The sequence below is a fragment of the Tamandua tetradactyla genome, chromosome 1, assembly GCF_023851605.1.
Source record: "Tamandua tetradactyla isolate mTamTet1 chromosome 1, mTamTet1.pri, whole genome shotgun sequence".
Classification (NCBI taxonomy): domain Eukaryota; kingdom Metazoa; phylum Chordata; class Mammalia; order Pilosa; family Myrmecophagidae; genus Tamandua; species Tamandua tetradactyla.
The window spans coordinates 13832976-13952097 of record NC_135327.1 but is presented as its reverse complement, the minus strand read 5'-3'; the positions used below and the strand labels follow the sequence as shown (position 1 = coordinate 13952097).

Sequence of the window (119122 nt, the reverse complement as noted above, 5' to 3'; positions counted from 1 at the left end):
TAAATTTTCTGAATATTCATTTTTATATTTGATTCCTACATCCCCTCTTCTCCCAGGGACTGCTGAGAAGAGAGGGCTTGGGGTTACAGTTCTTTCTGGAGGCAGGGAAAGGTGACCTTGGGGACTTCTTCCCCAAGATTATTAGAGCACCACATCCCCCCTCCGGCAGTAGCTGTGCTCTCTCAGAAATCAGTTTCCATCCTTGCACCCCAGGTTCCCTGGCTCCCTGCCTGTGGTCCCCACTAGTTGGATGCTGTTACTATGGCAACAGCATTTTAAGAGCCTGCGACCTCCCTCCTAGGCGGGGGGCATGGATGGAGATGGGCTGAGCAAATCTGCTGGGTCCTCAGCCTGCCTGGACCGAACGTGGGAGAAAGAGCGCAGGACTCGGAGCTGGCCTGGGTGGACAGCCAGTTCAGCCCCCAGCTCCACGGGTTTGCCCACAGCAACCCGGCCTTGCTGAGGCACAGAGGAAACGGGGGGCGGTTACAAACGTGGGTCCCCAGCCCCAGCCCAGCTCCCAGGCCCTGAGTCCAGTTGTCAGCAGTGGGGTCCCCAGGAGGCAGCCTTCCGGCCAGCTCTGGCCCTGGCGCTGAGGCAGGCAGGCCCTAGGCCACACTCGGAGAAATTTGGGCCTTAGGAAAGTACTGAAGACTTTTCCGACGCTGGGATGTGTGCGACACTTCCTCTGCTGAAGTAACTTCTGAGAAACCCTGTGTGCCCTCCTTGGCCAGCCCCGCCTCTCCCTCTTCCCCCCGTGCCCCAGCCTCATCTGTGGGAGGACGCGTGTCCACCCCCCTTCTCAGAGCAGGGACATTTCCAGGAGGCAGACGTGGTAAAGCATCCGTGGTCAGCCCTCTTTCAGCCTAACAAAGTTCAGGGGTAAATCTGGACATGTGGAAGTCGCGGCTGTCTTCTAGATTCTCCAGCTCGGGACCCCACTGTCCCCCAGCCCTGCTGGCTGAGGGTGCCCCCCCGCCCCCACCAGGTCTCCTTGCCAGCAGAGGCCCTGGGATTAATTGGAGTCAGGAGGCTGGGTGCAGCGAAGGGGAGGGCCTGGGGGGCCAAGGAGCTGGGGGGAGGGAAGAAGCAGAATCCAGGTGACCCAGTGGGGAGGGAGGGGAAGGAGACAAAACCTGGGTGGGGGATGCGGCAGGGGGACGGGGGCGGGGAGGAGAGTGGGAGACATTCCTCTCCCAGTGCAAGGACGAGATCCTGTGGGGTTCCTTGACCTTGAGAATGATGGAATGATGGGCCTCTGTCCGCGGGGGGTGGGGTGGGGTGGGAGCGGGGGCACTGGGGGGAAAGAGCAGCCGAGACTGCATGGCACCCCTCAACCCTCCTGTTTCCAGGCTCTCCCTACCCTGCCCGCGGCCTTTCTGTGGCTTGGGAACAGATTTGCCTGCTTCCAGAAGTGTTGGGGAATCAACACCTCCCGGGAGCCACCTGCAGCCAATAAACTGGTGGGGGCTGGTGACCAGATACCCCGCCTTGCCCTGGGCTGGGCCAACTCTGTGGCATGTCCCTGCGGGGCTGTCCCGGTGGCATGGAGCCCCAGCTGCCCGCACCTGCTGAGGCACCCTTCCCGGGCTGCATCCTGTCTGTGCCCATGGCCCCAACCACGGCCTCAGCCCCCTCCAGCCGTTCTGGGCTCAGGGCCATATAAAACACTCACTCAAATCTTTGTCTCTGGTCTGTTTCCGTGGGAACCCTAAGATAAGAGCCACTTGCAATCTCCCCACCCCGAGGCTTCTGGGTGAGGCCGACTGCACCCCTCTTGCCCAAAGGGAAGGTTCTGTACTTCCCTGAACTCCAGGTGGGCATTCGGCCTAAGAGGGAGACCCTGGGAAGGGTTCAAATCACCTCCTCTTTCCGCAGTGAGACCCCGGAGTCGTGCAGCCAGCCACACGCTTTATTGCCTCCCGGTCCTGGCCCACACTCGCGTCTTTCTGGAGTGTTTCTTGAGCAGGTAGGCACACAGGCCCGATGTACACAGACGGTCTTGCACAAAGAGTCCAGGAGCCTCACCTTGGAGCTTGCCCGGGCCTCCCCAGCTCCCTCTCCAGCAGCCATCCCTTGGAGCCTGGGGGTCCCAGCTACAGGGACACACGGGGACTTGTCTGGGGTGAGCCCTCCAGAGATGTCTGTGAGTCTGTCCCACATGAGGAGAGGCTGACCCAGGTAGGCAGAGGACCTGGCTGTGAGTGCTGGGGCCCAGCTGCCTGGGGGGCTGCTGCCAGGAGAAGAGGGTGGTGGTGGGGGTCACTCAGGGGCAGGATCTAGGGGCTCTTGGAGGCCTTGGCCTTTGTCCATCGCCCCAGCCTGGCCAGCTTCCTGGGGTGGAGGGCCAGGCTGGAAATTCCTGTGCTGCCCAGCTCGGGTCGCCCGAAGAGGCCAACAGGATTTTGGCACGTGATCCATGCCCAGTGAGTCCTGTAAGGGCAGGCCCCGCCTTCCCCCGGAGGTGATGTCTCCATTGGGACCGGGGCCCTTGGCAGCTGCCCCCCTTGGTTCCGGGTGTGCCACATGAGCCGCGGGAGCTGCCGGCTGTGGGCAGTGGGCCACCTCCTTCCTCAGGAGGGCCTGGATCTCCTGGTGCCGTGCCCGGGCTGCCTCCCACAGGGCCCGGCCCAGGCCCTCCCGGCTCAGCGAGGCCACCTGCAGCCCCACGGCCACGAGTGTCTCAGTCGGGAACTCGGACGCCAGCCGCTGCAGGTAGCGGTGGAGCCGGTGCTGGTCCCCAGCGCCGACCCCTTGGGCCTTGCCCAGCACGAGCTGGGTCATCAGGTCCTGACAGTCCATGTGGAACCAGGTCATCTGGGGACAAGAAGAGAGAGAGGTGGGGGCTCAACTTGGAGCAGAATGCCGGGGACTCCACGAGGGCTGGGAGGTGCCTATCTCAATTTGATGACTAGTTATTCAATTGAATTACCAATAAACGCCCAATCAATGTCAGGGCCCTCCCTCAGCTTCGCCATGACTTGCTCCCTTCCCCAGGGTGGGCAGGCATGCCGCCACCTGCAAACAGTCCCTACACCGCTGGGACTTTTTGGGTATCTTCTAATAGACCTACAGGCACCAGCCAAGACTTACCTCTCTCTGGGTCTCAGTTTCCCATTTTGTGAACCACATGATCATGGAAAGCCCTTTGAATGCTGCAACTCTGATTTTAGGATTGTATTAAACCCTTATGGGTGGTGCTAAGGGAGGGATCTGGCTAATGCTTATTAAGCACCAACTGTGTGCCAGGCCCCTGCCTCTTATTTGTGATCACACTGGGCAATATCAACAGCCCATTTTACAGAGGGGGAAACTGAGTCCCAGAGAAGTGAAGTTGCTTGCCCCAGGTCACACAGGAATTCAGAGACGACTTGGGATTCAACTCCAATTTGTCTGGCCTTTGAGAGAATGTCTTCCAAGAACCTCCTTGCCCAACAGGAGACACGTCTGGGGTGGGGGTGGGGGCTTATCTATGGGTTGCCTTCCCAGTCACAAAGGGGGACAGCTGGCCGAGCCAGGCCTGGAAGCCACCCCTTCGTCCAGCTGGGCCTCTGCCCCATTTTGTGGTTCTGCCTGTCCCCGCTTCATCCACACAATATCTGCAAACTGCAAAGGAGCCAACCCATTCCCAGCTGCTTGTGAAAAACATAATCTTTCTTTCCATTAATTTAGAACCCGACAGCAAGCTGTTAGGCTGTAGGGACTGGAGAACCATTTTCTCCAAGGAGGCCATCTTTGGGTGGATTAAGGGAACTTGTCTTTAGATAAATGGCTTCATACTCGCAGAAGCACACGGAGCTCATGGCCGGGAAAGGGCTCCATAAATCTCCGTTAGTGGCACAATCGTGTTATTATTATTTAGCACCAAAGCTATGGCACGAAGTCTCTTCCTGGGAACGTCTGCCTGTGACTCAGCCTTTTAGATCAAGCGGGCCAGATGCTATGTTGCCCAACCCCTTGTCGTATGGGTTAAAATTTAAGGCTAGAGAGAGGGGGGCCTGCCCAGGTCTGACAGTGAGATTTGGCAGAAGTGGGGCTGGAATGCAGGGCTGCCACCTCCCACCTAGCGGCCTCCAGGCCTGGGACAGACTCCACCTTCTCAGGTGGGAGCCAGGACCTCCCGTCCTCGGCCTCACTGCTCACGTCTCCTCCATTCACTCAGCCATCCACGGCAGTCACGGAGCACAGTGACCCTGCTCTGGGCACTGGGGAAAGAGCCAGCCCTGCCTCGGGGTGCCTCACCTCACAGGGCGAGACAGATGAGACACAAGCAAGCAATGAAGCAGGAACATGACCTCAGAACGGCCCCAGCACCATCAAGAGATAAAAACAGGGTGGGGAGAGAAATTGGGGAGTGGGCCAGGAGGGGCCTCTGGGGGAGGGGACATGTGAGCTGAGAATGAAGAGAGTCAGTAAAGAGAGAAGCCAGCCGGAGGGAAGAATGTTCCAGGCGGAGGGAACAGCAAGTGCAAAGGCCACGGGGCTGGGACGAGCTGGGTTGATCCAGGGAAAGCCAATGGGGCTGCAATGGGCTGAAATGAGCCAGCAAGAGTCAGAAGCTTCAGGTGCTCTTGAGGCATTCCCACCACCATTGCTAATGATAATGCACGTAGTACTGAGGTTAATAATTATAATCCCAAATTCAAGTAAAATTCTGTCCCGGGGAGATTATTTACAGTTAATTTAATGCTTTTTCTCCTGGCAAGGCTGGCACTAGAGCCAGCTGGTCTGGGCTTGAATCTCGGTTCTCCCACTTCCCGGCTGTGTGGCCCGGGGTGTTATTTGACCTCTCTGTGTTCCCTCACGTGTGAAATGCAGGTAATAACTAATACCAGCCTCATATGTTTGTGACAATGCACCGATATGTGAAATGACTAGAACAGGGCCTGGCATGTAAGAACAACCACAAACGCCTTAGCTATTATTATTAATTATTAATTATTACAGAGGAAGAGCCGGGGCCCAGAGTGGGGATGGGGGTTGTTGAGGTCACAGAGCCAGAGCAGGCATGTGCGCCCCCTAACTCTAAGTCTCAGACTCTGCCTCTACCTCCCTTCCTGACCTCACTCCAGCTGGGAGGAGGGGAGATCTTGAGGTTGCTGCACATATCTGCGTCCCACCTTCCCCCCCCCAGGCTGACTAAGGGCCGTCCACTGCCCTCTGAGACCCCCATGTCCTCCATGCCCCATGTGCCGGAGTGGCCTGACAGCTGTGAGGTTGGGGTCAGATCCTTCCCACGTTCTGTCCTCGGTAATGTGTGGGAGGGGAGGCTGAGGGCCCTGGGCCTTGGGCCAACCACATTTCAGCCTGGTCACAGCTCTCCCACGCTGCTCCTTTCACCCCATGGGCCTCAGTTTCCCCATCAGGAAAACAAGGAGTTCGGCCACACAGACTTAGGAGGGGTGGGGTCTCTTAAGTCATATCTGCTTGACCACCGACCCTCTGGAGACCTTGAGCAAGTTGCTTCTCAATTTGGCCCTCAGTTTCTCATCTGTGAAATGGGGACAATGTGCCTTTTCACATAAAGAAATGGTGAAAATTAAATCAGGTAAGGTATGCAAAGTGTGCTTAGCAGAGTCTGGCATGTCACACACACTCCCCTTATTATAGTCTAAACATTACCATGCCTGCCTGGACAAGGGGGATCTGTTACCATATCACCCCCCATCCCCGCCACCTTTTCCATGGAGAAGGACCCCAAAGAGGGCCTATTATAGAGCAGGCATATCTGTGTTCACATCCCAGCTCTTCCTTCCTCCAGCTCTGTGGGCAAGGTCCCTTTCCCTCTTTGGGCCTCAGTCTTCTCATTTGTAAAATGGAGCTGATCAGCCTTGTTGCACTGGGCTGCCAGGAGATGACAGATACAAAGTAATGAAGATTCCTCTTCTCTTCCACCCCAACATCTCACCCCACACCACACACACAGTAGGGCCACCCCCTCCTCCTTTCTCCTGGCCAAACTCTGCTGAGGACTGAGGCCTCTGGGTTCACCCTCAGCCACCTGTCCTCCTGCCCCAGCCTGTCCCACCATCACTTTGGCCAGGGCACAGGGAAGCAAAGGAAAGAGCAATAGAATGGGAGTTTACTGTTGGTTTGCTGTGTGACCTCAGCTCAGGGTCAGACCTTCTCTGATTCTGTTTCCCTAACTCTGGAACAGAGACCAAATTCTTAGCCTGAACCCTCTGGGGTGGTCCTAGACCCCCTGAAGTTGCCTGCAGAGATCTACATGTGGGGGGAATGCCCAGTTTTGAGGGGATTCTCAGGACGGCCTAGGCTACCTCCCCCAACACCAAAGTTTAAGAAGCAGGTGCTTTCTGAGGATCCTTTAAGAGCTGACATCTGGTTGCTGGGAGGGTGCCTGGTGTGGGACGAGCTGGAGTCAGGGGTCAGCTGGACCTGCTTAAGGAAGGTGACAACCTAACTGAAAAATGTGGGGAATGCTCTTTCCCCCTCACGGGGCTGGTGCCTGGGTTTCAGGGAGTGAATCACGGCGAGCCTCGTGCTGCGTGTGAAGGCCGCTCCCGGCGCCGGTGCTGGCGCCCTGGCTGGGGGTCTATGAGGGCGGACCGCAGGGCTCACCTTTCTGCAGAAGCGGCGGAGGTGGAGCAGCGTCCCCAGGTCTGTGCGCTGCGGCTCGGCCATGGGTCAGCTTCACCTGGAAGGCCCTCTGGGTGGCGGCGAAGGCTGCCAGCTCCGGGAACCCTGCTTCTCCCACCTCAGCCGCCTCTCGGTCGGCAGCTCCCAGCTGGGCCGCCTGCTTGGACAGCTCCAGACCCTGGTGGTACTGGGCCTGAGTAGGGCCAGGAGAGGCGCCCACTCAACTCCCACCTCTCCCAGAGGTCAGTAACCTCTGCTGCCCCCCTGAGCCTCAGTTTCTTCATCTATGAAATGGGGACCCTAATGGCACTCACTCCACAGGGCTCAGCACCCGGTAAGGGTCTCCCAGTTGTGCTTCTGGAAGCCCCACAACTCACTTTCCTAGCTGGGCCTCGCTCCCCTCCCCCCAGAAAGCCTCCCTGCCCTCAAGTCTGGATCAGGGGCTCCTCCCTTATGTCATTACAGCTCCCTCCCCCCTTTCTGTCTGTCTCTCTGTTTGTCCCTCGGGTCCCTCAGTGGGAATTCCTGAGGGCTGAGGTAGAGGCTAAGTCACATAAAAAAGATTTCCAGCCCTGCTCTCTGAGGCTGACCCAACAGCTCTGGGGCTGGCCCTGGAATCTAGATTTTACTAAACCCTCCAGGGAACTCTGAGACAGGTTGTCTTTGGACTTGCCCTCAGGGAAGGCTTCCTGAGATGACGTCTAACCTGAACCCTGATGCTCCCAGCTAGTCTCCTCTCTGTCTCTGGAAGTTTCCTTGCACTTTCCTACCTCCACTCCTTTGCCTGAGCAGTGCCCCCGCCCGCACCCCGTGCCCTCGCCACCTGCTCCAGTCCTGCCCTGAGGGTTTTTGGAACGCACTGCGGCCTGAAGGAAAAATTCCTCGAACTCTGCATGGGCCTTCTCCACTGTCTCCAAGCTTCCGTCCTTGGGGGCCAGCGCTTGCAGGCAGTGGCTTCCTTCCTGCTCCATCCAGTCGCTGACCTAGGCAGGGAAGGGAGGCTTGGAATTGGGGGCTTGCTAGGGAGACGCCCAGCTCCCTGACCTCCGTGCACACTTGCGTCGCCGCGCCCTCAGTCCTTCAGGGGCTGGGCGTGCACCCACCAGCCTGGACTGAAACCCACCCAAGTATGGACAGGAGGAGAAACAGGAGAAGGGAGCAGGGGCACATTCTTCATAGGTCTGAAGGGAAAAGGAGTCCCCAAATGAAGCCCCATCGGGCCCGGTCTGGCACCCTGCACAGAGTAAGCTCTCAGTATACAGTTGTCTGAATGAAGTTGCAGGGGGGTAAACTCCAGCTTACTCCATCCACTCATGCCTCCCAGTCAGAGAAAGGGCTCCCTCAGGGGTGACGCACTCCCTGTCCCTGGGAGTGTGCAAATAGCTCTGGAGAGAAATCTCCCTGCTATAGAGATGCACGGGTCTGCCACGACATCTCTGCGTGAACTGGGCAAGTCACCTCCCCTTTCTGGGCCTTGTTTTATTTAGTGGTACAATCGGTAGATGTGAGGATTCAGTGAGGGTCAGAGGGTACGAAACAGCACTTGACTCCTTAAGCTGAAGTTTCCTCCTTATTCTGGGGTGTCTTAAAGAATACACATTAACTCTATTTATCCCCACAAAAGCCAATGTGGCAGGCACTAATGCGATTCCCTATTTAACAGATGAGGAAACGGAGGCACCAAATAGTTCAATAACTTGTCTAGGGTCACCGCACTAGTAAGTGGTTGAGCCAGGACTAGAACACAGGTTGTCTGGCTCCGGAATCCATGTGTGGGGCCACCATGCCCCACTGCCCCAGGCAGTGAACAGGTGCTGTGGTCCCAGGTATCAGTGATGGGGCCAAGCGAGGGTTCTGGGATCAGACCTCCAGGTGTGTGACTGCACAGAAGGTGACACGGTCTCCTGGCTTTGGTTTCCTCATCTGTGCAGTGAGGGAAATTCTGCCACCTTCTCACATCACTAGGAGTTGACGAGGTTAGGAAGTGGCAATACATGCAAAGGTCCTGGCCCAAGACCTAGTACACAGTTGGTGCTCAGTATGTGCAGATTTGAGGTTATGTTTCCACTCATTGGATGTTTATTGAGCACCAATGTGTACTAGTGCCATGTATGCTCCAAGGATGCCTGCCTGGCCCCTGAAGGACCCCCAGCCCTGCTTCCTGTTCCCTGCTGGGGTAGGGCCTCACTCTCGGGGGCCGGCCGCCCCACTCACTTGGTGGATAGCAGCCTCCAGGCCACCCAGGCGGACTCGGAGCTCCAGCCTCCTCACGAGGTGGTTGGACATGGTGACCAGGACATGCAGCTGCTCATCCACAAGGCTGTACAGGACAGTGGCTTCAGCAAGGTGAATCCTGGGAGGCAGAGGAGGGTGACAGAAGGTCCAGAACCACTCCCTGCCACCACCTCCCACCCTGCACAGAACTTCTGCTCATAGGTCTGCCCACTCCCTGCAACACCCCCTCACTCAGAGGCCCTGGCCTGGATATTTCAGCTGCTGACTTACTGTGTGACCTTGGGTAGGTCCCTACCCCTCTCTGGGCCTTAGTCTTGGCCTCCATGAGACCAGAGGATCAGAAGACACAACAGGAAATGAAATGAACTTCCCCTCTTCCTGTGAGGATGTGAACTGAGCTGAACAGATTTGAGTTCAAATCCCAATTCTGCCACCTTCCAATAAGGGAACTTTCTGCAAAGTTCTCAACTTTCCTTTGTCTCTGTGTTTTAATTTGTAAAGAGGACGGGGTTAGGGTTAACAGGACCCCGTCCATTCAGTGGTTGTGAGGATTAACTGATCCAGTGCCTTGGCCTTCAATGCTGACCCTTATACACACGTGCCCCCATCCCCACCCTGGAGCTTTAAAAAATCCTATTTCCCAGCGTCCACTCCAAGCCACTTCAGTCACACTGGGAGCGCTGGTGGACAAATCGGCCCTTTCTAAAGCTCGTCTGCCGGCTCCAGGGTGCAGTCAGGGTTGAGAAGCTGCCCTCAGGCCCTGAAGCCCCTGACAAAGTACGCAGCACCCAGGAAGTGCAGGCTCTTGGCAAGGCCGCTGATGGCTGCCCGGCGCCCGCCGCCTGGCCACGTGTCACAGACCCCGAGGGCTGAGACCGGAAGGCCCTCAACACCACGGAGCCTGAATTAAAACATTTTCTGTACTTAATTAAAAAATAGAATGGCCAAGGCCGGCAAGACAGAATGAAGGGGTGCCGATGGCGGGACGGGGTTCAGGCGTGGTGCCATCTGGGGGAAAGGAGGGCTCTAGGACTTTTCCCCAAGCCCCTCAAATCCCGTCCCACCCTCCTGGGCCCTAGAACCTCTTCAGAAGGGGGAAAAAAAGAAAAGAGGGGAAGTCTGCCCCGCCTGGGTCTCCCCACCTGACCATCGCGCGAGGGAAGGGCTGGGGCCCCGAGGGGCGGGCCGGGGATGGAAGATGCCCGCGCACGCGGCGGGGCGGGCGGGACGCGAGCGCAGGAGCGCGGGGACCGGCTGAGAGCTCCGGCGGCCCCACAGCGCCCCCTGCTGGAGCTGCCCGCGGCGCGCGCCTGTCTCCGCTTAAGGCGGCCGGACGGGAGGGGCTGGGGCTCATTTGTGCCAAGCCCACAGGGCAGCGTGAGGGGCAGGGGGAGAGCCCCACTCCCCCCTCTCAGAGAACCTGGCCACCCTCTCCCCCACCCCGAGTCTGGGTGCTCAGCTCGGGGTGCCAGGTTCAAGATTCTGGGGCCAGGTTGCCTGAGTTCAAATCCCAGCTCCGCTACGTCCCAGCTGTGTGGCTCCCCAGTATAACGTGGGAATGCCACCAGGATCAACGTCATGGGTGGGAACGCAACAGGTTAGTATTTGTAAAGCCCCCATAACAATGTTGCACCCATACTAAGGGTTAATAAAATAAATACATTGTTCGTAAAAGGCTGATGCAAACTTTGCCCTCGACTCCTGAATATGAGTAGCTGTGCTGGTTCTCAATAGACGTTTTTATAATTATTCACCAATTTAATTACCGACTTCCCTGTGCCCCTTAAGTTTAAGAAAATTGGATTTAAAGAAAATGTAAGAAAAGGCTTTCCGGGAACGTATGTTGTTAATTCTGCCGAGGAGGCGGGCGCTGCGGGGTTCAGCACCGCGGGCCCGGCTTCCAGTCCCCAACCCCTGCTGCTATTCCACTCCGCTGACCCCTCGTCGCGGCCAAACGAGGACGGACGAAGCCGCCCTCCCGGGGCTCCTTCGGGAGTGAACGGGACGGGCCTCGGAAGGAGCTCGGCCCCGCGTGTGCGCGGGAGAAAGTGCTCGGTACAGAACGGCGACCAGAAAGGGGCAGAAGCCAGCCACCTCGGGCCGACGGTGGCCGGGGCTGACGGAAGTGGCCGAGAAGGGAGGAGAAACCGGGTGGGGACAAGCGTCCTGCAAACACCCCGACCCGGGGCGCCCACCCCTCGGCGGTGGCCCCAGCCCCGGGCGCCCGAGCGGGAGGACAGGCTGTGGGTGGGAGGAGAGGCCGGGGTGTCCGCACCTGACGTCAGGGCTGCAGCGCAGCCCGCGGGCCTCGCGCCGCAGCCCGGCCAGGGTGGCTCCGCCCTCGCGCTGGAGGCGCAGCGGGCCCGGCTCCCTCAGCACGGCCGCCATCAGCTCCTTGGACTTGCGCAGGCACGTGGCGGCCTCCTGCCGGGGGTGGGGGGGAGATGGCCTGAAGCCCCATCCCCACTGTCCCTCCACCCCTATCCCTGCCCCCCCCCCTCCGGGGGCTCCCCACACCTAGTCAAGCCCGACTTCCCCGGTTTGGCATTCGGAGTCCCCCTACAGCGCCTGTCTTTTCTATCTCTAAAACATCTCCGGCCCGCCCTCCCACCTGGCGTCTCGTCGCCATGGCAACCTCCTTCCGAGCCCCAGCCTCTCTTGCTGGGAAGCCTGCCCCAACCTCCCCACTCATCTTCCCGCTGCTCTCTGGCTCCCTCTAGAGTCTGCTCGCCACACTGCAGCTGGAGGGATCTCAAAGTGCAAATCTCTCCGCATCCCCCTGCTTTTAAAACCCTCCAGTGGCTTCCCGGGAGCCTTAGACTCAACTCCCAGCGCAACCCCTCCCTGATGCAGCCTTGCCAACCTCTCTGTTGTTCTCTGCTCCTCCCCACCCCTAACCTCCCACTCTGCTCCACACTGGCCCCCTTCTGAACACGCCGAGCACCTCAGGGGCTTGCCCGCGCTTGCCCTCTCCCGGCAGCCCAGGCCCCATCCTGTCCCCAGGGCAGCCTCCTTCTTGCCCTTAGGCCCTCAGCTTAAAAGTCACCTCTTCAGAGAGGCTCTCCTTGTACACCAGAATTATGACCTTCCACCCATTATTCTCAACCTTTCATGGCAGTCAGCACAATTTGTAATTAATATTAATAATTAACAATTATTATTAAAAATTGATGATATTCTTTTCTTGGTTTGGTTTTTAAGCTGCTACCTCTGCCACTGCACCCTGAGCACCATGAGAACAGGGACTTCTCTGTATGTCCCAAGTTAGGTTTCCAGGACAGTACACACCGTGGGTGCCTGACAACTACCAGTCAAATGAATGAATGAATAAAAAAACAGAGATGATGATACCCACCCTGGGCGTCCCCTTCACTGAGCCCTTAGTCCCTGGAGGATGGGTGTGCTCAGGACTTCCTCACCCCATGCTCCAGACTCACCTGCCCCTCCTCTGGGGGGTCGCCCTTCTCGAACTCCTCAGTGGAGGCCTGTAGCAGGGAGGAGGCCTGGCGGAGGTCAGCAAGGAAGAGGTCCACCTTCTGCGGGCCAGAGGGCCAGAGCGGAGGGGTCAGCCTGAGCCAGTGGTGGGGATACCCGCCACCACCCCCACCCCAGGAGAAGGACGCACGGGAGGTGCTGGGTGGCAGTTTGTAAGCACTAGCTGCAGCAAGGTCATCTCTGGCTGGTTAAACAGAGATTGCTGGCCCCCATTCCTGAGTTTCAGATTCAGTAGGTCTGGAGTGGGGTCTGAGAGTGCATGTCTATAAAATTCCCAGGTGACGCTAATGCTGCTGGTCTGGAGGCCACATTTTGCAAGCCACGCGTGCTAGGAAAGGAAGAGAAGAAGACAGGCCTAGTCCACTCCCAGGCCAGAGGCAACCCCTTGAGCGAGGGGAAGAAGGGAGAGCAAGCAGGCAGGAATAGGGGGGCATCCTCACTGGGTCCTGCTTCAGCCCAGCTCCACCACTTACTTACCCCCACTGGTAAAATGGGGATCCCAGTAGCTCCTACCTTATGGGATTGTGTGAGGATTCAGTGGATTGCTTTGAGTAAGGCACTTGGAACAGTGTCCAGCACAGAGTGTCTGGTCCATCACTGTCAGTTTTATTTTCTGGGCCTATAGATAGTATTTAATTTAAGGGAAGAGGTTTGATGTTAAAATATACTTCAAAAGTCAGTGGATTCAGGGGTAAATAATTTGGGGGGGAAGGACAAGAGTTAAGGCGAGGTTTGGATTTTCCATCTGGTGAGGGTGTGTTTATCGGTTATTTTTCTCTTTGGGGAGCAATGTAAATTGTCTAAAATTGAGAGTATTGATGATTGTAAAGCTTAACTGAAGATAATGTGAGACATGATTGTGACTTTGGACATTATACACAATGCCCAATGGATGGCTGTTTCATATGTATGTTTTATTTCACAGAAAAAGTGTTTTTTTTTTTTAAAAGTCAGTGCATTAATGGAATGTCCCTGGAGAGGGAACCTAGGGGGTTGAGAGGCAAGTAGGAAAGATTTTATACAACATATCCTTTTGTACCATTTGGATTTTGAATATACTGCCTACTCAAAATGGATACAGTTAATAAAAGAAGAGCAAGTAGGTAAAAAACAAACAAACCAACCACTGTATTAGGCTGCTAGTGTAGCCCAGAGCTCCGCTATGGGAAATAGTGGGTGTTTTTGACCTAAAGGCAAATGGATGCAAATGAATGTCTGCAGACATTTTTAGGTTGTTACAACTTGGGGGCAGCTATTGTCATTGAGTGGGTAGAGGCCAGGGATGCTGCTAAACATGCTGCAATGCACAAAATAATGCCTAACAAAAAATAATTATCAGGCCCAAAATGCAAATGGTGTTGAGGTTGAGCAACCCTGGTGAAGAGAGAGCCCTGGGCGTATTTATGGGCACTAGTTCCATTCAGTTTAAGCCTCTGTGTGCTATTCCACAATTCACCCCCCATCCTGTGTGTCCTCATGTGTTAAATTGGGCATGAAATGCCCTCCTCACAGGGTTGTGGGGAGGAGGGATTGAGATCATGTGGGAAGGAGCCTTGCACTGGCAGCTTCCTTATTTCCTCCTTCGCACTGGAGGGAACATGTCCGCCTCCCCCTACCGGGCCCCGAGTTCCCTGACTTGTGTGGGTCCGCCATGCAGATACCCGTAGGTTTATTTTCAGAACATCGACAGCTCTTAGCAGGTGCCAGGCACTCTTCTAAGTGCCTTATCTATATGAACTCACAACAACCCCGTACGGAGGGACTATTATTATACACATTAGGCAGCCTAGGAAGCCAGGGCTCAGAGAAGGTAAGCAATTTGCCCAAGGTCACACAGCCAAGCTGGGACCAGAACCCAAGCAGTTTGGCCCCAGGGCCTGAGCTCTTAATCACTTCCCTCTGCACTCTCATTGTAAATGTTTGTTGAATGACTTTGTTTTTGAAACTGGCAGAGTTGATAGGTCCAAGGGGCAGGACAGGGAAGGGAGGAAGAGAAGGGGTGAGGGTGGTGGCCGATGGCTGGAATGGTAGACACCTGGAAGAACTGCACCCACTCGCTGTGGCAGTAGGGGAAGGGGCCTTCCAGGGCTGCGGGCAACTGGTTGGGGTCCACGTGGTGGCTGAGGGCCTTCAAAGAGGACAGCACCTCCACCTGCAGGTAGAAGAGGAGGGACAGGGGACTCAGGGTGGGGACAGATGCTTGAGAAGACCCCTCCCAGATCCCCGCCCGGATCCCCACTCCCCACATCTGAGGCCAGCTCCCAGCTTCGAGAGTTGGTTTCTTAAGAGCTGGTGACTGATCTTCTCTGGACGCTCTGACAAATCAGAATTCAGAATCAGACCCTGGTCAAGAATGGGCAGATAAACAGCTCTTGTGCTGCTCCTCTCCGGGCCTCTGCCTACAGCAGACATCATGAATCACAGCACTTGTTCCCTCTGAGCTTGGCACTTTCTCAGCCCAGCTCTCTAGGCCATCACACAAATTGATTCAAGTTGGTTCTTTTCTGCTGGCTCTCTTTGTAATCCTTGCACTGCTTCCTGGTGACCCATCAGAGGTGGTGTCTCCTTGGAGTTGCTGGGAAAGGTGACCAGATCCTAACAGTGTCCTGTAAGACGCAGAGGATGGAATAAGTGGCTTCTTCTCCTTGGGCTTCATGCTGGAAACAGCTCCAGACACCCAAGCTCGGGATTGGGTGACTTCCATGGTTTTCTGGAAAGATCTAGTATTTGAATAGCAGGGATACTAGATGGATCCACATTCAAAGATGAATCAGCAGCATCAGATGCATGCGAGGAATGCAGAGTTCCAGGCCCATTCAGAACTACTTAATCAGAACCATATTCTGATGAGATCCCCAGGTGCTTTGTAGGCATATTAAAGTCCGAAAAGCACATCTCTTGCTCACGATGTGCCTCTTTACATACCAGGAGGAAGAATGAGAACTTTTAAATCATCTCCCGAAGGACAGTAGAGGACAGGTGCCCATGCTCATTATTGTGGTATATGGCACTAATTAAAGGGAGCTGCAGGGCTCTTTCCCCTGCAAAGTCCCGAATCAACTCAGCATCTGTATTAATTAAGGAGAGAAGTGCAAGCAAAGAAGGGCGGCGGCGTGGGAAAGGCAGTGGACTGTAAGTCAGGAGACCCCAGCTCTGCCTTTGGCTTGCTTGGGGGCCTCAGTTTCCCCATCTGAAAAGTAAGGAGGATGAGTTGACTAGAGGAAGTATGTCAAATATGTTTCATGTCATGGGCCACTCTCAGACACGTGGTCGCGCCCCTAGGAATTGATGAGGCTCGATCTGTGATCAATTTGGTGCTGCCTGCCACAGGGCAGGACAGGAGAGCAGGAGGGAGGCTTTGATGGACTATACCTGAAATATCAAGGCCTCTTAGGGCTTTTTAATTCTGCAAATCTCCATTCCCTTCACTCCAGCTCAGCTCAAGCCCGACAACACCATCCCATCTGCCTTTGTTGCTGTCCCCTCACCTGGATGTCAGGTAATGTCTCCAGCTGGGCAGCAGCCTCCTTGTCCCCCAGGAAGAGCACAGCATGGATGGGGGCTAGGGCCAGAGCCTGCAAAGGGAACCATTTCAGGGGCTCAGGCCTTCACTGAGCTTCCCCGCCCCTTCGTGCCCGGAGAGATGGGCCACGGGGGCAGGATGGGGTTGTCCATGGTTGGGACCTTCATGTGATATGTTTTGAGGGTGAACCATCAGAAAAAAGGAGCAGACCCAAGGTGCAGGGCAGGCTTCCTAGATGGCCCTCCCCCCTGGGCTCAGTTTCCCCATCGATCAAGCAAGGAGGTCAGACCATGAGGTTAGCATATGTCCAGCCTCTACTGACTCCATGGCCCATAATGGCTATTTAGGAATCCCTGCCCTCCCCTATTCTCAGGTGATGAGAGTGGTGTGACCTGAGGCTAAGCCCGTCAGTGTCCTGTTGGTTGAGGCATGGACCTTTGAGCCTAATCAGGGCTAATGAGACACTAGTGACTTTTGCTGAGACCTTTGGGAAAACAATCTCTCTTACTTACTGGACTCATCTGGGGGCCAGATTGCCACCAAGATGGAACCTAGCTGAGAATAATGACCTCCCAGGGAACAGAGCCAGAAATGGAGAGAGAAGAAACAGGTCCTGGTGACAATTTTTGAGCCCCTGGATCAAGCCATAGTTGAAGTCAGTTTAAATCCTGGACTTGAACCAGTGAACTCCCTTTGTCTTTAGGCCTGTTTGGGGGAGATTATCTGTGAGCTGCCAGGTTCTGACCTGGTGCCTGGAGGTCCTGGTTCTAGCTCTGAGCTGCCCCCATGAATATCGGAGATCCCTGGCGGCTCCCAAGCCTTGCTAGACAGGCGTTCTCCGTCTCCCACTCACCTGGGAAGCTTGCAGCGCCCTGGCCAGGTTGGGGTGTGGAGGCTGCTTCCTGGCATCAATCACAACCACCAGCCCCTTGGTTTCAGCGTCAAACCTGTGGGTGGTAAACAGAATTGGCAGTCTTGCTGGAGGGCTGGGGGCTTCCCAGGGGAAAGGATGCAATGGGAGGTAATGCAAACTGTCTGCTGTAAAGTCTTGATGAACTGGTCATCCCGCAGGACCGAGTTTCAGTGTCCCCCTCCCATGCCTCTCCCGCCCCTCCTCTCCCCCCCCCCCCCCACAATATCACCAGCAAGTCTGGGGTGGAGGGAGCCTGTGCAGTTACAATTAACTTTGACCATTCTATGATCAGGAAGGTTGGGAAAACAACCCCCAACTTCCTCCACGCCTTACCTCCGCCCATTTCCTAGTGTAAGTTATTCCATCTCTCTGAGGATCAGTTTCTCCATTTCTGAATCGTGGTAACAATACCAGCTTCAGAGGACTGTGGTGAGGACTAGATTCATTTATGTAAGAGGGATGCAGATATTTGCTATTATTATTGTCCTAGAAGGGGAAACTGAGGCACAGAGTGGTGAACTGGCAGTGGGAGGAGGCTCTTGGAAGTGGCATCAGGTCTCTGATTGACATTCCACTCCTGAACTGCCTCTGGCCCTGCCTGGTGCTGGAAATGCGACCTGCCTTCAGACTTGTCTCTGCCAGCAGCCTGCAAGCCGCTAGAGGGCAGGCGCAAGACAACAAACATCACGCAACGTGAAGCTGGGTCCACAGCAGGTACCCAGGCCCGACCAATGTTTTAAGCCTAAGTGGAAAAACAAGGCCAGCACACAAGAGACTTGTGTGCACTGCACTCCACAGTTTACAAAGCATTTCATGCTCCCTCACCCTGTTCCCACTTGTGACCCCATTTTGTCCTCAGAGCCCTTCTGTGAAGCCACCCCCCTTTTTCAGGTGCCTCGGTGCTGGTTTGAATCAGTTGTGTACCCCAGAAAAGCCATGTTCTTTAATCCTCATTCAGTATTGCTGGGTGGGATCCATGGAGATGTGACCCACCTACTTGTGGGTGGTACCTTTCGATTAGGTGGTTTCCATGGAGATGCGTCTCCACCTATTCAAGGTGGGGTTCCTAACTGGACTCCTTTAAGAAGGAACCATTTTGGAAAGAACCTAGAACCAACAGCGTCCACACAGCCAGAGATGTTTGGATAGCAGAAGGAAGGTGCCCACCATAGGTAAGCCTTATGAAATGAGGAGAGAAAGCTAGCAGACGTCACCATGTGCCTTCCCAGCTGACAGCTATTCTGGACAGCATCACAGCCTTAGAACTGTAAACTTGCAAATTCCCTTTTTAAAAGCTGTTCCATTTCTGATAAATTGCATTCTGGCACTTATAAACTAAAACAGCCTCAGAGAGGGGAGGTGACCATCCCAAGGTCGCAGAACAACTTGGTAGGATTTCAGAGCTCTGTCTACTACCCCGGCTATTTTTTCAGGTCAAGAAGGGGCCATGTCTTCTGTTCAGGCCAGAAAAGCCCATCCAGCTTGGACAGCAGGAAGAGAAATCCTGGTGTCCAGCAGGGGCAGGGGAGTGTACATGGAAGGTTACAGAGGTCCCAGGAGTGCCTCCGCCCCCTCACCCCAGCAGCAGAACCCCTAGGTTGGGTCGGGATCTATAACCACAGCCCTGAGCAAACACAACTCCAAGACTGCTTTGGCCGGGGGCTGGGCCTTTGATGAAAGGAAGGTGTCTCTCCCCCAGCCAGTCCAGCATTAGGTCTGAAAGGGGATGGGTAGTGGCAGGTGGGAGAGGTGGGACATTAGAACTTAGCCTGGGTTACCCTTTTATTCTCTCACACACTCCCTCTGCTCATTCATGAACTTTCTCATTCATCCATTCCTCTATTCATTCTTTCCTTCAAGTATTCAATAAATATTTATAATTCAGATGCCAGCCCAGTTACCACTTCCTCCGGGAAGCCTTCTCTGATTTCCCAATTAAAATTGGCCACTCCACTCTCTCACTCTGCAACAGTGGTTCTCAAAGTGTTTTACCTGCACCAGTAGCATCAGGATTACCTGGAAATTTGTTAGAAATGAGCATTCTCAGGACCCTCTCCAGAAATACTGGATCGGAAACTCTAGGGATGGGGCCCAGTGACCTGCTTAACCAGCCTCCATGTGCAGGCAAGTCTGAGAGCTGCTGATGCACAGCACTCCCCTGCTTTCTTCTCCACACAAACACCCTGAAAATGGCCTGTCCCTGGTTTTGTTTCTTGCATTCTCTTAGTCTCCTCCAGCAGCCAGGGAATCCCTGAGGTCAGGGACGGGATTTGCCCCATTGCCTACCACAGCCCAGGAGGGGGCTGGCTCTGAAGCAGATGGCTAGATGGAAGGGTGCCCGGTCCAGGGCCGAGGGCTGCGGTGGGGACAGAGCAGCCCGGGCGGTGCAGTCCCTTACCTGGGGATGGTGCACAGGTAGGACAGCAGCCTGGTGACCTCTGAGGCAGAGCACCATGGTGCCTCCCAGCCCCCCTCGTTGGTTGACACCAGAAGCAGTAGCCGCCCCGCCCTGTCCCTGCCGGCTGGAAGGAGAGGACACAGGTGAGCAGCAGGAGCTTTGCAGGACCCACTCCATGAGCCCAGCTGAGACTCCAGGCCTTCGCCCCCACCAGCCCCCATTGCCTGCAATGCTTCCTCTCCCTTTCTCCTCCTGGGAGCTCCAAAAACTTACTCATTCTTCAAGACCCAGCTTAAAGCCACTTCTGCAGAGACTTCTTCCCTGAATCCGCCCTAGTACAGAGTCCTCGAGACTCCTCTGGATGAGGCACCCCAGGAGACCAACCTCGTGGAAGTTCAAGAGGTTCAAGTCCCGGCTCGACACCCACCCGCTGGGTGTCCTGGTGTAAGTCAGCGTGCCTCAGACTCGACCAGCCTCAGTTTCCTCATGTGACAAATGGGGTGAATGAAAGTACTGCGCTTCTCAGGTGACCTCAGGGAGTAAATGAGATGGTTCCTCGCTATTCTTGCAGACTTTCGGCCATGGATTCCTGACAGGTTTCGTCCTGTTCCCGGGAATCTGGGCTGTGTGGCCCCTGCTCCCCACGGGGTCACGGGGCCGAGGCCCAATGAGTCAGCACAGCCCCTCTGAGCCTGGGCTGGGGGAGCAGGGAAGGGGCCCAGGCTTCCGGGAACTGGGCCCACCTCACACCCTGGGCTCTGAGCCCTGCCCTCTGGAGCATCACCCAGCTCTACATAGGTACCACCCTCTACAGTGGGCAAGGCCCTTGGCAGCTCCCGAGGCCTTGGACAAACGTGACCACCTGCACAAGCGTTAACAGGGGCCCAGCTGCCTGGAGCACTCTTTCCTGTAGATTTAAACTTTTGAAAAATTTAAAAATTAATGTATATACACATGCATATGTGTGTAGAGTCACACACACATATATATACAAAAAACTTTATACCCTGTTGATATCATGGGTTTGATTTTTTCCTACTATTCATTTACAAATTACTAAAGGAAAGATATTTTGTTTGGGACAATCGGGGAAATTTAAATACAAACTGGGTATTGTGAAGTATTAGGGAATTATTTTGAATTTGGACAGAGGTGCTAGTGGTGTGGTGATTATTAGATCAAATGCCTTAATTTTAAAGAGATTCCTGCTGAAGCATTTAGGGGTAAACCATTAAGATCTGAACCTACCAAAATACTTCAGGAAGAAAATATATGTAATATGCCAAAATGTTAAGATTTATTGAATCTGGGTAGTGGGTATATGGCTGTTCATTACATTATTCTATATACTTTTCTGTATGTTTAAACTTTCTCATCATGGAAAGTAAAAAAAAAAGTGAAATAACTAAACCATGCAAAAATTGCCTAACTTGCAAAGTTGGAGATGTCTGTCTACGTCCCTCCTAGATCCTCTCGCAGCCATGGGTCCCAGAATGCAGCAAATACCGCATCGTGTCCCTGATGAGAAAATTGAGGCCTGGAGAGGAGAGGCGGCTTCCCAGTCTCCCAAAAACCCAGGTCCCCAACCTGTTGGCCAAGGTAGAATCACACCCGATTTGCATCTATCCGTGGGTGCAAGACACAAGCTTTTGTATACTATAAGCCTGATGACTGCAGCTCAGCTACAGCTCCAATGGTGCCACTTCCCTGCTCAACAGCCTTCCCTGGCTCCTCATGGCCTGTAGGAGAAAGCACAAGCCTTTTGACCTGGCGCTTAAGTCTCCCCAGGGTCTGCATACTCTTCTAGCCTCATTTCAGGAACTAAGTCTCCCCTTGTCACCTACGGCCAAGCTGGACAGGGTCATTTGTCCTTACTTAAACCAGCCTGGGGCTTTCCAACCTCCCACCTTTGCTCAAACTGTTTCTTCTGCCAGGTATGCCCTTCCCTCATCTTTCAAAGTGCAGCCAGATGCCACCTCCTCCAGGAAGGCATCCTCTGTGCCCCTCTTTGGAAGCCTCCTCCCCAGGTTGCTACAGCAAACATAAGGCCTCCATTAGATCCCGCACGACTGAACGCTCCTTAAGAATGTACATTCAGGGCGGGCCACAGTGGCTCAGCAGGCAGAGTTCTTGCCTGGCATGCCCGAGACCCGGGTTCGATTCCGGGTGCCTGCCCATGCAAAAAAAAAAGAATGTACATTCATGCAACTTGTTGCACCCCTGCACTTGGCACAGGGTAGCACAGGTAATCCGTGTCTGTGATAGACTGACAAATGCACGGACGTTGACAGCAGTGTCTCTCAAACTCCGATGTGCCTGGGGATCTTGCCAGAACGCAGATTCTGATTCCACAGGCCTGAGCGGAAAGATGAGATTCTGCATTTCTCACAAGCTCCAGGGCAATTCGATCTAGTTGGTTCCAGGACCACACTTTGAGCAGCAAGGGCTTCAAACCTTCAGGACCTTCCATTTGGGGCCTCAGCTTAGGTATCTGGTTCCCCACCAAACTCTGCACGAAGCCGGTGCTGGCTGAGCACACACAGGCTGGCTGAGTCAACTAGGGCAATGGGCAAATGCCCACCTGATTTCCCTTCAGATGGGTCAGAAAGACCCCGTAGTCTCACCTGAAAAATGGTAAGTAATTCACCTGCCAAGTACTTTAAAGCATTCTCATATCAAAACAAGTACAGATCGAGTCTTAAAAAGAATACAAAAATGCGTGACAAAACAGAATTCAAAGATATATTATGGAACAATCAAGAGCTCAGGGTGAGGGCTCAACCTCAGCACCCCAGCTCCCCCTACATACTCTCTGCTGCATTAGGGGTTTCTCGGTGAAAAGTCTGAGGAGCCCCCTCTGAAGGCTTTGTGGCTGGGGTAGACTGAACAATGCCCCCCTCCACCCCCCAAAGATGTCCAACCCCCAGAACCTGTGAATCTGCTCATTTACACGGCAACAGGGGCTCTGAGATGGGGAGATTATTCTAGATAATAATCTCCAGAATTATTATCTAATCACATGAATCCTTACAGAATCTAATCACGTGAATCCTTAAAAGCAGAGAATCTTTCCTGGCCTTGGTCAATCATAGAAGGATGTGAGAATGGAAGAAAGATCAAAGAGACGCAAAGTGGCTGGCTTCGAAGATGACCAAGGGGGCCCCAGCCAAGGAATGCAGGCAGCCACTAGGCGCCAGAAAAGGCCAGGAAATGGTTCTCCCCTAGAGCTGCCAGAAGGAACACTGCCTCAAGACACCTTAATTTTTGGCTTAGGGAGACTTGTGTCGGGCTTCTAACACACAGAGTGTAAGATAATAAATGTGTGTGTATGTGTTTAAGTCACTGACTTAGTGGTGATTTGTTATAGCAGCGATAGAAAACTAATAAAATGTCTATTAAATACCCTCCCCACGTACCCCACAGCATGTGAGCCCCTTTCCTGAGCCTAGAAAAGTCAGAGTTTAAGGGACCTAAAGAGAGAAGAGGTGAGACTGGGATGCTTGCTTTGCAAGGGCTGTCCCAGAGCAGGTTTTGAATTTGATGCACAGACTTTGGGACTGTTTGGGCTACAAGAAAATTCCAGTGGAAGCAGAGATGCCAGTGAGAAGACTACTGAAATAGGCTGGTTTGGACCTGGGTGGTATGAAGTCATCAGATTCTGGGCATATTTTGGTTGTTGAGCTGACAAAATATGAGAACAAATTGGATGTGGAGTATGAGACAAAGAGATCAGTCAAGGATTGGGCTGACATCTTTTTTTGTAATGAGAAAAGACTAGAAGTTTGGGAGGGTGTGGAAATCAGGAGTGCATATTTGGACATGATAGCTTAGAGATGCCAGTAAGACATCCAAGTAGAGACATCAAATAGACACATGGATGAATAGTCTGGCGTTCATGGGCAGGGTTCAGGCTGGAAAAGAAGTGCGGACAAATGAAATCAGAAAGAAAGATAGACAATAAAGACTGAGATGGTATAATCTAGGAATGCTTAGAGTGTATAATGATAGTGACTAAATGTACAAATTTTAAAAATGTTTTCGCATGAGGAAGAACAAGGAATGTCATTACTGCAGGGTGCTGAAAATAGATGGTAATTGCTATTTCAAAATTTCAACTTATGTGTGAGACTAAAGCAAAAAATGTTTATTTGGTACAAAATTTATATTTTGACTAGTGCATTTCCTAATATAACTTATGTAGACAGCTTAATTGAACACCATAAGTACATGGAACCTTGAGTAGGACATGAGATTTTGTTGGTTTGTCCAGAGTGATGCCCCGATGAATCCCAGAGTGATCTGAACAGTGAGTGGAAAAGTATTTGCAAAGTCCCCTTTGGGGAATGGTGAGAACGGGGGAAAATTCAACTTCCCCAAGTTGAATTCTTGATATTCTCACAAGCAGTGTGGACAACCAAAGCTATAGGCTGAGCCCCCAGTCTTGGGGTTTGTTCATATGAAACTTAACCCCACAAAGGATAGGTCAAGCCTACTTAAAATTAGGCCTAAGAGTCACCCCCAAGAGAACCTCTTCTGTTTCTCAGATGTGGCCTCTCTCTTCAGCCAACACAACAAGCAAACTCACGACCCTCCCCCTGTCTACGTGGGACATGACTCCCAAGGGTAGGGGTGTGGACCTTCCTGGCGAGGTGGGACAGGAATCCTAGAATGAGCTGAGACTCAGCATCAAGGGATTGAGAAAACCTTCTTGACCAAAAGGGGGAAGAATGAAATGAGACAAAGTGTCAATGGCTAAGAGATTCCAAACAGAGTCGAGAGGTTATCCTGGAGGTTATTCTTATGCATTAAGTAGATATCACCTTGTGTTCTAGTTTGCTAGTTGCCAGAAAGCAACGCACCAGAGACGGATTGGCTCTTAATAAAAGGGGATTTATTTTGTTGGTTCTTCAGAGGAAAGGCAGCTAACTTTCAACTGAGGTTCTTTCTTATGTGGAAGGCACAGGATGGTCTCTGCTGGTCTTCTCTCTAGGCCTCTGGGTTCCAACAACTTTCCCCAGGGTGACTTCTTCCTGCATCTCCAAAGGCCTGGGCTGAGCTGCGAGTGCTAAGATGAGGAATGCTGAGCTGCTTAGGCTGTGCTACATTGCGTTCTCTCATTTAAGCACCAGCCAATTAAGTCAAACGTCACTCATTGCAGCAGACACGCCTCCTAGTTGACTGCAGATGTAATTAGCAACAGATGAGGTTCACGTACCATTGGCTTGTGTCTGCAGCAACAGAACTAGGTATGCTCACCTGGCCAAGTTGACAACTGAATCTAACTAACACACCTTGTTGGTCAAGATGTAATGGAGAGGCTGAAGGGAACTGCCTGAAAATGTAGAGCTGTGTTCCAGTAGCCATGTTTCTTGAGGATGATTGTATAATGATATGGCTTTCACAATGTGACTGTGTGATTGTGAAAACCTTGTGTCTGGTGCTCCTTTTATCTACCTTATCAACAGATGAGTAGAACATACGGAATAAAAATAAATAATAGGGGGAACAAATGTTAAAATAAATTTAGTTTGAAATGCTAGTGATCAGTGAAAGGGAGCAGTAAGGGGTATGGTATGTATAAATTTTTTTTCTGTTTTCATTTCATTTCTTTTTCTGAATAGATGCAAATGTTCCAAGAAATGATCATGATGATGAATATGCAACTATGTGATGATATTGTGAATTACTGATCATATATGTAGAACAGAATGATCAAAATAGGAATGTTTGCATTTTTTTGGTGTTTTTTGGATTTAAAAATATAAAATTAAAAAAAAAAGTGCAGAGGTTGTCAGAATAGAGACAGCATTTAAAACACATATTCAGTAATGAGACTGGCTGAGAGTGCATGGGAAGTGAGTGTAGATGGAGAGGAGAATGGGTCCAAGGACAGAGCTGTGGAGCCTTCCAGGGTTTATAGAATATAAGGAGGAAGCAGCAAAGGAGACTGAGAAGGTGTAGTCAGACAGGTGGGAGGAAAGCGAGGAGACTGTGAAGACTGGGAGCTGTGGTAGTCAGGTCCAGGTGTCAGCCTGGCCAGGTGAAGGCACCTAGTTCTGTTGCTGTGGACATGAGCCAATGGTATGTGAACTCATCTGTTGCTGATTACATCTGCAGTCGGCTAGGAGGCGGGCCTGCTGCAATGAATGATGTTTGACTTAATTGGCTGGTGCTTAAATGAGAGAGCTCAACATAGCACAGCCCAAGCAGCTCAGCATACCTCATCTCAGCACTCGCAGCTCAGCCCAGGCCTTTGGAGATGCAGGAAGGAATCACCCCGGGGAAAGTTGTTGGAACCCAGAGGCATGGAGAGAAGGCCAGCAGAGATCACCCCGTGCCTTTCCACGTAAGAAAGAACCTCAGTTGAAAGTTAGCTGCCTTTCCTCTGAAGAACTATACATTAACTAAATAAATCCCCTTTTATTGAAAGCCAGTCCATCTCTGGTGTGTTGCATTCTGGCAGCTAGCAAACTAGAACAGGAGTCAAGTGAAGAAAGCATTTCAAGAAGGAGGTAGGGGTCATCTGTGTCCAATGCTTCTGGTGAGTGAAGGACAATGAAGACTGAGAATTGACTATTGGATCTAGCAGCATACAGGTCATTGGTGACCTTAAAAGTCTTAATGTGAAGGTGGGGAAGTGATTTTGATTAGAGTGAACTGAAGAGAGTATTAGAGGAGAGGAGGTCCAGAGACAGGAAGCATGGACAATTCTTCTGCAGAGTTTTGATGTCAAAGGAAAAAGAATTGAAGTGATGGCTGAAGAGGGATTTGAGGAGTCTAGAATGGGTTATTTCAAGCCGAGCAATGTTATAGCAAGTTCTTACACTGCTGGGAATGAATCAGTTCCTATTTACTTCCTCTCCTTCTCCTCTTACAGGAAGGGGAACCTGAGGCCCAGAGGGGGCAAGCAACGCTTCCAAGGTCACACAGGGAGCTGGTGGTAGAGCTGGAGCTAGAATGAGGATCTTCTATGAACAGTACTCTTCAATGAACAAAATCTGAGCCCTTGGAACATGACAGCCCAAAAAAGATAGGAGATTGCTTGAGCACAATTAATATGGGAACAAGTGGCACAAGCTTCACAAAAAGTGACTAGGAAGAGGATAGACAATATCCCCTAGGCAGCTGCAATAAGTAGGGCAGTGCCTAGGGTTCTGTTGAAACATAAAAGTCTATGAAATATAGAATTTTAGGATATTCAGTTCCCAGGAAGCACCATGCTCCTCACTAGCCTCTAGGCCATCGCACATGCTGTTCCCTCTGTATGGAACACTATTCCCCAACCTCTCACTTGGATGACTTCTATTCATACTGCAGGTCTGAGGTTTCCATTACTTTAGTCTTCCCTGACCTCTCCCAACACAAGCCTTGTTAGGGGCCTCATCTGTGCTTCCTCAACTGTCCCCTGAAATCACCCTCCCTTTTGTTTTTAACACTGGGTTGTAATAACCTCTTGAAATTTTCTTCCTTACAAGAATGCAGGTTCCCTGAGGGTAGAGAACACATCAGATTCCCTGCCGACTCCCCTGGGCTAAGCCAGCAGTGCTCAGTAAATATTTGCTAGAATGACGAATGAATATTAAACAGAGTGATAACATCCTCTGTGTTGGATGCTTTTAGTGCCCCGCCCAGACCCCCTGAGAGGTCAGTGCACCCAAACCCCAGGGCTCTAAGTATTGGCTGTAAATGGCTCACAGATGCCCCCTTGTCTGAAGAATCACCCTTGAATCACTGGCTTGCCCTTCATCCCTATCTCAGAAGCAGTCCGCAGTAAATGACTGACAGACAGAAGGATACAAAAGGCCAGCACTCTGTGATTTAGTGGGACCAACCCTGGTATGTCATGCTCCAGAACAGGCTGAGGCTGGTCTCCAGCTGAGCTCCCATCCTTCTCAGCTTCTTCCCCTGCCCTGTTCTGTTTCCTTCACTTGCTTCTCCAGAGAGCACTTCCTCAATAAATCACTTTCCCAAGAATCCCTGTCTCAGTCTCTGCTTCTGGGGAACCTGCCCAAGACACCTGCCTTGGCTGCCTCACAGAGGTTTAGATGGATTGATGGATACCCATCCATGGGTATGGCTTTTGTTTGGCTGGACAGAGGATGAAACTGAGGCCGAAGGAGGCTTGGTCCAGAACCCAGGCCTCGGGGCCCTTCCCTGCCTCCCCAAACCCACCAGCATGTTAGGATGCTCAGAGACCGCCCGCACTTCCTCCCCTCCCCGCTTCCCCTGTAATCCCCAGGACCTGGCAGGCATGCTATTCTGGAGTGCAAGAGCTCGACACTCAGAGCCCCAACTCTGAGCTCAGGCCCGGGGGGTGCCTCATCCAGGCTGGGTCCTGCTTCTGGAGGGGCTGTGGCAGCTTCTGGGAAACCATTCTTTGCCCTGGTCAGTGGGTCTGAGTCAGCAGCCAGGGCAGATGTTTTGGTCTGAATTGATCCAGCTGGGGAAGAGCAACAAGGAAAAGGGTGTTAAGCAGAAGATGGATTTTCCCAGAGGAAAATGTGTCCTCTTTCACTTTCTGACTAATAGTAATATCTTGTAACTACTGCTGTCCTACTATTTGCCAGGCATTGTGCTAAGCTCTTTACTTCTGGTATCTCTCTGAACCCTCAAAATGAAGCTATGAGGTAGGTGACATCTCTGTTTTACAGATAGGAGAACTGAACTCAGGGAGGGTAAGTGCCTGACCTCTCACAGTCATGCATGGGGAAGCTGAGGCATGAGCTTGGGCAGCGTGGACATTGTCCAAGAGCCTTCTCAGTTCCAGACCCATCAGACTTCCATCTCCATCACATACCACATCCTACACTAAACCCCTTCCATTGAGCCAGCCCAGATGGGTCCCTTACATCCAGACCCACCTTGTATCTTGACCACTTCCAGGAAAATAGTTCCCTTGCCCAAGTGAGCGAGTGAGCACCTTACCGTTTCCCCAGGACTTGGCTCGACTGGACTTGGGAGAGTAGAGAGAACACAGGACTTTCCAGGGCCCATCGTGCTGAAGTGAGGCTTTTTCTGGTGGCATGAGAGATTGCCTCTCCCCTTTCAAGAACAAGAATCTGAGCCCAGGAATGGGAGACCCAGAAGGGGAGGTGTCTCGACTAGAGCAAGTCATGGGCTTGGGAAGTCTCCCATTTCCCCACCTGGTCTCCTCCATCGTTGTTTCCGGGGCTGAAGCATCAGGCAGAGAAGCCAGGGACAGGTGGGAAGAGAGAACTTGTCTTGATCCAGTCCTGGGCTGGGTCATATTCTCTGGGTGTTCCAGAGGTCCCTGGGTCTTGGAGGCAACTGGCTTTTCTGAGACACCTGCCTCTGAGCTGAAGGCACAGTTCAATGGGTTCTCAAGGACACTGAGGAAGGGTTCTTGGGACGGGAGATCTGAGTTGTGGGCAGGCACTTCATGGTCGACTGTGTTCCTCAAGCCCGCAAAGCTAAGATCTTTCTCTGAGCTTGCTGACTTTACACAAGTCCATTTCTCCAGGACAGAGTCCCCACTGGCCCCCGAGAGAGGCAGCATCTTTTGAGAGAGAGGGAATTCCTTAGCTTTGGATACTTCCTCCAGTGCCCCGAAAGAACACCCATTGGATGTCTCCACTTCCTTACTGCGATACCCTCTTCTGCTCTCTTGGGACAAGTTCAGGAGAGCCACATAGTGTCCCTCCAAGTCCTGGCTGCCCACTCCATCCACCCTGAAGGCCATCCCTCCAGGCCCGGCTCGCTCTACCTTGATGAGTCCCGGATACTTGTTCCCATGTGTTCTGCTTTTTTCTGTGGTCAAACTCTGGGCAGGGAACCCCTGAGTGCCTGAAGACTTGGCCTGGTGCTGCTCGAATCAAGTGTCTCTAATTGAAGGGGCCCCAGGCTGGGGAGAGGACATTTGCTGCTTGGGGTCTGTCATCCACAAACTCTGGGCTGGTTATCTTGGTCCAAGGCACAAGGGAAATACCATTTCCTGACGCTACCAGGCAGCTGTGTAGGGGACCTGCCTCAAGGTCTCTGTTGATGGTCTCCAGCCATCCTCGAGTGAAAAGTACAGAGTGGGATGATTCAGGGACTGGCTTCTTGACCACCCGGCGGAGGTCCAGGGAGAGGTATTTGATCACGATGCAGACAGATTGCTCTTCCCGGGGCTCGGCTTGGAGATAGAAGTCACCTTGGTGCAATGAGAGGGGACTGAGGGGGGCCAAGTGGACCACAACCTCATCCCGCAGGCAGAGCGGCCAGCCCTCATGCAGGAAGAGGCTGTGTGAGTAGGGGGCCTGCAGAAAGAAGGGACTGGTGTCAGAAAATCTGGCCATGGAAGACCCTATCCTCAGATCTGCTTCGTTCTAGCTCCCCATTGGAATCTTGAACACAGCAGGGCCCAGGATGAGGCAAGAGAGGTGTCTAGAATGCAACATTTAAGGAGGACCTCAATGCTGGTCTTGCACTTGCATGGCCCTGAAAACATCCTAAATGCCTCTCTTGCCTTACCCTACCCATGGCTCTGACCTCGGAAGTATGTGAAATACTTGCCCCAGGGAGAAAAGCTCTAAGTGTCAGGCACCAGTTAGCAAGCATCCTTTCCATGATGATCTAACTTGCCTCATGTACCTTCCTCCTCATGATCTATTCAAGATTTCTTTCAATCCAGCTTAGTCGCCACCCTTCCATCTCAGAGCTAGAAAGACATAGGTTCAAGGACCTAAATTACTATTTTGTGCAAATTACTTAACTGTCTTCAGCCTCAATTTCTCCATTTGTAAATAGGAGTAATAATACCCATTGGCATTATTGGTTGGTCTGATGATTTGTTAATGAGATAATATATATTTAAAATACCCAACATGATGCCTGGCTTATAATAGGTAGATGCTCAATAAATATTAATTCCCTCTCCCCTTTGACAATGTTTACCTATTAAATAATTGTGCACATTAAAATTTTTTAAAAGGGTGGGCCACGGTGGCCCACCAGCAGGTGGCTCAGCAGGCAGAGTTCTTGTCTGCTGTGCCAGAGACCCACGTTCGATTCGCAGTGCCTATCTATGCAAAAAAAAAAAAAATTTTTTTTGAAGTTTATTTATTGATTTTATGCCATTCTGTAATTTTTAAGTAAGAGGTTGAGCCTCTCCACTGGGCTGTGCAGGACCAGTGTTCAACAGCGCCACCATTTGGTAACAACAGAAACAACACTTGCAGTCGACTACATCGGGCCTCTCTTTACCAGGGCTTTTGGGAAAAAAATCTGAGTCCTGTGGATTGAGTAAGCCCTGGACAATCTCATATAATTCGGATGTCTGGGTGGGAGGTCTCCCAAGAGTGACACTGAACTTCCCGCTAATTAAGCAGGTGTTTCCTGGAATTATTAATTGAAGAGGTCATCAAGATTTGACCATATTTGTACCTGAGTTGATAAACTAGTTCATATCAATTACAGTGTAGACTTGACTGCCCTAGAGAACCTTCATATCTACTCTCATGAGTCTACGAGCTATTCCAACCCTTTCATTCAGCCCCCTGCAGTTTACAACATGCTTTCCCTCAACTACTCATTGAATGAACCATAGCAGCCCAGCGGTATTTTGCAAACAGCAAAGCACGATAGAGATGATGGCTTTGGCTGGCTTATTTGACTCAGTGGTGTAGGCAGTTCAGGCGTTATCATTCTTACTTTACAGATGAGGAAAACGAAGCTGGCAGAAGTGAAACAATAAGCTCACATTACATAGTTGATGCAGGACAGGTGCCTACGCCTTCAGGTTTGGGAATCATGTGTGTCCTCAAACCCTACCAGACTTCATCCAAGAGGGGCTTCCTTTGGGTGCTGGTGATGGGATGACTTTGAGGCTGCCACGTCCAGATTCCAGAGGGAGAAATGAGGAAGTGGGGGAGTCACAGCCAACAGCTATCGAGCAATTATTGCACCCCAGGTTCTGAGTCATGCTGCAAATATTATTTCCGGGAGGTAGGGACCATGCTATTAACTTCCTTATTTTACACATTGGGAAGCTGAAGCTTGGAGGGGTGATGCGGCTTCCCCAAGTTCCCAGGGATGGAGCCTGGACTCGAGCCTGGATGTCTGACTTGACACTGCTAGCCCTCACGTTCTCTTCCCTACTCGGAGGCTACACAGATTCGCTTATAATTACAGAGAAATAAAGAAGTGGAAGGGTTGTGAACCTTGTCAATGGGAGAAATAAGAAAGGGGATAGTGCAGATGAGGTTTAAATGACCAAATAATGGAAGCGGTGATTGTGTAGCTTGTCAAGGAGAACAAATAAGGAGGGAAATGGGGAAGTTGGTTGCAAATGTTTCAGTAAGACCACTCCCTCTTCTACCATAACAATGTCTGTGTTTCGGGCTATTTCTATGTGCAAGGCCCTGTGCTAAACACGCTAAATCAATGCTCTCTTTTTTCCTTCCAGTTCCAACCATCTCCAATTTTGACTCCTAAGCCTACACTTTTAGCTGCCTCAATCAATTTCTTTCTACCCCTGGAGTGATCCACACACAGTACCCACCCTTACTTTTGCTCCTGACGTGCCTTGCCCCTGAGCAACTCAAGAAAGGCTGGCGTGGCCCAAGAACCTCTTTGCTGGTGGGACGTCTTAGGTCCGTGATTCTGGAGGCTGGGGTGGCAGGGGGTGGAGACTAAATAACAGCAGATCAGAGAACAGCAGGCAAACCAGTGAGGGGTGCCGGTGCGTTCCTGCTGGGGACATCCGGGGTCTTAGTCTCCTCGAGTCTTCTCCTTGCCCTTTTCTTAAAACAGTCTACGTTTTCTCACCTTAGGAGTGGGCACATGACCTAAGCCTGGCCAATCCCGGTACCCCATCCCTCTGGCTATGTGATTGGTCCAGGCATGGACCAATCAGAGACCTCCCTTGAGATTTTTCTCTCTGTAGCTGATGAGGATGTGTTCATTTTCTTCTCCCCAATAGGAGATAATCCCGGAGCTGCCCAGTCTACAGCCTTGTGGGGACGCCTAGCCTGAGAGAAGGATGCTGGCGAGCAGGGAGAAGTCGAGACGAGAGAAAGTAAGAGCCCTCGAGGGCTTGGATCCCTGGGTCAACTTGTTCCTGAGGCTTGATCCACCCTGGCCTGGTCTAAGGACACTGTCATTTGCAGCCAGTGAGTCCTGCCTAAAACACTTTTCCTTCTGCTTTGTCTCAGAAAGAGGTGTCCCCAAGATTAGAGTTTGAAGGGGTCTCCAGGGAGGACAGCAAGGATCCGGATGGCCCCGGGGCTCCAGGGAAGCCCTGGAACATTTTCTGCTGACTCCACTGAAGCTGCCCCAGGCAGCCTAGAGATGTCCTCCACCTTAGCCCCAGGGCAGGCCCCTGGGACCTTCCTCCCCACGAAGGGCAAATGTAATCAACTCCCAGATGTCAGACAGTAAAGGGTCAGGAGACTCCCCTGCCCCATCTGGGGGGTGGGAGGGTGAAGTCTCCCTTGGAGCAAACAAAAGTACTTGGACCCACACCCTCAATTCTTCCTCTGAGACAAGACGGCCCACTTCCTTCTCTGCTCATCTCCAGACCTCTGGCCCTGCCTCCCTCCCCAACTTACACAGGCAGCTTCACGCACTTGCTCACACAGGCGCTTGGCAGGGATCAGGAAATCCAGGAGGAAACTCAGCCCATCCCCCTGGAAGTCGGAATCCAGGAGACGGAACACCTGACCCAGGACGGTGGGCGCTGTGGCCTCAAAAGGGGGATAGAGACCTGCCAGGGCATGCTGGATGGCTGAGTCCAGGGATGGGGGGTCCTGTGGGGGAAAGAAGGGAAGGGTGAAAAATAATAGTAGCAATAATAGTAAGGGTAGAGTCCACTTCCCATGGTGTGCAACGGTGATAATAAGCAATTGTGGTTGAAAGCCGTTGGGTTCGGGGATGTTTGTTATACAGCAATAGCTAAATGAGACAAGTCCAGAGCTCCAGACTCAAATATCCAACTGCCTTCTGGGTGCCTCCCCCTAGATGTTTCTCAGGCACACAGAGCATCAGGATATCAAACCCAACTCAGCACCTTACCAAATCTGCCCCTCCTGACTCTCCCTTCCTCCGTGATGTCCCCCCCACCCCAATCCAGCCAGACCCCATTGGTCATCCTGTTCCCTCCTCTTGCCTCCTTCACTCACAAATAATCCTCAGCCATGTCTTGTACAGTCTACTCACCTCCGACAGCTCACTATCCTCTCTTCTCTGCTCCCCAGCTCTCGCCCTGACTCAGGCCTCCATCACCTCATCCATTGACTCGCCTCCTCATTCATCCTCACTCCAAGCCATTCTCCACCAGGACCTCAGGGTGACCTTTCTCAAATGCAAACCTCATCTGCCTCCTGTTCAAACCCCCTCGAAGGCTCTTCACTGCCTATACAAAAGCATCTGGCCTCTGGGCCCTTGATCCTCTGTGACCTGGCCACAGCATCCTCCAGCTTCACCTCTGGACACTGCCTATGTCCTAGGCTTCACCGACATGACATCTACATTCTCCCACTCACCTTTGGGCCTTTGCATGTGCTGTTCCTTCTTCCTGGAATGCTTTGCACTTCCACTCCCTATTCATTCTCCAAACTCAGGTCAGCCCTCAGCTTTCAGGAGGTTTTCTCTACCTTCCCATCCCTAACTCCACCGGGCCAGGAGTCCCCTTCCTGAGCCCCTACAGTGCCCCCTATGATAAAGGTTCCCACTATGACTGCTGTAGCCCCCAGTGGCCTTCGGGTTTCCTGAGGGCAGGGTTGGGAGGTAGAACAACACAACCCCACCCCAACCCATAGATGTCATTACGTTACCTTACATGGCAAAGAGGAAGTGAGGCTGCAGACAGAATTAAGTTTGCTAATCAACTAACCTCAAAATAGGCAGATTATCCTGGATTATCCAGATGGCTTAATCTAATCACAAGGATCCTTAAATGCAGAAAAGGGAGGCAGAAGAGAAGAGGGTCAGAGGGAAATGGGACAATGGGACAATGGGACAGGCTCAGACAGATGCAGTGTGTGCTCAGCTTTGAAGATGGAGGAAGGGGCCATGAGACAAAGAAAAGCTGGAAACGGTGAGGTGGATTCTCCTTTACAGCATCCAGAATTTCAGCTCAGTGAGACCCATGTCAGGTTGCTGACCTATGGAACTGCAATACAGCAAATCTGTGTTGCTTTAAGCCACTAAATTTTGATAATTTGTTACAGCAGCAGTAGAAATAGCTTTCTAACGCCGCAGGCACTGGCCCGCCTTTCTCTGCAAGTCCCCAGTACCTAGGACAGGGCCTGGGACTAAATAGGTGCTTAATAAATTTTGTAGATGGTTCAACAAAATGTCCCTCTCTGAATCACAGTTTCCATCTGTGAAAAAGGGAAATTAAGCCCTATTTCATTTCCAAAGGTTTCAATCAGATATTGTAATAGAGTCCATGACTTGGGATTTTCAGTTCTTAAAAAGTCCAATGAAAGGCATTCTTTGACATGTGACAAGACCACCCTGGCAGAATGAAAGGCTCCGTTCTTTGCTAGGGGCTGGAATTCTCACAGCCCCAGGCTGGCTGCAAGCTCTGGGCCCACCTATCCTTGAGGGATGGAAAAGGAGATGAAAATAAGTGAGGATTCAACACACAGGGAACATATTTAGAAAAGAAAATTGCTTTTTAGAAATGAGGCCACTGGAGTCAGGGAAATAACAGGGACTTTGAAGAAGATAGCATTTCTTGACCTAAAAAGATTTCTAATCTAGGTGGTTGTAAAGCGGGGCACCCAAGCTCATCTCCCCCCAACCTGTGGCCAAGCCTAGGTCATTTAAATAAATGTCAGTGTCATTGCTGTGCCCCCTGTACCACACAGCGCCATTTGTGGACTGACTGAATGAATGAATGAACACATGTCTACAGCCCCCGCTTTGAAGGAAAGAGGGACCTGGCACTGACGTGTGGTGAGGTCAGAGGGGGTGACATGCAGCCAGATACCTGAAAGGGAGTGTGCACATGCCCAGCTGGGCCTGTTCGCACACTGCAGTGGGGCTGGGACCGGGAAAGGCTCATCGTGCCCCTGCTCCCTCTTCCAGTGCTCCCTCCGAGCAAGGCCAGACCCTGTCCCCTGCCCCCATGCAGTCAGAACGGGGAGGGGGGTGGAGGACTGCATTTTGCATTTGTGAACGTGCACACACACACACACGCATACACACACACACACACACACACACACACACGGAGAGAAGTACGCCTGGCAGCCCTCCCCACCCCATCTAGCCTCTCCTGGGGCCTTGGGGTACCTGTGGCTTCCTTTTCTGGCTGGTCTTAAGTAATAATCCCTTCCCCACTCGGGTTATGTTTATTTTGGTTTGGAAACTTAATCATGCACCATCACTAACATCTCCTAGTATCATTTGTACCATTAGCAGTTACTGCTTTTCTTCAATTTCCCCACTTTTAAAAGTGTGCAGACTGTGCAACAGGACTAGATACAAAAACTCAAAAATGGACAGCACAATAATACCTAATTGCAATGTAATTATGTTAAAACACTGAATGAAGCTGCATCTGAGCAGCTTCATTTTCTTTTGTTTGTTCTTTTTTTTATATATATATTTTGTATTTTGTATTTTTATTTTTTTCTCTATATTATCATTTTATTTTCTTCTGTTGTCTTGCTATTTCTTTTTCTAAATCGATGCAAATGTACTAAGAAATGATGATCATACATCTATGTGATGATATTAAGAATTACTGATTGCATATGTAGAATGGAATGATTTCTAAATGTTGTGTTTGTTAATTTTTTTTTTTAATTAATAAAAAAAAAAAAAGCATGCGTGGTTGGATTTTAAGTGGAGACTCTGTACCACCATGCTGGTTAGGAGAATGGAGCCAGTCAGAGTGGGTTCCAATTCTGGCTCTGCCACTTACTGGTCGTGTGGCCCGGCAAGTCACTTAACTCTCCGTGCCTGTTCCCTTACCTGCAAAACTGAAGACTGTAAACATCTCTATCTCAAAGAGTTAAGAGAGATCGAATGGGATGGTATATGTAAACTCTCTGCACAGATGAGCACTCAGTAGGCACTCACTGAGCAGCAGCCATCATTGGTATTTTCGTGGCTGTTATTGATGATATCATCAGTATAAATGAAAAAATCAGCATCAGTTGGCATAAATGGATTATAAGTCCAAAAATAAAACAATGATGCCTTGGTGGTTTATATTCCATTTATATAATATATTCATATTCATTTTATCTATTTATCATTATAAGCAGATAAGTATATATTGATATAAATAACAATGTATAAAGATATATGATATATAACTTATATATGTACAAGATCTTCTGTATGCATATATGTATAGAAATATATTTATACACTTATAAATTTATATTTTTTGCATAATGCAACATATATTTATTTTTATTATTCTATTTCTTTTAAATAACTATTTTTAAAAATATTCCATAGTATTTTATAGAATGTTAAAAACTGAGTAAGGAACTAACTAAAAGAAAAATGGAATAAAATGGCCAAAGTGTGGTTCTACGGAAAGTTTTTCATCACGGCAAAACTTGAAGGAATATTTTGATAATCATGTAAAATTTACACCCAGAATATTCCCTAGAACTTTCCTAAAAGTGCCTGTCATGGTCAGGTTCATGTGTCAACGTGGCCAGGTGGTGGCGCCCGTTTGTCTGATTGGGCAAGTGCTGGCCTGTCTGTTGCAATGAGGATATTTCGTAGAATTAAATCATGATCACGTCAGCTGCATCCACAGCTGATTGCATTTGTAATCAGCCAAGGGGCGTGTCTTCTGCAATGAGTGATGCTTAACCTCATCACTGGAAGCCTTTTAAGGAGGATTCAGAAGAGACAGGCTCTCTTCCTGCTTCGGCAGGTGAGCCTCTCCTGTGCAGTTCATCCAGACCCTCCATCGGAGTCCTCAGCTTTACAGCCTGCCCTGCGGATATTGGACTCTGCACTCCCACGGTTACATAAGACACTTTTATAAATTTTATATTTATGGATATTTCCTGTTGATTCTGTTTCTCTTGAGAACCCTCACTAATAAAGTGCCTTTCAACTCTTTGTCCCTGCACATAAATGAAATGGTTTGGCATAGGGATTGCCACCCTGTAGAAAAGGGAAACAAACGCTCCAGTCCTTCTGTTCACTGTCGGCCGGTTGCAGATACCTGAGGGTGCTGTCCACGGGAGATGCTTCCCACCCTCAGGTGGGAAAAGCAGGTCCCAAATGCTTTCTGTCTCCCACTAGTTGACCTGACCCGCAGGACACCCTGGGCGATGCCATCCTGGGAGACCAGGATGAACGAGATGACACCACCTACAAAAACTCAGCCTCATCGAAAGCGGTGTCTGGGCAAGACCATTTGATGGGTACAGGGACCTCACGGAGGACACGATCTGCTTGGTGACGACCACAGCAGGGCAGCTGAAGGGTGAGAGTGGACAGTAGCAGTGGTGGCCACCCCACAGAGCCACACCATAGAAGCCAGGATTGTGCAGGGATGGGATGCATAAAGATAGTGTAGTGGAGGGGACGGCAGACAGCAGTGCAACCATCATGGAACACTGCTGCGACCGGCACACTCCATGGACCCCAGGCATGGGAGACAGAGAGTTCAACAATGCAACCAGCATAAGTAATGGCTTAAATAGCTGTTTTTTTAAAAGAAAAAAAGTAAATACCATAAAAGCAAAATGCTACCATTAAATTCTCGTGCCATCCGATCACCTTCTGAAGGCTCAGAGTCTGAGACCTTCTCTCTTTTTTCCCAAACGAGCTTTCCAAGCATTAGAGAGGCAGTGAGGCATCCTCTCACCATGCAGAGGCTTTCTCCTTCACTTGTCAGGTCAGAGGGGAACTCAGAAGGGGGGGGAAACCTTCTCATAACGTGGCCCAAGGTGATGCACTGGGATCTCTGCTGTAATGAACTGCTGTGTCCTGCCTGTGCTCCTCCTTCCAACCCTGCAAAACAAGCTGAGCCCTTTCCCCCGTGACATGCGTCAGTTTCCCCATCTGTAAACGGGGAAGGATTGTTGTGGAGAGACAAGGAGATAACCAAGTAGAGAGTCTTGGAAACACTTAGCAGGGGCTGCTCTGTTACTGATATTATTATTTATTTCTATTCATCCCATCAGACAAAGCTCAAGTTCTGCCCTCTGGGCAAAGACATCTTCTTTCTCCAGGTCCTTCTTGGTGTCATCTCGGACCTGGTCTCTTGCGTCCCAAGATTTGGGGTGGGGTGGGGGTGGGGGCACGTTCAGCCCCCGTCCCTTCCTGAATCCTCTGCTGTCACCCCCAAAATAACAACAGCTTCCAGGCACCTACTTCTGCCAGCCCTCTACCACTCACATGCTCTGGCTTAGTCCAGACAACCATCCTACAGGCTAAGTAAGGAACAGCCCCATTGTGCAGGCAAAGAAACTGAGGCTGACCTTGCACAAGGTCACGGAGAGGAGGAGAATGACAGCGGGTCCCACCCAGGCTGGGCCAGCCATGCCGTCCTCCTCCTACCCCTACTGTCTCTGCTGCCTTGGGACCACCTGCAGCCACCCACCTCTGGGGTGACCTTCCCAGCTGCCTGGCCTTGGCTGTTTTGAGTGTGGCCTGGAGAAACTGATTGCCTCTCGCAGACCGAGGCCCACAGGTTGGGAAGCCTGCAGCTTTGACAAATTGGCTCAGTTTTCTGCACCCTGTAACCATTTACGGGCCTAAGCTCTTGGCCAAAGCATTACCTGCCACACCAGCCCCACGTGGGCCCCTCAAAATGATCTCCATGAAACCTAATAGACGTGTTTCCGTTCCTCCCCAGCAAGGGCAGCCCAGGCGGGCCTGTAACTGTTCCCCGGCAGGAGCTAAGGCAAGAGAGTGGTGTGAAACCAAAAAGCAAAAAAGTGAGGCAAGCCGAGCCAGCCTGCACCCAGTGGCCGCTCCTGTGCAGCCTGGGCCCAGGGACGGCAGGACCCGTCTCACGCCGGCCGCTGGAGCAGCTCGGGGCCAGGCCCTCTGCACTGAGCAGGGAACCTTGGAGCAAAGCGCCTGCTCACAGCCCTTCCGCCTGGGGAGAAGAGGAGGGAAGAGTAAGGCAGTTTACAGATTTCTGTGTCCATGTTTCTGCAGTGAGCCTCTGGTGCTATTGTAATTTTAGGTATTATTTACATAAAGTGGGAGAACAGTTTGATGAATTTTTACCGATGCACACACCCCGCAACCACCACACAGATCAATATACCAGAGCTTTCCACTCCCTCCCCCAGAGGGGGCCCTCCCAGCCAACCTCCTCGGCCCCTGTAAAGATGCATGTGAGCTGCACAAAAGCCAGGAGGACGTTAAGTAAAGCATGAACCCAGGGCTGTGGAGGGCAGGGGGTGGGGGGAGGGGGGAGGGGAACTAGATACCGCTTTCATTTTCTTCATAGTTTGCTGGATTTTCCATATGTTCTATAACCAGTTTGTGCAGTTTTTATAATCGAAGGAACAAAAATAAAAGTGCGAGTGTGTGTTTTTTCAAGGCTGGCTCCTCTTTTCCATGGTCTCACCAGATGTTAGTTGGGCCTTGTGAGATGTGGGCCAAGCTTCCCTTAAAGGCCGGACCCCTCCATTCCCCCCAGGGAAATGCCTGTAGTGACCTGTCCCTGGCCGCCTCGGATGCACCTGAAAGGGAGAAGGCTGAGAAAAGCTGGGGTGGGCCTTGTCCTAGGATTGCACATCTCCATGGCAGAAAGGCTTGGGGGGTTGAGATTCTAGCCCCTGACTCATGGGGGGGGGGTGACCTTGGGCCTCAGTTTCCTCATCTGTAAGATGGGGGCATCGGGCTAATGCATTCTAGAATTCAAAGCTCAATCATGTTCAGGAAGGTCTGGAGCTGGGATGTCATTTCTGAACGGGATCAGTTAATCATTGGTGAGGGAGTTGGAAAAGATCTTTCGTCTTGTCCATTTCCCTACGTCAGGCCTAAGGAGTGTCTAAATCGGCATCCACAGCTGCAGATACCTCCAGGGACCCGACAGTGACCCAGAAGTGGGCCGAGGGTGAGGAGGCGACCCCGCCAGCTGCTTAGTGAGTGACCCCTGACAGTCCGCCTCAGCAAAGCAATAGGGAGCGGTAGGGCCTGGGGCGCATGTCCAATCTCATCAGCTCAGCCCAGCATTGCCTAATCTACTGATTTTTTAGTGAAATCTCTCAATTTTGTAAAGGTTGATCAAACCAAATATGAATGTGAGCCCCATTCCGTCCAGTGCTTGCCAGGTGGCGGCCTCTGGACTCAGCCTCCGGGGTTTCCCTCTTGACCATCTCCAAGCTGGAGACTGACTCTACAACCCCGGTTCCGCTGCTCCGCTCTCCAGGAAGTTCTTGCTCGCATCCCACCCAAACTTCTGCTTGAAGCCCTTTTAGTGTTTGTGTGGGTGGAGGAGTGAGCAGGAATTGGTTCCTCACATCAGCCTTTCAGAAAATGGAAAAACAACCCAGATGCAGTGAGCAGGGAGGCAAGTGGGTATCAGAGATGCCTGTTCAACTCCGGCTCTGTCACACGGCACTGCTGTGACTTGGGAAAGCTACTCCTTTGTGTCTATTCAAATGAGGACTCTGAGGTCTTTCCTGGATGTTCCTTCTTCCTCCTCTCCCCTTTATCTTTTCCCTGGGGTTCACCATCTCCTACCAAAGATAATGTGTGATTATATGATTATATCGAGAGCTGCTTCTTTCTGAGCACAGCTTCTTTGCAGGCTCTATGCTAAAAATACTTTCCACGCAGTGCTTTCTTTTATTTTCCCAATAGTTCTACAGGCTGGGTAGTTTCATTCCCATTTTACAGGTTAAGAAACTGAGCCCAAGCCTCCACCACTAGTAAATAGTAGAACTGGGGTACCGACCTGCACACATAAACACCATCTCTTCTGCCTCCTTCCCAGGCTCCCTCCTACCAGGTCAGGCTCCCTTTCGGCTGCCCCAGTGGCCTAACTCATGGATCTCGTGGTGACCATGTGCTGCTCAACAACCTCGGGTGGCTCCCCATTGCCTTAGCAACTCGGCCTGGCATTCGCAGCCCAGCAGTCTGCTCCCAGCTGACCTTTCCTACTTCTTCTAACCCACTTTACTCTCCAGCCCGGGGTTTCCCAACAATCCAGATACCACATTCAGGAGGTAGTGTTTGTGTGTACGTGTGCCATGTTCACATATCCTAATTTATTATTTACTTGATATTCATCATTATGTACTTTACATATCATGGGTTGATGCTGTCTATCACTTCCTGATACTCATTAAGAAGAAAAGCTGTAAAATAAAAGATGTTCCTCTAAAGACCATGTAAAGTCTCCACGCCTAGCAGCAGGGTGGGAGTGCCACTTTGGGCAACGCTAAGGACACATCCCTGTGCTCCTCCCTGGCAGAGTGAGCTCCTACCCCCCTGCAGAGCCTTGCACAACCTGCTTCTAGGCAAAGAGATGGACCCCCCCCCACCCCACCCCACTATACAGCCAGAATTCTCAGAGGATGGGCCCCTCTGCCTCAGGGACTCAAGCTCCTAAGGCAGAAACCCAGACTAACTGGTTTCTGTCCCCAGGTCCTTACACAGAGCTGGCCCCACAGGAGGTACTTTGACAAAGTTGGATGAATTGAACTGGACTCAACTGGTTTGTCTTCCACCTGGGATGGGATCACAGAGGGCCCACGGGATGATTTTCAGAGGACACAGTGAAATCACAGTGAGAAAATCATTCCTAATTTCTTCCAGGCCTCCCGGTCACACCAAGGAGCAAGCCTCACTTTGGGGCTGGTATACCTTGAACAGCTCTCAGATATTCATTATTTCTTTTAATAAAGATAAGATGGGTCTGGGGCTTTGGAATCATTCACAGGTCTCTTCATTCAGCTAGAATGTACTGACATGATTTGGACTTCATTATATATGTGATATATATATTACATACAGTTGCTTCCTATTTATGACAATGGATACTGATTTTTCATGATCTTGACATGAAATTTCCTATTCAAATATATATTTTTAAGTTTATAAAGTAAATTGATTTAAATAAAAATATTAAGCAAATAATAAGTAGTAAATTTAATTTCCTTCTAATACTTTATCCAGCAAGAGTATATGCAAAAAACTGCCATGATGACACTGAAATTTGGGAAATGCAGCACAACATAAACCCTAAGCCTCTTTGTTATCAGATTCCCTGACCCTAGGCTGCCCCAGAACACTAGACAGTCATTAATCAAATGTCCCCACAAATAGGGTAATATTTACAACTGTGGTGGGTGCCACGAAGGAGAGCTATGTGGCATGCTAGAATAAGAGTTGGGGAAATCAGGGAAGGCTTTCCTGAGAAGGTGACTTTTGGATGGATTTGTAGGAGGAACAGGAACTTATTAGGTGAAGGTGTTCTACCCAGCAGGAACAGCATGTGCAAAGGCCCCGTGGTGGGAGGGAGCATAAAACATAGGAGGTTCTGAATCAAGGCCAGAATACCTGGAGCACAGAGGTGAGTCCAGAGAGCTGGGCAAGTGACTATCTTTAACATTTAAAGGCAGAAGTGGGATGGAAATCTGCCGATCTTTCCCACTCAGGAAAGAAACCCCCAAGCTTTGAGACAGGGCAGCCCAGTGCCAAACCTTAATTTGAGAGCTACCTAGGAGTTCTGGGGCTCAGCAAGGGGTTTCTGGATTCTAAAAGTAATATTCGGACTGGGTCTGAAGTCAAGCAAGGCTTGGTTCAGACCATAGTTTTGGAATGGCCAAGGTGGCTGACAGTAGGCTCAGGAATCAGGCTGTCCAAACTCCCACTTCCTGGCGGGGCGACCTTGGGGCAGCCATGTAAGGTCCCAGAGCCTAAAGTCCTCTGGGTAGAGACACCAGCAGGTTATTCTACGAGCTGGTGCAAATTACATAAACAACCACTCATAAATCACTCAGCCTAGGCAGAGCCTGCCTGTGGTGAGAGTGTGAAGAATCAAATCAATAATGTGATTATTATTTTCAAACAGCTCCAAGAGCAACACGTGTTTCTACTTTCTCTGTTGGTGTACGGATTGAAGTGTGTGGCTATGCCATCTGGTTTTTGGTGTCGGTGCAGGTGTGTACCTGTATTTAGCAGCATGGAAAAGCTGGTGGACAAGGTGTGTGTGTGTGTTTGGCGCTGCGTCAGTGGGGACGTGTGTCAGTGAGTTCTGCGTGTGTATAAACACATCTCTATTTAGAATTCTGTGCGTGGATGCACCTGTGAGTGAAAACCCACAAAAATTCAGCACAGTTGATCACAGTCAAGGGGTTAAAAGCCCTGGCCTGTCTTTACAGCCCTTTTCCAACCCCTAGCACTCCTGTAAAGCTGCCTGGGGCTCCGTGGACCTGCCTAGAACTGGACTGGGATTCCCAGAGCACAGACTCTTCTTTCATTCCCTGTTCCCAGACACTGGGATGTGTGTGTGTGCGCGCGCGCGCACACACACACACACACACACACACACACACACAGCCCTCTCCCAGAGCATCCCAAACTTCTCAAGGTGCCAGTCTGGAGAGCTGGGGTAGAGGAGTCCTGGCCTTCCTCCTTCTCCTACCCTAAACCCACCTTCCACCCACTCCCCAGGCCGGGCGTGCATATCTCTGACCTTTCACCCCAAGTTTTGTGAGCAAGTCCCTTCTCTCTACTGCAGACCCTGACCCTCCTTGTCCTGCCCTGCCTGGCTGGCTGGGAGGGGACTTTACTACCTGTCCCCCATAGAAGCTCCCTGGAGCCACAGGGTGCATATTTGACTCTCCAGCCCCGTCTGAAACAGAAAAGTCCATGCCTACCCCAGGTTTTGCCCAAGGTCCAAAGAGCTAGAATTCAGTTTGTGCGGTAGGTTGGGATAATAGCAAAGTTTAGAACTCGTCAATCTTACCTCCTGGGATGGAGGGACCAAGGCCCAGGGAGAAGAAGGAGCACGGTGGGGGCTGTGCAGTGCCAGGGATGGTGGGTTCCCACGTCCCCTCTCCCACCCTCTGCCCTGCTGGGGACTGGGGCAGCGACGCGGCACCCGGGAGGAGGGACCCGAGTTCCTCTCAGAGCAGAGGCGTCAAGTCCCACCCAGGGCATCCCGCCACACCTCCCCTGCCTAGCTCGTTTAGGGGTTCCGGGAGGGCTGTGCCCCACCAGAAAGGGGCACAGCGAGGTGGTCCAGGCCTTGGCAGGCGGTACCATGGTGACAGGCTCCAGGAGGTGGTGGCCGCTCCTCTCCTGGGCTCCCGGCTCCGTCGGTCCGCGGGTCCGTCGGTCCGGCGCAGCTCGCGGCTCCTCCCACGGCCGGAGCGAGCCGAGCCGGCTGGCCCAGAGCCCCGAGCCCGGCCTCGTCTGGAATGGGGGGCGTGGCGGGGGCTGCGAGAGACAGAGAGACAGACAGCGACAGAGAGGGTGAGGGGGTGACGGGCGGGAAGCCGGACGCTGGCTGCGCGGGGATGGCCTCCGGGGCCGGGGCGGGGCGGGGACGCCGCGCGTGGGGCCAGACAGCGGCCTCTGTGTGCCCGCGCCCCACTCCCCGGGCCGCGGCGGGGGAGGAGAGGCCGGCGCCCCCTCCCGCCACCACCCCCCCCCCCCCCGGGAGGAGGAGCTGGGCCGGGCGTCTTCCTCCCCGCCGCACCCCCGTCTGGGTCCCGCCGCCCCGCCCGCCGAGGGGGCTAAGACTGCAGACCCCGGAATCTAGTGGGCCAGGGTTTGAGCTCAAAGCCTAACCCGTTTCATAGCCCATCTCTCACCTCCACCCCACATAGTTTAGTCGGTCTTTTAGCAGGGAGATTTTGAGCAAAAGCCATTCCACTTTGCTGTGTGACTTTGGGAAAGTCCCTTCACTTCTCTGGACGTCCAGCTGCTCATCTTCAATTTGGAGTTCAGAGGACCCCTCAGTGGTGTTTATTAAGCAGACAAATATGTCCTAGCCAACCTGCAGGAGTCAGTCTGGATGGTTTTGGTTTTACTCTCCAGCCATGAACATGGGAGTCCAAAGCCAACAGATCTGTCCGTGTTGGGTACAGAAATCTGCTAGGTGGAGGGAACAAAGCTTGGAGGTTTTGGAGTCTCAGTTTTGCAGTCAGACAGAACTGGCGTGTCAGCTTGTGTTCTGGAGTTGCGGGCAACAACGGATTCTGACTTAATTAAGCAGAGAAATAATTTCTTGACAAGGTATCAGGTGCTTATAAAATCCATGAGAAGGCTGGGGGCCTATCCTCTGGAAAGGCCAGGGATAAATAGTCTGCTCCAGGGGTCCCATTAACAGAAATGGATTGGAAACCCTTGGAGACTGATGGAATGACATCAAGACAAATAACCAACCAAAATAGAACTTACCATGTGTCAAGGACTGGTCTAGGTCTGTAACAGTTGTGAAGTAGATTCTATTATTATCCACAATTTTTTCTCATCTTTTCTTTTTATTTCTTTTTTTGGGGGGGTGCATTCCAAATATTATCTGCGTTTTACAGAAGTGAGAAACTGAGGCACAGGAGTTTTGTAGCTTGCCCAATGTCGATAACCAGTAAACCATGGAGCCCAGCAGTGGGCCTAGGTCATCCAGTCCCAAATATTATGCTTTTCAACACCTCCCTACACTACCTAAAAAGAGCCCAAGAACTCTTGCTGGATTCAAAGCCCTAAACGACAGATTTTTATAAGCTTCTCTGGACTATGTGCCCACATCCCACCAAGACTGCTCATGTGGAAACATTGGCCCCCAAAAGGAAATTAGGTTGCATAAGGTGTGGAGAATGGATGTAAAATTGCCACAGACAACTAGTGTTTATTACAGTCCACCCCTTGGGCCTCCCCAACATCGTTCACGCCCTTATTCCCGTCATGTTCTTCCAGAAACACTCTCTGCAGACATCGCACAATTCCACGTGCAACCAAAAGCACACGCACAGCTGCATGCACACACACACATGCTCACATATGCCTGCGTGGTTTGACTCTGTGCTGTTTGTGACTTCAAGGAGGTTACTTTGCTTTTCTGAGCCTCACATTCCTTCTTTGGAAGACAGAGAGCACATAATTATTTCCTCATGGGGCTAGGGTGGGGATGAAATAAAGTTAATGAATATAAAGTGCTTTGCTCCGTGCCTAACAGAATGATTATACAACATATCAAATGGTGTTGTTTGTTTTGGGGACTGATGGTTGTGAAATCAGTCTTCAAATAAACAGGCACAACTGTTAGATTGGATTTGGTTCATCTCCCAGGGATTTTCCAGAATATTTTCCAAGGACTTTTCAAGTATTCATTTCCCCATCTTTGGTAAATGAATAAGTGAATCATGTTCCTATTGCTGCACTAAATTTAGAGAAATAATAAAATCGGTTCCTGGCCTTGCATATGGCAGAGTAGAGAAAGCAGAGACGCAGCAGGAGAGATGGGGCCTGCTACTGATTTGCTATGTAAGCTTGGGTAGATTTCTCCCTTCTTGGGGACTCTGTTTTCCAGCATAAAAAAGAGGTCATAATCCTCTCCTCATAGACTATTGTGAGAATCCAATGAGATAATGCCTTGAAAGGACTTAACACAATGCCTGGCATATAATAGGTCCTCAATAAATAGCAGCTCTACCTAAGATTCTGAGATTCCCAGGGCCAAGTGTTAAGATACCTCACTGAGCACAGGTTAGCTAAGGGGAAGGGAGTTGCCTAATTTAAGCAGAATGTCATGAAATTCAAAATCTCCTCACTCATTCATTCATTCATTCAACATATGTTTATTTCTTTCCATGACAAGGATGACAGATACTTGATACACATGCATACTCACCCCTCCTGTATCCAAGGCAGACATCACTAATCAATCCTGGAACTTCCTGTTTAGCCTAGAAGCAGCCTCAGAATCTTCCTCCATAAAGAGCCCAGGCAGTACGGGTAAACCATTTGAGTTGGCATTGATACAAGGCTCGATTGTCACTTGTGGCCCACAAGGCATAAGGCAATCTGGCACTGTGGAGAAGATGCAAGCTCAGGAGGCAGAAGTTTTGGGTTTGAATTCTGCCTCAAAGCTCCCTATAGGCTCCCCTATAGAACCCACATAGACCTCTGTTTATAATCATATGTCAAAGCCCCTATAGATCTCTGTAAGACCCTTCCCCCTAAAGCCCCCTATAGGTCTCTGTTATGTAGTGCCATGGAGCGCACCACTCAGCTGTCCCTTCAAGAGAGAGGCTGCTGCAGGAAGTGCAGTAAGCTGTGTGTGCTGAAAGCATCTGCTTCAGGGATCCCTCAGCCCATGACTTAGTACAGATGAAAAGGCAGCATCGTTTCTGCCTGATGTGAGACTCTTCTATGAGCAATCTTAGCTACAGAGCTTCCCATTAGGCTGGCTGAGAAGTTCTCAGAGCTGCACTACAGTCAGAAACTTTTTCTACCCAATCCTTCCTCCTTCTCCCTCTCCAGGGTATCAGACCTACCTCATGGTCTCTCCCTGCCAGCTCCTGCTCCCTTTCCCCTGTTTCCTTCACAGGCATTGCCCTAATGAATCTTGTTCTTCTAACTTCATCTTTGGCATCTGCTTCTTAAAGGAAGCAACGTACACAAAGCACTGTGCTGCATGACACTGCATTGAAAATGAGTGGGGCTCTCTTCTTTGATGGTGAGAATAAGGGGTGGCTCAGATATATTGTGAGGCTGGGGCAATGAGTGTCCCAGACCAGGGAGACTGAACGACCCAGTAGCATAGTCCATAGCCTCACCCTGGATGAAATTGGCATTTCCCATCAAGGATCCTTGATTGCAAGTGACAGAAATTCAACTCACCCTAGCTCAAGTGAAAAAGGCCTTTAAGGGTCTTATAAGTGAGAAGTGGCATCAGGCTTCTGTTACGATTCTGCTGATGGCTCCTTTCCTGTGGCCAGGGGAGATGGAACCTGGAGCTCCAGGACTGCGTGGTCTTGGCTTAGCAATCCTCATACAACGACAACATCTCTTTTTTTTGACATTTCTACACAAATCCCAGAGAAGACCTGGATTGGCCTTGGTTAGGTCAGCCTCATGTCTCATCCTGAACCAATCCCTATGGTCAGGGAGGCTCTCTAACTGGTTGGAATGGTCTCTGCCCACCCTTGGATGGGAGCCCCATGGTGGCTGCCTCTACAGGACTGTGTGGACTGGGGAGAAGTTCAACAGAGAAACCAGAAGAAGGAGGTGGAAACACAGGTCAGGTCGACAAAAGTGTTGGTGATGATTGCCCACTTCATACACACTGGGAGGAGAAAAGACATGGTTTCATCCCTCAATGACCTCTCTTCTCACAAGGGAAATATGATGCTTAAATGATTGTTACCAGCTTCTGGAACGGGAGTGAAGAGCACCTGTGGACACACAGTTTCATCTTCTCCTAGGACACCCGTGGTCTGGTGGATGGAGCAGAGATGGAAAAAACTCATGAGAACAGAACTTCTCAGAGCCCCTGAGAGAGACTCAAAAATGCACCTTGTTTGACCCTCACCCCAATCAGGATGGTAGCATGAGATGCTTCAGGACTCTGTCCCCCTACAGAGGCTTTGAACAACCAGGAAGAACTGGCAGAAACATCTTTCTCAAAGCTTCAGAAAACAGTTAAAGAACTGCAGCCACAGGGCAGGCACTGAAACAACAAAGAGACTACTTAAAAGCAGTAGGATCTCATGGCAGGGGAAGGTTTGTACTGGACATATATTCCTACAATAGGAAAAAAAAAAGAATAAGAAAATAAAGATACAATGACAGTTAAATACAATACGTGATCCTGGATGGGATCTAGCAAGGGAAGAGAAAAGACTCAAAGGGGCATTATGGGAACAAAGGAAGAAATAGGAATATATACTGTAAGCTTTATATCAATGAATTGTAAGCTTTATATCAAAAGAATTTCTTGATATGCGTAAGTGAATATCCTTGTTCTTCAGAAATGTACATGGCAGTATTAAGTATTCAAGGAAAATGATAACCTGCAGTCATGTGTCCAGTAAATGAATTGATAAACAGACAGGCTGATAGACGGATAGAGAGGATGATACAGCAAATATGGCAAAATGTTAAAATTGGTGCACCTGGGTATCTGAAGGGGGTACAGGTAGGTTGGAGTTCTCTGTATAGAGTTTGTATTATTATTTTTATAACTGTCATGTACATTTGAAAGTATTTCAGAATAAGAAGTTAAACAACAACAGCAAAAACTGTCCTGGCTTATGGTAGGGAGGTTTACCCAGAGAGGGACGACACGCCCAGTGTCACACTGTCCAGCCAGGACAACTGTCTCTGATACGTGGCCTGCCTCCAAATTGCCTCCTGATGGAGGAGCCCGTGGTATCTACGGAGATGCCCTGAGCTCAAGTTCCTGCCCACCCACTAACGCCCTCGGGGAGATCGTGGAGTTTTGCCTGAATTCTCTGAACCTTTGTTTTCTCAGTTGTGCAAAGGACCCAGTAACCTCTGCTTTGCGTTTCTGCCCTGGCTGCGGTGAGGCCACAGCCATGGACATTTGCTGTGTCCTGTGAGGGGTGAGGCCAGGAGATGCAGTTGCTGAACGCCCAGTCCAGTCGGCGCCAGGGGCAGCGTGCTGGGTGCTGGAGGGTGAGGGCGGACTTGACAGGGAGCCTCTGCCCCTGTGTAGCTCATGGACCAGTAGGGAGTCAGACTTCATAAGGAGTACACCAAACAAATGGTGGCAAGATCTTTAAAGGAAATAAAGATCGCTTATCAAAGGAAGCCGATGGATTCCAGAGGCTCTGGGAGAGCTGCCCTGAAAGCTTAAGCTGAGATCCATAAAGAGAGGAAATGTTAACTAATGAAAGAAGTCAGGGGAGAGCATTACAGAGGGAGCAGCATGTGTAAACGTCCTGTGGTAGGAGAGCATGTTGGAGGCATTGAAAAAGGCAGAGAGTAAGGGGCAAAGGGAATGAGTAGAGGTGGGCACGGCTTTACAGACCACAGAGAATAGTTTGAATTTCCTTCTCAGAGCCACGAAAAGCCATGGCAAGGATTTATGGAAGGGAGTAACATGATCAGATTAGTTTGTTTTTTTTAAAATCCCTCTAGCTGTCGGGAAGACACACCAGCTGGGGACATGTGATGGGAACCTCCAAGGGCAGTGGACCCCAAGAGCCCGAGCTCAGGGGGATTTGGGGCTAGAAGCCTCAAGGCAGGGAACTCTGAGCGCTGTCATGCACCCTTAATCCATCCCTTAATCCTGCCCCCCCACACACACACCTCTGGGCCCAGCAACTCCTGGGTTTCTCTTTTCCCTCCAGTTAAGTTCATTCTTGTTATTATAGGACTGACTCCATTGATGACTCATCCGGGACTTGGGTTCTGGTTCCAGACGTTTCTCCTCTGCCGGCAACTTCGGGCTACACAGGGCCTGCGGGCTGCGCCCCTCACCATCTGGGGAGACGGCCAAGAGCTCCTCCCCACTCCCAGCTAGGGGGAGGTCTAAGGAGGAAGGAGCTGGGACCCTGCCAGCCTCAGGCACCACCCACGCTTTCCTGCCTCTGGTTTCTCTCACCTTCTTCCCTACCCCAGGGGACCCCTTTCTGCAAGTCCTGTTCACGCTTCCGGGACCCCCTCCTCTGCGTAGCCCTCTCCGGTGGCCCAAGCAATCTTCCCTCCCCACCTCAGCTGCGCTATCATGCCATCAATCCTGTAGAAGTGACCCAGACCCTGGGGAGCTTACCTTCCGGTGGGGGTTGCAGAGGAGTGTGCTGAGGGACTGTGAACGCAAAGGTGGTCGGAACCTAGAGGAGGGAACCGGTGACTCCCCCTGAAGGTGGGGTCTGGAGAGATTTCCCAGAACTGCTTTTGCACCTGGGTTTTGAAGGAGGCGTTCACTGTGGGGAGAAAACACAGCAAAACAGTGTGTGCAGTGGCACAGAGACGTAGAGAAGCATGCGTTCACGCAAATCATTTCTATGATGGGTGGAAAGGGTGTGTCGCATAGAAATGTTTGTTGAATGGATGAATAAATATTTCGGGAGTGGACACTAAAAGGTTCAGTGCGGCCACGTCAGAGTTGACAAACTGGCAGCATATGGGCCAAATGCAGCAAACAGAAAGTGGGAACCAACTCCAACCACAAACTTGAGTTGGTAGTCAACATCTAAAAACTGGAAGGCTTCACATAAAGTTCTAGAGCTGGATGGCAGCTCCTGCCTTCAGCCAGGCATGTGCTGGCCAGCTCACTGCATTTCCCACCTGGTCTACTTCCCTCATTCACTCATTCACCTGGTGGACATTGGTGTATTCAACCCTTTGTCTAACCCGTATGCCCTCAAGATTCTGGCCCGTGAGCTGCTTGCAGCCAGGCACACAGCAGGCGCTCAGTTCATGTTTGTTGGCTAGATGGTTAGATGATGGCAGTGGTTTTAACACATGTCCACAAATTGCTTAGCACTTCTCCGTTCAGAAGGTGGAGACTACTTCCCTTCCCTTCGAGGTGGGTGGGTGAGAGACTCACTTTTAAGGAATAGAATGTGGCAGGAGTTACGTGGTGAGATTCTCATGACTGAGTGAAAAAAGACATTGTGGCTTCCACTTGCCGTCCGGGAACACTTGCCACCATGCTGCTGGGACACTCAGGTACCCTATGGGAAGGTCCAGGTGGTGAGGAGGAGGCCGCACCAACTTGCCAGCCATGTGAGCAGGTCACTCACTTTGAAAGTGGCTCTTCCAGCCAGGCAGGCCTTCAGCCAGCAGCCCCAGCCAGCAGCCGGCTGCAAGACGCTGAGACCCTGAGCCAGAACCACTCAGCTAAGCTGTTTCCAAACACCTTCGCCAGGGAACTGTGTGAGACCATAGATGTGTATCATTGTTTTAGACTGCTGAGTTGTGGGGTAAGTTGCTATGCAGCAATAGATAATTAATACGGATGGATGGATGGATGGATGGATGGGTGGATACAGGGCATGTGGGGTGGGGAGGGAATTTCCAGTGGGAAGATAGATAGAGGTCAGGTTCCAAATAGGTCTGTCATCCTGGAAAGTTGGAAGGAGCTTTTAATCCAGGAGTGCCATTGTCCTAAGTTTTAGGCAAGTCCCTCAGGCTGCTAGATGGGGGAAGACGGAGTTGTTGAGCCATAAGCTGAGAGATCAGTAAGAGGTTGGAGCAATCATCCTGGAGAGACCGGGTGTCCTGTGTCTCCAAATCCAGCTCCTTAACAACAGTCCCTTCCCGCCCCCAAGTCCTTCACACCCTGTGGTCCTGGCTCTGTCATCCGTGGGCCCCAGTTGGCCCTCGAGGTCAAGACTTTGGCATTTCTCAGAGGCCAAGCCTTCTCCTCACTCAGAGCCTTCTTTGTGCAGAGGAAACAGTTGTTCCCTTGGCTGCTGGGGGACCCAGTGCAAGGTCAGGGGCTTGTAGGAGCCAGAGAGGTGGCGTGAGGGGCTTCTGGCCTTCTGTGGAGACCCTGCTGGTCCTTAGGCATGAGGGGGAGACACAGTCACCAGCCACCGTGAGACCAGGTCAGCCCTGAGAGCCAGTGTGCTGGGGGTGCTTGAAAGGGCCCAGCACATGCCACAGGGATTGGAACCCTGCCCCCTGCCCCCTGCCCCCTGCCCCCTGCCCCTGGCTCCCTGGCGGGCAGCTGGCTGGGGAGCAGGGACTGGCCACCAACTCAGAAGTTTCCAGTCTGACAAAGGGAAAGAGAATGTCACAAATTGTGCACTGGATTTAAGGGCTTTCACCTAGCAGTGACATAGATAAAGAGCCATTTTGAATTTTGAAGACTCAGGTCAAAAAGGACAATGTAAATTGTCTCATTAATAATCCTTTAAATTCATTACAGGTGGAAATAAAAATTTTAGATTTGGTAGTATAAATGAAATATCTTATTAAAATTAATTTTACCTCTTTCTCTTAAAATATGGTTACTAGAAAATTTTAAAATTACCTCTGTGTCTCACATTATATTTTTATCGCACAGCACAGCTCTAGAGGAATACTCTCCAGGCAATTTTCCGTGAATATGGTTTCTGATGGTCCCCCCTCTTAAGAGAATTGGGCAGAAGAAAATGCAGAGTACGCACTTGGACAATAACCTGTTCTAGGACCATAAACACCAGAAGTGAAGTCAAAAGACAAAGGACAATCTGGGAAAAATTATTTGCAGAGTAGATCTGAGATAAGGGCATATCTACTATATAATAAGCTCTTTAAAAATCAAGAAAAAGACCGAACGCCAAGTATGAAAATGAGCATGACATGAACAGGCAATTCCCGGAAAACATATATACCACGGGTCACATGAAACGTTTTAATGCGGATTAAAACCACAAGGAAATACCATTCCTCATCTGGCAAACTGGCAAAAGTTCAAAAGTTTGATAGCACATGTGAGTGAGGCTTGAGCAAACAGCCATTCACACATTGTTGGAGGGAATGCCAGCTGTTACACTCTGTCTGAAAGATAATTTGGTAAATCTCAAACAAAACTACTTATTCTTTTGCTCTCTGACCTAGCAATTTTACCTCTAGGATTTATTCTAAAGATGCATTTTCACAAATATGAAGCAACTTATTCACTGTGGGATTATTTAAAAGAGCAAAAGTTTGGAAATACATGAATGTCCATCCACAGGAAATGGGGTGAATGAGCTTTGGTGCCACGTGGGTGCTACACAGCTGTAAAAGGGATTCTATGAGCCGTGAGGCAGAGACCTCCAGGACATTGCGTTAAGTTAAACAATATCAAGATGGGAAGGACTGTATTTAGTGTGCTACTTTTTGTGTAAGAAAACAAAAATATGTACATTTTAATTAATTAATCAATGCAAAAGAAACACAAGAAAGATAAATCAGAAACTTATTGAAAATGGTTACTGTGCTGGTTTGAAAACATTATGTACCCCAGAAAAGCTACGTCCTTTCGATCCTGATCTGATTTTGTGGGGCAGACCTAATATTATGGGGTAAGCCCTTTTGATTATGTGGCGTCCATGGAGCTATGACCCACTCAGTTGTAGGTGGGAATTTTTCATTAGATGGAGATGTGACTCTGCCCATTCCAGGTGGGTCTTGATTATTTACTGGAGTCCTTGAGAGAGAGCCCACACAGGGAAACGTTTAGGAGAAAGCTTAAGACACAGATGTTTGGAGATGCAAAGGAAAACCCCAGAAGGGCCCACGGGATCTGCGAGAGCCGTTTGAAACCAGTGGCTGGAGAGGAGTCCAGCAGGCTTCGTCATGTGCCTTGCCATGAGATGCTGAGCAAGTCAGAACCCAGAGTCTTGTCCTGGAGAACGACGTGAGGGCCACAGACGCTTAGAGAGGAAGCCACTGGAACCGGGAGCCCAAAGCAATGACCAGGGAGTAAGGACCTCAGATACCAGCCACGAGCCTTCCCAGCTGACCGAGAGTTCCTAGAATCAAGGTATCTTTCATGAGATGCTTTAGTTTGGACATTTTTAAGGCCTTAGAACTGTAAATTTGTAACTTAGTCCCCTTTATAAGCGTCGTTCCATATCTGGCATGTTGCTTTTGGCAGCATTAGCAAATAAAACAGTTACTCGTAGGGAGTTGGTGGGAAAACAATGGAGAAAAAGAGACGGCAGGGAGATTTTTCTGAATACATTTTAATATAATTTTGACTTTTGAACTATGTAAATATTTTACATTTTCAAAAATAAGATTCCATAAAAAAGGAGAAGAAAGTAAACCCTCAACTTGGGTACAAAGGGAAACAAGTGAACTTAGCTGTTTATCCAATAAAGAAAAGAATTCACTCAACTACCTTTGCCCCCGGGCCTCTGACCCCTTCATGAAGTATAGTCTAAGGATAAGGAGAACTAGAAGGAAATCTTGAACTTTACTTAGCAGTAGTTGGTAGAGATATTGGTGTTTAAATTCTAAAACTTTTACTTGCATATTATATGATAAAAGAAGTGGGTAAATATATTGAGGTTTGGGGGACCAGAGTTCCCTAAGATGTTAAAAATATGAATGGCAGGGCGGTGCAACGGTGGCTCAGTGGCAGAATTCTTGCCTGCCATGCCAGAGACCCGGGTTCGATTCTCTCAGCCTGCCGATGCCAAAACACACATATATGGAATGGAGGAAGGCTCTGTGGATCTAACTGGAGACAGGTGGAGGGTGGGATGGAGGCTGTCCAAGGCAGCCTGTAACGGCTTCCCCAACCTTGCTTTCTTGCACTCTGGAGAGAGGTGTATAAAATGGGGAGCCTCTTAAACCCCAGTCTCTCCCTGCAGCAGTGTGGCCGGCCTCCCCACGCCCCTGGATTCCCCAGCATCCTTCTCCTCTAAACTCTGGCTTCCCCTGCCTGTGTTCTCTTGGGATGGCCCTTTCCCCTCTATGGCCCCACACTGGGGCTTGGCAGCCACCTAAGAACACCCCAGGTCTCTTCCCCACAAGTGAAAAAACTGGACAGGTGCGGCCGCTGCTTTGGTGGCAGGAGGGAGGGGCGGGATCACAAGGAGCCGGCTGAGAACTCAGCTCACAAGGAAAGGCCTAAAGTGCAGCTGTGCTTGCTTTCCTTCCTGTTTTCCGCCTGTTACCCTGATAAGCGCGGTCACTTTTCTTCCTGCCTGAGCAGAAAAGTATAAGAAGCCAGTGAAAGTTTTGAGCAAATGTAGATTTTGACGGTCCTTCCGACTGCCCCGAGGAGAGAGCAGAAGGAGCCCGCTGCAGGGGTTCAGGCAGGAGGTAATGGTGGTTTCGATGTTGGGACACGGGGTTAAGGATAGGAGGAAGAAAGAAATGTCTAAAAATGAAAAAAAATTCTACAGGAGGCAAAATCCGCAGGGCTAAAGGTTGGCTGACTCACGGTAAGGAGGATGGAAGGGCCTGGATGTCACCAGGTTCCTGGTAGCAGACGGGGCACACGTTAGTTGGGGACATGGTGGAGGAGCAGGATTTGGGGACAATCTATATTTAGTCTTGAACTCCTGAGTCTGGGGCCCCGGCGGGACATACCTGCCCTGGGCTATGGAGAGAGCTGAGTTAGGGTGACTGGGGAAAGAGCTTGGTTGTTTGAGATGGCTCAGGAGTGCTGAGCAGGCAAAGAACAGGGCCTAGGATAGAACCCAGGAAGTCCTAGGGCTTTACAGGTAGAATAAGATCCCATTTAGGGAACCAGAGAAAGACCTGCCCAGACCTCAAAGACAGTGAGGAAGCATCTCTTGAGTGAAGCCAAGGGATGTTTCCATCGAGAAGAGATGGGCAGTGTTAAGACTACTCTGAGATATACTAAATCAAGGACTAAAATATGAGCACAGAATTTTGTCGGGCATTAAATGGAAATAAGCACAGCTCTCTATGGACTGATGTGGAACTATCTTCAAGGTTGTATTAGTTATCCACTGCTGTGTAACAAACTACTCCACAACTCAGCACTTTAAAACAGCAATGAACATTTATTATCTCAGACAGTCTATGGCTTAGGAATTCCGGAGTGGCTTAGCTGAGTAGATCTCGCTCAGGAACTCTCAGGAGATTGCAGTCAAGATGTTGGCCAAAGCTCCACTCATCTGTAGGCTTGGCTGAGGCTGGTGGACCCATTTCCAAAGTGGCTTAGTCCCATGACTGATGACGTGGTGCTGGCTGATGGCCCCCTGTGGAACTCTCCGTAGGGCTGCTTGGGTGTCCTCCCAGCATGGCAGCTGGCTTCCCCTAGAGTGGGGATCCAAGAGATAATAAAGCAGGTAAGGATTTATGACCTAACCTAAGCCACACACTGTCATTTCCACGGTATCCTATCCTGGTCAGCCCTGCTTATGGGAGGGCTATGTAAGGGCGTGGATACCAGGGGGCAGGGACCATTGGGGTCACTTTGGAAGCTGGCTTCTGTAAGGCAAAGGAAGTAAGGACTCAAGTACCTTCAATTTGTGGAAGTTTTTGAAAAGCCACCCATTGACGTGAACATATGATATCTATTTGCTTTTACTTTCATAGAACATCTCTGGGAGAATATGCTTTTCACTGTTTACCCCTTTGTATTGTTCACACTTTTTCCTATTCTATTTTATCTAGAACTAAATTTCTCTCTCTATCTCCATATATATATATATATTTAAATTATCAAATGACCAAAAGGAGTCTCCATTGAGTTTGGCAAGAAGTTCTTTCATTCATTCAAACAACAGACATTGATTGAGTTCCTGCTGCATGCCAGTACTTTTCTTGGCACTGAAAACAGTGCAGTGAGCAAAACCAAGAGAGTCTGCTCCCCCCCCCCCCCCCCCGACAACCTAACCGGGGAGATAGGTGGTCGGCAAAAGAGTATATAACCCTCAGGAGGTGAGGAGTGCCACAGAGAGAAAGGCAAGGGGCCGTGTGCGCAGGGGAGGGTGGTGTTATACAGGAGGTGGGAGGTGGGGGCATTAGTGGGGCTGGGCGTCCTGGGGGCAGGAAATGGATGCAGGAGTGGGGGGGCTCTGGCCAAAGAGACAAATGAGGCTTTGAGGAGAGATAGCTGAAGAGGGGAGGGAGGGAAGCTGGAGGAGGGCCTGGAATCAAGGGTGACTTTTATCTGATTTTATAATGGGAGAGTCTTGGGAGCTGAGAAGATGCCAGAAAAAAAAAAAAAAAAAAAACAGGCTGGAGGTTTAGGAAAGGAGGGCAAGCCCCGGGTGGGGAGCTGGGCCTCAGCCCAGAGCTGAGAGGAGGTGGGGGTAGGGGTGGGGGGCTGGGACAGTGGCGGGGGCGTGCATGGGGGTGGGGCGAGTGGAGGAGTGAGGAGTGGAGCCACTCGCCTCCCAGGGGGCCGAAGGCAGAGAAGGCAGGAAGGAGAGACGAGGGGCAGGGCTGGAAGGCTTAAGGAGGGGGTGCTCCAGAGGCAGCTGAGGGACCTTTGATGGTCCCAGCCCCCCCCCCCCCACCGCCCAGCTGCTGTCCTCTGTGATCCGTGGATGCTGTGATCTCCGCAGCCCCCCTCCACGTGGTCCCACCCCCAGGACTCACAGCTCCCAAAACCCAGACCCGTGGTCAAGACACGTTCCCCATCTGCCCTTGGGGAGGCTCTGCCTCCACTTCTACAACAATATTTGAAATTCTTAAGATACTGTCCTTGTCTCTTAACGTGAACTTCAGGCCCCAGCTCCCCAGTGGCTCCCCACTGCTCAGAGAACAAAATCCAAACCCTTCAGCATGCTCTCCAGGGCCCCAAATGGTTTGGCTTCTGTATTACTTTTTAAAAACACAGAATCTAGTACGTTCTAAACAAACGTTTCCTCATGGTGAAATATAGCATAGCTATAAAGGCAGAGATGTATAGTTTGAAGAATAATGATGAAGAGCCTTGAACCCATCTGTCTGCATTATCCCTGAAGCCCTCCCAGCAAAGCCCCCTCCCTCCGCGTCCCAACCCAAGGCAACCTGTTCCCTTGCTTTTCTCTATATGTACATTTATCCCTTATATGTAGATACCTTAGCAAAAGCTTATTTAGCTTTGTCTGTTTTCAAACTTCATAGAAATGGAGTCAGACTAAACATATTCTTCTATTCTTGCTTCCCTCCCTCCCACGCCAGCATTCTGCTTCCACGTTTATCCATGTTGACACAAGCAACTGAATTTCATTCATTTTCACTGCTATATAGTATTTCCTTCTCTGCGTGCAATGCAATGCAATGCATCTGTTTTCTATTTTTAGTTGATATTTGGGTGGCTCCCGGTCTTTTGCTGTTATAACAGTGCTACTTTGAGCATTTCTGCATTCCCGCACATGTTGCTGATATACAGATATGGGAGGCTCTTTGGGGAAAAAGTAGGAGTAGAATTGTGTCTGCATTTATGCTCACACCACAGGCACGCATCTTCCGCTTTACCAGAAAACAGCAAGCGGTTTTCCAGAGTAGTTGGGTGCCCTGTTCACACACCCACCAGCTCCCTCTGGAGCCTCTCATCCCTTGGCATCTTCAGACTTTTCATTGTTGCTAATCCAGTGGTCATGTCTGGATGTCTCCTTTGATCCTAATCTGCATTTCCTTGGTAATAAGGTTGAGCATCTTGTCTCATGTTTGTGAATCATTTCCATCTCTTCTTTTATGAAAAGTCCCATCATGTCTTTTGCTCCTTTTCTATTGTGCATTTATTAGAATGTTTCTCATTGATTCATAGGTGATTTTATATGGTCTAGATATTCACTCTTTGATTGGTTATGTGTGTTGCAAGTATTATTTGCAGATTGTGACTTGTCTTTCATTCTCTTGATGGGGTCTTTTGGTGAACAAAAGTTGTCGAATTTAACGCAAACTTATCAAATATTTTCTGTATGGCTTAAACTTTTTGTAACATTTAAGAAATTGTTCCTAAAAGCATTTTCCATAAAGATGACTCCTACATTTTCTTCTAAAGTTGTAGAATTTTTAGCATTTACATTTAAATCCTTAATTCATCTGGGATGGATTTTTAAATGTATGGCATAAGGCAGGGAAACATTTTCTTTTTTTTTCCCATATGGCTAGCCAATTTTCTGGCAATATTTATTGAAAAGACCATCCTTTCCTCCTGAATCTGCAACACAGGGTGTGTCATATATCAAGTTTCGATATATGTGTGAACATAAAAATGTTTAGGAAAAAGTAAAATAAAATAAAGTGATATGCAACTCTTTGTCCCAAGCAATCCATACCTAGGAACTTATCCTAAAGGAACAACTGTAAATATAAAAAAACAAAAACAAGCCAAAAAAAACACAAAACAATTTAGGTCAAGGATATTGTTTATTAGAGCAAAAAATTGGAAAGAAATCTAATTGTATATCTAAATGAGTAAATAGCTTAAATATATTTTTTTATGTTTCTGCAATGGAACATTTTGCAGTAATCTAAAAAGGTGGTAGATATTGATATGGTGAAGAAAAGAAATGAAAAAAACAGATTGAAATATTCAAAATATCAGACTGTCGAATCACATATCTGCTATAAAGTAGTTATGTAATATAGAAGTAATATATGTTCATAAATACATTACAAAGAAAGAAGGATTTATATCAAACTGATAGCAGTTTATCTGTATTGTTTGATTTTCTTACAATGATTTTGGATAGGCATAAATAAAACACATTAACTTTTTCCATGTTAAAAAAAATATTAATGCTGCAGCAATTCAACTCCTAGGTATTTACCTAAGAGAAATGAAAATTTATGATCACACAAAAACCTGTATATGAGGGCTTATAGCAAGCAATTCCATTTATAATCATCAAAACCTGGAAACAATCCAGAGCTCCTTCAACTGGTGAAATGGATAAACAAACTGTAGTACATCCATACAGTGGACAATTACTCAGCAATAAAAGGAAACATGACTAAATACACATAAAACACGGATGAATCTCAGATGCAATTAGGACAGGCAAAAGAAATCAAAAGACTAGAAGCCTGCAAGCCCTATAAATCCAGGTATATGACATTCTCGAAGAAACAAAAGCATAGGTACAGGAAACATAGCAGTAGTTGCCAGGGACTGAGATGCTGGGAGGAGCTGGCAAAAACCGGACACAGAACTTTTGGAGGTAATGGCACTGTTCCTGCGTTTGATTATGGTGGTGATGGCTTTGGGTTTGTCACAAATAGAACTCTGCCCTAGAAAGGGTGGATTTCGCTGTCTGCCAATTGCACCTCAATAAAAAAATGCAAACTGTAAAAAGGTGTTGCATAGAATGCCTTTGTAAATCAAAGTAAGCCAATAAAGTGAAAGTTAAAGAAAACTAAGTTGTGTAAGAACATTTAATGACATGGGGGGGCATCCACAATATGGCCAAATGAGTAGCCGTGCTGCACAGCTGTACGGCAGGCTTTCTAGGTGTGCACGCGTGCGACGTATATGCTGGTAGAAAGAAAAACTGCTAAACACCACAATGGTGTCCAGGAGTCTCTCTGAGTGGAGGGGTTACAGCTTATTTTCACTGTTTTTCGCTCCCTGTATTTTCTATTTTTCCCCACGCTGCCCGCGGTTTGTCCCAGCTCCTCGGAACTGCTGGAGTCCACGGCAGGCTCAGGGAGACTGGGAGGGAACAGAAACGCCACGTCTGGGAAAATGGCAACCCCCAGATGAACCCCGGGCCCCGTCTTCTTGATGTTTATATTTTCTCCCTGGGCAGACGCCACAGGAGCCTGGAAAAGGAGGTAGGAAATTCAGATGCCACAGGCATCCTTGTCCTCCTGTCTCCCCCACTTCCTGGCTCCCACAGAGACAGTGTGAGGTCAGGAGACGGGCTTTGGTGCTGAAAGGGTTGAGTCCCAATCCGTCACATATTACTGTGTGACCTTGGGCCATTTACTCAACCTCTCTGTGCCTTGGCGCCCTCCTCTGGAACATGGGGATGGAGATAGCACCTTCCTTATCGGGATGTTGTGTGTGTGTGTGTGAGTGCACACAATCACGTGTAAAGAGCTTAGAATGATGCCTCTCATCATGGAAGTGCTCAGTGAAGGTTTAGGCAAGTGCTGTCAAAAACCCAACTGAGAGATATATTAGTCCATTGGTCCCATCTCAGGGGATGTGGTGGTCAGAGAGAATTGTGGTGTTGATAGCCCCCAAATATTTTCTAAATGATCTCAAAACACATTTCACTTGTGTTTTGGAGTATCCTAAAGGGAGCGTGCATGGTCTACAGAAATGTTTCCTCATGTTTCCTCTCTTCAGCCAGCCACTTGCCCACCACCATCAACCCTCGCTTTGGGGATCCCACTTCTCCAAAATCCCTTCATTCGGCCAACGCATGTTTATCGAGCACCGAGTATGTGCCTGCTCTAGATCAGGGAAGAAATCAGATAAGGGTCGTGTCCACAAACAGCCAGGCCCCAGAGCCAGCCCCAGACCCTTTGTCGTCTCTCCCTGCCCCTTTCCTCCTTATTCTGCCACCCAAAATCCAAGAAAACCATGCTGCCCCTCCTCAGCAGATGGCGGGGAGAAGATGTCAGGTCTGCAAAGTCAGAAGCCCCTTTAGCAGGCAGGACTCCAGCAGAGGCAGCACTTTAGGTCACCAGGCACCTGTGTCCTGTCCCAAATAGAGAGTGCCAGCCCCTGCCTGGCCTGAAGTACAGGCTCAGCAAGTGGAGACCTCATTTCACAGTGCTCCTCTTGCTCTCAGTTGAATTGGCTGCAATTTCTGGGCACAGAGCCACACTGTTTTCATTCCTTGGGGAATGACAGTTCAGGGTAAGGCACATGGCAGGACCTGCCGGGATGGCCGGTGAGCTGATCTCTTGCAGAGGCCATGGATGGCCCATGTCAGAGTTCACTGGTATGCTGGGGAGGGGCTGGGGGAGCTCACCAGCCCAGCCAGGGTTTTTTCTTTCTAAATAACAGTGGCCCACACTGGCACAGCCCTCCATATCTTCTGGCACTCTCACCCGGCCACTTTCCATCTGCGTAATCTTCAAGGCACCTCTGCGAGCTCCATGGGACGCATAGAAAGACTGGGTTCGGACTTGATCTCTGCAAAACTCATCGGTAGCTATGAGACCTTGGCAACCTGCCTGACCCTCAGTGGCTCTATCTATAAAATGTGACCATTAGCTGCTGCTTTGGTGGATAGGATTGAATGAGATGGTGTATATGGCAGCTTTTGAAAATGCTGGTCTTTCCTTCTTTCTCAAGAAGGAAGCCTCTGCCTTCAGTCTGTTGGGCAGCTGGCCACAGACCCCAGGAGACAACTGCCTTTTGTGGTTCTTATCGCCTGCGGTCACCTCAGTTACTCAGAGAATCAACTAATCAGAAATAGTTGCCAGCAACAGAAAACAACTGCAGCTCATTTGAACAAAAAAGGAATTTATTGGAAGGATATTGTTTGACTTACAGAATCACAGAAAATTCTCCAGCCTCTACCCTGAAGCCACAGCGAACTTTTATAAAATTAATAGGAAATGCACACTTGGCATTGTGCCTTTCATATAGTAAGTGCTCAAAAAATGTTATAATAACATTTATAATAATATAATATATATATTATAATATAATAACTAGTAATAATAACAAAAGCACATCTTACCATGTGGCACATCGCTCAAAATCCTCTAATAGCTCCATTCTGTCCACCAAGGGGATCCTAGCCTGTGGGCTGTGCATACTCAGTGCTGGTGGGGCCTGTAGGTTCTGAATTCTCTCAAAGGGTCTGCAAGCTCACATATCCATGGGGCATTGTCTGCAAACTCACTTATCTATGGGGCATTGTCTGCAGGCCCAAGGCGGGAGGAAACACTCTCACTCCCCCTCTGCCTGCCTCTCAGCTCTCCCTTAGGAGCTGGAATGGCTACTCTGAGTGGCTGAATCCTGGGACGTTGCTTGACCTTGTATCTAGCAGGCAGGAGTCCCTGTGGCTAAATCCTCACGTGTGTCCTTTCTCTCTGTTCTTCCACGTTGTGCCACGTACTCAGGAAGCTAAGCCCAGGCTTGCTCTTATCCTCGCTTCCCCATCCTTGCCAGTCATTGTTAGGATTTCTCTCCCAGGCCCAAGCTGGCAGGGAAGGGTTTGCGCACTGGAACGCCCCAGGACCAGCTTTTATTCCAGCCCTGCCCCAGCCATGGGCTCCCGGCCCAGCTGACAATGAATCAGTCTTTTGTTTCTGCATGGAACAGTCCTCTGTAGCTTCAGCAGCCCAGATGCGTGATGGGGACAGGTGGGCAGGTAACTAGCAGGGCAAGTTTTCGGCCTTCCAACGTCCTCCTGGCCAAATACTATTAAATGTCATTCCTGGCTCCTCGTTTCAAATGTCTGCAATTTGGGGGACTAGAAAAAATGCAAACTCATTTAACAGAGTTGCTAAATTTGTAATGGCTTTTTCTTAATCAGTAGGCTTTGCAAATTTAACGGCTCTCCTGCTCCGCCCGTCCGTTCATCCTCCATTATCAGAAGGACTGCTCTGGAAAGGCACATCGGCTCGCCCTGCTTGCTCTGGGCCTACCCTGCCGCCAGTTTCCTCGGGGGTTTCCATTCAGCATCTACACGCTCACCTGGGACCCTCTTCCCTGCAGAGCGGGACACTGGTCTGCGATGGCGACACACATACTTCAGGGGTGGAGTAGCCGAGAGTTAGGATGGTGAGGCCACAGCCCCAGCAATCAGAGGCGACATCGTTTCACCACGCTTCCTTCCTCTTACTCAGTAGGGTCTTGCCAGACTGGCGGAGCAGGGCTCAAGGGGGAGAACCTGCTCGACCTTCCTTAGCTGAACACATCCAGTCAGTTGAGCTGCAAGGGGCGGAGTGAGCGGGGGTCTTCCTGCCTCCCCTCCCCCCGATGCCCCATCCCCGGCCCAGGCCTGGTGGGCCAAAGGCTGCCTGTTTGCACTGGGTCAGCGTAAGGTGCCAGGGAAAGGCTGGTGAGCAGGATGGGCTTCCCCGAGGACCCGGGTCTCCAGCCCGACTGGGAGGTCTTGAGGGGCTCTGGCCACAGCGCAGAGCCTCTGCTTCCCCGGGCTCCTGGTCCACAGACACCTTCCTTCCTGTTTTTGTTTTTTCTTTCAGTGATTGTTTTTGTTGAGATATAATCACCTAAAGTGAGCAATCAGTGGTTCACAGTATCATCATAAAGCTGTGCATTCATCATTACAGTAGACTTTTGAGCATTTTCATTACTCCAAAAAAAAAAAAAAACCCAAAAACATCCCATGACCCCCATATCCTTTGATTTTTTTTGTCTTTTTTTTTTCTTACATATCTGTCCATACATTGTATAAAGGGAGAGTCGGTCCCTTTTGTCACAATCGCATGGTTATACCTTGAAAACTCTATAGTTATTCAGTCATCGTCAGGAATCAAGGCTATTAGGCAATTCAGCAATTCAGGTCCTTTCCTCTAACCACTTCAATGCACCAAAAACTGAAAAGGGACATCTATATAATGCATAAGAATAACCCCCAGGATAACCTCTTCACACTGTTTGAAATCTCTCAGACACTGAGACTTTACTTTCTATAATTTCTGTTCCCCCTTTTGGTTAAGAAGCGCTTCTCATTCCCACAATGTGAGGCCCAGGCTCAGCCCCAGGAGTCCTGTTCCACGGTGCCAGGGAGAATTACACCCCTGGGAGTCGCGGCCCATGTAGGAGAGGGAGGCGGGCGTGAATCCACCTGCCGACTCACCTTTGAGAGAGAGGCCACATCTGAGCAACAAAAGAGGTTCTCTGGGGGTGACTCTTAGGCCTAATCATAAGCAGATTTAGCTTCTCTTTTGTAGGAATAAGTCCCACTAGGGAAATCCTCAAGATAGATGGCCTGTCCCATCAAATTGACAGTCCCAAGTGCTGGTGAGAATATCAGGTCTTCCTCAAGTGGGGAAGTTTAATATTTCCAACTTTTTGAGGGACTGGGGAAAAAATGCTTGGTTATCTTCTGCCCAGCTTACTCTGGGATGTGTTTGGGGCATCACACCAACCTGTACAAACCAACAAGATCTCACTCCCTAGTCATGGTTCCATGTAATTACGGTGTTGGAATAAGCTGACCATACAAGTTCAATTAGATGGCACTTTACTTTTTCTTTCTCTCTCTCTCTCTCTCTCTCTCTCTCTTTTTTTTTTTGCATGGGGAGGCACTGGAAATTAAACCCGGGTCTCCGGCATGGCAGGTGAGAACTCTTGCCAGCTGAGCCACCTTGGCCTGCCTGGCACTTTACTTTTTGATATCACCTGAATAATATAATGATAGCTACCATTTCTTCCCTTCCTAGCACCAAGGGGATTTGGCTTGTATGCCAGTGTGGTTGCCAGGGCTGGGAATTTGTCAGGAGATTAGCCATACAAAAGGGGCACTGAGAGAGTGGAAACCAGGAGAAGGGGAGTTAGGAAATGTAAAGAGGGAAGGGTGGGATACATTTTGAAATGTATAATTGGAATTGGAGGTCTCAGTGTAAAACCATGGATTTTAATATGCACAGATACATGTGTATATGTATGTATCATACGTGTTGATTATTATTTAGATAGACACATATTTACATGTATATATGGGTCCACCTGTGCACATGCGTACATGTGTTTCCCAGCTCTGTCCATTGAGAGGGCCTAAAGCAATGACACCCCAATGGACATCCCTGATGCCCACATCTTGGCTTCCGAGTGACAGCCTTGCTAAAAGGAGCCAGAGCTCCTGGGAGAACTGACTGACTGTAAGATGTGGTAGATAAGCTGCAAGACGAGCCTGAGATGTCTCGTTGTGTCAGACATAAGGGATTTTTCAAAGAATTATGGGGACCTGTCAAAAGGCGATAGGAACTGACTTGAAGGAACTCTCATTAGCCAAAAATGGGACAATATGAGCATCCAAACAAATAATGATAGCAATGGAGTGTAGCCCAATAAATAAAATAGGAATCTGTGATGAATAAAGGTGGGAGAATGGAAAGCTCCTCCTTCTAGTAGAAAGATAACTAATGTGTAGAAAAGGAATTATAGAATTATAAATATCACTACTTCATAATACTAATAATTGATACAGACTAGAATCATCCATGGCTGCTAAAATTAGCGGGTGACCATTTGATAAGACACAGTGGAAGGCTTACACAGCATCGATGCATCTCTCTACTACAGCTCCTACTACTTATTAACTCTAAGGCAGACACCCTCTTAATCAAATAAGCAACATCCGTCTCATCAGTCATGGGACAAACGGATGCTGTGTGCCTCTGGTTGTGATGCAGTGAGAAGAAGACAGCATCCATTCTGTGGCACCCCTGCCAAAAGTGCGAAAACAGAATCCACTGCAAAAACAGCAGACAAATGCAAACTGATGGAAATTCTTCAAAGCAGCTAGCTTGCTCTCTTCACTGTCAAGGGCATAAAAAACAGGAAACAATGAGGAACAGTTCCAGATTAAAGGAGGCTAAAGAGACATGACAACTAAATGCATCACGAGATCTTAAATCAGTGAAAAAGTAAATTGGGCCCATGGACAAGATGTTTCTAGTATATTCATGTTTGTACTGTAATTATGCAGATGTGTATCCTCATTTTTAGGAAATGTACAATGAAATATTGCATCTGCATTTACTCTCCAATGATTCTGAAAAAATTTAAGTGTACACATATAATGATAAGGCAAATGAGGTAAAATATTAATAACTCAGGGAATCTGAGTGAAGGGTATGCAGGATTTCTTTGCACTATTCTATAAAGTTGGAATTCTTTCAAAATAAAACATTTTTAGAAAGTGACTTAAGAGTACTAACAACCAAAAATTATAATACAAATAGCTATCATAATTGAGTATATACTATGGGCTATAATGCATTTGCTCATTTAATCTAACACTAACCACATAAGGTAGATATTATTATTCTTATTTTACAGAAGAGGAAAGAGTCTCAGAGAGGTTAGTGACTTGCCCAGGGTCACACAGCTTGTAAGTAATAGTGGTGCAATTTGAACCCAGGTCAAGCTGGCTTTAGAGCCTATGCTCTCAACCCTCTAAAAGATAGATAAAAGGGCAAATAAACAGACGACAATTACAGAAGGTGGCAAATATGGAGACGGGGCCTGAAGAGAAACCAGAGCAGATGGAAGGCTCCAGCTGGGAGGTGACATCCGAGCTGGCCCTTGAAGCTTGTGGGGAGTTCTCCGATATGAAAGGTCACAGGGAGGCTTCTGGAATGTTCAAAATGTTTTATATTTTGATTTGAGTGATGGGCAGTGGGTATAGACTCATGTAAAAATGTACACTTAAGATTTGTGCGCTTTGCTTTATATGTTATAGTTCAAAATGTAGTTTTTAAAATAAAATATATTCCCCTGTACTATTGAAAATCAACTTGATCCCCATCAGGGCCACTTGAACCATCTTTTGGGGAAAATGCGCTGAGTATGCTCCGAGGCCCCTTCTTATTCTAGATTCAGTAACTCCCCCAAATTCACAAAGCTGAGCCAGAACTTTGAATTCAGAACTTGTTTGTCCAAGAGCAGTGTCTCTTGTCTTCTTACTTGCTCTTTGGTGGAGGCACAAGCTGACACACTCTCAGAGCTTGCAGGACACTTGAGAATCACAAAACATCCCTTTGCCACTTCTTTGCTGTGTGACCTTGGGCAAGTTACTTAACTTCTCTGAGACTCAATGATCTCATCTGTGAAATGAAGCCAATGATATCTACTTTCAGAGGCTGATGAGGATTAAAAGAGATGGTCAACCAAGAGCTTGGCTTGGTTGCTGATGTGGATAGGACCCTGGAGCCCACAGAGCAGTAAACACTGGTCCAAGTTCTCACAGGCACGTAGAGGCAAAGCCGGGGCTCAAATCCAGCCCTGTTCCTTACTGATCCCCTGTAGTCCAAGCTTGCCTCTGTCCCCAGGCCTACACAGGGCACTCCCACGCAGGAAGTAGGTCTTTTCTAGCAAAGTTCACTTTAGGGCTCTACTGAGTACACGTGTTTATTTCCTAATGTGACTGAGGGGAAATATCTCTGGATGTCAAATATCCTCAGACGTTTGGTGAAACTCCTGTGCGGCTTTTCTTCCTGTGATCCTTCCTTGGTCTGGACAAGGAAACGCCTTCATGAGCCAACATTGTGACAGAGGCAAAATTCATCAGTGGTCAGAGAAAAACGAGAAGTAAGAGTGCCACCTCCCTCTCCACCTCCCCCTGGGAGGGCGACTTGACTTTCTGGAGGTCTTCATTTCTTTATGTCACTTTGAATCACTGTCTAGTAACCTTTCCTTTCAGGCTGAAGAGCTGTCTTTAGCATTGTTTGTAGAACACGTCTGGTGGCGATCAACTCCCTCAGATTTGTTTATCTGGGAAGGTCTTCGTCTCGCTCTCATTTTTTAAAGAAAATGTGCCAAATACAAAATTCTTGGTTGGCAGTTTTTTTCTTTCCACACTTTAAATATTTTAACCCACTATCTTCTTGCCTCCATGATTTCTGATGAGAAATTGGCCCTCAATCTAACTGGGGCTCCCATCTACATAACATGTTACTTTTCTCATTGCAGCTTTCAGAACTCCCTCCCTGTCCTTTACATTTGATAGCGTGGTCAGTATATGATGGGGTGTATTTTTCTTCATGTTTATCTTGTTTGATATTCTCTGGGCTTCTTGAATGTGCCTATTTTTGTCTTTCGCTTAGCTTGGGAAGTTCTCTGTCATCATTTCTTTGAATATTCCTTATGCCCCTTTCCCTCTTTTTTTTCCTCTTTCTGGGACTCCCATAATAAATATATTATGTGTGTATGATGGTGTCCCAGAGGTGTCTTAGGCTATTTTCACTTTCTATAATTGTTTTTTATTTTCTGCTCCTTAGCCTGACTCATTTCAATTGTCTTGTCTTCAAGTTCACTGATTCTTTCTTCTGCCAGCTCTAATCAGCTGCTGAAACTCCCCCGGGAATTTTTCATTTCAGTTATTGTAGTCTTCAATTCCTGTAGCTCCGTTTGGCTCCTTTATAAAATTTCTGCCTCTTTACCAAGATTCTCTTATTGCTCATTCATTGTTTTCCTGATATCCTTTAGTTCTTTCTCGGTATTTTCCTTCAACTCCTTGAGTATTTCTGAGATCATTTTAAGGAAGTCTTTGTTTGGTTATGCCCATATTCTTGTCTTTTTTATTGGGGTTTTCTGGATTTTTATCCCCTTCTTTTAGATGGGCTTGTTTCTTTGTTTGTCTTGTAGTCTTTTGGTGCACACTATACATTTTAATATTTTAAAATGTTTACTCTGTGGTTTATTCTCTGAGATGTCTGTTTCTTTATTTTTGTCATGAGCTGGTGATAAGACAGAGATTTTCTTGAGCTTCAGCCTTTTTGTCAGGCTGGTTTGTCCAAGACAAACGCACAGTGCAGGGTCTGATGTGCCATTTCTGGGCCGGGTCTTGTGCTTCCTGCTTGTTTTGGAGCTCCTCTCTGAGCAGGAGTTTGAATGCCCCTCTACTTCCTAGGAGACAGACCTCCTTCTCTGCCTGCCTCTAGAGTTTCTTGCACTCCTTTTATGGTCTCAAACTGCTTTCACTTGGACGGCAAATTTTGGGAGGGGGCACATACCAGAAAGGAGTTCCCAAAGTCAGTCTCTCCCAGCCAGAAAAGGGCCAGGGATCCGCACGGGGGGCGCGGACTGGCTCCAGAGTGCCCTGGAGGGGGAATAAGAAGGAAGCCAAGAGCTCGTTCCGTAACTCCCAAAGCTGAGCTTTTCTGACCTGCCCAGCAAAGGCAGCCCTTCAGCTAGGTGTCCCCTGCAGCCCTGAGGAGCCTGGCACCTCCAAGTCTCCTCTGCTACTGCCCTTTGCCCAGGCAGATCAGAACAATGTCCACCCTCAGAGCTGGGCCCCAGTGATCCAACGTTGCTATTCAAAAGCAGTGATGAGCAATTGGCCATGCCCACCCCTGGCCTTGGGGAGGAAGACCTTTAGGTACCTTTCTGTCATCGGCAAGCTCACTAGGAGCTGGACCCCACTGCGGCCTGCTGCAAGGGGAAGGGGTCCAGTAACCACTGTGTGGGAAGAACAATTTACTGGTCTTACTGTAAACCTCTTCCTCCCTCTGTTCCCTGAATGCTGTACAGTGTTCTACTGGCCACAGGAGTTTTGAAATAGTTGTTTCAGACAGTTCCTGCCTGTTTAATTAATACTTGTTCTGGTGGAAGGGCTGAGTCCTGGGGTTCCCAAGTCCTCCATCTTTCCACAGGCCTCTTGAAATAGCCCTGAAGCCAATGTGAGTTGGGTACTTTCTGTTACTTGAAGTTGAACACTCACTGACACAAGGCAGAGGGTCAGCTCTGAAGCGGGGGCGGGGTGGGGGGGCTCTCTCTGGCCAGGGACAGAGCTGAAAGGGCCAGTGGACTCATCTGGTTCTGGCTGGGATTGGCGTGTTCAGAAACTTGCCAGCCCTTTTCATGATTCTGATTTGATGGCCGTGTAAGTCATCATCATGTGAGCTCCATTCTAATGCTCCTTTCCTGCTGGACACCCTCGCAGATGCAACATCTGCCAGGGCTCAGGGAACTTGGGAACTGGAAATGTTCAAAAGCATGCAAGATAATTTTTCAAAAGTCCAATTTTATGACAAGTCATTTTTCTACATGCTTTGGCTCCTACTGAGAGCTAGCTTCCTTGTATAGATACAAAATCTGACTACCTGGGGGTGCAGGTCATTTGAAGGAAGGCAGAGCTGGGGCGAGGATCCAGAGGGACCTGGCTACTGCCCCGGGTGGGGAGAAGTCTTCTCTCCATGAACAGTGGCGTGACCCTGATTGTGACTTAACTGTTTTCTGACTCAGTTTCCTCATCTCCAAAATAGAGAATAATCATCCCTCTCTCACGGGTTGTCTGCACACATTATAGATGTTTTGTGCATGGTGAGTATTTCCATTCTTAAGCAAACAGAAAGGATTCCAGTTGCTCCAGATGAGGGCGGGAAAGAAGACCCTTTTAGAACCAAGCAAGGGGAAGAAGGAAAAACAACAAACTCTCAGCGGGTTTCATTAGACTTTCATAAAGTCAGAGGCAGGGAGGCAAGGCACGGGTGGTGGGTGGGCTGATGGGGACACAAGGGGAGAGAAGCCGGCTGCCCTCTCCGCAGTCCCGCCCTTCCTCTCATCACCATGGAGACTGAGCTGGCTGCCCAGCAGGGTTCCAGCCCACCCAGGGCCTGAGACTGGTGCAGAGGGCGGGACAGGGGCTGAGCAGACAGACCTGTCTGGAAAGCTGGGCTATGGGTGGGGAGTGGCCCAGTCCCCCCAACTCCATCCAGTGGACCGTGTTTGGGTCTCAGCTCTGCTAGCAGCTTGCTGTAGGACTCTCCAAGCCTCTCTCCATAGCTGCCAAAGGAAGGGGTAAAAATGAATTTTAAACAGTTTGGTTAAGAAAACTGGAAGACAGGCAACAGTGGAGCATGGTGCAAGGAGAAGGATGCTTAATGCTGGGGAGAATGTTCACCACATGTGTTTATTTTTTTAAAAGTCAGGTTACAAAAATGAGCAGTGTGAAAAAAATTTAAAAAAAAGGGCCGGCCATGGTGGCTCAGTGGCAGAGTTCTCACCTGCCATGCCGGAGACCCGGATTTGATTCCCAGTGCCTGTCCATGCCAAAAAATAAAAAAAGCACTGTACTTACCCTTACAAAAAAAAAGGGTGGGGGGCAATATACTCTAAAATATACTTTTGCTTGTCTCTGGAATGGGAGATTACGTGTGATTTTCATTCTCTTCTCGGTGCCTTCTCAAGTTTTGGCCAATGAACATGGATTTCTTTTGCAACCAGAGTGACCTTAGCCATCACCATTTTGGGGCAGCACGCCAAGGGTTTTACATGATCTAAAGTGCCTGCTGTCTTAATAGTGATTCAGGGAGGGATACCTGCTATTATTATCCCCACTTCACAGAAGAGGAAACTGAGGTTCAGAGAGGTGAAGTGGCTTACCCAAGGCCAGACCACTGGAGAGTGGCAGAACTGAGATTTGAAACCACAACTCTAAAATTTGAGTGTGTACTCAGAGCCGCTAATGACTCTCAGGACATGAAAAAACAAAACGTTCCATTTTCTTAACATTCTACTATGGAAAATAACAAAAAAAAAATTCAAGAGTAAAAAGAATGATCTTGTAACCCCCCTGCGCCTAGCACCCAGCTTTTGCACAGTCCTGAAACAGGGGTTCCAAGAGGGGTTGGGGTGCTCAGGGACCTAATGAAGTCCAGGGGGCTCAACCTTCACACATGCAGGGACCCCGGGTCCCCTCCTCTGGGGCTGCCATCCTGCCCGTGATGGGGAAGCGCAGTGGCCCCAGCCACGCCCCGCTTCCTTCCTCATTTCACATTCTGCTCCCTTGTGTTTCCTTTATAGGTCGCCGGTTCCGCTCCAAGGCCCGAGGCTTGGGCTGCTCTAGAGGACTAGGACATGACTGGATGGACCGCCCTGGTGGTGTTGGCTGCGCTGGGTGTGGCGGTGGCAGGGGCCCCCAATCCTGGCCTTGTGGCCAGGATCACCCAGAAGGGCCTTGACTACGGTAATGGATATCTTCCTTCCCTCCCCTCCCGACCCTGCGGTGAACTTATTGAGCACCTACTGTATGCCATCTCTCTAAATCCAGCATTCTTACTTCTTACCATCGACATTGACAGATGAGCCCGCTGAGGCCTGGGGATGGGGGAGTGGGATGTGGGCAGCTGGATTTGAGCTCTGGTCTTTGCCTGATGACCCAGCGGAGATATGAACTGCAGAGCAGAGTTTTCGGCAGACCTAGAGAGAAAACAGACCCCCATTGGCTCATATGTTCAGGGGGTCTCGTGGCAGAACTTGAGGAGAACTTGCATCTCACCCTTGAATTCCAATCCTGGCCTGGCAGGGTACCCCTGAATCCAAGGGGTGCAGCCGGCAGGCCCCACATAAGCTGCGGGGCTGAGGAAGGAGCATGCCCGTGCTTTGCACCCAGTTTTGGGGTGACCCTTGCTGGGAGCAGGGACATGGGCTAGGGCTTTAAACCCACGAGCCCTCAGGCCCTGTCATAGCTGCCTCAGTTTCCCCTCCTGCCCACATCCCATGTGGCAATCAGAGTGAGTTTTCTGAAATGCAGCAGATCTGCTCTTGTCTCTCCCCTGCTTACACTGCTCAGTAGCTCCCTAGTGCCTTCTGAAGGTATCCTCACGCTCGAGCATGGCATGACTTTCAAATCCTGGCCATCCCACACTTCCTTTCCCCTCCAGGCAGGAACCATGTCTACATTTACTTTTGAATCCCCAGAAGGCTCACCCCAGGGCCTGGGTTCTGGGATCAGATGGCCTGCGTCCAAATCCTGCCTCCACCACCCATCAGCTGTGTGGCCCTGAGCAAGTCACCTCACCTCTCTGAGTCTCAGCTTCCTCATCTGTGAAATGGGGGCAGTCATGGGACCTACTTCCTAGGACCATTAAGAGCCAATAACTTGGCACATGCGCAGAGGCTGGCACAGAGTACGAGCTCCATAAATGTTTACTACTACTTCTACTTCTACTACTACTATTTTCTTAGCTGGCTCTTGGACCACAGAGGCTCAGGCATCCTCCACACCCCAGGTTAACCTTCCCTGGGAGCAGCCCTGGTCCAGATCTCTCCCTTGTTCCTCTTTGTACTTCCTACTCACCCTCCTTAGCAGCTGGAGCAAACATGATAGCCCCGAGCTACAGAAAGAGCACTGGACTGGGAGTCAGCAAAACTCGACTCCAGAGAGAGAGTCTAAAAGAACAGGAAGTGCATGGGTGCAGAGTCAGCTAGCCGGGGTGGGAGTCTAGGCTCCCTCCTCTCACTACTGACTCTTTTCCAGGCCATGTGGCCCCTTTATAGTTGGTTCTTTGATGCTGTTTACCACACGACAGCTGATAGCGGAACTCCTGACATTGGGGCATCCATTTCTTTCATCATCCCACAAATTTTACTTAGCTGCCTTCTCAGCTCAGGGCACTGTGATAGATGCGGGGGACACGTCAGTAAGTAAAACTGACATTGCAGCTGAGCTTACACGTGGCTGGGATGAGAGATGTTAGTTAGAGTGTCACGTGGATAAGTGGTACTTGGGGCTCCAAAGTAGAGACCCACAGCATCATGAGAGCGGTAAGAGGGGGCTGCTCTCATCCAGTGAGTCAGGGAAGGTTCACTGAGGAGCTGATGCTCAAGCTGGTTAGAAGTTGAGCAGGGGAAGGTGGGAGAGAGAGGATTTCTACGCAGAAGGAATAGCATGTGCAAAGGTCCTGTGGAGAGAGAGACTAAAAACCAGAGAGAGTGGGGGAATCTGTGAATGCATGGCACAGAGCTGGGCATGGAGTCGGTATTTAAGAAAAACTTGTAGGGTACTGGGGTCAGGCGTTTGGGGGTGATAATTTAGACCCTGTGGCAGCAAACTACGGCCCACAGATCAAATCTGGCTTACTGTGTGTTTTTGTATGGCCTGTGACCTAAGGCTGAGCTTTATACTTTTAAACAGTTGAAAAAAAAAGAGAGAAGAAGAATATTTCGTGACCTGAAAAGTTATATGAAACTCAAATTTCAGTATTCAAAAATGTAAGTTTATTGGAGGACAGCCTGACTCATTCATTTACGTCTTGTCTGTGTCTGCTTTTGTGTGACAATGGCAGAGCTGAGCAGCTGCAACAGCAGTCATACCCCAGGAACCCCACCTCAGAGGCAGGACCCCACGTGCCTCTCCTGTGGGCAGGGCTGAGGACCCTGACCTGTCCTGACCCTGACCCACGCTTTCGGGTTCACAGGCTGTGCTCTGACCATCCTCTGCTCTCTCCCCTCAGCCTGCCAGCAGGGAATGACCGTACTGCACAAGGAGCTGGAGAAGATCAAGATCCCCGATTTCTCAGGAAAATTTAAGATCAAGCTTTTAGGGAAAGGAAGTTACAGCTTCTACAGGTGAGGCTGCCAGTGCTCAATCCCCAGTGTGCAGGAATTGTCTTCCAGGGCCAACCAGAGCTAGCATTGCACAGCCTCAAACTCCTAAACTCAGGGAGGTTACGATCCCAAAGGGACATTAGGATCCCAAAGGGAATGTTTGCACCATGGCAAAGGGATACACTGCCAACCTCAGCTTGGAGGAAGCCACAAAAACTGTGTCTCCAAGGAACTCACTGTAGTCCCCAAGGTACCTGCCGTGAACCCCAAAACGCTATGCCAGCCCGTGGATCAATTATGATTTGCATGGTTTTCCAGGACAAAAAAAATCCTGATCCGAATGGCCTACGCTAGAATTTAATGGCTCCCATGCCTGGAAAGGCCCTGGCATAGTCTGGTTTTAGGTTCAACTTGAGTTAGCTCAAATGATGTCTTTGGACCCTGTTTCTCTCTCTCACCAGCCCTCAGCATCACTTCCTTGGGGAGTCCCAACTCTCAGGCAAGGGGTCCCTTCATCAGGGCAAGATAGCCACCAGCATCTCTTGCTTTACTCCTCAATACTCCCTAAGAAACGAGAGTGTCTCTTCCTTGCAACTCAAGTCAAAGCCCTTTGGTTGAGTTGAGTCCGATTGGCCCATCTTAGGTTGTGTGCACACGCCTGAACCAATCACTCTGGCCAGGGTAATCGAATACACTAATTGGCTTCAGCCTAGCTCAAAAGCTCCACCCTCTGAAGATGGAGATAAAAATCAAAGTAAAATAGCAATTCTGTTGCCACGAGAAGGGGGTGTGGATGCTGGCAGAAAACCCATAACTGTTCTGTACAGAATTTTACCCACTCATTCATTCCACAAATATTTTGGAGCTTCTATGAGGTGTGTACGACACGGCAGGCTCTGGGATTATAACAGTGGTGAAAGAGACACGCCCACCTCTTTAAAGAGCTTGCAGTCAACGGGAGAGCATTTGTTAGCATTATTGGCTATCACACACCCTGCAAGACAGAGATTATTGTCCCCATTTTGCAAATGAGGAAACTGAGGCTCAGGGTGATTAAGTGATCTGCCTGGGTCACACCGGAGTAAGTGGAAGAGTAGGAGTCAAACTCAGATTTGTTTGACTTCCAAACAAATCCTTCCACTCCACTGCCTTGTGGGACCTCCTGGATCGGACAGGGTGAAGGTTCCGGGTGGGAAGGGTTGATGAGTTGGAGGTAACCAAACCTCCACGTGGCCACTCACCAGGCTGACAACATTTTTCCTTTGCAGCATCGCTATCCGCAGTTTCAAGATACCCAATTACAAGATAAACCTGGTGCCCAATGTGGGCCTTCAGCTCTCAATCAACAACGCCGAAGTCAGCATCAGTGGAAAATGGAAGGCACGGAAATTCATGTACGTTTCCCTGCTCAGAGCTGTTGGGTTTAAGGGTGAATTCTTGGTGATATTTGACAAGGATTAGGGCTAGATTCCCAGGAATACCCAAATTTTGCCTCACCCATCACCCTTGACCTCACAGAGCTCCTGGGGGATTTTTTTCACATAAGAAAGTTCAACCAAGAAATCCTTTTTAATAGCTGAGCACTTATCTGACTTCTCAGTGCAGGACCCTGGAAAGGCTGAGGTGGAGCCTGTGGCTTAGTAGGAAATCTAAGTATCTCTAATGTATTAGTTAGCTAGTGCCATGTAACAAACCATCCCAAACTCAGGGGTTTAAAACAACAACCATGTATTGTCCCTTCCATATCTATGGCTTGGCTGAGGTTGAGTTGATCTGGGCTGGGCTCAGCTGGGGTATCTCTGCTCCCCATGGGTCTCTCCTCCTCCTTGGGCCAGTGGACTAGCCAGGGCATGTTGTCCTCTTGGTGATGGCAGAGGTGCAAAAAGGATAGGCAGAAAGAAACATGCCAGTCCTCTTAAGGCCTAGACCCAGAGTGTCCCACAGTCACTTCTACCCAATCAGCCATTGGCCCAAGCAAGACCTGTGGTCAAAACCAAAGTCAAGGCATGGCAAAGCACTCCCCCCATGATGGGCCTAGGTGAGGGTGTGGATGCAGGGATGGGTGGAAAATTGGGGTGAATCATCCAACTACAACTCAGAATCTAAATATGGAGAGCTCATCAAAGTGACCCTACCCTCCAGGGGTCGTGGCTCAGGCTGACCAATCACTTTAGCACCTTCTCCTTTGTGGGGAATCTAGGGAGAGGAAGGAGCAGAGGATGTCATAGCCGAGGAGAAGGATGTGAATCTGCCTTCCCTTATAAGGACTGGTCTGTCCATTCCCCACAATAAGAATTGCTTCATTCTTCACTTGGGCTCTTTGGCATCTAACATTCCACTTACTGATCAAAATAATAATAATACTCCATCACATTATGGACAAGTTGACAGATTACATTCGTGTCCATGTCATGTCCAAACCTCACATGTTCATCCCTAAGGGAAGAGTTATTAATCCCATGTAACTATAATTAAAGTCATTGGCCCAAAATCACCCAGATTTTTAGCACCAAAGGAGAGACTGACACTCACGTGTCCCACTGCTGGCCCAACATCTGGGTGAGGAAACTGAAGCTCAGAGAGGTTAAGAAATATGCTCAAGCCCCACAGCAATAGGCTCCCAAGGCAGTGGTTAAGAGTTCTGCCAGGCAGACATAGGTTCCAATATCCACCTGGAAGCCTGGCCCTACCACTAGGCTGCTGTGTGACCTTGGACCAGCTGCCTCCCTCTCTGAACCTCCCCTCCTCGCCCTGAGTGAGAATAATAGCAGAGCCCACCTCCCGGCATTGGTGTAAAGTTTGAATGGCGGTGGGAAGTACAGTGCTGAGTGTTTTGTTGCCCTTTAGCAAAACCAGTGGCAACATGGACCTGAGCGTGGCAGGCGTCTCCATCTCCGCTGACCTGAAGCTGGGCAATGACCCCACCTCCGGCCGCCCCACCGTCTCCTGCTCCAGCTGCAGCAGCCACATCGACAACGTCCGTGTACGCATCTCCAACAGCCGATTGGGGTATGATCTTATGGGGTCGGCGGGGGGTGGGGGCGGGGGGAAGGGACCCCAGGCAAAACTGTCATCAAGGAGATTGTCCTGTAGTCAGAAAACACATGTGTCCCCGCCGTGACTTGTTCAGGGGCGTCAGGTGCGAGGGAGGGGGCAGAGGTCCAAAGATGAAGCACTGTCCCTGCCTGTAGGGGTAACGGGTTCATTCAACTTTCAGCAGACTTCACAAGCACTTATTACGACCCAGGCTCTCTGCTAAGCACTTGATGTGCACTGAATTACCGAATCCTCACTACAGCTCGCAGGCCTCCATCCATCCATCCATTCAACAAACACCTACTGCGCAAAACGCTCAGAAAGCAGCAGCGAGCATATAAATTCAGTAACAGCAAACATTGATTGGATGGCTTATTATGTGTCTGGCATTGTTTTTTGTTTTTTTTAATTTGTGAGGCGGGGGTCACATTTCATTCTTTCTTGTTTTTCTGTGTGAGTATTCCATTATTGCGGCACCATTTGTTGAATTTTTTTTTTTTGGTATATATATATTTTTTTGCGAAGTGCAGGGGCCAGGAATCAAACCCGGTCTCCTGCACGGCAGACGAGAATTCTACCACTGAACCACCCTTGCACCGCCCCCACCCCGGCACTGTTTTAAGCATGTGCAGTTTCTCATTCAATCCATACAAATGACTCTCTGAGGTCAGTCTATCATTATCCTACTTTCAGGGGGAGGAAACTGAGGCAAAATAGCTAATGAGTATTGAGGAGGATTTCAAACACAGGGCTGTCTGACTCGGAGCTGTTTTTGTTTTACAAAATGTTATTTATTTTGACATATAACATATATACAAAAGAAAGAAAAAGCAATAATTTTCAAAGTACACTTCAACACGTAGTTATAGAAAAGATTTCAGAGTTGGTTATGGGTTGCCATTCCACCATTTCAGGTTTTTCCTTCTAGCTGCTCCAAAACACTGGAGGCTAGAAGAAATATCAATATAGTGATCCAACTGTCATACGTGTTTGTTAAATCCTATTTTCTCTGCTATACTTTCTCCTTCTCCCAATCTATAGGGGTCTTTAGACAAGGCCCATCCTGACATTTTCATGTTGAAAAGGAGTATTGACCCTAAAGGAGAGAGGGATATAATTACTTGATAGTCATGGAGAGGCTGGTCCCTCTGGGTTTCAGGATTTAACTGGCCTAGGAACGCTCTGCAAATTACAGGCTTCAGGAATGCCCCCAGACTCTTAGTTACACAGTTCCTGTTTTCTTGACGCTTTCAGCCCAGTGAGGAAGACAGACACCAACCAAATCATCACATTAATGAATGGTTAATGAATAATTATAAAAGGAAACAAGAAATAAGAAGAAGTACAAGGTGCCATGAGAACACAGAAAGGGGGAGTCTGACTCAATCTAGGGACTGGCAAGTCCTTCCTTGAGGAAACGACGTTTGAATTGAAATGAAAAGAATAAGTAGGCATTGACTAGGTAGCTATTGGGGACAGGCAGAGGGTAACAGCATGTGCAAAGGCCCTGTGGTAGGAGGAAGCACAGGACACAAGAGACTGCAACAGGCCAGTGTGGCTGGAGGGCAGAGAGGAAGGGGTGTGCTGAAGCTAAGACTCAGGCAGGGGCCCTGCCTTGTAGCTGTTGCGGCTCTGACCCCATAAACAGATCATAACCACACAGGGTGAGAAGCGCCTAATGGGATGTGCACAGGTGGGGCCCAGAGACAAGCATGCTCGGTTCTATCTGGAGGGGGAGGAAAGTTTCCCAGTTGCGAGGACACTTGGGAGGCCTCACGCATATGCTGGGATGTCCATCTCCAGGTGGCTGATTCGACTTTTCCGCAAAAAAATCGAGTCTTCGCTCCGAAAATCCATGAACAGCAAGGTAGGTGGGCTCAGGGTCTCATCGATGGCCAAACGGGAGAGGACCTCAGTGTCCGTACCTGGTGCATCACTGGTCACTCTGTTCTCACCCCAGAGCCCCTCAGCAGTCCCTACAGCCCTTTGAAACCACAAACCCAGTTCTAAAAGTCAACCATGCACCAAAAGACAGAAAAGAGGCCACATCACATACCCCTTAGCCAACTCGCCCCTATATCCACTTCTCTGCCCGTAGTGCTTCTTTCTTCTGCCATTAGAAACTACCGTGCCTGTCCACCCTCTCTTCCTGCTGCCTTTCCCTTCCCCATCTGCCTCCCTTCAAATTCCCCTCTCAGTGCGCTCCACTCAGAAAACATGCAATTGATTAAGTCTCGAGCCTGGACTTTGGCCAAACCCCTGTTGCAACCCATTCCTCGAGTCTGGAGCTGGTACAAGCGATAGACTCCAGTTAGTGTTCCCCAGCCCTGCCACCCATTGAACGCCCCAAATCAGCTTCTTCTGAGAAGAAAGACCATTAATTGGGCTGGTTTTCCATTGACAAATCGTCAGCTTCCGGAAATTGCCTGAGCTGGTCTCATAGGACAAGCAGCTCAAGACAGCAAACTTGGGCTTTCTCCAGAGGACAGTTGTTACCCATTGAAGGGTTTAGGCAAGGCGATGCCAAGGCCGGAACTGCACTTTAGCACAATTTCACTGGCTGCTGTGAGAACAACTGGAGGGAGCAGCAGTGGAGGCAGGGAGAGGCAAGGAGAGTGTCGTGGAGGCTGGTGCAATCTTCTAGGCTGGAGAGGTTAGTTTTTGGTCAATGGCACTGATAATGCAGGTAGGGAAATATCAATCAAATGAGATAATCTATCCGAAAGCACTATGCCAAAAGTTAAAAAATCAATGCATGTTTGTCCAGCTACATAACACCGTGAATTGGAGAATGGGGCTTGGGGGTCAGATCCTCTAGATTTTAGTTCTGGCTCCAGGGCTTCACTAGCTGGGTGACTTTGGGCAAATTTCCTGACCTTTCTGAGCCTCATTTTCACCATCTGTACAATGGGAACGTTAATAACTGGTTCACCAAGGTTTTGTGAAGCTTGATGAGATAATGCAGGCAATGTGTTCATCCACCTTTTATAATTATGAAATAGCATGAAGAGGAGTGTTATATTTAATGTTTGTAATTAATAAAACAGATTTTTCCTTAGAACCACCAAAGAGTGGTCCCTGGATGGCAGCCAAGCTAAAAAGTGATAGTGATAATGCCACTGCTGCTGGCCAGATGAGGGTGGGGGTGAGAATGGCGATGGTGAAGATGAGGGTCCTGAGAATGGGGAGGCTCTGGTGTTGGTAAGGAAGGTGATGATGACGACAATGACATGTATTGAGTGCTTGCAGCTTGTCCGGCACTCCATGTGAGCTCTAGCATTTAATCCACACACAACTCCTGTGGGTGGGTCACGATGATCCCTTTAAGTGTGGGGAAACTGAGGTACAGAGGAAGTGATCCTGGTAGGATTCAAACCTGGGACAACCCACTCCAGAGGCAAAGCGCTTAACTGCAACAAAGAGTACTGACTTGAACAAATGAATGAATGAATGGATGGATGGATGGATGAATGAATGAAGTGCCAGGATGTCCATGGCGCCAGGAGGGGCTAGAAGTGGACAGGAGTGAGCTGGGGAGTCCACCCTATATGTAAGGTAAGGAAGAGCCCCCTGTCGAGGCGGGCTGTGCACGGTGAGGGGAAGCCAAGCCCACAGCTGTGATTTCCTGTGGTCTGCAGCCATCTGTCGGCCAGTGAAGGAGGCTGGTGGCTGGAGGGCAGCCCAGGTGAACAGCTCTGCCCCAGCGACAGCTATGTTGCCCCTCCACCCCCGGGCCTTGGAGAAGAGGCACAAGCTCCTCAGGGAATAATGTTTTAGGTCTAGAGTGTGATGTGACAGAAACACACTCCTGGGAAACCACATATTTGTTTCCCCTCCCTTCTCCTTCTCTTCTTTCCTGCCTTCCTCCACCTCGGGATAAAATGACTTGACTGGTGATGGGGAAGAAGGGGAAACAGAGGGGCAGATGGTGGGGACACCCTGAAGAGGAAGAAGAGCCTGGGGCATTTGGTTTGGGAAGGGCTGGCTTCAGGGGTCCCCAGGGCCATTTGGAGACTGTTGTCCAGCAGCTGTGGGACCCCAGGAGGTCTGGGCTGCAAACCCCGACCAGCGTTGGCCACACACTGGGAGCACTGGAGGTGCCTTTGCTTGGGTTCACCCAAGGCAGATGCTTAGGCAGGGATTTAGGTGCAAGCAGGTTATTTGGGAGGGGGTCCCAGGCAGCCCAGCCATGGAGTGGGGAAGGGCGTCAGGGAGACGCATGGCTGCCCGGGTGTCTGCTGTGAGCAGCCAGGGCTCAGCCCTGCTGGGGATGCCGAGGACCACGTGAAACACACCTCAGGATTGTCCTGAAAGGGGCTAAGGAAGCTGGGGCATGAACCCACCAACTCTTAGCCCTCTTTGGTTGAGGACTTTCCTAGGGGTTTTTACTCCTTGGAAGTCTGAGCAAGGTCAGGGGCTAAGGAAAGCCCCAGGCAGAGAGACGTGGGAGCTGGAGCTGTGGGTTTGCATGAAATGTCTCAGGGAGGGGTCGGGGGTGGTGATGGAGAGATGGGAGGGAAGCCGGGGGGTCCTTGACCACAGATCTCTAGAAGGTGGGAGCCGTCAGCCATGCCAGGGCAGTCCAACACTCCAAAAGGCGAGGACTGAAGAGTCTCATTGGGCAGAGGTCATTTGTGCCTTGGCGAGAGCGAGGTGGAGAGGGTCAGGGTAGGGGCTTCTCACTACCACGCCAGGCCCCAATCCCTTCCAGCTAGGGAAGAAGGCTGTGGTTTTGATCCTGGGTCCCAGCTCTCTATTGCTTCCAAGCAAACAGCCCCCAGTTTAGAATCAAACCACCACCATCGTAGAATGATCCCAGATTCTGTGGGTCAGGAAATCAGACAGGCACCAGGGGCTGGCTCAGCTTCTCTCTGCTCCTCAATGTCTGGTGCCTCATCTGGGCAGACCCAGCAGCTCAGGCAGCCCCTGGAGGCTCCTCTCTCGTGCGTCTGCTGCTGGGCTGAACAACGACCTGGCTCATGACCCGGGCTCCCTACAGCACAGTAGCGGGGTTCTGAGAGCACCTAGAGACCCAGGAGGGAACTGCACAGCCCCTAGGGCCAGGCTGCAGTCGCAGTGTTACTCCCCCCACATTCTGTGGGTTACAAGCATCTCACAAGGCCTGCCCCGATTCGAGGGGGGAGCCTATAGACTCCACTTCTTGCTGGGTGAGTGGCAAGGTCAAAACTACAGGAGTGTGGGTGCAATGGAGAAACGTTAAGCTGCCACATTCCATTTGACAGATGAGGAGGTGGAGAGCTAGAGAAACGGAGTACCGTCCTCGCTGCGCAGTTGGCACACCCAGATCTCAGAACGGCTGGTGGTCTCCCAAGAGCCATGTGGGAGGGGGGTCAGGGAGGGCTCCTCCAGCCTTACACTGCAGAGGTGAGGGTGCTAGGCTTGAGCAAACAGCCTGCCCGCTGCTCTGGAGCAGCACAGAAAGGGGAGGGCTGACCACTCACCACTTCCTGTTTATTGTTTTTTTTCACCATCTCATTTCACAAAAGCTCTGAGACAGCAAGAGTAAACAAACAAAAGCCACGTTCTGAAATAGAAAACACCAATGCCAGTCAGGGAAGTTGCACACCAGAAAGGGAATACAGCGCAGATTTGAGATCATACAATCATATATAGTTACTATTTTCAGATTGCACATTAGCCTTTGAGCTTTCTGGTGGCCAAAGCGAAAACGGAAATTTGATTAGCTACATGAATTTCTAGGAGACATTCAAGGAAAGCAAAGCTTGCCCTGCTGTTATTCCAGGACATTTTCCGCTATGGCGAGCTCTTATTGACCCGTTCTTTGGCTCTCCCCAGATATGCACAACGGTGACCAAAGCTGTAGCCTCCAAGCTGCAACCTTATTTGCAGACTTTGCCAGGTGAGGGCTGGGTGGGGTCAAAGGAGGCTGGGATGGAGGGGGGAGGGGTGGGGGAGGCTGGGTGGGTGTGAAGAAGCCAAGGGGTTTCCCAGACCTGGGTGGGGGTGGGTGGAGCAGGTTACATTCAAGTAGCAGCTGGAATTGAATCCCTCCTGAGCCAGGTCCAAAACTGAGATGGAAAAGCACCCTGTACCCCACACATTCTCCACACCTGCAGAGCCAAATGGCCACATGTTCTCAGCTCTCTGGGGCAGGTTCCCAGGGCGGGCCTGAGATCTGAGGCTGGCCACTTCTCTCTGAGTCTCAGTTTCCTGATTCTGAAAATGGGGACAATGCCCCTTGGTAAGCTGCAGCCGAGAAGGATGGCTGCTGCGGTCGGAGAGAGCTCCCTCTGGCTGAGCGCCCCCCTGTGCCAAGCACTCGGTGGAACAGCCTTTCCTACAAACACCCCATTGAGAAAGGTGTGTTCTCTCCCATTTTACACATGAGGAAACTGAGGCTCAGAAAGGAGCTGTGACTTGCTCAGGGTCACAAAGCCAGTAAGAGGCAGAAGTAGGACCCAAATCCAGGTATTCTTACTCCAGGGTTTGTGTCCCAAATTGCTTCCCGGGCTGCCATGGAGCCAGGTGGGGCAGGCACAAGGACATGCCCGTTTAATTTGCATATCCGTCCTCCAGGTACTGTCCCCAGCCCCTCCCTGGGTGCTCCCAGCTGCATTGGTTCACTGCAGTTGCAGGTTCCCAGTGTTTGTTCTCGGCCGGCAGGAAAAGGATTTGGGGTTGAGTCTTACCTCCATCATCTGCCAGCAGAACTGTGCTGGACAATTTGCCACTTCTGAGCCTCAGTTTCTTCCCCTGTAACATGGGAAGGAAGGGCTACCAGAGGAACTGGAATTTAATTCTCATTGATTACTGGAGGACGTGGAGGAACAATTGAGGCCTGAGCCAGCTGGGCTCGGCCTGGGATCTTATCAGTGCTATGGCACGCACCGCACCTCATCCAGTCCTCCCAGAGTCCCTGGGGTCACTGTCTACAAATCACAGAGAGGCTCAGAGAAGCGAAGGGACTGGCCTGAGGTCTGACGATGGGTGAGGGGCCGAGTTCCGTTCAAGCCCAGGTCTGTCTCTTCCCTTTAGATGCCCGTCTTGGGGCGGCTGGACGCAGGGAGGGAGATGTTGTCTGTGCGCATGGGGTGTGGGTTTGTTCTCTTCTGAGGGGAGCTCATGGAGGGCTTCCTGGAGGAGGGCGTGGGGCTGGAACTGGGAGCCTCAGGGGGCACTGCCGTGGGGAGGGAGCCAGTTCAAGGCCCATCTCCTTTCCCTCCAGTGACAGCCAAAATAGACGCGGTGGCTGGGATTGACTACTCGCTGGTGGCGCCTCTGACAGCCACGACTGAGAGCCTGGACGGGAAGCTGAAGGTGAGACCCACACCGTGACTCGACCCTCATGTCAGCCCCGGACCCTCCGGGGGCTCCCCATCACACTCGGACACGAGCCCCCACCACCTCTTCACCACAGGCACACCTGCCGCCTCTCTCCCTCCTCTCCCTGCTGCAGGCGCACCGGCCTCCTCGCCGTTTCCCAGAGGCCCTCCGCTTGCTCCCTCCCTAGGGCCTTTGCATTCGCTCTCCCCTCTGCTAGGCTGCCCCCAACTCCCCACCCCGATATCCACCCCTCTCTCCTTGGCTTCCTGCATGTCTTTGCTCAAACGTCCCCCTCCCACTAAACCCTTCCCCAACCACTCTCCACTCTCGCTGAAAAGCTCCTTCCTCTTCCCTGTATCCTGCTTTATTGTCCTCAGTAGGATTCATTACACGGGCACACACACACACACACACACACACACACACACACACACACACACAATCTGTTTCTCTCACTAGAATGAGAAGAGGGGCTGTGACTCTTGTTCACTGCAGTATGTGCAGCTTCTAGAACTATGCTTGGCATTGGTAGATGCTTGATGAATTTGTGTTGGGCGAATGGCTGGGTGGAGGGAGGGAGGGAGGGAGGGAGGGAGGGGTGGAAGGGTAGGGTTTCCTGTCCTCCATTCCCTTCTCACTCCCCACCCTCCAACCAGACGTGCTGGCCTTGGGCGTCCTCACCCACGCAGCTTGTTCCCACCGCAGGACCCTCGTGCCAGCTCGTTTCCGCCCCTGGCCCTCTTCCCTGCCAGGGCCCACCCCTGGCCCGCGGGGGGCGTCTCCGGCCCTGGGGGCTGGGGGTGTCTCTGCTCAGCTGGCACTGCCAGCGCAGCCTTCCCCGGCCACCCGGGTCAGGGTAGGTCCCACCCCAGAATTCCTCCTGGAGGTGCCTCATGCTGTGTGGGGTTTGCTTGCTTGGTTACTGTTTGCTTGTGGCTTCCCCCACTGGACCGGGAGCTTCCCAGGGGCGGGGCCAGGTCGGCTTTGTTCACAGCTGTGTTCTCAGCAGCTCGGAATAAATAAATGAATGAAACAAACAAAACACCGTCAGGTGTCAAATAGAAAATCTAGAAATACAGAGAAGCAGAGGAGTAAATAAACAAATAGGAAATAGGAAGGAAGGAGGGAGGGAGGAATTATTACCTGAATTTTACAACCCAGAGATAACTAAGCATCAGCACACGAATTTAGACCCCTCCAATCCTTGCACAACTGTGTGTCTCTGCGTGTGTTTGTTTCCATGTCTGTGTGTGTGTGTGTGTGTGTGTGTATTTTCCTTTGTCTCAGCAAAGGCAAGGATTAGTACATCAGATATGTACATGATATTAGTACATCAGACTCACTCCCAGTGAAAGGGAAGGTTCCATCCTGGTGGGGGTCCCGCCCACAGGCTGACCCCTGTGGGGGTGGGAGCCCCCTGGTTCTAAGCACCCCCATACATTTATATGTCCCCCAGCAGTGCAGGAACACTTGCTCCTGAAACTAGAGAGTATCCATTAAAAATACACACACTCAAAATGGCACAACTCCCTCTTTTAAAATTTTGTTAATTTGACAGATTTTTTTTTTTTAAGTAATTTCCTTCTTCTTTTACTAGGGTTTCTGTGCTTACTTGCAAGGCAGAGGCTGAGCCTGTGGGCGCTTAAGGGCATGCTCTCTGGACCCCGGAGGCCTGGGTTCAATTCCTCGTTCTGCCACTTCCCAGCTGGGTGACTTTGGGCAAGTCACTTAACCTCTCTGTGCCTCAGTGTCCTCTCCTGTCCAGTGAGCACGATCACATGCACCTCACAGGGTGGGCATGCAGGCCATTTAGAAATTCACAGGTGGGAGGCATTCGACACACACGCGCTGTTGTTGGTTTCTGCCAACAACGTTTCTTCCGTGAATGTGTGATGGGTGCCCTCGGCCCCGCTCTGTCCTGAGACGGACTCGTCGGACGCCATCCCTAAGTATTTCCGGGTCCCCTCTGTGGCCCCCACCGCAGGGGGAGTTTTTCAGGCTGGCACACCGCACCCCGCCGCCCTTCGCCCCTCCCGGGCTGGCCCTCCCCGGCGACCACGACCGCATGCTGTACCTGGCTGTCTCCGACTACTTCTTCAACACCGCTGGCCTCGTGTACCAGGAGGCTGGGGCCTTGGCGCTGACGCTCACAGACAACCTGGTAAGGCCGGGCCGGGGCTGGCTGTGGGAAGAGCACTGGACTGAGAGTCCAGCAGGCCTGGCCTTGAACACTCACCTCGCTCCTCTCCGGCTGGGTAAACCTAGGCCAGTTACTCAACCTCTCTGTGCCCCAGTCTCCTCATCTATAAAGCGCCAATAACAGCACCTTCATCAGAAGGGTGTGATGAGGCTTCACGGAGCTGTTAGAGCGTGAGACGCACTCGGTGCTGGGCTTGGCACGTGGCAGCGCCCAATGAGTGACAGATGGAGCAGCTCACGCTGAGTCCTGCCATAAGCTGGTCTCTGAAATCCAGTCTGAGCATCGTGGTTGAGGCCCACTCTGGCCTCAGTTTACCCATCTGTAAGGCGAGGACATGAGCACCCTCTCCAGAACAGAGGTGCCACCTGATCCCAACACAGTCACCACCTTGTGTGGTTTCTTCTCCACCGCTCCCGAGGGCCGCGTCGGACTCCCCATCCCCGCAGGGGACCGGTGGGGTGCCGAGCACCCACATGCCCCCTGTGGGCGTGAACAGGAGCACCCATATGAGAAGGAGCCAGCCCTTTGTTCAGAGCAAGGGAAGCAGCCACCGTCACTTGCATTTGGCAAGAGACTCAAAGGCAGGCGGGGGCATGGGCCAGCTTCACAGCGGCCAAAAGGGGGGGCGTCAGGTGTGCTGCGGTTGGGGGTGGTGGGGTGGGGAGCGTGTTTGGCTTTGCCAGGGTCAGGAACAATAGGGTAGCTGGCAGCCGCTGACCAAGGCTTGAGCGTCCTCAGTGCTGGCTGCACAGGGCGCAGTCTGTCCCCCGGGCTGGCTCTGCAGGGCTGTGTGTCAGCATTCGGTCATTATGTGTGACCTGGCCGTTGTCCGTTTGTACATTCGGTCTCTCACTGCCATCCAGAATCTGTCCCCTCTCTCCCAAATCCATCACATAATCCCCCAGGATCCTTTTCTCTCCTCTTGCTACAGATTCCAAAGAAATCTAAATTCCGATTGACAACCGAACTCCTTGGAGCCCTCATACCAGAGGTGAGTAAAGGGCTTGGATCCTTTCGCCAGCACAGAGGGGGCCTGGGGCGGGCCGGGCCCCTGCGGGGGGCCACGAGAACCCTCCGCCCCCAAATCCAGAGGTGAATGGCACGAATTTGGAAAAGGATGGAGAGAGGTCCCACGTGCCCGGTTGGCCGGCACACTAGGTCCCTCGTGGGTCTGGGCCTGGGCACCCACAAATCAGGCTGGGCGTCTGCCTCCTGGCCTCACCCAGGGGAGAGAGAAAAACAGTGTCCAGGTGCACCAAACACTAAGACAGGTAACAACAGGTGGTGATAAGTGAGGCTAACAGGTTGAGGAGGTCGCTTTAGACGAGGCAGTCAAAGAAGACCTCTCTGGTAGTGGCTATTCCAGAAATTTCTCTCCTGGAGGTACTGTTGGGAGGTGGGTAATGGAGCAGGAGAAATTGCCCGGAAGCTGCATTTGTGTAACAATCTCACACACATACAGACACACACACACGTGCACGCACTGTGAGTTTGCCTGGGGGAGGATTGGCGACTCCCTTAGATGGGGGGGGTGTGGGGTGGGGGGGGAGAGAGGCCGGGCGAGGTGGGTGGGGCACCGTGCACCCGTGTGCGCCGTGGTCTGGATTTATTCTAAGGGCAGGGTGGGGGGCGACCCTGGAGGCATGCATGCAGGGGCAGGCCGCAACATGCCTTAGAAACTGGAACAAACCTGCCCCTGTGCTTGGCCGCCCCCCACGGGGGGCTGCAGGTGGCCAGGATGTTCCCCAACTTGACGGTGCAGCTCCTGGTCGCGACCACCTCCCCGCCGCAGCTCGCCGTGAGCCCCGCGGGCCTCACCCTCCTCGCGGCACTGCAGGCCCAGGCCTTTGCGGTCCTCCCCAACGCCTCCCTGGCCTCCCTCTTCCAGCTCGGCTTGGTAAGCTGCCCCAGGGGTGGGCGGCGGGGGCCCCTGCACAGTACCAAGAGCACTGTCCCCGGAGTCAGGGGGCCCAGGTGTGAACCCTGTCCCAAGTCACACCTGGACAAGTCTGACCCCAGAGCCTGAGACCTGAGCCACTGTCGTCAACTGCTCTGGGCTCCGCCGGTATTCAGTCATTCATTTGTGTATTTATTAATTTATTCATTCGGTTATTCACTCACTCAAGTTTTCATTCACTCAGTTATTCATTCTGCCAGTTTCCTTGAAATATGTGGTACTGTTTCCAATTCATTCACTCACATCTTTGGTCATTCAATTATTCATTTGTGCATCTGCTCAGCCATTCATTTATTCATTTGTGTATATCTTTGTTCATTCACTCATTTATATATTTGTTCATTCATTCATTTCTTCAATTATTGATTTGAAATAGGCTGTGCCCTTTCTGGTTCACGCATGCATTCATTTGCTCATATCTTTGTTAGATCCCTCATTTGCATATTTGTTCATTCCTTCATTCATCCATGCATATCTTTGCTCATGCCTTCATTTGTGTATTTGTTTAGTTTTTCATTTATTCAAGTTTTCATTCCATGTCAACTTGTACAGTCATTCATTTGACCGTTCCATCACTCTACAAGCATTTGGCAGCAGCCACCTGGCCACAAGGGGTGCAGGCCAGCCCCTCTCTCCGCCTGGAGGTGTCTCCTGTCTGTGGACACTTAGAGGCTGCAAGCCATCACCACCTCTTTGCAGAAAAAATGGGGCCCAGGAGTGCTGAGTGACTCACCTAGAGTCCTGCGGACGTGAGCAGGAGAGTTGCAGTGGGAAGCCTGGCTTTCTGACTCAGTGAAAACTTGTTGAGTGAATAAATGAATGCATGGATGTGAGAAGAGGGCTGGCTGGGGCTCTAGCCCCTGTCCCTGCCGCACTGTCCCTCTGGGAGTGGCCCTGAACTCTGAAATGGAGGAGAAAACCGTAATCGGCTGACAGCCCAGAACTCCCGTGCCCATGGGTCTGGGAGCTGACGGGCAGATGGTCTGGGGGCCTCGCGGAGCCCTGGGCTCCTGGGTCAGGGGCCTCACCCCTGCATCGTTGCTTTGCAGCGCACCAACGTTTCCGTGGAGGTCAGCGCCAGGTCCGACAGGCTCGTGGGAAGGCTCTCACTGGGCAGGTGAGTGGGCTGGGGGGGGGGGGGCAGGGGGAGGTGGCTGCTGTGTGCTCTTGGGGCCATGTGAAGCCCCTGCTTCCCTGTTCATTCACCACACTGAAGCTGCAAATTGTGTGAGGCGGGCACAATTAGCCCCTTCTTGCAGAGGGCAAAACCGATGCTCAGAAGTGAACTGACTTGCCTAGGGTGACCAACCATCTTGCTTCACTGGGAGGGTCCCAGTTTTAGCCCTGAGCATCCTGGGTCCCGGGAATCTGAGTCCCGGGCAGGTGCAGCTACCTGGCCAGTGCCGGGTGATGCCTCTGCTTCCCCTCCAGCTGTACAGTCTTCTGCCACCTCACACTCCTGGCCTGCCTTGGCACTGGGAAACACCCTTCGACTCTTCACACCCTATCCCTAGTTAACCCGGCGGGAGGATTCTGGCTTCAGACTGGCCTGGCCTTGAATCCTGACCGTGGAGGATGCTGCTCTGATGTGAGGTTGTGCGTTTGCAGCCCAGCTCACCTTGGCAAGCACCAAAACTCTCCAAACTTCGGTTTCCCTGGCTGTAAAATAAGCCCCAGCATAGTTCTTCACCAATAGCATCCTTGTGAGAAGTAAAGGAGGAGTTCACCTGTGGGAAGTGTTTAGAACACCCCTCAATAAGCAAGAGGGAAAGAGAGAGAGAGGGAGAGGTGCCCAGAAAAGGAGAGAGGCAAAAGTAGAAGGAGAGACAGAGACAGAGGGACCCTGAAAGACGGAGATGAGGTTGGGGGAGAGACACAAAAAGAAAGAGAGAGAGAGGGAGGGAGGGAGACAGAGCGCAGATGGAAAGAAACAGAAAGATGAAAGAGGAAGGCAGAGAGAGAGAGAACACAGAAGTACCCGGGGAGGGAGGTGCAGAGAGAGAAAGGAAGACTGACATTCAGAGCTGGCATGTGCCCCTGAGCCATGGCCCACTGTGGAAATTGAGTCTTGACCCACATTCTCACCCAGCCCCCTCCTCTCTGGCTCAGAGCTGTCCTCCTTAACCTTGAGCTCAGCCCCTGAGGTTTACATGCTCCTCATTTCTCCTGGCCTCATTTTGACAAGTGTTGCAGCTTTAGAAACATGTGGATTTAATTTTCCCTGGAACACCCGTGGGCTTCTCAACTAGAGGAGCTGGGAGGTAGCACTGGGTGCAGGCTGAGCCCAGACTTTCTGAAATACACAGGGGGTGGGGGCAGGTGGGGACTGTCCACAGGGCAGGGATTCTGGGGCTCCCAACTTTAGGGGAACAGGAGCAAGTGTTCAAGCTTTGTAGAGCGTTGGAGTCAACAAGAACTTTGGCAACAGAGAGCCCTGGGCTCGAAGTCCTGCTTCGGTCACTGGCAGCTGTGTGACCTTGGGCAGACTGTGTGACCTGAGTGTCATCCTCATCTGTGAAATGGATTCTTGTCTCTTTGCATGTTGCGGGAATTCAATGGGACAAAGCACCCAGCATGGTGAAGTCAATAAACAACTGTACAGTTCTCCCTTCATTTGAAGTCACTGTTAAAATGCCATAAAGTCTACAAAGGGAGCATGGCTTATTGGCCTCTGGAATAGAAAAGTACAAGGGTTTCAGGCAAGGGTGGATTCAGGTGCCCACAAGATGTCATTAGGATTGTGACTCTCCATCTCTTAGCTCTACTATCCTGGGTTGGCTACATTCCATGGTAGGCTGTCACCAAGTGGTGGCAAAAATGGTCACCAACAACTCCCTAAAGTTTGGTGAGGAAAAGAGAACACCACACTCTCAGAAATTCCAGCAGAAGTCTTGCGTGTGGCTTTCACTGGCCAGTATGGGTCACAGGCCCCTCTCTGAAGTGGTCACTGTGTCTTGGAGGCAGACTCTGCTCTTTGGTCAGGTCTGAGCCACCTGCCCCAGAGCTCAGTGTGGGTCAGCAGCACTGAAACAATGTGGGAAATGGGTGACTCCCCCAAAGGGATAATCAGGGGGCTGAGAGAAAGGGGAATGAACACTGGGTGGGAAAACCAGCTGGTTTCCACCACAGAAGAGCCCTTCTCCCCAGCCACTGGTTTCTCATCTGGGTCAGGAAAATGGTAGTCTCAGTCTCCTACTCCCCTTCTTACAGGCTGTTCCTGGAGCTGAGGCAGTCGAATGTCGGCCCCTTCTCGGTGAGTCCGAGACCCCTGGTGTCTCCTTCTTTCTGTGGATTTGGGGGGAACAGTCCCAGGGCCAGTCCAGGATCCTGGCATCCTTTCAGGAGGCCACTGGTTCATTTGCATAAAATTTGCATTTGCAATTAATGGTGGGAGGAGCTTTGGGGTCGAGAGACCTGAGGTGGAACTGCCCCCTCCACCCTTTACCTTGTGTAAAGGGTGGTCACTTCCCCTCTCTCAACTTCAGACTTTCCCTGCGAGTCAGGCCTAGTCCTTTCTACCTGAGTTAGCTAGCATGGTGAGGATTAAATGAGACTGCATGCGCACAACCCAGCACAGGAAATCCGCACAGCAGGTGTTGGCTCAATGAACATACGAATCATTTACAGAGCAAGAAACGTGCGCCAGGTACTGCCCCAGGTGTGGCAGGGAGATGGGGAGGCTGATGAACGAGCCGGGGAAGCAGCCTGACGATGCGGTGGGGAGACAGAGAAGAAAGGAATGAAGGTCACTTCGGCGGTGACCGGAGCTGGGAGAAGCAAAACAGGGCGGGTGGGAGGGATGAGAGGGCTGCGGATGCACGCTGTGACCAGGAGAGGCCTCTCTGAGGAGGTGCTGTTCGGGCTGAGAAGGAGCCAGCAGGATGAAGATCTATTGCAGGCAATGGGAAAAGCAGGAGCAAAGGCCCTGGGGTGAGAGCGAGCTCAGCCTGTTGGAAGAGCAGGAGGCCAGGGGGCCTGGAGCCGGGGAGGAGGGGGCATGAGAGGCTGCTGGAGAGGCAGGTGGGAGCTGGGAGGGGAGACTGTGCCCAAAGGCAGAGAGAAGCCCGTCAGCTGTTTCATGCAGGGAGGGACGCGATCAGATTTACATCTTTATGAAAGACCCCTCTGCCTGGGAAGGGGGACGGGAATGCATTCCTGGGATGAGTCTGACCGCTGAGGTCATAGGGAAGCTGGCGCCTTTGCTCACGTGAGAAATAGGACCTGGGATGAGGCTGGAGAGAAGGAGAAAGATGGCAGGACTGAGGATATATTTTGGAGGCAGGACTGCACAAGAGATTTGAAGTGTGTGGCAAGGGAAAGGGGAATCAAGAAAGACTCCCAGAGTTTTGGCCTGAGCAGCTGGGTGAATGGTGAAGTCGTTTACTGAGACCGGGAGGAAAGGAGCAGGAAGGGCCCGGCCGAGATGATCCCACTGCCAATGGATCACAGACCACAGCGGACGGCTCCCTGCTGCCCTCGCCTGGGGTGCGGACGGAGAGTCGCCCGCGTACGTGGCTGTTCGTGCCCTTCAGTGCCAGCCTCTCAGGGCGGCCCCTCGGGACTCACCTCACGAGCCACTGTGTGTCTGTTCTGTCCACCGAGTCTTAGCACAAGTGGCCTGACTCTCCTAGCTGGCCGACCGCTGAACCCCGGTGTCTGCTGCCCTGGAGAACAATTCCTTAGACCTGTGAGACACCCCCCAGTTTCCCGGCTTAGCGAGAGCCTTGTGAGCTCCCCAGCCCTGAAATCAGACTGTCCCACGTCCCTCCAAATCTGATGAAGATCCAGCCAGTCATTCCCGCCTGCTGAGATTATAAACAGAGAGATGGAAAGCAACCTCATTTTCTTTTCATGGATTTCCAGGTGCTAACGCTCTCACGGTGGCTTGACTAAATGAGTAGCTCACTTCCGCTTCTGCAGTAAATACAAATTTTAAGCTTCCCAGGATTCATGGTAAGAAAGGCACCACATCTGATGAGTCCAGGGAAGCGTAGCCTGATGAAGGAAACTCAATTGTTCCAGAAACAAAAATGTACATATTTACAAGTTGTAAATGTCAGCACTGCAGGCAATTATCTGGAAGGTTTTACATCATTTTTGAATTTTTTTTTTATTATTGCCAAAGCAAAAGAGGTGCTATAGAATAATCAGAGCCTATAGATTTGCAAGACAAAGAAAATAAAACACATCGGTATTTTCATCACTTAGTTAATATTTTGGAATGTATCTGTTCTGACTTTGGGCTATGCATATTTAATTTAAAAAATGGAATCGTGTGGTTTCTGGAGCTTGCTTTTCCTTACTCAAAAATATGTCATGAATATCTGTGTTGATACATTTCTGCAATATCATTCTTAACAGTTGCATAGTGTCTCCTAATATCACAGGGTTGTCTTTCTCCCAAGTTGGTTCCCTCTTATGGGGTTTGTACGTGACTTTTAATTTTTTGTTTTGGTTAAATTTATTGCTTTGGTGAGTGTCCTTGCATCTGAATTTTCTCCCACAAGCTAGACGAATGATCTCAGAGGCATGTTTGCTGGCCCACAAGGCATACCCCTTTCTTTTTGTATGCTGTATGGCAGGGTCACATTTTGTTCTTTTTCCATGTGTCTACTGCTCTATTGCAGCACCACTTGTTGAATTTTTGTTTGTTTGTTTTTAATTTGCTTGCTTGTTTGTTTGTTTGGGAAGGACATAGGCCAGGAATCGGACCCATATCTCCTTCATGGCAGGCAAGAATTCTACCACTGAACTACCCTCACACCCTGACACCCATTTTTAAGGCTTTTGATGAACAGTGGTAAATGGCCCTCCAAACAAAGTTGACCCGATCTGCCCGCTAGCCTGCATCATCCGAGAGGGTGCACTTTTTTACACAAAGGTTTTTCATGTTTAAATGCTGTCTGATGACCTCTTTAACCTCTGCCTTGTACTTTGCGGTTTGGAGTGTGTTTTACACCTGGAATCCTTAGAGCAGAAGAGATCACTTCTGTGACCTTGATCAGGCTGCAGCTTTCTCCTGCCACCACTGTGTCATCACTCTGGGGGCGTCCCGGCTGGTGGGGAGAGGCTACAGAGAGAAAAGAGGGTGGGGAGCCGGTGACAGAGGGCAGTTGCCCTGCAGCCCCTGGCCGGGGTCCTAACCTCCTCCTGATTTCCAGGTTGAGCTGCTGCAGAATCTCATGAACTATTTGGTGCCCGAGTTTCTGCTTCCCAAGGTGAACGGTAAGGAGCTTGGGAGAAATGACTGGTTTTCAGGCTGGGGAAGCAGGTGGGGGTGGGCGGGGAGACTGCCCTAGAGACCCCGTCCCCTGGTTCCACCCAGGAGGGACGGGGCCCCCTCAAATGAACCACAAATGGGGATGGAAAAAGGGAACTCAAGTGCATTGAGTGCCTACTATGTGCATGTCCATTTATCTAATCCTTACAACAGCCCCATGAGATAGGGAATGATTATATCTCCAATTTTCAAAGGAAGAAATGAGGGCTCAGAGAGGTTAAGTGACTTACTCTAGGTCACAGAGCAGATGAGAGGTATAGTTTGGCTTTGATGCTGACTCTGAAGCCAGACCTGCCATCCTTTTCCATCTCTGGGAGAAGGGCCAAGAAGCCTTCTGCTAACCTTGGCTAGAGTCTCGGATCCCCAGTGCTGGTAAAAGCTTCAGCCAGACCTGCCCCTACCTGCAGGCTGGAGTACAGAGGCCCACATAACATGGGATGAGGATATTTAGAAATATAAATGAAATCAAAACATTATGGAGAATAGGATCGATCTTCCTAATTTGACACATGTAGTTTGACAATGACTGGCGGGTCCAGATTTGAATTCAGAATTCCTGGTCTTTCCAGAGTCGTGTGTAAAATGTAGTGGTCTGAAGGGAGCGGCCCCCTGACAGCTGCCTGCGTCTGGCTGCATCCCAAACCTGGAGGGGGTTCCTGCACACGGGGTGGGGCTTGTAAGCACATGTCTGAGCTCTGTCCACACCTCTGCTGGCAGCCGCCCGCTGACAGCCACTTGGGTCTTGTGTCCAGCATCAGGGCAGCCACCCCCGGGAATAGCAGGTGCCCGGTCCCTAGAGCGTGGTGGAGAAGAGGGTATGGGGTGCAGACACCTTTCAGGCCTGGCCACCCACGCCAAGGCCTCCCTGGAGCCAGGCGTGCACATTGGGAAGGCTGGGGACCCTGGCTCTCTTGTCACCCCGCCCTCTGCTTCTCTCCCCTGGTTCTCGCCGCCTCCGCTGCAGAGCGGCTGCAGCAAGGCTTCCCTCTCCCGCTGCCGGCCCGCCTCCAGCTCTCCAACCTGCTGCTTCGGCCTCACCAGGTGAGTCCCCAAACTTCCCAATCCAAACCTCCTAGACACCAGCGACCTCTCACTCAAGTGCCTCTTTCTAGCCAAGCCCGTACCACGTGCTTTCTACCCTGCGATGTAGGTGTTGGTAGCAAACAGAGAAGGGTGACCAAGGCTCCAAAAGGTTAAATGACTTGACCTGAGCCAAGCAGGTATTGAATGAGGTCCAGATTCAAAGCCCGAGCTTTAACCATTGGCCCCAAGTTTCCCACACTACGCCAGATAAAAACGAAACTCATTTGGTGACCAAAGAGCCCCTCGATAAGGTAGATGCACTTAAATACGTGACAGATGCCTGTGGCGTGACTGCTTTGCACCCAGCACCATTCTAGGCACAATGGGTGTAAAACGTGGTTGTATCTGATAGATTTAGACACTCAGGCTTCCTCTTGTCTTTCGCCCAGCTGAGCTCCGAGCAGCACTAGCAGTATTGGTCCCTGCCCTTGGACAGCCTTCTCCTCTAAGTCTGGAAGACACCCTCTCCTCCTAGTTTTCCACCCACCTCTCTCCTTCGGTGTTGCAGCCTCCTTTGCTGTGCCCGCTGTCTCTTCCAAGCCGGGGTTCTCCAGGGGTCCCCCTGAACCTCTCCTCTTCCCCCATGTTGGCTTTCTCTGGTCACTGTCATCCACTCCCTCAAGCTGAACAGCCATCTCTGTGCCACCCAGTGTCCAGCCACCCTTCCCACCCCCTCACTCCATCTAAATTCCTGACACGTGCACCCGCTGATTCCCTCACTGTCTCCGTCCCCTGAAACTCAGCATGTCCCAACAAAGCCAGTGGCTCTGCCTGTGAAGCCACCACCACCTCTGTGTCCCCTTCCTTGGCCTGTGGCTCTCCTGGTCATCCTGTGTCTGCCTGGATTCCTTGCTCTCCCTCCCCCAAAGTCCAGCCAGTGAGTCCCCACTTCTTTAGACCAGGATGCTAAGGAGGTAAGAGATTGTCGAAAAATAGCCAAGAGAGCAGAAGAAACACACCGTCCGTATCTCCCAAATTTTACCAGGCTCATCCTTGAAAAAAAAAAAGACCCCATTTCAAAAATTTTTCCATTTCTGAAAATCTGAGTGAAGGACACAAAGGAGCAAAGAGAAGTGGTTCTGCAGCCTTGGCTGGAACACGGGCTCCCTTGAGCTGCCACGAGGCTGGGCTGGCATATGAAGGCCTCTGACATGGCTGGGGGGTGTCCGCGTCTGAGAGGGAAGCAGCGCCCAGGTCCTGGGTGCAGGCTGCCGTGGACATGCAGGCCCTGGGGGTGAGAGCCCCCGCGCCCCCTTTGTTCCTGTCCTTCTGTCAGCAGACAGCCCCTGCTGCACTCCCTCCTTCCCAGTAGGCGGGCTCCCGAGGTTTCCTTGTTAATAACCCAGCAGCCCCCAGACTTACAAACAAGGGGTGCATTTCCAGCTGATGACGGTGTGCCCATCTCTCCCTAGAATTTCGTGCTGCTTGGAGCAGATGTTCACTACAGCTGAAGTCGCCCGGGACGCTGGGTCTGTCAGCGCGTGGGGGTGGGGGCTGCCAGCGCCCCTGCCTCAGAGGCCTAAGGGATCAGGCTGCCTTTATCCAGTTGTTTCTCTCTAGATCTTTACCATGAAACCCTCACACACCTCTCCAAACTCAGATTCTGGAATAATCTAAACATGAGAACCTTGTTCATTGAGAAAATGCGTGGTATTTGGGGGATTATGAGCATCTTTTAAGAGCTGAGGCTGCACCAACATCTCCTCCAGGAAGTGCATTTCGGTTGTAACTATGATATTCCTTTTTGTGCTTCACCCAGAAAATCTTCTGTGTGCCTGTTGCTTCCTGTGTGTGTCATTCATTCATTCATTGGCTGTAATCAATAGGACCTGCAGTGCCAGTTTACAGACACGTACACGTTTACAGAGCCCTGTTTCACTTTGCTAAAGTTTCCGGAATGCAATATGCCAGAAATGGATGGGCTTTTATAAAGGGGATTTGTTAAGTTACAAGTTACAATTCAAAGGCCGGAAAATGTCCAAATTAAGGCACCAGCGAGAGGAAACCTTCACTCAAGAAAGGTCGATCGAGTCCAGGGTGTGTGTTTCACATGAGAAGGCACAGGGCAGCACCTGCTCTCCTTCTCTCCCAGCGTCTAGTTTCAAACAGCTCTCTTAGCATCTCCAAGCGTCTGTGTCTCTCTGCTCTGTGTGTCAACTCTCTTACAGGGCTCCAGTAAGCTAATTAAGACCCACCTTGAATGGGCAGGGTCACATCTCCATGGAAACAACCAAATCAAAAGATTCCACCCACAATAAGTCTGTCCCCACAAGATTGGATTGGAGGAATATGATTTTTCTGGCATACATAACTGTTTCAAACCAGCACCTTCCACCCTCTGTTCCCCCAAAAGACATGTTCTTTCCGAATGCGAAATGCATTCATTCCACTACAATATCACAAAAGCCTGCATTTCAATAACAATTCAAATGCAATACCAAGTCAAAAACAGCGTAAAATCTCACCGAAGTCATTTAAAGATGTGGTCCATTCTAAGGCAAAATTTCTCCTCTGGCTGTGGACCTGTGAAACTCAGAACAAATGATCAGCCAATATATAAAGGAGGGACAGTCATAGGACAAACATTCCCATTTCTGTAGTGGGAAATTGAAAGGAAAATAGGGGTCACCAGACCCACACATGTCCCCAAACCAGTAGGGCAAACTCCATTAGATTTAAAAAAATTCTTTTGACATGGGCAGGCACCGGGAATCGAAGTCGGGTCTCCAGCATGGCAGGTGAGAACTCTGCCACTGAGCCACCGTGGCCCACCCTTTTTCCATTAGATTTTCAAGCCTGAGAATCATGCATCCTCGGGGCTTGAGAGAGCAGCGGTCCCACCCTATCCCAGGGCTTATGCAGCAGCCCCGCTCTCTTCAAATACGGGGGTACGGTTTTCTTTTTAACATTTTTTACTGTGAAATATAATATATACACAAAAAAGCAGTAGATTTCAAAGTACATTTTACCAAGTAGTCATAGATCAAATTTCAATGTATGGTATGGGTTACAATTCACTTTCAGGCATGTCCTTCTAGCTGCTGTAAGGCACTGGAGACTAAAAAAGAAACATCAATATAATGATTCAGCAATCATACTTGTTTGTTAAATCCTATCTTTTCTATTGCAACTGCTCCTTCTCCTTTGATCCTTCTCCCAATCTTTAGGGGATATTTGGGAAATGACAATTCTAACTTCTTCATGTTGAAAAGGGTGTTGACATAATGGGGTAGGGGGGTGCAATTGGTTGATGCTCTTGGAGAGACTGGGAACTCTGGGTTTCAGGGCTTATCAGGCCTAGGAACCGTCTGGAGGTTTTAGGTTTCTGAAAAATAAACTTAGTGAGTGAAACTTTTATAGAGTCTCAGACAGAGCCCTGGGTATTCTTCAGGGTTTACAGGAATACTAAAGAATACCCAGGGGTATGTCTGAGACTCTATAAAATCTGGCTGAAGCGCTCAAGCTGATGCTTGCATAAGAGTAACCTCCAGAATAGCTTTTTGACTCTATTTGGAATCTCTTGGCACTGATACTTTATTTTGTTACATTTCTTTCCCCCGTTTTAGTTAAGGCATTGACGATCCCATGGTGCCAGGGCCAGGCGCATCCCTGGGAGTCATGTCCCACGTTGCCAGGGAGGCTTCCACCCCTGGATGTCATGTCCCACGTAGCAGGGAGGGTAATGATTTTATTTGCAGGGTTGGGCTTAGAGAGAGAGCGAGGCCACATCTGAGCAACACAAGAGGTCCTCTGGAAGTAACTCTAAGGCATAACTATAGATGGACTCAGCTTCCCCATTACAGAAATGAATTTCATTAGAGCAAGCCTCAAGATCAAGGTCTTGGTCTATTAACTTGGGAGTTGCTAATGTTTCAAACAGTATCAGGGATACCCCAGGTAGTAAAGTTTAATAGTTCCACTCTTTCGGGCGGGGGCAATTGAAGCAGGATAAAATAGAAGAACTGTAAGTCCCTGGTTTCCTATTCAGCTCTGAAGAGTTAAGAGACAACTCCAAGTCCCTTGTTCCTTCTCTAGCTCCAAAGGAACTAATACAGCTGCAATCTTCAGCTGCAAACTTCTTGGGACAAAAATTTTCCCCAAAGCCCCCAAAACTCCCCAAATCATTGCAACCTCCCCACACCATAAAAGCTTGTAAAATTCTGATCCCAGAGCAAATTCTTATTTAATAATAGGAAGCACAGGGTCATAAAGATTGTTAGCCATTTGCCCAAAGACAAATTTTAGGTATGTGACAGCATATCATGAATTCTGGTAGCTATCTCCTCCTCGAACAAATAAGACACCTAGTTTTCAAAGGTGACTATGGAAACCTGCCACAGGTAAAATTTTCCTATAAAACAAGCCAACCCACTCCATTCAGTGCACGTCTCTTCCTTGGACATGCCGGCGTTAACCTCTCTAATGTGTATCCTCTCTTTTTAATAAACTTTACTTATGCCTAAAGAAAAAAAAGTTTTACAGTTGCATATTTTCTCAGCAGACTTTGCCAATACTTTTTAATTATCTGCCCAACATACTCTGGAATCTATCCAAGTATTACATTAAGCTGTACAGAATTGCAAGACCCTGTTCCCAATTCTAGGCTCCATGTGTTCAGCTTGTTTAACTGAACTGGCCGGTTACATCACGTTAGATTGTGTGCTACAGAAAATTTAGGTTTTGGACAAAATGAATCTCTCTTCCTTTGGTCTCATACAGTAGGTAAGTTCTAAAATACAGACCATATCATCCTTTACTCTGAACTGTGATCTACCTTAGTCCCAACCAGATTGGCTTAATTCTTATCTCTAATTGAAGCCCAATCTCTCTTTTGGCTCCTTTGACAGTTGCTGTATGTAGCCACGCTGATTTTCAGAGCTGCAGAACTCCAACTCTGAGTGCTAGGTATCACACAGGTATTAGGTATCACACAGGTGTTAGGTATCACCAGGTGTTAGGTATCACACAGGTGAGGGTTTAACATATCTAAGCACTGGGGAGACCACCTTGTTCTCTGCCCAACTCTCCTCAAGCATCTTCCCAAGCACCTGGGTTCTCTGCCATCTCCAGGGCACATGCTCAACCCCTTCAGAACAGTGGGGTGGCAGCCAGGCTCTCCCCAATCCCCAGGGTACATGCTCCACCCTCTCTAAGGCGGGAGGGGGCGACATTCTTCCTGAACAAGGAAGTGGAAGGCCCGTCTTCTGCTTCTGGCACAAACTCACTCTCTCCACACGCCTGGGTGGATACACATCTCTGGCATGAGATTTCCTGGCTCCAGATCTTAGCTTCCATGTTTCTGCTTCTGAAGTCATTTTTTCTTCAATCTGCCCCTTTCCTGACACTTTTAGTCTACAACGGCAATGGATCTGTTCATACAGATCTCACAAAAAAAATTATTGACTTGGCATGCCGCATACAGGGGTCAAAACCATTAGACCAAGGGACTTTAAACAAATCCTTTCTGGATAACTCCATCCGTAACCCTGGCTTTTCCTGAAATGGCTGACTGGTTCCATGTTTGGCTAAATCCTCACGTGGGGCACTATTCTCTGGGGTCTCATTTTCCAAAAGGTCAGAATTTTCCAATCAGTTTCTGACTTCTTTGTATCCAAGATTTTAGTTCTCAGCTTATCTCTTTTTCTGTCACATTTTACTATAAGCTGCAAGAAGAAGCTAGGCTGCATTTCCCACATTTTTTGGGAAATGTCCTCAACCAAATATCCAAGCTTGTTACCTTCAAATTCTTCCTTCCATCCAACACCAGGACTAATTTTGACAAATTTTCTGCCTCTTTAAAACAAGGGTCGCCTTTCTTCCAGTTTGCAATGACACATTCCTCGTTTCTGTCTAAGGCCAAGTATCTTTAGAGTCCATATTTCTACCAATAGTCTCTTCAAAGCATTCCAGGCCTTTCCTATTCATCTTCTCATAATTCTTCCAGAATCTTCCCCTTATCCATGTTAAAAGCCTTTCCAACATGTGTGGTCTTTGCAAACTACATGTTTTAGTTTGCTAATGCTGCTGGAATGCAATATAGCAGAAATATGTTGCTTTTATAAAGAGAGTTTATTAAGTTACAAGTTTACAGTTCTAAGGCCATAAAAATGTCCAAACTAAGGCATCTAGAGAAAGACACCTTAACTCAAGAAAGGGCTGATGATGTTTGGGGTTTCTCTGTCAGCTGAGAAGGTATGTGGTGGCATCTGCTAGCTTTTTCTCCTGTCTTCTTATTTCAAATGGCTTCCCCAGGGGTGTTTTCCTTCTACATCTCCAAAGGTCTCTTGTCTGTGTCAGCTCTGCAGCTTTTTCCAAAATGCTTCCCTTTAAAAGGACTCCAGTAAGTGATTCCACCTTAAATGGGTGGAGACACACCACCATGGAGACCACCTAATCAAAAGGTCCCATGCACAATTAGGTGGGTCACATATGCATGGAAACAACTTAATGAAAAGATCCCATCAACAATGTTTAATCAGGATTAAAGAACATGGCTTTCCTGGGGTACATAACAGTTTCAAACCAGCACACTGCAGCACCCCACTTCTCTGGCTCCAAAATCTATTTCACTTTGCTAAAGCTGCCGAATGCAATATACAGAAATGGATTGGCTTTTATAAAGGGGATTTATTAAGTTCTGAATTACAATTCTAAGGCCATGGAAATGTCTAAATTAAGGCAACAATAAGAAGATATCTTCACTCAAGAAAGGTCAATTGAGTCTGGGCTTTCTCTGCCACATGAAAGGTACATGGTGATATCTGCTGTCTTCTCTTCTGGCTTAGGGTTTCAAATAGCTTTCAGCATCTCCAAGCATCTGTGTTTCAATCTGCTCTCTGAATTGGCTCTCTTGACGGACTCCAGTAAGCTAATTAAGATCCACCTTGATCAGGCAGTCACATCTCCATAGAAATAATCTAATCAAAAGGCCCCGCCCACAATTGAGTGGGTCACATCTCCATGGAAACAACCTAATCAAAAGATCCCACCCACAGTCTGCCCCTTCAAGATTGGATTAGAAGAGTGTAGAGTTTTGGGGTTACACAACAGTTTCAGACCAGCACAATCCCCACATGCCTATGTTAGCAGAAGTTTCCCTGGCTACTTTTGAAGGACACCCTTCATTCCACACTGTCTGAGAGCACGTGGGGTTTACTTGCTTCCAAATACCAGGCAGCGAGGGTCTGGTTAGGGGTCAGTGTCCTGTGTTGTTGTTCCCGTTACTGCCACATGGTGTTGCTGTTGGACAGTGGCTCCACACAGCCTGTCCTCCCTGGCCCCCAAATGGTCTCTATGGGGCCAGCTCCATCCAGGGTCAGAGAACAAAGGCCAGTGGGGTTTGCGGCCACAGCCACATCCCCGCTGTGGAACCCAGATTCTCAGCCCAAACTCTCCTTGGAGTCTTGGTGAGCTTCCTTGGGATTTTGGGCCATTTCCTCCCTGGGAACATCAGATGAGGCCACCTCAGGCCACTAGAGCATTTGTAATCGCACTTCAGTCAGCTGAGCAATCACGGAGGCCCTCCCTGAGCAGGTGATATTTGGGTTGAGACCAGAAGCGTGAGCAACAGCAACGGCACCCTTCTGAAGAGGAGGAGCAGAAGAGGGGTGGGGGTGGGGGGTGGAGAGGGTGTGACCTGACCAGGGTGAGAGTTTAGCATGTTTTGCGTTGACTTCTGAAACGACTGGCCAGGGCACATGTGAAAGGGGCAGGCACAAATGAGCTGCCTATTGCTGCCATTCAGATTTCAGTTGGGTGGTGATGGAGAGAAGGGTTTGTAATGAGGAAGAGCAGATAAAAGGTATTTTTAATTTTTTAAAGAAAACTGCACAGGTGTCATCCTATATCATTAACTCTCTACTGAATGGAGGTAGAGACCTTGGGACAGGCAGGGGAAGGCAGGGACATGATGGAGCATGTGCAGGAATCTAGACTCACAGCACTCCCAACCCTCCAAAGTGGGCTCTGCTCCTTCCTCTAAACTGGGTCACTTTCTCCAGATCACACAACCGGCACGTGGCAGAGCTGGGATTCCCACTCTCCCCTGCTGTTAGAGCTCATGCTCTTTCCACTCTACCAGATGCCAAAATCCTGTCTGTCTGAGGCCTGCCCTATCCAAGGGCAGGCCTGCAGTGTGCAGGTACATCAGTCGTACACTGCAAAAAGGCTCTGGACCAAGGGAACAAAGCCGTTCCTCTGATTTGACCACCAAGAGGATAAAGGCTACTGGAGGCCCTGACTGGGAACAGAAAACGGTCAGTAAGGCTAATGGGAAGCGAGCATGGGGCAGCACGACATGGGATGAGGCTGGGAGGCAGGTAAGGACACTGGATTTTGTCTCAAAAGATAAAAGTTTTGAGCAGGAGAATGACACAATCCAATGCACATTTTTAGAAGAACCCTCTGGCTGCTGTGGAGAGAAGAGCTGGAAAGTATGTGGACCCAACACTGCCTTCTCCAACTCCCCTTCTGCTCCTGGCCAAAGGCCACGCATTATTTAGCCCAATGCACTCAATAACCAATTCCTGAGACACCGGGGTTTCAAAGCGAGAAAGAGTTTATTAATAATCACATAATAGGAAAGCAGATGGCCTCGCGGCCCAAAATCTATCTCCCCCAACTGCAGTAATTCTGATAGTTTCATTAGAGAAAAGGATGTGCAGGGTTTAGAATGATGAGCACAGTGGCCCCAGCTGATGTAATTAGAGGTGCTCTAATTACTGAGCATGTGCAGATTGATTACATGCTTAGTCACAGAACCTAGTAAGAAAATGGCAGAATGAGGTATAAATGACTTGTAGGTAAAGCCTAAGCTACTGCACGTCAGATTGGTCCACTTTGGTTAGATTCAGTCTTGGTTGTCAAGATAACTTCGAACTTGGGGTGGGTTAGTTTTAGTCTGACCCAAGACCCTTCATTAATAAATATTAGGGACTGTCTTCAGTGATCACAAGACTCGAAAGTTGAAAACTGGATAACTGGGTACAAATGAAGTTTAGTCACAAGATTTTCACAACCACAGGGGCAGAAGATAAGGGCTATGCAACCATTATCAGAAATCAAGGCGGCTGGATTCCAGTTTAGAAATTTCAGGAATTTTCTTCTGTCTACTCTGATATACCGGAAAACAAAAAAGGAATCTCCATATAATGATTCAGCAATCAAAATCATCCCTTAAATCCTGATTTCTCGATTACAATACTGCAATTGCTTAATTTGCCCCAAGCCTAAATGCAGGAAAACTTTTCCATATCTCTCAAAGATATTTCATTTTACTTACTGAAATTTGGTAATTAGATTTTATTCAGTTACTCCTATCCCATATTTATATTTTAATAATGATTTGATTACAACAGTTACCATAGCAAAAGCATTATTTGAAAAAATAGGTTAACAAATGCAGCCTATCGTGTAGAGTTTTTATGCTTACCATTTCTAATCTCCAGGCCCAGTAAAAAAAAAAAAAAGAACTCTAAACCACACCTCCCCCACCTTTCTGTGCCTAGCCCTCTCCCCATGGCTGCTTTAGGGGGTAAGGCCTTGGGGCTGGATGAAGCCTGGCTCTGAAAGTTTTAGTAGAGGGCCATTGATTTTTGAGAGTTTCTATGCCCTTCTTTAATTATTTCCAATTATTAGATTTATTTTACTAAAAGCTGTGACCAAGACCATTGCAAAAGGTCTTTGCTTTTTCCAGAGACAGCCCTTTGGCAGCTTTCTGCTGCTTTAGGGAAATCCCAGGGGCAGTTTCTTTCTAATGTCCAGGTTTGTTTACAGTAATTACAAAACTAAGGTTTTGAATCTTGTCTTTCAGAGAGTTTTTTTTCCTTTTTTCTCTTTTACTTCAGAAGTGCCAATTTATATAAAACCACCTATTGTTTCTTAAGCAATTCCAAGAGAGTTCTTTAAAGAATTTTTATTACTTTGTTATTAACATCCAGAGGTATGAAAACATACATTGAACAGGCAGACAGACGCAAATAGAAAGTTAGTTACACAAGAAACAGAAACACAGAAATACTTCTGAAAGGGACAACTAAAGGATTGAATATATTATCTCATTCCATTTCTACCTTTTTACAGAACAATTTTAATTGTAATATCTTTAATTTTAACTGTAATGGTAGTATTTTCATCTTAAATCATCTTGAGTTCAGATTATGTTACAGAAATAAACCCTTTTTTATACATGTATAATTAAAATCTTTCCAGTTTTCAATACAGCTCAAGAGTTTCCTTTTTTAAAATAATTTTTCATAGTCAGTAACCAATTAGAAACATTTGATCAATATAAACGTGGGGATATACCAATTAACGAATTCAAACAGATGCTTAACACTTATTATACTTAAGTAACAAACCAGTTAATAACTAGACTGAACATGCCAAATTACAAACAGGCATTTAATGCATAACACACCGATTAACAATTGAACAAGTATTAACTCTTACTATACCTAGGTAACACACTGATTAGCACTTAAGCAGACCTACCTAATACCAATTGTTGGAGTACTCATTTCCTAGGAGTACACTCAACAGACAAATTTAGGTCACCCTCAAACCTCGAACAGCATGGTACCCAGAAAACAGAAATGTGTACAGGTCTGAGCAAGGCAGACTGTTCTGGAAGCGTGACCCAGGCTGTATTAGTTAGGGTTCTCTAGAGAAACAGAATCAACAGGGAACACTTGCAAATATAAAATTTATAAAAGTGTCTCACGTGTCCGTGGGAATGCAGAGTCCAAAATTCGCAGGGCAGGCTGTGAAGCCAACGACTCCGATGGAGGGTCTGGATGAACTCCACAGTAGAGGCTCACCAGCCGAAGCAGGAAGAGAGCCTGTCTCTTCTGAACCCTCCTTAAAAGGCTTCCAGTGATTAGACTGAGCATCACTCATTGCAGAAGACACTCCCCTTGGCTGATTACAAATGGAATCAGCTGTGAATGCAGCAGACGTGATCATGATTTAATTCTATGAAATGTCCTCATTGCAACAGACAGACCAGCACTTGCCCAACCAGACAAACAGGTACCACCACCTGGCCAAGTTGACACATGAACCTGACCATGACACAGGCCCAGGTCAAGGGCCATATTGACTCCCTGATCCACTTTTCCCCTGATGACACACTCGCCCAGTTAGATGTCTGGACATGGAACTAGAAATGGTTTCTCTCTTTGAAGCTTTTTAAGCCACCCAAAGTCTCTGGAGTGCTGGCAGCACAGAGAACCCCGACTGCTGAGCCTCTAGACTAAATTCAGATGTCAAAGGCTCGGTCAGCTGGCTTACCTGCTCTGCTGGGGCTCCCAGGTCTCGGGAATTCATCCCATCTGGGTCGCCAAATGGTTACCAGACAATGTCTGTGGATTCTTTTGCTCAACACACTCAGTAACGAATTCCTGAGTCACCAGAGTTTCAAAGAGAGAAAGAATTTATTACGAGGCATGTAGTTGGAGAGCAGACGACCTGCCAGCCCCAAAATCAGTCTCCTTGAGTTTAGAGGGTTCAAGGTTTTTATGGATTTTAGCAAGGGGGGATGAGGTCACTGAAATTTCAAATAGCAAGTTCTAAGCAAAAAAGGAGACAGCATTGTCAGCATCATTTCAGTAGGAGAACGCAATCGGAAAGAAGGGGAGGCAGAGCTATCATTTCAGCACTAAACGTGTAAGCTGAAAGGAAGGGAGACAAGTTACCTTTTTTTTTTTTCAACATGGGCAAGCACCAGGAATCGAACCTGGGTCCTCTGGCACAGCAGGCAAGCATTCTTGCCTGCTGAGCCACCATGGCCTGCCTGACAAGTTACCTTTTAATAGCGGGGTCTAGCTGATATGATTTACAAATGTAAGGGGCCGAGGCTAGTCAAATTCTTCATAGGCTTCGGGTCTTTGTCCCACAAGAAAATGACAAAAAAAAGGAAGTATCAGCTCTTACAGTCACAAAGGCGCAAGATAAGGGCTTTTACGATCATTTCAGACATCAGGGCAGTGGAATAATAGTTTAGGGATTTCAGGTATTTTCCTCTGTCCACTCCAACATACCAGAAAGCAGAAAGGAATATGATTCAGTAATCAAAATAATCCCTTAAGTCTTTATCCTCAGTGATACTTCCTCTCCTGTCATTCTCTATGGAGATAGTTACCCCTCCCACACCTACCCCCTGCTTTCCAAAACATTAGGGCAGCCCCTACTCCACTCCCTATAGAAAAATCTCAGTTGTTTCTTGTGGGTCAACAAGAAGTAAAAATCTCAATTATATTGAGAACTGAGGCTGGATCTATCCAAAATAGGCCACCTGACATGTGCAGTAGCTTAGATTCTAACCTACAAGTCACCTATACCTCATCCTGCCGTTTTCCTACACACGTTCTCTAAGCATGTCATCAATCTGCACATGCTCAATAATCAGATCACCTCTAATTACATCACCTGGGGCCCCTGTGCTCCTTATATTTCCCTAAAACCGTCAGAATTACTGCAATTTGGGGAGAAAGATTTTAGGTCGTTAGGCCGTCTGCTCTCCTACTATGCACCTGGTAATAAACTCTTTCTCTCTTTGAAACCCCAGTGTCTCAGGAATTGGTTATTGAGTGCATCGGACGAAAAGAAAAAGCCATGGCCTTTGTCCAGTAACGATTGGAACATGCTGTGCCCTCCAGATCTCCCTCTAATGGCTGTGAAATAGGCAGTTGTGTGGGAGTTATGGTGGAGAAGCATTCCCTAATACTCTCCAAATTATCTGCCAAGCTGCCTGCAAATCCATTATTTGAGCAGCTTCTCCCTTTGGGCTGAGTATTGTCTGCTCCAAATGACTGCTCATGTGTCCAGGCTCTCTTTTTAGAATGTTGAAAACGTTCAAATAGTAGATTTGTGGTGGCAGTTGCACAACTTGGTGAAAACACTAAAAACCACTGAACTGTGCTCTTTAAATGGGTGAATGTTATAGAATGTGAAATATATCTCAATATATATATAAAAAATTGTCCACTCTACGCTGCTTTAAAGCTCACCATGGGAGCAGCTTCCCTTCTGGATTAAGCCTTGCCCTCTTGGGGTTCCTTTTTTGGAACGCTGACTGTGGCATGGCCAGCGTCTAGGTGTTGTAAATGCACTTACTGAACAGGAGGGAGGGGCACCCTCAGTGGGGGGGAAAGGGAAAGGTGGTCCCAGGAGACTGGGCCCCTGCATTCACCACTTTGCCGCAATCACAGGCCACCGGCAGGCTGGCCGACCTCTTACTGCATATCATCTCATTTAATCCCCACAACCACCTCTAAGAGTGCCCAGTGTGATCCCCATTTTCCAGATGTGGAGGCTGAGGCTTAGGGAGGTTGTGCGGCTGCTGCAGCCACTCAGCCCAGAGGTCTGAGCCCAGGCGACCGAGTCACCTGGCCCTGTTTCAAACGACCACCCGGCCCCTTCTGGGCTGCATGACTTTCCGAACGTAACTCGACTTTTCTGACCATCTGTTTCCTCCTCTGCAAATCAGAGATAAAAACCGTGCCCACCTTACTGAGGACAGGTTGTTGGGGTAGAGTAGTGGCACAAATGTTGCGTTCACGGCACAATGATGAAGAAGCTTGGGTGCAAATCCCAGCTCTGCTGTTCACCAACTGGCTGACCTTGGGCAATTTACTTACCCCTCTGAGACTCAACTTCCTCATGTGTAAAGTGGAGATGATAATTGTAGCTACTTCATAGCTTTTTATGAGAATCATATATATATACATGCGTGAAATCCGAGGTTCAGGTCCTGGGAAATGGGAGTCAAAGTTAGCTCTAAATATTAATAAACCCACTTCTTCTCACTAGACTGTAAGGGCTATGTCTGGCTTGCTACAGTTGTATTTGTAGTGCCTGGTATACAGTAGGTGTCCACTAAATATTTATTGGGAAAAAAAAATCTAGGTTTTGAACCCACATCTGCACAACCCAAAGCCACGAGGTCAGTACTTGTCGAAACGCGGCCCAGTGCCACCTGCCCGGTGGGGCCTGGTCCCAAGAATCAGAGCCCCCAGCTGGCCCGAAATGTGGGTCCATCCTCTCTGGCAGTGACGGGCTCACTCTGTGACCTGGGTCAGTCCTTCTCCTTCCCTAGGTCTCAGTTTCCCCACCTGTAAACGCAAGGGCCCTTCTGGAATTCTAGGCATGGAATCCAATAAAGGAGCTCTGGCAAATATAAAAGAATCTCTTCTTGCTGAGACATTGAACAGAAGTTAGGGCCTCCAAAGCCGTCAAGACCCAGCAAAATGAGGCTACTTCCGGGGTTTTAGATGCTGTCAATTAGAGCAACAAAGAGAGGAGGAGGGAGATGTGGGAGGGGTCCCAAGTCCCTTAGACTTGGGACCCCCCCACCCCGGGTGAGGGGCTGTTGATCCACACGCCAGCCCTGCTCCAGGGGGTCTCCTAGCTTCCACAGGTTGACAGACACACAATCCTCAAAGCACACTGGATCTCCACACATTACTATTTGAGCGTGTGTGTGCACGCGCGCATGCATGTCTGCAGGCGATGGGGTTGTGGGGTCGGGGGAGGGGCTGGCATAAACATCAAATCTTCAGCTCCAAAGTGCCCTACAGAAATCCAGAACTGTGGTGTTCACATCGAATCATTCTTCCCCGACAGGAGTGTGGGCACTGCTGTAGGAAACTGTGCTGGAAATCAGCGTGAACAGAGTTAGAGAACTGTGGAGCTTGGAAAGAAATTAGAGGTCCCCTAAATTCTCAAATCACAATCCAGGACCAGCTACAACCTTCCCTGGGAGTTTGCTAGAAATGCAGAGGCTTAGATCCCATCCAAACCTCTGGAATAAAAACCTGCATTTAAACAAGATTCCTGGATGACGTACAAGCAGGTCACTGTTTGAGAAAGGTGTCCTGGTCCAGTGCCCTCACCTGCACTGGGGGGAGAGGAGAGGAGCGAGGACCAGGGAGGGGCACGGTTTGCCCAAGGTCACACAGCGCTTGGGAGCAGCGCCTAGATGGGGATTTGGGCTTCCATGCTTCCAGTCCTCCGCATTTTATCCCTCTGGGTTTCGGCACATGCTGTTCCTGCTTCCATTCCCTCTCTCTGCAAGCCAAACCTCCACATGACCTTGAAGATCCTTGAAGAAGGAGTCACCTTCTCTACCACGTCTCCCTTGGTGCCTCCACAAGCGTGGATTGCTGTGTATTTTTAGTTTGATCATTAGCAACCTTCTGTCCCCTCCACATGGCCTGGCTTTAAAAAAGATTTCAAAGCCCCTTGCGAAAGGAAGGTATTTGCTACGAAAGATCAATAAGTGCAAAAGAAATGTTCAGGGTTACTCATTGTGTCAATCGGGGTCTAAGCAGGAAACCAGAGTCCAACCGAGAAGGTTCTTGGGGTTTGAATTAAGGGGTTATTTATGGGAGGTGGGGGGAAGCAGGCTTGAAGGAGCCTTAAAGGCGTGTGGAGTCACCCAGGGACTGGCATCCCCGGGAAAGGAAAGGAGTCAGAACAGCCAAGGGCAGCGAGAGCAGATGCCATGGGTGAGGGCTTGTCGGGAGCCACAGAGTCACAGCTCCACAGAGCAAGGAGCCAGCAGGGAAGGAATGGCCGGCCCCTCTCACGCCACTTGACCTCTGACTTTCTGTCCTGCTGCACCCACTGAGACACCAATGAGCAAAGTGGTCAGGCCAAGTGATCCAAGGGGCTCAACTTCCCAGGACCAAGAACAGAGGGGAGGGGGACAGGGTGTGGGGGAGAGGGCCCAGAAATGAACCAGAACAGTGGTAATTAAAACAGTGGGGATGGTGTGATGGTGGCTCAGTGGCAGAATCCTCGCCTGCCACGCTGGAGCCCAAGCTCGTGTCCCGGTGCCTGCCCATGCAAAAAAAAGTTAAACAATGGATAATAAAGTGGAGAATAAAATGAACATCCGCAAGTCCACACTGGTGTGAATAAATAATTGAATAAAAACAGAAGTGGGAGAGAAGGGGGCAGCCCTTACAGAAGAATCCCAATCAAAAGTAGAAAGGGAAAATAAAAAGGAGAAGGAATGAGGGTGATGCAAATACACCATTAGGCCCTCATAAGTAATAATTGTCGTGGGCAAAATCCATGGGATAATAAAATCAGGGGGCAAAAGTTTCAGCGGAAATAGGACATTTGCATAGTCTCGGGGTATCTGTGAGTCACAGCAAGGAAAGGGTGAATTTACAAGGGAGACACCTGGCGGACACCACCTTGACCTAATAATCAAGATCAACCCCATCAGTGACAACACACTCTGACGTCACCAACACCGATAGGAGGCCCTGGGAGGACACAGAGCCGCTAGTCTGGCATTCTTACCAGTAATGCATGGCCCCACTCCAGTCATAGGAAAACGTCATGCAAACCCAAATTCCACATTCTATAAAATAATCGACTTGTACTTCTCAAAATGTGCCAGGGAAGGTCAGGTAAAACTAGGAGAAACTAAGAAACAGTCACAGACAGGAGGAGACTAAAGAGACATGACAACCAAATGCGATGTGGGATCCTAGAAAAAGACATTAGCGGGAAAACTGCTAATTCGGTTTGCAGTCCAATGAGTAATATCATACTTGAAGTACTTAGTTTTGATAATTATTTATGATTATGCAAGATGTAATGTTAGGGGAGACTGAGTAAAGGATAGACACTCTCGGTGCTGGTTTTGCAACTATTTTGTCAATCTAAAATTATCTCAAGATTAAAGAAAGTTTAAAAAATAGATATTGTGGGCAGAATTCTAAGATGATCCCCAATGACCCTTGCCTTTGTAGAATCTCCTCCCTTTAAGGGTAAGCAAGGCCTATGAATATGATGGGATATCACTTCCTTTATCACCTTATATTACAGGGCAAAGGTCAGGGGAGTTTTCAGATGTAATTCTTGTCCCTGATCAATCGGCTTGGAGTTCATCAGAAGAGAGAGTATCCTGGGTGGGCCTGGCCTAATCAGGCGGGCCCTTTAAAAGCAGGCTTAGACCTTCCCTAAGCTCAAAGGCTATAGGAAGCAGAGAGAGTCTCTGGCTAATGAAGAAATAAGCTTCCAGGTTGTGAGAGGAAGGTGCCATGTGGCAAGGATCTGAGGGTGTCCTCTAGGAGCTGAGAGCTGAGAGCAGTCCCTGGACAACAGCTAGCAATAACACAGGGCAATGAATTTCTCCACTGACCTGAATGAGCCTGAAAGCAGATTCACCCCCAATCAAACCTCCAGATAAGACTGCAGGAGGGCCGAACTAACCTCGGCTCAGGTGAGATAATACATGTGTCGTGTTTAAAGTTGCAGAGTTTATGGTGATACATTATTTGGCCATAGAAAATGAATCACAATTGAATTCTTTCTGTTTCTTCACAAAACTACAAAGATTTTAATTAAACAAAAAACTCATCGCTGGTGAGGGTGATGTGAACTGGACACTCACACACCGACACTGTTGGTGGCAGTGTTAGCCGGTACAGCCTTTTTGGAAATGAGCTTGTCCACAAGGCTAGAAAATGCTTCTGTCCTCTGACCCCATAAGACAACTTCTAGGAATTTATACCATGAAAATAGTCAGTAATGAGATTACGTTTTAAGTAAAATGCTCACAGTAATATTATTTATAAAAGTAATAAAATGATAAGCCACCTAGCACAATAAACAACTAGCTTTATTTAGTTTGGATGAATAAATGATTTTGTGAATGGGCGCTCCATCAAAAATTACAACTCCCCTCCAATACTGCCTTTTCCCCTCTGCATTAATTTTCTCTTGTACCACTCGCTGGCACATGTACCATGTGTTGTCCATCTATCCCCCATTAGAAGGTAAGATCCAGGTGGGCAATTATTTTATTTGCTGCTGTAATCCCAGTGTTTAAAAAAGAGGCTGGCCTACAGTGGTGGCCCATGAATGAGGGCATGAATAAATGAAATAGATGGAAGGGCATAAAATGCAAAATCTAGTGTAGAGGAATTGTTCAAAAGATCGAAGCACCTAACGCAGTAGAAGACTGCACAACCTTAAAACTGTGTTCGGAAGACCTGTTGGGTAAGAGAAACACTCACAGCCTAATGGTGGGCGTGGTAGGCCCTGTGACCGCCCGCTCCCTACTGCCCGCAGGAAGGAGGGACTGGCTCCCCCGCTGCTGGGAGTGCTGGGGGTCTCCTGGCCTCAGGCTGCACCCCTCCCGAGATACCTGCATCCCGGTGGCAGGGCGACACTGCCTCGGGTCCTCTCATTCTAATTCGAGTCAGCTCGGTAGAGACCCCCTGCCTCGCAGCTCCCCTCAGGGTTGGCTGGGGCCGTTTTGAGGCTGCAGGGCAGCTCCTCCCTCTGCCAGCTCCTGCGTCCTTCCCTTCCCTAATAAATCTCTCCATCAACCCAACCTGCAGCAGTATAACTTGCTGTTAAAAAAAGACACAGACTGCTAAAGGACAGGACAGACTGGGTCATAAAAACACATAGAAACAGTCCTGAAAGGAAACGTGCGTGAATAGTCTTCCTTCTGGAAGGTAGTATATATCTAACATCTGGGTGTGCTGCCAGGGCAGGTGCAAGCCTTTTACAAACATGAGCACATTTAGTCCTCAGAACAGACATGTGAGGCAGATTCTGTCATCATCCCTGTTTTACAGACGAGGAAACTGAGTCACAGAGTGTCCAGGGTCACCCAGTGGGCAAGCTGGGATTGTAACCCCAGCCTCCCGGCCCTGAGTGCATGCTTTTAGCCACACTCTGTTTTCTGCTTTATGTTCTCACTCTTTCATCACATTTCTGCTAACAGTGCTAGGCAGAATTCCAGGCACTGGGGTTTCCCAATTCTGGGTTTTCCAAATTCTTTTCGATCAGCACTGTTGCAGTCAGAACCCACCTACCCCCGCTTCTTGTCCAAAGGGAGAGTGTTTTCATGGGCTAGGACCCAGTGGCGGCAGGAGCCCCTTCCCTGGAGGTGGGATGGACAGGCAGCCTGCTGGGAGAAACACCCAGGGGTTCTAAATGGCTCGGGGGGCCACCTATGTGCAGGGGCCTCTGCTGGGTCCTGGGTCACCTGTGGGGACCAGGAGCTGGGGCAGGCGTCTGTGGGGTCAGAGGCCTGCCTGGGCCATGTGGCACCCTGGCTGGGGCAGCTCACGGTCCAGAGGTTGCTGCTATGGGAAATTCCCAATCCCAACCCTGCAAATGCCCCCCAGCTGAGGGTATCCTCAAAGTGCCTCCAGAGGAAGTCCTCACCAGGCCGTCCCCACCAGGGGCCCATGTTCCGGGACAAAGCCCTTGGGTTCTTATACCCAGTACTCTCAATAACCAATTCCTGAGAACCCGGGGTTCCAAAGAAAGAGTTTATTACTAGGCGTGTAGTAGGAGAGCAGAGGGCCTAGTGGCCCAAGATCTGTCTCCCTGAACTGCAGCAATTCGGATCATTTTATTAGAGAAAAGGATGGACAGGGTTTACGACAATGAGCACAGTGGCCCCCGATGACGTAATTAGGGGGGATCTGTTTATTGGGCATGCGTAGATTGATCACATGCTTAGAGAACCATATAAGAAAATGGCAGAATGAGGTATTGGGGCTTGCGGGGTGAAGTCTAAGCTACTGCGCATGTCAGGAGGCCCATTTTGGTTGGATCCAGTCTCGGTCATCAAGATAACTTTGGACTTGGGGTGGGTTAGCTCTGGGCGGACCCAAGACCCTTCATCAGTAAATATTAGGGGCTGTCTTGAGTGGTTCCAAGACTCTCAAGTTGAAAAACTGGATAACTGGGTGCAAATGAAGGTCAATCAGAAGGTTTTTCGATCACGGGGCAGAAGAAAAGGGCTATGCAGCCTTATCAGAGACCAAGGTAGCTGGATTCCAATTTAGAGATTTCAGGTACTCCCCTCTGTCTACTCCAGTATAACAGAAAGCCAAAAGGGACATCTATATAATGATTCAGTAATCAAAATCATCCCTTAAGTCTTGATTTCTAGGTTACAATTTCTCCCTCTCATTTGATAATTGTCTGTCAATCTTGAGGGATATTTGGGTGATGACTCTTCTGTTTCAAGGATAAAAGGGGGATTGTCATTAAAGGGCAAAGGGATGAAACAACGAAAACTAGTTGTTATTCTTGGACAGTCCAGTATTTCTGGGTTTCAGAACTTCTCTGGAGGTTTTAAGTCTCTGAAAAACAAACCCAATAAGTAAAATTTTGTAGAGCCCAGTTTATCTTTCTGGGTTTCCAGGGATAGCTTTGTTGGGGTTTGCAATACCGGAGCAGTTTGCAATATCTGGCTGAAACTTGCATAAGATAACCCCCGTAATGACCTCTTGACTTGATTTGAAACCACTTAGCCATTGAAACTATTTCTTTTCCCCCTTTTGGTCAACTAATCCACAATGCCAGGGTCAGGCTCATCCTCGGAATTTATGTCTCATGATTCCAGGGCCAGTTATGTCCCATGATGTCAGGGCGAGTTATGTCATACAATGCCAGGGCCAGTTTGGTTTCATGATGCCAGGACCAGGCTTACACCCCTGGAAGTTATATCTCACGTAGGGGGGAAGATCAGAGTTTAACTTAGAGAGAGACCATATTTGAGCAACAGCAGAGATTTTCTGGAGATGACTCTTAGGCACTAATCATATATAGGTACAGTTTGCTATTACTGAAATAAGTTTCATAAGGGCAGGTCTCAAAACTGAGGCCTTGGCTTATTAAATTGGGAGCCCCTCTTGCTTAAGAAAATGTCAGGAATTTCCCAGGTGGGGAAGTTTAATAGTTCTATCTTTCCCAGTCTCTCAAGGTACTTTGCAAACACTTTTTCATTTTCTGCCCAAAATACTCTGAAGTGCATCATGGTATGACATTAACTTGTACAAAATATTAAGATTTTATTCCTTGCTCTAGGTTCTGTATCAAATAAAGCTGAATTAGGCTGTTTAAATTAACTGACCAGAGAGATCAGATAGTATGCTACAGAAAATTTAAATTTTGGACAAAATAAACATTTTTCTTTTTGTCTCATACAAAAGTTAAAGCTACAGATAATATGGCTTTTTTCTTTTTTCTTTTTCTTTTTTACCTTTTATATTGATTTACCTTAGTTTTGCCAGATCAGTTTCATCACATCTTTAGTTGGAGTTTGATCTTTTTCAGTTTGTTTTTTTTTTTAACAGTTGCTGTATGGACTGATGCTGACAATCAGAGCTGGAGAAATAAATCTGAATTTCACGTGTCACACAGATACTTCAAGTTCCAGGGAACTACTAAGTTATACATAGAGCAAAGCATTTCAGAATTCAAAGATAACAGTTAAATCTTACAATCTGAACTCTAATTTCTATAAGCATTTTTAAATGACGCTACTTTCAGAATTAAAAACATGAGACAGTTGTTTTATATTTAGAAACCATAGCAGAGGTTTTATTCTGTTTCCCTTTTACACATTTACCAGAGTGACGTTAATTAACAGATAAAAATATAATTTATATATTTGTCCTGCCTTTAAAAAGTCATACCTTGTTACAGATGGAGTTCTGACCTGTAGCTGACCACATACACTTTTAGAGAAGTATTACAGGAAAGCAGTGCAAATGACAATTCGGCTGTTTCTATGGTCTGTAACTTTTTAAGAATAATTAAAACCATGGCTAACAATCCCATACTATTGCTTAACAACACACAGATTAGTATCAGGATATAACATGGACACTGAGAACATTGTCAAAGTTTTATGCATTTTATACAGTCTCTAAATATATGAATAATATTATTTTACCTATACTAATCTAACCAGCAACAGGATACAACAATCTCTTTTAACCACTGTAATACTTCCCAAACACTTCCGATGCAATAGGTAAAACTATTTTAGCGCCTTACTTATACAAGGTAAAAGAACAAATTATTTGTAATAGTTCCCCTTAGCAGTGAGAAGACTTGTTT

At 49.5% G+C, this 119122-nt stretch overlaps 2 protein-coding genes and 1 long non-coding RNA gene across 3 annotated transcripts; 1 reads left to right on the top strand and 2 right to left on the bottom strand.

Annotated features, from left to right (window-relative positions):
- Positions 1 to 1901: 1901 nt before the first annotated feature.
- KIAA1755 (KIAA1755 ortholog) lies at positions 1902 to 44872 on the bottom strand. Its single transcript, XM_077156733.1, is given in 24 exon segments — positions 1902 to 2188; positions 2191 to 2263; positions 2266 to 2817; positions 6580 to 6640; positions 6642 to 6790; positions 7458 to 7580; positions 8812 to 8950; positions 11108 to 11256; positions 12270 to 12368; positions 14363 to 14479; positions 15816 to 15902; positions 16704 to 16797; positions 19162 to 19285; positions 27404 to 27601; positions 28087 to 28992; positions 28995 to 29021; positions 29024 to 29420; positions 32712 to 32909; positions 37400 to 37426; positions 37527 to 37566; positions 39059 to 39196; positions 39677 to 39791; positions 44326 to 44502; positions 44857 to 44872. Coding segments are annotated over 24 exon segments (4098 nt in total). The 3' UTR covers positions 1902 to 2096.
- A 602-nt stretch (positions 44873 to 45474) lies between these two features.
- On the bottom strand, positions 45475 to 51023 carry LOC143683549 (uncharacterized). Its single transcript, XR_013175529.1, has 4 exons — positions 50807 to 51023; positions 48437 to 48506; positions 46919 to 47097; positions 45475 to 45589 (listed from the first exon to the last, which is right to left on the bottom strand). It is a non-coding gene; the product is annotated as an uncharacterized LOC143683549 (long non-coding RNA).
- Positions 51024 to 55658: 4635 nt separating this feature from the next.
- Positions 55659 to 98859, top strand: LOC143691021 (bactericidal permeability-increasing protein-like). Its single transcript, XM_077168946.1, has 16 exons — positions 55659 to 55785; positions 72842 to 73004; positions 75274 to 75388; positions 76636 to 76761; positions 78215 to 78376; positions 80207 to 80270; positions 84221 to 84284; positions 85611 to 85702; positions 87693 to 87869; positions 88840 to 88899; positions 89638 to 89805; positions 90915 to 90982; positions 93076 to 93118; positions 96027 to 96090; positions 97110 to 97186; positions 98641 to 98859. Exons 2-16 carry the CDS (start codon positions 72896 to 72898, stop codon positions 98677 to 98679), a joined length of 1428 nt encoding a protein of 475 aa, XP_077025061.1. The 5' UTR covers positions 55659 to 55785; positions 72842 to 72895; the 3' UTR covers positions 98680 to 98859.
- The last annotated feature ends 20263 nt before the right edge of the window (positions 98860 to 119122 follow it).

Bases quoted from the DNA above. Each gene is read 5' to 3' on its own strand.
- LOC143691021 (XM_077168946.1), top strand. From the start codon at position 72,896: ATGACTGGATGGACCGCCCTGGTGGTGTTGGCTGCGCTGGGTGTGGCG. The intron at 87,870-88,839 runs GTAAGGCCGGGC...CTCTTGCTACAG, and splicing joins TGACGCTCACAGACAACCTG to ATTCCAAAGAAATCTAAATT. The intron at 88,900-89,637 runs GTGAGTAAAGGG...GGGGGGCTGCAG, and splicing joins TTGGAGCCCTCATACCAGAG to GTGGCCAGGATGTTCCCCAA.